Source organism: Oryx dammah, unplaced genomic scaffold (assembly GCF_014754425.2).
Source record: "Oryx dammah isolate SB20612 unplaced genomic scaffold, SCBI_Odam_1.1 HiC_scaffold_14, whole genome shotgun sequence".
In the NCBI taxonomy this organism is placed as follows: Eukaryota; Metazoa; Chordata; class Mammalia; order Artiodactyla; family Bovidae; genus Oryx; species Oryx dammah.
Genome location: NW_024070198.1, coordinates 39,611,907 through 39,756,085, shown reverse-complemented (window position 1 = coordinate 39,756,085; position 144,179 = coordinate 39,611,907). Strand labels below are relative to the sequence as shown.

Sequence of the window (144,179 nt, the reverse complement as noted above, 5' to 3'; positions counted from 1 at the left end):
TCTAAGGCCTCGGTGCTGAGGATGAGCCAGGTGGGCGCTGGGAGGAGTCTGGGGATGCCTGGGTGCCAACCACTGGCAGAAGGAGGAGAAACACAAAGGGCACTAGACTGGCAGGGCCCTCGCTGCTGGTGTCGGGCTCTGAGCTAGGTACCCATCCAGACCTCAGGTCTAGTCTAGAATGGAAGCCAATGCCTTTACCTTCCCGGCTCAAGGTGATCCTGGGGAAAAGATCCAGGTCCTTAATTTGGGACCACCTAGGCATCTCCCATTCTCCCTAGACTTTCAGGGGCCCCTGGGAGCCTACAGGATGCATCTGCCTGCTCTTCCACCCAAAGCTTGGTCTTCAAAGGTGACCCCAGGACCCCAACCTCACCCACGGAAGCTGACCCACACAGTCGAGCCCAGGAGGACCTCCCAATCCGCCACCCCCCATCCCCAAAGGCTGAGCCAGAGCTTCCCGGGCGCCTCCACAGGCACCTAGGCGGGCCTCCCGGGGCTGCTTTAGTATTAAGCGTTAATGATTAAATCCGGGTTCTCCATTAACCTCGCCGCCGGCCTTTGTCTCCAGCCGCCTCGGAGCCTCCTCCTTTGAAATGCCACATAAAAATGATAGATGCTCTTTCCTCCCTCGATGGGATCGACGGGTCCTGTTTCCCTTTAAAGACTGCGTGGGCCGCACAGGGCGTGCCCCGCTTAAAGTTGTGAGCCAGCGGCTGGCCTGGGCTGCGGTTGCCATCCCATGAGATAAGTGCGCGGCTCTGGGGTGTGGGGATGGAGCGAGGGGCGCAGGGGGGCCACCGACCCCTGCTGGCCAGCCCAGTGCACTGAGGGCACGGGAAGATTTGGAAGGTTTGGCGAGGATCACGTGAATGGAGTTAGTGGCATCAACGGCAAGAAGGATGTTTCGACTTGTGCACAGGGCAAAGCTTGCAAATGAGACTTGAATGAGAAGGGATAGAGCCATGGTTTGTAAATTCCAAATTCTGTCGCCTCCACTACCCAGAGCCGGTGCCTGGACCAGAAGCATCCGCCTCACCTGGGAACTTGTTAGAAATGCGGAATCCCAGGCACACTGGGTCAGAATATGCACTTTGATTAGACTTCCCAGGTGACTTCGTGCACATTAGAGTTTGAGAAGTCTGGTCTACATAACCAGTGGCTCTGGTAATAACAGTAACAATCTTGGCTGATGTGTACCGAATGCTTATCATGATCCAGCATGGTTTCAAGCACCTGATATGATTGTCCTGTTTAACTCTTACAACCTGCCAGGTGTACCATTTTGTAGATGAAAAGGTTGAGGTCCAGGGAGATACTGGTGCCTTGCCAGATGTCACATATGTAAGGATTAGAAGCCTAGCTGGGATCAGCTTCACATACAAGCACCTTCTAGGTTAGCTTTGGTGTGGAGGCATGCAACAGGCTGGGGACTGTACTTTGGAACAACCAGGGGCCAACTCTCCCTGGTGGCTTGACGAGCACCCAGCTGAGATGGACTAGCAGCAAGCACGCTTGATGGGCCTCTCCTGTCCCCCACCTCCATCTGCTGGAGATAACCCGACATGTCTAGACCCCACTCTCCAGCTTTTACGAAGAAATACTGGCGCTGAATATAAGCAACCGCCACTGAACACATAGCCCCAGGTCCTCTGTGGCACCATGAAAGGGTTAAGTTAGGGCTCAGCCGCTACATAAATCTGTGTTTATCTGCTGCAAAGTAAGCTATTTAGGTTTCTGATTTACAGTCCTTGGTTTTCATAAAAGTCAGTCATTCCCAGTAAAAGAATGTGGGTTAGATTTATAGGATCTGCGTTAGTCTTTAAAGCCCAAAGCTGGTCTATGACTCACCACCCTTCGTAATGTTTTTGCTCTAGTCCGGAGATACTCGTGCGCAAAGAGAAAGATTCAGATCTCTGCCCTTAAAATAAGACTTTTGGGGGGAACTAATTATAATGGCGTCAATTGTACTATACTTGTAAATTTGCTGTCCTTGGGGCCCCCTAGAGCCTGTTTTCCAGGGTTTTTATTCCTCAATAAAAGGCGCTCTGGTTTGCAGCTTGGCATATAAGACCTCCACTGGTATGAGTGAATGTTTTTTCCTACCAAAGTATTAGAAATAAACAGCCCACCAGTGGGAAGGCAGAAAAAAATTATAAGTAACGAAAATAAATCTTGGAATGTTTGCACTTGGTGACTTCAATAAAATCGGTCACTTAGTCCAATAGCTCAACTGGCTACATGGAGCCAGCCTGGTATTTTTATTTTAATTTGCGTTTGTGTTCTGCCAGTGTGAAATGGGGTCAAGGCAAGACACCGTGGAAAAAGACTTTGATGTTTCCTTGAAAAATATTTTGCACTGTGACTTATGGTATTTAGTGTCCTTCTCCCCCTCCCAAACGCTGGCCCCCAACAAGCTGCATGTCTAACCCATGACCATCACACATGATAAAATATAGCCATCATCAACAGTCCTCCTTTTAACTCTCCCCGCTTCCTCAATGAAGTCAGAATTCAAGGTAGAATGTCTTAACAATGCAAAGTAAATGTGCTGATCAAGATAATCGAGTATGATTAAAGGGGTCGGAGAAAACCAAACTTTTAAACTTTCTCCAAGACAAAGTCAAGGTGAGGGGCCGAAGTGCAAGGAGGGTGGGGGGAGAAGGTCCTACGGGCTGGGCTGGCAGACAATTCAAATAGAACTGGGTTAGGAGGGAAAGGTTTGCCAGCTGGGTAAGAAGCAGAGAAAGATGGATTGAAAAGGATAACAGAGAGCAATGAACCCAGAGTGAAAGTGAGTTCTTCTTCACCAAATATGAGAAAGACTTGGTTATGTTTGCAAAAGCTTTAATTCCGTCTCAACACGGTCTGAGATTGTGCACGGGAGAGTGAAAGAGTCAGTCAGGAGAGGTTTGCTGTGGATCTACCAGGTGCAAGCTGAGCCCCTCCCCAACTCGGGACAGACAGACAAATATGATTGGCTCTTGACCTTTTCCCAGACTAGTACATAGGCATCTTCCTTAATTCATCATCACCTCCACCTCAGTGCAGGGTATGATGATAAGAAGGTCTTTTGGGGCTTTCAAAAATGAACAGAATGTGGTCTCTGCCCTCAGAGTTCAATGGCACAGAGAAGAACTATACAGACGGCTCCAATGTGCCATATATGCAGGGACTAGGGCAGTAAAGAAATCAAGGAAGGCTTCGGGGAGGAGGTGGTGTTTCTGTGGCTCTTGAAGACTCAGTAGTAATTTGACATATAGAGATAAGGAACAGGGGTAATCCAGGGAGAAAGAAAAATGAAAAAAAAATGTTTAGGAGGGTGTGGGTCTGTGTGGAAAGAGGCAGGTGCCTTGTGGATGCTTCATGGCACGTGAGACAAGAGGTATAGGCCCAGTATGGGCAATCTTGAACCCTTACTAAGGAATCTAGATTGATCCTTCAAGTAATGGAGGCCTTCCCTGACCCACCAAGTCTGAGGTCTGTGGTCCTTTTGTGGCCCAAGGCACACGCAGCCCCCCTTCCTATTACAGCACTTTTTCACTCTTGGAATTTAGCTTCATGATTATCTCCTCCATCAGCTCATGAGCCCCAAGAGTCTTGTTCACTGTTGCAATCCCAGCCCCTAACACAATGCCCAATACATAATAGATAGTTAAGAAACACTGGATGCAAAATAAACGAGATAACAGTTTTCACAAAAATAAATTAAAAGCTTGTAGCAAGGACAGACAGCTTGGAGGCAGGCTTCAGAGAATTTGGATTTGGGGTCTAGGGTAGACTGGAATCCAGAGAACCAGTAGGCAGAGATCCTGAGAACTGGCAGGCAGCTGGGGGCACGGTCTGCTAGGGGTGGGAAATGGAACGGATAGGGGAGCCAGGATGCTGAGAAGTTTAGAAATGATAAGAGAAGCATGGCAAAGGAATCAATCAATGAATGAATTCAATCAGAGATATACTGCATTTGAAGTATGCTGTTGACTCCAAATAAAGAGTTTGCAGCCATCAGGTAGAAACGTAGCACAGAAACATCTGCACAGTGAGTTCCAAAAGAAACAACACAGGGAGAAAGCCAAAACTGCAGCTTGAGAGGCTGCCTATTTTTAGGAGCTGGTACATCAGACACTAAACCTGAAATTCCCTTTTCTGTGATCTCTATCTTCTCTACCTATTTTAGTTGAAATCACTTTGGACTCACAGTGCGTCTGCCAATTTTCCCCCTGACCTTGTTTTGATCTTAAAGCCTCATAAATCGGAGCCCTCTCTAGGCATGCACCCCTCCTCCAGCAACTTGGGAAACAGCCTGGCCAGCAGCATCCTTGAACTTTGTATCGCATTGTGATGAACTGTCCTGGACAATGAACTGCCCTTCCTTGCCCTTGCCTTGACTCTTCTGCTGTCCCTGGACACAAATTATCTGCTGAGAGAGCATATAAAAGCAGGTGTTTTCAGCTCACACATTGGAGCTGGCTGGGAGGATCCTTGTGTCATGAAACAAGGCATTGGCCTCATAGCCTGGGAGCAAGGAAACAGAAATGTAACTGACCAAGGTCAGAGATGACGGTGAGGAAGAAGAATGATGGCCGGGATGAAGAGATGAGCAGGAAGTAAACGTCCTAAACTGGGAGAGATTGGCCTGAATTTGAGTGTTCATGAAAGGAGAGTATTTGTGTGGATCACGAATGTGAGGATAAGGAAGGAGAGGTGACCGAGGGGGCAGTCACCTGGGGAACCATGTCAGCCTGCGGCCGGGACCTCCACCTGCACAACCAGCCAGGAAGGGCCTTTGGCGGGGTAGGGAGAGAGTGAGAGGAGTTCAGGGGTCCCACGTGACTAGAAGACAATACAGAGCTGGATTCGGGGCCAGTGGCAGCTTCCTAACCTCTGCCAAGCTACGTCTCCAGCAATATAATCATTTCTCTGGGCAGTGTCCGGGGTAGTTTGGGAACACTGGAACACTCACCGCCCCCCCACCTCCTGCCACCCCTGAAGGCCAACACAAAACAGAAGGTCCTCAGCTCCCCAGTGGAGCTGTCAGAAGTGCCTATGGTGGCCTCAGGTGGTCCCCAGCACTGCTCAAAAAGCTCCTGGAATCTGTGCCTCACGCTCCCTGCTGTGGTCTCCATGCCATGCTCTGGTCAGAGGCTGCTGAGAGGAACTGACCCTCATTCACAGAGAATTTATTTGCATTTCTAGAGGCAGGCATGCTCTTACAGGAAGGATCCTCCCATGGGTAAACAGCAATTGCTCTCATAAGGTGTAGGATCAGCCGAGACTTAGGGTCCAGTTGTAGAAATGGCGACACCTTGGTGGAATTGTCAGAGTCTGGGGGCTTAGTCCTGGCAGGAGTCTTACAGCACATTTAAGGTAATTTTAAAATAAACTCTTGTACATGTGGTGTGAAATAACATTTAAGCCATTTTGATGTGTATGACTCGGTGGCATTCGGTCCATCCACAGTGCTGTGCAGCTATCATCACTATCAAATTCTAGAATATTTTTATCGCCCAAAAGGAAACCATGTGTCCATTAAGCAGTTCTCCCCAGTCTCACCTCCCCTGAGCCCCTCGCAACCACTGATCTGTTTTCTGTCTCTGTGGATTTGTCTATTCTGGATATTTTATATAAATGAAACCTTACAGTATGTGGCCATCTCATTGGACTTCTTTCACTTCGTATAATTTTCAAGGTTCATGCATATTGTAGCTTGTAGCAGGACTCCATTCCTTTTTATTGCCAAATAATATCCACTGTATGCATATATATTATTTTGTTTCTCCACCTATCCACTGGTGTGCATTTGAATTCTTTCCACATTTTGGTTATTGTGAATGATGCTGCCTAGGAGCATTCACGTGCAAGTTTTTATTTGAGCACCTTTTTTTTGGTCTATACCTAAGAATATAATTGTTAGATTGTATAGTAATTCTGTGTTTAACTTACTAAGGAACCGCCAAAATGTTTTATGCAATGGCTACACCCTTTTACATTTCCACCAGTAGTGTAGGAGGGTGCCACTTTCTCTACATCCTCATCAATACTTGTTATTTTGCTTTTGTTCTCTTTGTTGCCATCCTAGTGTGTGTGAGAGGGATCTTATTGTGTTTTCATTTCCCTCTCCCTATTGACTAAGAAGGTTAAGTATCTTCAAGTGCTTGTTCGTTATTTGTATATCTTCTTTGGAGAAATGCCCGTTCAACCGCTTTGCCCATTTATAAATTATTTATTAATTGGGTTGTTTGCCTTTGTTATTGAGTTGTATGCATATATCACATACATTCTTTATATATACATACATATATATATAGTGTGTGTGAGAGAGACAGAGAAAGACTTGAAGATGCTACTGCCTTGAACATGGAGGAAGAGACCACGAGCCAAAGAATGCAAGAGGCTTCTAGAAACTGGAAGCAGCCATGAAACAGATTCTCCCCTAGAGCCTGTGGAAGGAGCACAGCTCAGAGGACTTCATCATTTTAACCTAATGAGACCTGTTTTGGACTTATGACCTCTAGAACTGTAAGATAATAAATTTGTGTTAGGATTTAAGCCACGGAATTTGTGGTAATTTATTGCAGCATTGTGTGTGTGCTAAGCTGCTTCAGTCCTGTCCAGCTCTTTTTGACCCCATGGACTGTAGCCCACCAGGCTCCTCTGTCCATGGGATTCTCCAGGCAAGAATACTGGAAGGGGTTGCCATTTCCTTCTCCAGGGAATCTTCCCTACCCAGGGATAGAACCTGCAGCTCTTATGCCTCCTGCATCAGCAGATGGGTTCTTTACCACTAGCGCCCCCCCGGGGAAGCCCAATTACAGTCCTAGCAGGAACCTAACACAGGAGGAGCAGGTGGAAGACCCCCCTACCTCCCTCTGCATGGGGAAACCTGGGGTTAGATCTGAGAAGAACTTTGTGTGACCACATTTGCTCTCTGTAGGAAGACCACCTTTCAGAAATCCCAGGTTTCTCTAGATGAGGAGGTAGCATAATTGCCTTGTGATTTACTGTCCAGGATTCACTCAGAGAAGTAGAATCAGGGATTTATTGTAAGAACTGAGTGTTACCCAATACTGGAAACTGGTAGGACATTCTCTGAAGGGCTGTTGCCTCTGGCGTCGAGTCTGAGGTTGATTAGGTTTGCAGAGCAGCAGGTTTGAAAAGCTGGCTGTTGTGAAGCAGAGGAGAGCAAGGGTCAGCTGGGATCTGCCTGGGAACTGGAACCGAAAGCTGTCTCCTGTGCAACCTTGATGACGTAGGTGACCTGCTGGAGAAACCGTGTCCTGTGCCGTAGAAGTCATAGGCACCTGGCCCAGGACTTGGAGAACTTGAAGCAGGAGACCCAGCAGAGCTGCTGAAGCTACTGGTACACGTGCTGCTGTGTCATCAAAGGGAGTCAGTGAAGCAGTGCCACAGACATGGGCTGCCACCGTTCCCTAGGCTGACCTTCAAAGCCTGAAATGGCTACTGCACCACCTGTGCTTTGCAGTAGCTGTTTCATGCTCTGAAGTTCAGTCTAGGGAACGGTGGCAGCTCACCCATACACTGGTATATCCATGCAATGGAATACTACTCAGGCATAAAAAAGAATAAAGCCCTGACATACTACAATATGGATGAAGCTTGAAAACATTATTGTAAATGCAAGAACCAGTTTCCTATTGTATGATTCCATTGATACGAACATTTAAAATAGGCAAATGCATAGAGACAGGAAGCAGATGAGAGATGTCTTAGAGCTGCTGCTGCTGCCGCTCAGACTCTTCAGTCGTGTCCAACTCTTTCGAACCCATGGACGGTAACCCACCAGGTTCCTCTGTCCATGGGATTTCCCAGGCAAGAATACTGGAGTGGGTTGCCATGCCCTCCTCCAGGGGATCTTCCCAACCCAGGGATCAAACCCAGGTCTCCTGTGTCTCCTGCATTGCAGCAGAATTCTTTACCACTGAGCCTCTTGGGGAAGCCCTTCTTAGGGCTAAAGGGTTAAGAATAAAGGGAGAGTGACTGCTAATGGACCTAGATTTTCTCTTTTGGTGTAATAACAATGTTCTACAATTGACTGTAGTAATGACTGCACAACTCTGTGAATGTACCAGCAACCACTGAACTGTAGGTACAAAGTATAGGATCACGTTGCATGGTGTGTGTATTGCACTTCAATAAAGCTGTTAAAAAATCATGCCACTAGTCAAGAGTAAAGCACATGTTCATGCTAGGGTTTATTTTTTGACTTCAAAGCCATCTCCCTCCTTAGTATTAGCAGATCCCCAACCTCACAAGGTAGAAGAATCACATGATGAGTTTGTGAAACATACAGATTCCCTGGTTCCCTTCCCAGAGTCCAGTTCAGTAAAGGCAGTGAGGTTCAGGGTATCTTTGTGCTCCACGAGATCCATGTGAGTTGACTGCAGGTGATCTGGCATCTTAGAGCCAAACTTGACTCCCAACAGTCAATAAGATTAGAGAAAGTGGAACTTACAGAGGTCAGGTTTTTTAGTGGTTTTTTTGTTGTTTTGTTTTCCAGAGGCTGGGTAGACGTAAAGGAGGGACGGGAAAAGGGAGGGACGGAAAAAGAGAGGGACATGGATGCTCGTAGACCAGGAGGTTGTACTGGAAGAAGATACTGAGTCAGAGGGCTTCCCAGGTGGTGCTAGTGGTAAAGAACACACCTGCTAATGCAGGAGACATAAGAGATGCAGGTTCGATCCCAGGGTCGGGAAGATCCCATGGAGGAGGGCATGGCAACCTGCTCCAGTATTCTTGCCTGGAGAATCCCATGGACAGAGGAGCCTGGTGGGCTACAACCCACAGGGTCGCAAAGAGTCAGACACAACTGAAACGATTTAGCACACAGGCATGCACTTAGTCAGAAACCCATCTGAGGGAAGGCATACCAGAGAAGAAAGGAATGTCAACAGCATGTGGAAATTACTCCAAAGAGGTGAGAGAAAGCAAATACTCACACACTAGCCAAGTTGACCACCTGCCTGAGGCTTTTAGGAGACTGGCTTCAAATTCAAGTATAATCCTTGAGAGAAAGAGAATTTCAGTGAACTTGAGGTAACGTCAGTTCTCTGGGGCTTCTTTTTGAAGAACAAATCTGAACAAGTTTGGAAAGCACCCAGCGGTGGAGGTTAAATTTCAATCTTTTTGTGCGCTTACATCTCTGTTCTCTTTACCTCTGCCTTGAAGTGGAAATGATTGATGCCTAAGTAACTTCAACTAGTGAGTAATGTTTACTCAGACTGCAGGGGAACAAGATAGGGCTTAAAAATGAGGTGGACATTTTTCCTTTGAATGGCGCAAGTTGAGCCTTGAAAGTCAAGTGTATTCCCAATTGCTCAGTAGAATAAAGAGCAAGGGGCCAGCAGGCGAAAGGTCTCCTGCAAATGATCAATGTACAGTAGTTAAGTGGAACTCAAATAGTCTCAGAAAGCCACCTGAGTTGAGGCCCCAGATGATAAATATTGACTCATTTGGGGGAATATCTTAGGTCTTGTGGTGAGCCCTTTTGACCCAGGAACTGGAGGGCTTTGTAAATAAGCTTCTAAATTTCTGAGGAAAGAGACAAGTCATGTTCCCATATTCTAAACTCTCTCTAGATAACGCCCGCGCCCCCTCAGAGGCCAGGGAGCCTGGCAAGGAACGGGAACCTCCCTCGACACCAGTGATGGGGCGATTGCCGCTAGAGAGTCCAGTCTCTCCTATGTGTGGGCTGCTTCCCCCCAGTTGGTGCATGTTGACCTGTAGAAGTCAACAGAACTCAGACCAATCCAAACACACCCAATGATTAGGCTGCATACACTATGATTCAGTCTGAAAATACACAAGCAACAACAGGAGGGACTTCCCTGGTGGCTCAGATGGTAAGGCATCCGCCTACAATGCAGGAGACCTGGCTTCAATCCCTGGGTCAGGAAGATCTCCTGGAGAAGGAAATGGCAACCCACTCCAGTATTCTTGCCTGGAAAATCCCATGGATGGAGGAACCTCGTAGGCTACAGTCAATGGGGTCACAAAGAGTCAGACACGACTGAGCGACTTCACTTTCTTTCTTTCATTTGCAAGGATATTCTAACAATTGACTTGGTCATCTTTGAACCTATGGCTTGAAGATTAGGCAAAGGACCTACACTCTCCTGGGAAGTAAGGTTATAATTTTCTGGGCTCTGAGTGATAGGTCCAGCAGGGTGAGGAAACAGCCCTCTCTTCTCCGTCTGTGGGGTGAGGTTGGAAGAAGAGCTGGGGGCTCTATACACGCTGTCTCTCACCTACCCTCCAACGGTCTCTGGATTTGGAGGGCAAGAGGGTGGCAATCTATACTGAGAGGACTAACAAGTTCATTGCCACCATTCCCATCACACCGTGACCAGCTGGTTCTCAGTCCTAATGTGAAAGGGAAGGAGGGATGGAGGAGACTCCCAAAGCTTCTAAAGGGGGCTTCAGGGTTGATTTTCTTAGATGGAGCTGAGTGGGTGGGAAGGACTCCAGATCCATGAGTTGGCTTGTACCTCTGGCTGTTATACAGCAAGGAATCTCAACTCCAGAACACTTCCATCTTTAACTCCTTCATATTTTAAGCATTTATACTTTTATTCCCTATTCTACTCCTGTTAAAATTTTTTTTTATTAAATTTATTTATTTTTAATTTTTACTTTACAGTTCTGTATTGGTTTTGGCATAGATTGACATGAATCCACCACAGGTGTACATGCATTCCCAAACATGAACCCCCCTCCCACCCCCCTCCCCACAACATCTCTCTGGGTCATCCCCGCGCGTCAGCCCCAAGCGTGTCATATCCTGCATCAGACATAGACTGGCATTTCGATTCTTACATGATATTATACATGTTTCAATGCCATTCTCCCAAATCATCACACCCTCTCCCTCTCCCTCTGAGTCCAAAAGTCCGCTATACACATCTGTGTCTTTTTTGCTGTCCTGCATAAACGGTCATCATTGCCATCTTCCTAAATTCCATATATATGTGTTAGTATACTGTATTGGTGTTTTTCTTTCTGGCTCACTTCACTCTGTATAATCGGCTCCAGTTTCATCCATCTCAGCATAACTGATTCAAATGCATTCTTTTTAATGGCTGAGTAATACTCCATTGTGTATATGTACCACAGCTTTTATCCATTCATCTACTGATGGACATCTAGGTTGTTTCCATGTCCTGGCTATTATAAACAGTGCTGCAATGAACATTGGGGTACATGTGTCTCTTTCAATTCTGGTTTCCTCTGTGTGTATGCCCAACAATGGGATTGCTGTTAATAAAGTTATCTTTGAAAAATCTTAATCGTTCCTCCTTTGAGCAAGCAACAGGATGATTTTCCCCTTGCTTGAGCATATGGTACCAGCAGAAAACAAGAGAGATATAGCACCATATCTTTCTCTGGTATCATACTACCATGTGCAAAGATGATTTATAATGGACGGGGTCAAGTTTCAAATACTGGGCTCATTCATCATGATCACTGATCATAAAGTTGGGAAAAAGGCTTTATATGTTGCTGTAAAACTTTGATGTTGTGTGACTTTCTTAAGATCACACCACTTGTAGGTGGCAGAACCATGATCTCCATTTGGGAGAAAGGAAAGATGGATGTGTTCTGAGACATCCAGTAAAGATGTCTATATTTGTCAGACTTTCTTAAACTCTGCAGTAACAAAGATCCTCAAATCTTATTGGCTTTCAGCAACAAGAGCTTCACTCTCACTCGTCTTGAGAGCTGCAAGGCGGCCACTCTGGTTCCACTCCATGTGTCTTTTCATCCTGGGACATGTCCTGAGAGGGAACAACCGTACTTGGGATATTGTGTTCTTTTGGGAAAGGGGAAAGAACAAGAGACCAGGTCAAGCCACGTAACTACCTTTAATGCTGCTTAGATATGGCTTCTGTCTTACCCATTCACACTCCATCGGCCGCAGCAAGTCACACAGGCAAACCTGGAAGCAGGGCAGGGAAGAATCCCCTGCAGTCGGTCACATGTCAATGAATCGGGATATTTGGTTCTCCTACAGGGAAGGCAGTAGATGGGAATATTAATATCATCAACCATAGCTTCTAGAAGGCAAAGTAGTTACTTACAATCTGTAAGCCTTGGACTACTGGCAACCATTCCTTCATTTAACAGGTTTCTACTAAACATCCCGTAAATGCCAAGGCACTAGGGAGCAAAAACAAGTATATTTTCTGTCCTCATGGAGTTTACAGTTGAGAGAGAAAGATAGAGATTAATTATAGAAGTACATAAATCATGATGGAATTCTAACAAATGTATGTGGTGTGTGTGTATACAGACCTAGTCAGGGGAGCCAAGAGCCCAGAACCATGTGTGCCGACCCACAGAGAGAACCTGACTTCCTGGGCTCCATCGTGATGCCTGGTGATAGCAATGCGTTCCCCTGTGACACCGCTTTCTATCAGTTACAGGGTGCCCATGAAGCTGCTAGAAGGATGTGAGAATAACCAACCCCACAGGAGGACAAGAGGGACCTTGGACTTTATCGAAAGAAAAAGTGAGGCCCATGGCTAGAGGGTCAAGATGGGTGATTATCCCAAGAGGAGGCTGCTACAACGTAGCAGTGATGAGACAGAGAGTTGCAAAAAGGCAGGTTCACGTTACCATCTAGGAGCCCGGCCCTGCGTGGGTGTCCGTTTCTTCATCTATGGGGGTAATAACGCCCTTCAGATTCACGCGACTGTGATTGGAGATGGAATAACGGTTCCCCCCAGTTCGGTTCAGTTCAGTTGCTCAGTCGGGTCCGACTCTTTGTGACCCCATGGACTGCAGCACGCCAGGCTTCTCTGTCCACCACCAACTCCTGGAGATTACTCAAACTCCGGTCCGGTCCATCAAGTCAGTGATGCCACCCAACCATCTCATCCTCTGCCATCCCCTTCTCCCGCCTTCAATCTTTCCCAGCATCAGGGTCTTTCAAATGAGTCAGTTCTTCAAATCAGGTGGCCAAAGTATTGGAGTTTCAGCTTCAGCATCAGTCCTTCCAATGAATATTCAGCACTGATTTCCTTCAGGATGGACTGGTTGGATCTGCTTGCAGTCCAAGGGACTCTCAAGAGTCTTTTCCAACACCACAGTTCAGAAGCATCAATTCTTCAGTGCTCAGCTTTCTTTTTAGTCCCCAACCAAAGATTAAGTTAAGGATTTTCAACTGGGACATTCTCCTGGTGAGCCCAATGTAATCACAGTGTTCTTAGATGAGGGCGAGAGAACAGAAAGTCAGAGGCGGAGACATGAGACAAACAGATCTGAGAGGATTCGAGGACGGGACCACAAGCCAAGAAATGTGGGCGCCTCAAGAATTCAAAAAAGGAAAGAATGGATTCCCAGCAAAGCCTGTCGAAGGGGCACAGCCCCGGGACCCCCTTGGTTTTAGCCCCACGAGCTGACTGACCTCCAGGACAGTAAGGTAAGAGGTTTGTGTTGTTTCAGGTACATTCACTACATTTGTGTTGATTGGTTACATCATCAATAGAAAACTAGTACATGCGTTAAAATAAAATCATGGATGTTCCAGTTTTTTGAAAAGGGCTTCCTATATGAAAATTGGAAATGTTTGGGCAGCCGGGAGATGTGGAGGGGCGGAGCTGGCCTCTGGATTGGTCAGACTCACCCTCCTTATTGATTCTGGCCCTCTCTAGGCGGATAAAACTCCCAAACAGCTGGATGCTAGCATCATCCTTCCTGCACCCACAGAGGCATGTACTACTGAAGCCACCCCACTGCCAACAGAAATTAGGAGCCCTCCCTTTCCCTTTCCACCAGCTCCGGAATCTTTGGCAGTTCTCAACCCTGGTGTCACACCAAAATCTCCTGGAGAGCTTTGAAAATATTGTTGAGAATGATGTCCACCTTCAGAGGATCAGATGGGCTCAATCTGCAGCACGGCTCAGGCCTCAGCATTTTTGAAACACTCCCATAGAAGCATCCGGTGTGCAGCCGGAGCTCGGAACAGCTAGCCAAGAGGGGCCACCACACGGGTCTTAGGGAGGGTGGCCCCCCGCCCCCAACTCACAGGGACGCTGGTGTCCAATTTCTCCCAGCCCCTGCAGCCTGCCTGGCGTCAGCCTTGCCCACTAAGCCAGCTCCTCCCAGACAGGGCAGGCTCAACCATAAATTTTAATTCAAAACTTTTCCTTTTTATTATTTTCAAAGGCTCAAGGCCCTATACGAGATGAAAAACTTTCCTCACGCTGAAACCTGCAGAAAAGAAAACTTCTCTGCAAGTTCCCCTTTGACAAGATGCATCGTATTTCAGCAGCCCCACCCCCTGTACAGACACATACACACGCACGCACACTCACATGTTAAACTGGTTATTCTTTGCATCTGTGGATACTGTTCTATCCAAGTGCGAGGCCACTGACTTTGCTCTGCTAAACTCTTTGTGGGGCAGCTCCTTCTCTGGGGCCAAATGGAAAAAAATCCAGATAATCACGGATAATATAAGTGCTGACAGGTCCGGGCGCACGGCTCCACCTGTACGGGCTGCCTCCACACTGAGACCCACAAACGTGCCCCAGCACGACTCACCGCAGCTCCTCGCTGGCATGAGCTCACCTGCATTCCCGGGTTGTTTTGTTTCTTGATTCTGCACCCGCCCGACGCCCTGTGCCTGAGACTGAGCCCCTTCTGGCTGGCCTCCAGGCTGGAGCCTTGAAAACCCGGAAACCCGAGGCTGAAGCTTTGCTTAGCACCTGGAGGGCAGTCTTGGTCCTGCTCAGCCTCCCTGGCCTGAGCCTGGGAGTGGAGGGACCATCCTTGAGGTCACGCAGCCCCAGGAAGTGAGCACTTGGTCTGGGAGCCCTCAGAAAGACACAGGGCCCTGGTAAACTGGAGAAGTGGGTCCAGTGGGTCCAGTGGTTCCAGTGCGGGCCCGAAGTGCTGTATTTCTCACAAGCTCCCAGAGGAGGCCGATGAGCCTGATACCTGGACCACATCTCGAGTAGAAAGGCCTGGGGGTTTCCAATGGGCTTTGCATCTAGGACCAAACTCAGCTGGAGCTTTAACAGAAACACCACTTGCTTATAGGCAGACAAGCTCCAAAGGGAGCCATGGGGGATATTTGAAGGTCAGCACAGCAGGGTGACCTATTTATGGCTGTAGCTGATGTATGGATGTAGCTGTGATGATGCTGCCCCCAGGCAACCAGTGGAAGAGGCCTCCCACTCTCTTCCTTCCAGCCTGTACCCCACAGCCCAGAAGCTGAGATAGTATCCCCTTGTTAGATTCCTTCTGTAGGTCCCTTAGACTAGGCGAGACCTTCTCAAAGTCTGGGGCAGCACGTTGGGTCTCTCCCTCGAGTCTCAACCCATCTCTCCAGCCTGAGCCTCCTGCCCCACATCCCTGACCCTGACCCCTGACCCCTGTCCTCTCTCAGGCCGGGACCCGGGACCCCATCCTGGTTGGAGGCTGAGCTCGGAGCCACCTCCCCTGTGAGGTCTCCCCACCTTCCACTAGAATGATCCCTGTGTCTCCAGGGCTTGAAACACCTTGTTCAGACCCCTCCTCTGAAGCTTTCCTTGTGCTATAATTGTCTCCCCTGCCGGCCTCTGAGTACCTTAAAAACAGCACCTGCCAGGGATGCGGGTCAGTAGCAGGCAGTCAATGCCTGTTTAAAATATAAATAGGGCGAGCTGGCTCCTCTCTGTGCACAGAAGAAATCTTTCCCTAACAATATAGCAAAAATGCAGCCCGGTTCAGAGCCCAGGAGGCACAAAGGGCATTCTCAGTACAAGCTGGGCAGAGGACTGCACTGAGATAAGAGGAGATGGATGAAAAGTCATCTCTCACTCTGACACTCCCCCTTAATCTTCTTTCCTAAAGAAAAAGCCCCAGGTCTGCAACACGGGCCTCCTCGGAATCAGCAGGGTGTATGGAAACCTCATGGTGTGAGCGCTGAGGATCCCTTTGAAAAAGAAGTTCATTCCCCACTAGGGGAGGGTCGGGTTCTGGTCCAAGGCACCCGCCAAGACCAAGGGGCAGTTGTCTCTGAGGCCTCAGCCTTTCAGTGATGAGATAGGCTCAATGGCAAGCCAGTCCAGTATTCTTGCCTGGAGAATCCCAAAGACAAGAGGAGCCTGGCAGGCTGCAGTCCACGGGGTCGCAAAGAGTCGGACATGACTGAGCATGCACGCAGGCTCACAGCTTTTCCATCTCTTCTTTCTTTCCGGGGAGGGGTAGGTCTTTGTTAAGAGCTTTGTAGAGTTCCCAGGGAACTCGTTTTGGGGGAAGCAATTCCAGGAAAATACAGGAGATGAAAGAGACACGGGTTCGATCTCTGGGTTGGGAAGACCCCCTGGAGTAGGAAATAATGGCAACCCACACCAGTATTCTTGCCTGGAAAATTCCGTGGGGTTGCAAAGAGTCAGACACGAGCATGCGCGCGCACACACACACTTCTTATTATATCAAACATATTAAAATACATCCCTGGCTAATATTTGAACACGTTTTCATATAACAATTAGGGTGGCAGTTGACTCTTAGATGCAGCTTTATGTTTTGCAGACATTTAATTTTAGTTTTGTTTTTCACTCCCTCTCTTTGAGGGAGGGGACGTGGCTTAAACCCTTCTGTGCAGTCTGGGTCCTAAGCAAGCTCCATGCCTCTGGAGCCCTGGCAGACCTGCCTGGCTGGGCCTTGGCCTTGGGAGAGGAGATTAGGAGGCAGGGAGGCATCACTTTTCTCTTTTCCCATTATCTACTTGGACAAGCATCCGAGTCCAGCTCATGGTGTCTCTTTTCTGACTTCAAGCGGGATTCTTCCTCCAAGGAGAGATCCTTTGCAGGAGCGAGGGGAGTGAGCGCCCTCTCGAACAGAGTAATTTACCTTGAGCCAGGAACTCAGTAACAGCCCACTCCTTAAGCCAGCTAAGTCATGAGGACCCAAAAGTCAACCTATGTGCTTCTATTTTTCTTTGAGAGGTACCGTCTCCAGGTATGATTGTACAGTTACTTTTCTTTGATGTTGCCCGGCGAAGGGCCCTTTCTACACGCCTGACTCCTGCTGAAAAAGCACTTCTGTGGCCCAAGGGCCATGGCGGGGCTCATCTCTGGCCTTCCCTCCCTACTCTACATTTTTGCTAAGTGTGAGTCCCTTTAACCCCAGGTGTCTTCACTGCCTTCCCTGTCAGACAACCCCTCCCCATGCCCCCCGGAAACACAGCTGCAGCCCCAAGCCTCCTGACCTGGGCTGGGCCAGGCAGGTGTGCTCTCCACATTCCACTCCATGCTGTGCCTCGCCTCCGGGCTGGCTCAGACAAGCACCCCTCCCCAGCTCCGGATGCACCCACAGAAGCCTTTCCCACTCTGTGGCTGGGCCTAATTGCAGCAAAGCCTGGATGCGAGCGTCAGGAGGGACCAACCAGAACAGGTGAGTGAACAAGCCGGGACACTCCCGCTCTGAATTCTTCACCAGTCAGGATGCCCCAAGCGTGAGACCCAGAAGCAGAGACAGTGCAGGGGACAGGAGCTAATTAAGCTGTAAGCCAGCCCTCAGAGTCCCCACTCATTTGTAATTATGCTCTCTGATCTCAGAAGCAGCCTGGGGCGCTCTGGGAGGGCGAGGTGAAGGGGAAGCGGATGATTGAGAAGGTGATCGGGCCTTTTAGAACGGATTTTCATGAAACTGACATGTACACCCTTCTCAGAGACTCCAGATCCCTGAAAAGAACCAAAAACCGTGCCTAATTCTGCCACGTGATCTGAGGAGCTCCAATCGGCCGGCCCCAGGGGGTGCTGGCTTGTTTTATGTAGGTCAGGGGACCCCTGTGTGGTGTAATTTTGGAAGTCCCCCGCCTTGCTCCTGCTCCCCCCGGTTCAGCTCACTGAGGCTGGCAGTCGAGTCGTGCAAGCATTCTTAGTGCTTTGGCATCGCAAAAAATCCAAACGCTGTGCTTGCTCTTGCAGACTTCAGTAGGCAGGAGGCACACCTAGTCTCTATGACAGAACCCGACTGCTGTGTACCCCAACCCATATTTTTTGTAAACTGTCAGCAAATCAAAACATGATCTAATTTTTAGACCCAATTTTTCAAATGCGTAAACTGAGTACCAGAAAGAGCTAATGACTTAATTAAAGACCAAGGAGGCAGAATGTAGCAGAGCGGGACCTGTTCCCAAGTCCTCTGGCCTCCAGTCAAGTGGACTCTGCAGTTCATAAGACGTGGAGTATAAAGGACAAGCTAGAAAGCTAACGATTGACCGAGCATCACTGCAGAGGCTGGTATTGGGTGGGGAAGGCAGCCTGCAGAAAGGGTTGGAGCCCAAACTTGGTCCCCGTTATCACCTTTGGTTACTTTTTGATTTGTTGACTGTTAGCAAAATCCAGGTTGAGAACACAGCCATGCTGCAAAGGATAAATTGCAAGCAGAAGCTCTCGAGCCGATGCACCTCCATCTGTTAAGCTCATCCCATGTACTAATGGGTCCTGCTGACAGCTGACTTGGGTCTGGGCCCCTGAGCACAGGCTCCCCCAGACCCTGCTGCTCTCCAGACAGCCCCACAGAATCAAATAGCAGCCGCTCATCTTCGTGTGCCTTTGAAGAAAGCCAGATAATTTTGGGCTCAGCCTAGTTTAGGCAGTGGCTATTTCTTTTAAAAACAAAGAAGGAGACAGACAAAATTCCTGCCTGAATCCGTTTGCCCTGGCCCTGTGGCCAAGCCCCAGGAATTCTGCCCTGGCGGGGAAGACTCCAGCCTCAGCACTTTTCTAAGCAGACGTGGGGACTTGGGCCAGAGTCTCCGCCCCTGACTCTGGTTCCCAGAGTGGCAGCAAGGCATGTCAGAGGGAGCTGGCCTTCCAGAGCTTTCCAGATCTGTGGCATGAAGCTAGGGGATCTTGAGACTTTTTCTATTTTTGTTACAAATTGTAAACAAAACTTGTTTCGTAGAGTTTTAATAAAGACTCCAGAGTTAAGGAACTTAGCCCAGTATCAGGCAGAGAGTAAACACCCCCAAAATGGTCATTATGAAAATAATACGTTTCTAGTGATAAAGGTAGCTGTCTCATTATAAAAACAAATTTAGAAAATACTGAGATGCATGAGGAAAAAAATGAAATTTATTTACAATCCAAACTCACATACATGGCACCTTATAGATATATATTCTTCCAGAGTTTTTTCATAAACTCAATCTGTATTATAAGCTGGATTATAATATAATAAACTATATTACAAAGCTGGGTTTAGAAAAGGCAGAGCAATCAGAGGTCAAATTGCCAACATTCGCTGGATCTTAGGGAAAGGAAGGGAATTCCAGAAAAACATCGACTTCTGCTTCATTGACTACGAGAAAGCCTTTGACTGTGTGGATCATAATAAACTGTGGAAAATTCTTAAAGAGATGGAAATACCAGACCACCTTACCTGTCTCCTGAGAAACCTGTATGCAGGTCAAGAAGCAACAGTTAGGACCTTACATGGAAAAACTGACTTGTTCAAAACTGGGAAAGGAGTGTGACAAAGTTGTATAACTCTGGTGCTGGAGAAGACTCTTGAGAGTCCCTTGGACTGCAAGGAGATCAAACTAGTCAATCCTAGAGGAAGTCAACCCTGAATATTGATTGGAAGGACTGATGCTGAAGCTGAAACTCCAATACTTTGGCCACCTGATGCGAAGGGCCAACTCATTGGAAAAGACCCTTACGCAGGGAAAGATTGAGGGCAGGAGGAGAAGGGAGTGACAGAGGATGAGATGGTTGGATGGCATCACCGACACAATGGACATGACTTTGAGCAAACTCCAGGAGATAGTGAAGGACAGGGAGCCTGAGGTGCTACAGTCCATGGGGTGGCAAAGAGTTGGACAAAACTCAGTGACTGACCAACAACGAATAAACTGCATGTATCGTATCTGTCTCCCACAGCGTAAATGGAATGTATTTATTCACACAAAAATTTTATCAATAAACATGGTTATATGTATTGTTTGACTATATTTTCACTTTACAGCATTTCATGAGCTTCCTTTCATATTAATATTAACAAATACTCATTTAATTATTATTCAGAAACACAGTATTCCATTATATCATAAACAACTCTTCAGTGAGCATCTTTGCACATAGAGATTCATTCACTTCTGGATAATTCTGTGTAGTTAAACAGCTTAGGGCCACATGACCCAGCTCCTCTCTAGAATGAGTGGACCGGTTTTTATCCTGAGATCCTTTCAGGTACTAACAATACATTGACACGAGTCTCTCATCATTATTCATGGATTCTGTGTTTGCAAATTCTCAACAAGCATTCCCCAAAGTGTTCCAGAAGTCTCTGTGAAAAATAGGATTCAAATGTTGGATATTAAACTTTTAATGCCCCTGGTATACACAATAACTCATTGGAAAAGGCTCTGATGCTGGGAAGGATTGGGGGCAGGAGGAGAAGGGGACGACAGAGGATGAGATGGCTGGATGGCATCACGGACTCGATGGATGTGAGTTTGAGTGAACTCCGGGAGTTGGTGATGGACAGGGAGGCCTGGCGTGCTGCAGTTCATGCGGTCGCAAAGAGTCAGACACGACTGAGTGACTGAACTGAACTGAACTGATACATAATAAGCATTCATTAAATACAGCGTGTGTCGAATGAGTGGGGGGAATAGCCAGAGGTGGTTATACAACTTGGACCACAAAGCAGCATAATGAGCTCTCCTGCTTCCTCCTGTGGAACCAGGGTGTGCTCCCCTACCCCACCGCGTTGCGTGGCTCTCTACGGGCCTTTCTCTGAGGCGCATGCACCCACCTTACACGTCCCCTTGTGAAGCAAGGTCCAGATCACACCCTTGACCCTTCGTCACCCCCTGAATCACCAAGCACAGTGGCAGTGCAGCACGGATGATCCTGTGCCCAAACAGAAAAGTCAGAAACAAGGACGTTATCTGATTTATAAATCTACTTATGGGGACGAAGAAAACCACTTGCAGAAAAATAATATTTTGTGACATGTGAAGATTATACAGCACTCAAATTTCAGTGTCCGTAAATAATATCGTTGGAACCTAGCCACACCCATTTGTTCCTGACCATTGTTGGCTGATTTTGTGACCCTGTGGTCGCGTGGAGTAGTTACAACAGAGACTGTACAGCCCACAAAGCCTAAAATATTTACTCTCTGGTGCTTTACAGAAAAGTTTGCCAACCGCCGGCCTGGAGGTAGGAAAGGATATTCAGGCACAATGGACTTCGTATCACAGGCACACTCAGAGGGCAAATGTCCTACTGCTGAAAGCCATGATTCTCAAACTCCTTGGCCTCGGAACCCTCTTTAACACTGGAAATCACTGAAGGGCTTCCCTGGGGGCTCAGTGGTAAAGAATCTGCCTGCCAGGGCAAGAGACACGGGTTCAATCCCTGGTCCAGGAAGATTCCCTGTGCTGCAGAGCAACTAAACCCATGCACCACAGCTACTGAGCCTGAGCTCTAAAGCCTGGGAGACGCAACCACTGAGCCCTCGGGCTGCAACTAGCACCCCATGAGCCTAGAGCCTGTGCTCCTCAGAAAGGAAGCCGCTGTAATGAGAAGAACGGGCACCGAAGCTAGAGAGTAGCCCCTGCTCACCACAGCTACAGAAAAGCCAGCGCCACAGCGAAGACCCAGCACAGCCAAAATAAACAAAGAAAATTATAAAGAAGCAAAAAAGAAAAGCATTGAAGACCCCAGAGAGCTTTTGTTGGCTGTGAGTTGCACCTATTGATATTTGCCATACTTGAGACGGAAACTGTGAGACATTTAAAGCATTTCTGTATTAGTTTGTCTAAATTAACTTCACTCATCTTCCCACCAGCAGCCCAGCTTTTCCTGCCTGGGGCCCATGAGGATTCCTGCTTAAATAAAACCACTAGGCCAGCCTTTTGTGAGCCAGCTCGTGAGCTGGTTCTTTTGTTGTAGATCATTGAATTAGTCAGGTTAGGCTCACTACACTACAATAACTAATTAACTCCCAGACTTTAGTGCCTAACATAACAAAGGCTTATTCCTCACCTAGCGTGGTTTGGGGAGAGGCTGAAAGGGAGTCAATGAACTTGTTCTCCACGTAGTCGCTTAAAGACCGAGGCTAATGACAGCTCCTGCATCTTGGAGCTACACTCTCAGGAACAGGTGTCCTCCATGATTACCATGGAAGGGGAAGAGAGTGTCCCCCGGGATAGCCCACTCCTTCTGTCTTATATTTTAACCCAGAAGTAACAGCTCACTTCCTCTCACAGCCCATTGGCTAGAACTAGTCACACGGGCCCACCTATCTGCAAGGGGACTGGGAAACATGGGAAATGGGCCCATATATGGTGGGCAGGAAATGTCTCTGCCCTCCCATAGAAATCCCCACATGTCTACAATCAGGTCCTACTGAGAAACATTCTCGAGCATGCATGCTTAATCCTAGCAACCCCATGGGCTGTCCACGGCTCCTTTGTCCATGGAATTTTCTAAGCAAGAATTTGGGAGTGGGTTACCATTTCCTACTCCCGGGGATCATCCCGATCCAGAGATCAAGCCCACATCTCCTGTGTCTCCTGCACTGGCAGGTGGATTCTTTACCCCTGAGCCACCTGGGCCGCCAGTCCTTTCCTTAGTCTTTAGTGGGGACAGGTGAGATATTCTAGGCTTCAGTTGGGGGGAAGCATGGATGCATAAGAACTTTCCTGGTATCTCTGTCCTAGTGACAGAACAGGTGAGAATTTGAAGAAATATTTGATGGCTAAGGAGTGATTGATGGCTAAAGAGGACTTCCCTGGTGGCTCAGATGGTAAAGTAACTGCCTGCAATACAGGAGACCCAGGTTCAGACCCTGGGTTGGGAAGATCCCCTGGAGAAGGGAATGGCTACCCACTTCAGTATTCTTGCCTGAAGAATTCCATGGACCATGGAGCCTGGCGGGGTTACAGTCCATGGGGTCGGAAAGAGTCAGACATGACTGAGAGACATTTTCACTTTCAAGAGTGATTACTCAAGCAGAGCCTGGGAACTAAAAGAGGACACTTGGTGGCTGGAGGAGAAATAAGCCAGTTTTCCCACTGGTGTCTGCCTTATAGACCATGAAGACATCTGGGCCAGGACCTGGAGCCCCATCTATTCCTCCAACTTCTCTGATCCCCTCCAAAAAGGATGAGGGGAAATAGATACACAAATTTGTGGGCTTTGAAAAGAGATAAACTTAGGAGTATATATCTAGAGAAATATACGTTTTTATTTATACCTCAAGTCCTCCAGTCTAAACACATTAGATTTTATTTCAGTTTAGTTCAGTCACTCAGCCGTATCCAACTCTTTTCGACCCCATGGACTACAGCACGCCAGGCTTCCCTGTCCATCACCCGCTCCCAGAGTTTACTCAAACTCATGTCCATCGAGTCAATGATGTCATCCAACCATCTAAATCTCTGTTATCCCCTTCTCCTCTCGCCTTCAATCTTTCCCAGCATCAGGGTCTTTTCAAATGAGTCACTTCTTTGCCATGAACAGTATGAAAAGATTTTATTTAAGAGGTTTCAAAAAGAAAGAGTTAGCTTCTCTTTTTTTACAGTTAGCCAATTCCAAGGAGCGCTTAAGAACCTTGTGGAACCAGAGGCTGTCTCAGTTTTGCTCTGAAATGTAAATCAATCACTCAGGTATTTACTTTGTCCCTCTCATGTGCCTGGTGCAATGCTAAATACTTTGATGAAAAGAAAAGTACAGTGTGCTATATGGCAATGAGACTGGTTTTGTGTAAAACATGCCATTTTTGTAATATTTAACCTTAAAGAATGTGTCCTTTGAAGTAGTCCCTTTAAAAGACTACTTAGCAATAGAAGAGAAGCAACACCCAGTGAATCTGTATCTAGAAAAATGTGCTGTAGCCGCTGAAGGCAAACTCCAAAGTGCATTTTAAAACTTTGTGGCAGATTATATTTTCCAAAACCAGTATCTCTAATGATATTACTCATTCTATATGTTTTTGAGAAACCTGACACCCACTCATTAAGACGTGGGCTCTAATTCCCCTCCCCTTGAAGCTAAGTGAGCTTCTGACTCACTTGTAACCAACAGAATGGGCGGAAGTGATGCTGTCTGACTTCAGGGTGAGGTCATAAACAGCAGTTCAGTTCTGCCTTATGAGCCGAACACTCTCCCCGGAGCTGTGACCCACCCTGTAAACACTGATGGCTCCGAAGCCACGATGCTCTGAAGAAGCCCGAACTCCCCAACATGAGGAACTGCATGACTGTGAGGAGCGGGAGATTTCCAGCCAGCCGCCAGCTGCTCTCTCCTCGCCCAGCTCCAGCCATCATCCGACTGCAAAATGCACAAGAGATCCAAAACCATCCAAACAAGTCCTTCATTTCCTGTCCCACAGAAACTGTGAGATAATAAAATCCTTGCTGTATTAAGCACAGCCAGTGATGTGTTGGTAGATTTTTTAAAAGATAATTCTAGATTTTTTTTAAAGATAATTCTAGGCTCTCCAGGAAAAAAAAAAAATCCAGATTTGTGCTTACTATCTCCATGGTGTAAATACTCCCACAATGGCCAACCTTCAGCTACCACTGTGGTGACTGTCGAGCTAGGAGGAGATGCACACAGCAGGCTCAGCCAACTGCATGAGCGGCCTCCAGTGTATCGAGCTGTATCCAGCGGAAGACAGACCCTCTGCAGCCCCAGATGGAGCCCCTGGATGTGTTTTAAAGTCCCTTCCCCAGTTTATGTGATCGAGCCCAGAGCCGTGTGGTACTCGAATGAGTGATGCTTAACTGTGTTAAGGGGTTAAGGGGTCACATAAGGACCCCTCATTTGACAGCATCTTCTCCTGACCCTGAAAAATGTAGTGGAGGAAGCCCTTCACCTTCTAAGGGGTAGATATTTTAAGGGGTGGGCAAGTGAAGCCAGAGCTCTTTGGGGTTCTGAAGACTCTGCTTCCACAACCAGGCTGGGAAAACCTGTCCCGAGGGACTGGACAGGTGCAGAACAAACTTGTACACGAGAAGCTTTGGGAGTACGGGGCCTGCTTCCTGAGACGTGACCACATTTCTAGGGAGACAATGTATTTCCCTAGAGACACCACTCCCACCATCAAAATCTATCCCTGCTCATCACCATCCAAGTCTACCTGAGGGGGTTAGAACTAGAAAGTCATGCCACTTCAAGACTTTTTTTTTTTTAAATCATAAATTAATATATTCTACTCTGGGGGAAAAAAAAAAACACACACACACACACACACAGGAAAGGAGAAAATAAGTCACACCCAAACCCACTATCCCAACAGAAGACTTTGAGGTTTTGTTTTTAGTCTTTTATATAAATAGTATACATAGGTTCTATCCAAAGTTATTCTCTTAGAGTTACACCATGGTCATTTCCTTAAAAAATAATGATTATAGGGATTTCCCTGGCAGTCCAGTGGCTAAGACTCCAGGCTTCCACCGTAGGGAGTGCAGGTTTGATCCCTCATCGGGGAAGGAACACCCCACTTGTGGTGCAGTGTAGCCAAAATATAATAAAAATTATTAATTTTTAAAGTACCAACAGATCTTATGCCTGGTGAGATGCTTTAAAAAAAGATTCACTTTGAAAAAAAATGATAATGGCTATATAACATTCCATCATTTGGACGCTAACAATTCTAATTAACAGTAGAGGCCACCTCCCAAAACTTTTAAGCCTCTCCAAAAACAGAAAACCTTGTGATTAAGTCTTTGTGTTTTTATCTGACTGCAGAGCATTTGTAGCAACAGGAAAATATAATGGAGGAATATGACCACTTTTAAGACTCTTGATTAACGTTATTGTTTTAAGAACGTTTCTATCAGTGTGAACACCCATGAGGAATGTGAAAGAGAGTCTGTCCTACAGTAAATTAATGCACAAGATGAATTCTCATTACTGGTTTGATTTACATTTTGATTAACGTATTTGAGTGTTTTACACATTTGTTAAACATTTATATTCCTATACTTTACTTGTGTTCTTGGTCCATTTTAATATAGTTACCTTAGCACTTTTCTCATTGTTTTGCAATAGCCTTTCACATAAAAATAAGATTCTTTGCAATACTCATCACAAACACCTTTCCAGGGTTACAGATGTCTAGAAGTTTTAAGGTTTCTGTGGTCAAACACAATAATCTTTTCCTTTTTAACCTATGTCTTAAGCTTTTATATCTATAAAATTCTCCTCTCAAGATCTGAAATTTCCCCATGTCTTCTATTTTTATGTTATTTTTGCATATAACTGCTAAGTGCATGTGGAATTTATTTTGCTATATGGGGAGAGCTAGGGATTATGTCTAATATTTTCCACATGGTTGGTCCTAACATCATTTATTGACTAATCTCCCTTTCCTCACGGATCTTTACCACGTACTAATTTTTTATCTCTACTAGGGTCTGTGCTTGAGACATTCTGTTATACCCATCCATCTGTTGACGGTTTGATTTGACTATTGAAGTTTTACAATATCTTTGTGTTTCTTCTTTTCCCTCAATGGTATAATATTTTTAATAGACTTCATTCTCAAAATAATCTGGGCTGGATCAAGCTACCAAAATTTCTTGAGAAGGAGCAATCCGGGCTACTGCAAGTCTTGTCTGAATATAACCCTTGTTGATCTGAGTAGCCGTTGTCTTCTTGTGATAATAATCAACTTGACAGCTTTCACCCAAGAACCTACTCTTTTGATTTTTTTTCCCCCTGCTCATCCCCGTGTTTTGTTTTGGAATGCAAAAGCAAACAAGGGCAGAAGACAGAGCTTGGGCCTTGCTGGGCCACCGCGATAGAAAACTGATACTATGTGGTCACTTTTTTTTTTTTTAGTATCATGTGCCTATTGGTGCTAGAAAGCAACAGCTTCCATTTAGCTATGTTTTCATTGAGACTTAGCAGAGAGACACCCACAAAAGAAACTAGTAGCTGCTCATTAGAGAATACTCAGCTAGAGGGAGGGGCTTTATTTGTAATGCATGCGTGCTAAGCCATTTCAGTCATTTCCGACTCTTTGTGACCCCATGAAACTGTAGCCTGCCAGGCTCCTCTGTCCATGGGATTCTTCATGGACATAACAATATTGGAGTGGGTTGCCATTTCCTTCTCCAGGGGATCTTTCCTCCCCAGGGATTGAACCCATGTCTCATGCCTCCTGCATAAGCAGGTGGGTTCTTGTCCACTAGCGCCACCTGGGAAGACCCTCTACTTGTAACCTCACTAAATTATCTTGAGGGCGCTGCTGCTCCTCTCTGGTATGCCGTCACACCATCTATAAAATGAGTCTTCCAGACTGGACAGGCTCCAGCTCTAACAGAGTACCACTGACTCTAAACAGCAGTGCCCAAATCTTACGATGAAATCCTCCAACGACCTTTGTTTTCTGGAAACCAGCACATGTCTGAACTTTTCAATAGCTCAAAGTGTAGCCATCTTCCTGTTTTTCCTGAGCCTCCTTGTTTTGTGAATGATCCTTTCAAGATCCCAGGAATAAAGCTGTCCCCAAAGCGTGAAGCAGATAAAAAGCAACAGCAGTACAAAAGAAGAAATTTGTGGGCTTTTTCCCCTCCCTCTCATTAGTTTAACTTCTGACCGATTTAAACATTTGTTACACTTTTCCTGGAAACTTAAAAGTTGAATTTGGAATCCAGTCATGGAGAGAAAATTCTGCTGAGTATATAATGCAAAAATATGGTTGCTAATGAGTGGCACTGATTTAACAGGAAATAAGGGAGAAAAATACAAATTTTGGAAGAAAATAAGCAGTTTCACAATGTTTCCATTTGCTCTATATCCAGCTTCATTGCTTCAGGGGGTAGTTTGGAAATTTTTCTCCTGAAAGCACAGTAAATATTTCTGTAGACTCTCTATTTTCTGACCTGGAAGAAATGGCTAGAGATGACAAATTTTCTAGAACAACTCTGGGAAATTTGTGTTGATGGTACCTCTGATTTTTAAATCTTCATTCTTTCTTTCAGTAAAAACACATCAAATCTTGCAACAAGGCAGAACAGAGCAAATTCCTGCTTCTTTAATTTAAAAAAAAAATCTTTTAAGCCTTGGTGGTTGCTTTGTTTGCATGTAAATCTGGGGGGCGGGGGACAGGGGGCAATGTTTTAGATGCCTTTTAAGATAGTTTAGGGAGACAGCACAAAGCAGCCACCTCCCTCCCCATCAGAAATTCTGATTTTACACCATTAATTGGCATTTTCAAAACAACCCGCACCCAATTTGAAGTCTACAAATAAAATCCAAGCCCAGATGCTGTGTTCACACTTGCGTGCATTTAACACTTCATAAGCAGTTCATTAAACTGATAACACTTTAAACGGTAACACTGCCTCTTTCAGGCTCCCTCAGCCTGTAATTGTCCTGAGGCTTCGAATGAACCCTTCTCAGGCTGGAAACCGCAGGAATTTACATTCTTGACGTGTGTCTCTTAATTATGGACACCAGAGTCCCTGAGTCACAGAAGGCCAGGCTCGGGCCTGCACGCTCCAGTGACCATGCACATAGGGACAGGCCCCAGGGGCTGTCGCCAGGGCGGCGCAGGGACCTATCCCAACAGAGGAAAAACCAAGTCTCTTAACTTTCCTGAAACTCCTCGGCTGGGTTTCAGCCAAGCCCCTTGCTTCTCCTAAACACCTTTCTTCTGACCTGAAGCCGGTTTCCCAGGCATCAATCTTCCTGATCCAAAAGGATATGGGATGCGCCTTCACCACCTTCCTTCTAAGAGTCCTAACCCCAGCGCCCAAGTTCTCTCCAGAACACCGGAGACCCAAGCACAGGGAGGCCTCCCACACTCCCTGCAAACACGCCCAGGATGCCGGGTGACTGTGGCTAGAGAGGCGACAGAATGTCTTGGTCTGCAGTACACCTCCTAGAACAGTGGAAAGGTTAATGGTCGTTGGCTATTTGGACTGTGCCCCCCGCATGTGAGTTCTGTATGCCTCTCATTCAAACTCACACCAAGCCAGAGTGGACACTGGCCCTCCTCCGTGGACGGCGACCGAGAGCAGCCCGGCCCGAGTCAAGGGATGACCTTGCTTGGTGACTCTTCCCTGCGCTTGAGCGCAGGGGGCTGTGCTGGGTCTTTTCCAGCACCATCTCCTTCAATCCTACCAACCCGTCGGAACTAATATTATCCCCACTTTGAAAAACAGAAAAGGGAGGTGGAAAGTCAGGGACAGTATTTGGAACTCAAGTCCTTTGGGCACTCCTAACGAGGCAACTGTGGAGAAGGAAATGGCAATCCACCCCAGTATCCTTGCCTGGCAGGCTACAGTCCGTAGGGTCACAAGATCCGACACGACTTAGCGACTAAACCAGCACCACCACCACCAATAAGGCAATTGACTTCCAGGCCATGGCCCCTCGGTGGACACCGGGTGTGTACAGCGAATTAGAGGTTCTCAATGTCTGGCACCGGGGGTTTCACTTCCAGGGCGGCGAGAATCCTGTCCCTCTTGCCTCTCCCCCACCCCCACCCCCCTGCCCAGCTCGAGGCGGGGACCCCGGAGTTCCCACGCCTACCACCTGCCCTGGAGATGATTTCCAGTCCCCTAGAAATGATCGGTAACTGATGGGCACTGATTAACCTGAGTGGGGCTTCTAAGACGCTGGGAGCGACCCGCGAGCCCCCTTCCCAGGCCCAGAGCCCCGCGGTCTGTGGGAGCCAGGAGAGGAAACCCAATTTCCCTGCGCGCGCGTGGTTGGAGGAGCGGCTCCTCCGAGGCCGGGCCCACAGCGCCATCGTGTGGTCTGAGACGGCAGCACGGCTGGGGCCGTCGGCTCCCACCTTCTCCAGGACCGGAGTGAGTTAGGCGATGTCTGCGGATGGGGAAAGACCGCCTCGTCCTAGCGGAACATCACCTGGACTCCAGCTCTGGGCGTGGGCGGACTGTGTGGCTGCAGCAGCAAAGGAATGGCCCAGTGGAGTCCTGCTGGGTGAGGACTCTTTGGTCAGACCTGGACTCTCGGGGTGGAGAGCAAGCAAGCCACCCAGCCTCTCCCCGTGGGGCACCAGGTTTGTCACAGAGAAAGGTGCACTGGTGACAAAGGCTGCTGGGAGCCTTCTGCCCCTTCGAGGATGCAACCAGACTCTGGGCAGGAAGCTGGGCAAGGTTACATTAAGGCTCCTGCTAACATTCATTCATTTGTTGTATGGTTCATCCAGTAAATCAGCTCACAAAAATGTCATGAATTCCTACTATTGCCACCGGGACTCTAGGTGGCTCTTGATACAGAAAAGACTAAAAGCGATAGCTTAGAGCGGAGTGGGTGCCTTCGCTGGTCACATGAAGCCCCTGGGATCCTTTTAATTGTGGAATGGTCGTGTTCTGTGTTAATATATGATGTCACAAGAACTGCAGACCTTTATGTTAACTACCAGTTTTTCAAAATAGCAATGAGCACAAATGGTATTTCAAGATAACTACCACTTGCAAGGTGATATGAAAATAGCTGAGATTTCTTGGTTGGGAAACCACAGTCACTGCTAAGACACCGTGACATATTGTACATAATTCATAATGGAAAAAAATGTTACATTTCTGTTCGAGCTTACTCAGACAAGTAATGTAAATGCTTCCCTAGGCAAGTTCAAGAACCTTCTGGATTCTATCCACAGAACACTTGGTTAAGAAGCCTGGTAGGTGAGCAGACAATAAGTAAGTAAACAGGGTGAGTATCGATGGTGCTGAAGGCCCTGAAGGAAATCAACAGGGTGATTTTGACAATAAAAACAGAAGAGAGAGCCTGACTCCGGTGGGATGTCATAAAAAGCCTGGAAGACGTGTGACGTTACAAAGCCCCCTACAGAGGCAGGAAATGGCCACCAGGGGCCCCATATGGCCTAAACCCTGCGCAGTGAAAAATCTGACTCTCCAGTGGAAGATCTGTTTTTACTTTCTGACCACTGTGCTCCCCCAGTTCCTAAAACCCAGACTCATTTACATCCTGTGGCTCAGTGGTAAAGAATCCGCCTGCCAATGCAAGAGACTCGAGTTCAGTCCCTGGGTCAGGAAGATCCTCTGGAGGAGGAAATGACAACCCACTATAGTATTCTTGCCTGGAGAATCCCCATGGACAGGGGAGCCTGGTGGGCTACAGTCCACGGGGTCCCAAAAGAGTCGGACACGACTCAGAGACTCAACAACAACTAGGCCCTAAAGGCATTTGATTTGGCAGCTTTACTTGTTTGCGGCGAACCAGCCAAACAGCAGCGATCTGCCCTGCAAAAGTGAACACCTCAAAGTTTAAAGAAAAAGCTCAGGATCTCTGAATAGTCCTAATTGGGAACCTGCCTCCTTAAGGCTTGGAGAACCCCTGAACCTTCAAGTTCTCTACCATATTTCATTGAAACTGATGCCCCAGGGTCCCGTCCCCTCAAGCTAGTGGATATGGGACCCCTGGGTTCTCATCCATGGATTCCCAGTCCAGAAGCAGCACGCGGGCTGTGGGGGGCAGCATTTGGGGCGAGGGGAGAGTTGGTGAGCTCAGGGTTGGTCGGAAGCAGCCTCTGTGGCTGGGTATCAACCACTGCAGCAGGTTTGTGGGGTGATGTCAGGGTTGGCAGCAGTGAAGAACAACTTTGTTGACAAGATTAATTAGACAAACGTAGTGCCCATCAGCTATTACCGCCCCTCCTCGGGGTCAGCTCTACTCAAGCCTTTGCAAGAGACTTTTTTTGTTCATCTTTTAAAATGAAAGCCTAATCTCCTCACAAGGCAGCCAGAAAACAATTCATGGTGTGCCAGAGAGCAAGTACCTACAAGCAGGGAATGGAGAGGAAGGGTTCCTGCAAACTGCCAGGCCTCGGGCTGGCCCCGCCTGGGAGCGACCCGGCCTCTTCCTTCTGCCTGTACAGACCCGGCCCCAGGAAGCATGTTGAGCCCTGAATCCCTCCTCACAAGGGAGGACTCCCCGCTGGTGAGCTCTCTTGATCTGGCTTCCTCTCTCCCTTTCATGGGAGAGAGTCCCTGGAGTGGGGCTGGCAGCCAGCCACACCAGGTCTGCAGAGCTTGGGGCCTTCCGCCACCTACACCTTCGCTGTTTTCAAACGCCCTCTTTCTCCCAAAAGGAGCCTACCCCATTGTCCTATTATTGGAAGAGACAATGAATCAGTAAGTCGTCATGGCCTCATTCATCATCCGATAACTATTCCTGAGCCTCTTAAGTGCTAGCAACACCAGGGAGGAAGGGGCGATCATGATATGTCCCCTTGCTTTGGGGGCAGAGGCTTATATTCTGGAATGAGAGACACAGCAGTGAGTAAGATAAACGCACACAAGTACCTGTGATAAAGGTCCAGACGGAGCAAAGTGAGGGGATGTGGTGGAGAGGGCCTGGAGGTGGCAGCCATTTTGGCAAGGGTGTCCCAAGGAGCTGAAATTGCAGGTGAGATCTGAGGAGGGAGGGAAGATGTGGGGGAGAGGTGGCATTCTCTCAGAGTCCGGTGGTGCCAAGGGAAGGGACTCTCTGTAAATACCTATTGACTGAATGAATTAAAAAATGTTTCTGAGTTTAACATTTTAATGTGAATTAGAACCTTCTGGGGACTTGCAGCCCCGTCAGTCCCATCAGGTCTCCCTGAGGTTCTGGAACGCCCTCACCGTCAGGCTGTGCAGGGCTGGGCTTAATCGTTCAGTCATGTCTGACCCTCTGTGACCCCATGGACTGTAGCCTGCCAGGCTCCTCTGTCCACGGGGATTCTCCAGGCAAGAATACTGGAGTGGGCTGCCATGCCCTCCTCCAGGGGATCTTCCCGACCCAGGGATCGAACCAGGGTCTCCTGTGCTACAGGCGGATTCCTTACCAGCTGAGCCACCATGGAAGCCCCCTGTTGCTGTTAAGTCGTTTTAGTCATGTCCGACTCTGTGCGACCCCGTAGACAGCAGCCCACCAGGCTCCCCTGTCCCTGGGATTCTCCAGGCAAGAAAACTGGAGTGGGTTGCCATTTCCTTCTCCAATGCATGAAAGTGAAAAGTGAAAGTGAAGTCGCTCAGTCATGTCTGACTCTCAGCGACCCCATGGACTTCAGCCCACCAGGCTCCTCCATCCATGGGATTTTCCAGGCAAGAGTACTGGAGTGGGGTGCCATTGCCTTCTCCGATGAAAGCCCCTAGAGTCAGGCTATGGACACCCAAAGCTCATGGACTTCAACAAGCCAGTCCTGGCAGCTTGTCAGAGCCCAGGCGGGCCTAGGGGGAAGCCCAGTCCCCAGGCTGTGTGTGGTGGGGGCGGTTGAGCACATGGAGGCTCCAAGGCCCAGAGGTCTCCTTGGTGAGGCAGATGAGCTGGCCTTCTCTTTCTCGGGCCTCTGAAAGCCTCCTAGGGCTGGGCATGGCTGATGGCACTTGATGGCTTTGTCAACCATTTTCTTATTCAGTTCAGTTCAGTCGCTCAGTTGTGTCTGACTCTTTGCGACCCCATGAATCGCAGCATGCCAGGCCTCCCTGTCCATCACCAACTCCCGGAGTTCACTCAGACTCGTGTCCATCGAGTCAGTGATGCCATCCAGCCATCTCATCCTCGGTCGTCCCCTTCTTCTCCTGCCCCCAATCCCTCCCAGCATCAAAGTCTTTTCTAATGAGTCAACTCTTCGCATGAGGTGGCCAAAGTACTGGAGCTTCGGTTTTAGCATCATTCCTTCCAAAGAAATCCCAGGGTTGATCTCCTTCAGAATGGACTGGTTGGATCTCCTTGCAGTCCAAGGGGCTCTCAAGAGTCTTTTCCAGCACCACCGTTCAAAAGCATCAATTCTTCTGAGCTCAGCCTTCTTCACAGTAGACTCCCCAAAGCTCCACGGGTCCCCCAGCAGCCTCCTGAAGCCATATCTACTTCCTCTTGGACAGAACTGAGAATCCTGCCTGCAGGAATCAGCTGAAGGTCTACATTCTGCTTTGACAGCAGATGGGAGCCTGGGACCGATGGGCGTCTGCACCCGGGGCAATCCTGGGAGCCCAGAGGTGCGTCCCGCCCTTTGAGGAGCAAAGCACAGCGGTCATTGCACAGTCCTCCGTCTTCCACGGAAAGAGGAGCCAGTTGGTGGCCTTGAGGCTGTCCTGTCAGAGACCCAAGTGGGAAGGGGCAACTGCGCTGCCTCCTGGGGCGACGCCCCTCTGTGGGCGGAGTCTCCGACCTGGGGGCGGGGCCTGCATCCTGTCCTGTCCTGTCAAGGTCATCTCGAGTCTGTGGAGCCCTGAATTGGCCCCAGGTCTGTGTGCCTGACCCCTCCATCTGTTTTCTTTTGGGTGACACAGCAGCTGGATGTGTGTGTGTGTGTGTGTGTGTGTGTGTGTGTGTGTGTGTGTGTTGGGGCAGGGGGCCAGACAGAACTTGGACACGTGAGGCTGATGGGCACACATGCACAAGACCCCTTCAGTGGGCCCACAAAGAGCTGGGGGTGGACCGCCAACGGATGGGCTACAGCCTGGCTCTCCGCACCACTGTGTCCTGACAGCCCACTCCTGTGCTTCATAAATTCAAACCTGAAGGAAGATGTTTATCAAGGTAGAAAAATAACACATTTTATCTCACAGCTTATTATCTTGATTAGGAATGGCAATTGACACATGGCATGGGGCCTCCACATTTACTCTTCTCCTGGCCTCCAAAATGTCAGGAAGTCTTGGAGGAATTTACCAGAACCAAGGAATCGTCCTCCTGGGGACAGCTGAGTCTGTGCCCCTTTTCTTGCATCTTCCCTGAATGAGCCTCTGCACCCTGATCCTCCAGATGAGGGCCAGCCTGGGTTTAGCATGAGGTCCCAGGGCCGCCCCCAGATCTGATGAACAGGGCCTCGGGGGAGGGTCTTGGGAAGCTGTGTCTTTCGCCCCCGTTCCCCTTCCTCCATCAAGTGGCTCAGAAGTATGAGCCCTTAGTGGGGAAGGGGACAGCAGTTCTCTGTTTAAAGCCCAGCGGGGGAAATGCAGACTGGGGCTTGCCTGCTGTCTCTGAATAGATGTTTGGGAGCCCTGGTGTCAGATCCTTGTAGGGAACCCCCTTTTCCAGCTACACATGGAGGGGGCTCCAGACTCATGGGGCCTGACTTAAGAAACCACTCACGTCTGTCGTACACCCCGTCTGGAGGCCCCCAGAGCCCCACCTGGCCTGATTCTCCTCCAGGAGAGTGTGCAAAAGTTAAAACAGGAGGCAGTGAATGGCCTGTGTATTATTCTGACCTGCCACCGACGTGTGACCATGGGCCTTTTTTACCCCTCTCCAGGCCTCAGTTTCCCAAGGCTATATAAAAGTGATTTCAGAAAAAAAACCCTTCCATATAAGGAATCAATTCACCTCTCCTAGTCACAAGAGAGGGCAAATGGATTAGAAAGTTTTTTGTCCTTTGGTCTAGTGGTTTTTGGAGCACTGAGTTGCCAGAGGAAGTGAAGCCACTCAGTCTTGTCCGACTCTTTGCGACCCTTTGGACTGTAACCTATCGGGCTCCTCTACCCATAGGATTTTCCAGGCAAGAGTACTGGAGTGGGTTGCCATTTCCTTCTCGAGGGGATCTTCCCAACCCAGGGATCGAACCTGGGTCTCCCATGTTGCGGGCAGATGCTTTATCGTCTGAGCCACCAGGGAACAGATGTTCAAACAGAAGACTCAGTGCCCACACACTGTTCAATGGGCTCATCCAGCTGCCCGACTCTTCTCGGTTTCCTGGTCTCTGCTGCCCTCTGCTGCCCAGAGCAGGCTGGGCCAGGCCGATGCAGTCAGCAGGCGTGGCGCCCAGGACCCCTTTCTAAAGGCTTCTCTTTTCACTTGCAGGAGACCTGAGGCTCAGAATGGACAGCGTCTTCCTCTAGGCCACACACCAGCTCAGCAGGGCAGAGGGTCCTCTGCCCCATGGCCCTTCTGGAGCCTGGACCAGCCTCCAGAAGGGCAGCTTCTCAGGCCTCATTCCAGACCTGACTCTGAAACAGGTGGCTGCCGCTCAGCTTTCAGCATCTTCATAAACCCTCCACGTGATTCTCATGCATACTCCAGACGAGAACCTTTGCTATGGCTCTGGACCTGGAATTTCAGAGGAGTAATAGACTTAAAATTACATTGTGCATCAGAGGAGCCTGGTGGGTTACAGTCCTTGGGGTAGCAAAGAGTCAGACACAACTGAGTGACTAAGCACACACACACACACACACACACATCTTTAAAATTAAAATGATACATGAAAATGCAGAAGTTCAACTGCTTGGCTTTTATTTCATCCTTAATTTCAATGCTGTGAGAATGTTGGATTCTCATAGCACACAGGTGGGTTCCGTTCAAGCTTTTGCTGAGACTCCTTGGGGACACATAGAAAGTTCTCTCTAATCTGGGTGATGTGTGTGCCACTCCAGTGAGTGACAGAGAGCTTCTGCTATTGAGCAGGATTTCTGAAGTCTGGAGAGAAGCATGCGATGATCGGCAGCATCAGGGGAAAGTCTTTGGACTTTCCAAGACAGTCCCGATTTGAATTCATTCGTCTATATATTCACCCCTTCACTTAAACAACTGTTTATCAAGCGCCAACTATGAATTCTGCAGACTGTGCTGGTTGTTCAGCCTTTGGTCTCTACCCTTACTGATACAGTCCAGTGGGAAAGACAGACGGGAGGCCAAAAATTACACAGAAAATTGAATTCCACTGAAATTAATTAGTCATAATGATAATGAGCTCCCTGAAGAGGACTTTCTGGGTGTCCTGATCATCAGGAGGGCACAGCCTAGGGAGAGGATTATAAAACAGGGTGACGATATGTCTTATGAAGAAGGTGGTCCCGAGGGCTATGGGAGGGGAAGGGATGCCCTCTTCCCAAGGGAGCTGCAAGGGGAACCCAGAGAAAAGACCTCATGGAGGTTGAGGGTTGGTGGGCTGAGTCTTTTTACTATGAGAATTTAAACTTGACTTTTATTATGAGACGTTTTATTCTTAAAAATGTTTTGAAAATAGATAATAGAGTAAATGTCTTAAACCACAGACAATCCCACTACGTAGACATAACCACTGACAAGAGTCTGCTCTAGAGACTTCTGAATATTTTATGTCAATCTATGTGATACTGAGTTATACTATGTGAAAGTGTTAGTCACGCAGCCATGTCTGATTCTTTTGTGACCCCATGGACTGTAGCCCACCAAGCTCCTCTGTCCGTGGGATTCTCCGGGCAAGAATACTGGAATGGATTGTCATTTCCTTCTCCGGGGGTTCTTCCTGACCCAGGGATTGAACCCTGGTTTCTTGCGTTGCAGGCAGATTCTTTGTTGTCTGAGCCACCACTAGCCACCATACTATGTACTGCTTGGTGATTTGCTTTTTAAATGAACAGTGCACGTGGGCATTCTTTGTTCCTTCCTGCTCTTCGTGTGTGAATACCTCTCTGCAAGTACCTGGCTGTTTCATGTACATCCAATGCTTCTTTCATTTTAATACCTGTCAAGTTGTCCCCCCACCCCTAAGTGTACCCTGAACACGTCAGACCACTGGGAGGCGATTTTTCTTATGAAAAATGTGGTAGCTTTGGGACTTTCCTCGTGATCCAGTGGTTCAGATTCTGTGCTCCCAATGCAGGGGATCAGAGTCTGTTCCCTGGTCAGAGTAACTAGATCCTGCATGCTGCAACTAAGACCAGGCACAGCCAAAAAAAAAAAAAACACAAACAAAAAACTCAAAAATAAACATGTGGTAACTTTAAGATAGCAGTGGCGGTGTTCTGGAGCTTACTGTGGAAAAAATCGTTACACACTCACAAAGATAATAATCCCCCAAGGGCCAGAAGAGCATAAAATCGGACCAGAAGCTCCAAGCAAGAGGTGGAGGGGTTCCTGCCCAGGCGGAGACTAGGAGGGAGGAGAAGGGAGACAGCGGTGTGGGTTTGGGGTGTTGGGGGTCACACTGGGAAGGGCAGAGCCCGCTTGGGAGCAGAGAGATCAGGGCTGAGGTGCTCACCGCCCACTTGATTCTCTGGGTGGACACTGAAGGGACCAACATCGTAACGAGGATCAAAGTCTCCTCCCCACAGACTGCCAATCCACAGTGGAGCCGTGTGCCCTTACGGTGCCCTGGACCAGACGTGGCCCTGGGACTCAGCACCTGAGGGTGAGAGCCTTCCACAAGGTTCTGGTGACAAGAGGCAGGAGCCGGGGTGGAGGGGGGGATAGCTCCCAGTGCACGGGTCTGCTCGGAGCAGCGTGGGGGTGCTCGTGCAGAGGGCAGGGGGAGAACTTGGGCACAAAGAGAGACTAGGAGCAGGAGAAAGCTCAGAGGCCCATGTATGCACATGTGCTGTGTTCACAGCGACCAGCTGCTCAGAGAATTCGGGATCAGTGTCAGAATGATGACTGCGCTTAAACTGGGGAAACCCCGATCACATGGCAAAGCACTCCAGCCAGCCAGCCAGCGACAGAGGAAGCCCCTACCTGGGTCTTCACCCATCTCTGAAGGGTCCAGAGACTCGGCCAAGGGGAAGAGGTGGACACACCCCTGTGCTGAGAAGACAGTCCTTTGTAAGCCATTGGGGTCTTTTATGCAGGGGGTAGTCTGGCAGGCATTTCAACTCTTAGTTGCCTTCACTGTGATGGGAGGAGAACAGAGGGATAAGCAAATAAACTCCATCCTGGCTGTACACTAAAGTCACTTGCGGGCAGTGTGCAAACCTCAGATGCTCAGACCCCAACTCTTGAGACTCCAACTGAACGAGGCTGTGTGGTTATATGATTTTTTAAAAAGAAGTTTACACACACATATCTGATAGCCAGGAGTGAGGCAGAACAGCCTGGGACCCTACTCTCAGAGCCCAAGTGTATCAGGGAGAGGCCTTGGCCTCAGACTAGGGTACTCCAAAGAGCTACATTATCTTTTAGCATTTTTTTGCCTTTTAACATAGTAAAGCTAAGAGATGAAGTGTGGTGCTGATTGTTTCTTATTTTTATGATTATGGAGTCACAAACTGTCGGCACAAAAGCTGATTTTGGCCCAGAGATGTATTTTGTTTGGCATGCACTGGATTTTTTAAAAAACTCGAGCCAACTTTAAAAATCTGGATATTTCATGGAGTTATTTGGACTTGCAGCTTCTTTTGAAAGATCAAAAGTTCTGACACTGGTGCCCCAATGGCACTGTCTCTGTGCCAACAGATAGCAGGTGCTGAGTAGTGACTACTGCTTACTTCCCTGAGCCTGTTGCACTGGGACCCTCTAATACAGGCTGGGCTTCGGCACTGAGGTAAGACTGCAGTAAGACTGCCAGTCTTACTGGCACTTATGGTTGACTTTCTGATTTGTTCTGGAGCATGTTGATCCCAGAAAAATATTTGGTGCATCAAAACTTAATCTGTGCTAAAATCAGGCAATAAAAATCGAGTTGCTCACAGTTCTTTGTGCAACATCAGAAAAGTGTATACACTTCGTTTTGCCCCAGGAACCAGCCAAACAACACTAGGCAACTAGTCAAAATTACAGCAACACTGAAATTCACTGTGAAAAATTAAAACACTGTTTTCATTTTTAAAATATCATAACCACAAACATATTTAGAAGAAAAAAAAAGCTGCTGACTTTGACGTTGTTGGTCATTTCCGGTTCCCTATTGTACCCTGTGTCTGCTCCTCTGCTCACTAATGCAAGCTAAGCGTTATCAAAGCCAACGGGAGATTCGACAATGACGTGCTTTCTCTGGCTGCCTTGGGGGGAGCGTGCCTTACGTGGCATTTACAGTGTGCAATGAGGCCCGGAGACCATGCAGGTGAGGGACCAGGGCTGCTGAATCTCATCGTTTTCTTCAAGCAGCCAAAATGGTTTTTTTCTGGGTTTATACCTGGAAGGACTGATGTTGAAGCTGAAACTCCAATACTTTGGCCATCCGATGCGAAGAGCTGACTCCTTTGAAAAGACCCTGATGCTGAGAAAGATTGAAGGCAAGAGAAGGGGACAACAGAGGATGAGATGGTTGCATGGCATCACTGACTCAATGGACATGAGTTTGAGTAAACTCCGGGAGTTGGTGATGGACAGGGAGGCCTGGAGTGCTGCAGTCCCTGGGGTCGCAAAGAGTCTGAGTGACTGAACTAAACTGATACCTGGTGACAGAGAGGTTGAGAACCAAAGTGAAGCTTTCAGCAGACGAAAGGGGATTGAGGGACCCTGAGAGGCTTGGGAGCGTGATATAATGTGTGGGGCTCAGAGGTGGGGCACCTAATCTGGGTGGTGGGGGAATGGGAGGCGTGAGGTGGGAGAGGATGCTCAGCCTTGAGGATGTCAGGATGGGTAGATGTTCTCCAGGCAGATGAGGCAGGAAAGGCATCCCAGAGAGCAAGGACCAAGCTGTGACTATGTCACGTGATCAGGAATCACAAGTGTCTTGGGTTGATCGCGTTGTAAGGTGCAGAGAACAGATGCTGAGTGAGAGGCGTGGCCTGATCCTGGATGATGGAGGGTATTTCATGTCATTTAACTGAGCCTAGGGGGTTCAGTGACATAGTTACACTGATTTATAGGGAAGACTGGAGGAGCAAATTGGCTTTCTAAACTTGGAAGAGAGAGCTCTGATAGCAGAGAAGGGAGGGAGGGACATCTTCATTGTTGCAATTCAACAAAGCACAACTGGCTAAAAGCAAGCAGAATGCAGAGAGAACCTGTGATCAAGCAGGTTTGGGAACCCTGAACACTGTGTCCTTTGCTTGAAGGGACTCAAAGTCCCAAGAAGGTCTGCAGTTCGGTAATTTGCTTAACTATTTTTATTTTGGCAGTTCCCAAACTTATGACTATGATGTTTAAAACATATTTATTAATATTTTTGCAGGACATTACAGTTCTAAGGAACACATACTGGGATAAATTGGCAAAACGGATTTTCGGTTCCAGAAGCCTGGAAAGCTAAAACCACAGAGAATCTTGGACTCTAGAATCTTCCCCGAGCCAGAATCATGGGTCTGGATGGCTTTGAATACCCAGGGCTTCCCTGAGCCGTGGGTGCTGGAACTGTTGCTGTCCATGGTTTTCCCTGATCCACAGCAGGCCTCGGAGAGAAATGCCAGCAAAGCATCACGAGGGCTTCTGGAAAGATGGAAACGGAAGGCTGGGAGCCTGGTTATGTCAACCTGGTTGACAGTGAAATTTCTAGTCCAGAAGAAAACTGAAAACCATTCCTCTGTTTCTGGAACTGTGGGCTCTTCCCTGACAAAGCAGATTCAGTAAAACAAACACAGGCAGAAAGCCTCCTCCAGCTTGGCCAGGAGACGATGATGGGGAAATGGAGGCAGAATTCTTACCGTTCCGGGTGATGAAGGGGGGCATCGGCCATACAGTTTGAAGTCCCTGAGGAATTCCCGGTCCTCCTTTTTGCTCAGAGGAGGTATCTTAGTTGGCCAGGATTGCCATTAAAAAAAAAAAAAAAAAAAGATCACAAACTTAGTGGCTTGAAACAAGAGAAATTTGTTTTCCCAGGTTCTGGAAGCCAGATGTCTGTAATCAAAGTTGGTAGGGCCATGCTTTCTCTGCAGGTTCCAGGGAAGAATCCTTCTTGCCACCTCCCAGCTTCTGTCCTTCCAGTGAGCCTCAGCGTCCGTGGCTGGCAGCTACATTACTCCGATCTCCATCTGTCTTCACAAAACCTTCATCCCTGTGTGTCCTCTCCTCCTCCTATAAAGACACCATCATTGTCTGATGATGTCATCTCAAGGTCTAATCACTTCTGCAAAGACCCTATTTTCAAATAAAGTCACATTCTGAGGTTCCAAGTGGACATGAATTTAATGGGAGGGGGATACCATTCAAGCCCCTACAGGGAGCCAGCAATTCTCTCCCCTTGGCAGAGGCTGACATATATGTCTGTGGGGCCCTGTCTTTCTATTTTGATTTGGATTCGATCATGGCCTGAAGGTCTGGGTGCTCGGAGGCAGGACTGCAGCCCTGAAATTGACCAAGCCTCTCTGTTACTCTGTGAAAAGGCAGAGCCCCCACCTCTCAGACACAGCAATGCCATTCACATTCCACCAGCTAGCTGAGGCATGAATGACTGAAATCTCATGGGGAGTCAAGTTTGCCTCAAAAACTTGAGTGGGCGGGAACTTAGGGTAGTGATGGAGCTTAGAGGTTTTCCTTTGTCTTTTTGCTTTTTTAACCTGCCACCGTGTTCTTAAAGTTGTGAGCTGGCTCTGTTTCTAGAAGTGGTTGGAAACTCCATAATCACCTTGGGGATGGACTTTATTGCTGGACAAAGTGGCTCCAAGAGTCCTGGGGAGCCCTTTGGGGTATACTGTTCCTTCCCCAGGCCCTAAACTTGGAAGCTCAGGGGGAGAAGTTAGGAGAGGCTTGGAAGCAGATTGGGGGAGAAGTTAGGAGAGGTTCCCCACCATTGATAGCTACAAATGCACATAGGGTCCCAAGAGATGGGGAGGCTCACGTCCAATTCTGCAACCCCATGGACTGTAGCACGCCAGGCTTCCCTGTCCTTCACTATCTCCTGAAGTCTGCTCAAGTTCATGTCCTTTGAATCAGTGATGCTATATAACCATCTCATCCTCTGTCTCCCCCTTCTTATCCTGCCCTTAGTCTTTCCCAGCATTAGGGTCTTTTCCAATCAGTCGGCACTTTGCATCAGGTGGCCAAAGTATGGGAGCTTTAGCTTCAGCATCAGTCCTTGCCATGGATATTCAGAGTTGATTTCCTTTAGCATTGACTGTGGCTCAGACGGTAAAGTGTCTGTCTACAACATGGGAGACCCGGGTTCGACCCCTGGGTCGGGAAGATCCCCTGGAGAAGGAAACAGCAATCCACTCCAGTACTATTGCCTGGAAAATCCCATGGACAGAGGAGCTTGGTAGGCTACAGTCCATGGGGTCGAAAAGAGTCAGGCACGACTGATCAACTTCACTAGTGGAGGGTCCTAGACTGTAAGAAGATCAAGCCAGTCAACAGCCCTAGAGGGGGAAGTATAAGTCACCATCCCCATTTGGCAGGGGGCTAAGCTGAGGCTCAGAGAGGCGTGGCTTGCGGCCCGTTGGCACACAGCTGCGATGGAGCTGGGATTCTGACCAGCCGGTTTGATTCAGAGCTCAGGTTCTCCCCTGCTACACTGCACTGCCGCTGCCACATGAGGGGCCTCTGGAGTCATCCTGCTGTCACCTAGTGCCCATTCTAGTAGCAGAACTTATGATTGATTAGGGGACAGCCTCGGAGGTAGGGAGCACCCGTCCCCGGAGGCCTGTGAGCAGAGGCAGGATGATCGCTTGGAAGAGACCACGGCAAGGCTGGCTTCCCACCCCCGGGGAGCCTGAGAAACGAAGTGGAAAGCAAGCTGCGGTGGCATGAATTATTCAGAAACTCCAAGGGCTAAGCAATCTCATTAAGCGAGTTCTGTTCTTAGGGTTTGTTCTTTGGTTTGTTTTTTATTTGAAGTGTTTTTGTTTTCTTTCCTTCTCTTGAAACTTCTGGACCTGGAGGAAATTGTTTGATGATCTCAATCCTCGCTTTGTGTGTATAAAAGATTTAGTCTCTCTCTGGGAAAAAGACATTAAATCCTTTTGCTTCAACTGAGGGCAAATCAGTTCAAGGGGAGCCCTGAGGCTTGTTCTGGAAAGGCTCCATCTGTGTGGCTCAAGGACCAGCTTCCTGCAAGTCCTTGGGTCACCCTTGGTCCCTTCGCATTGGAAGTCCCAGAAATCCTGCTGAGAGTGTGGAGTCATTGCTCTGACCCCTGAGAATGACATCCCATAGCCTGTAGGTCTCCATGTATCTTGGGTGACCGAGTCCACCCCAGTCCCTAGCACAGATTCCACGTGATGCTTGGAGACAGCAGAGGAGAAAGAGAGGACAAGCAAAGAGGGGAGACAGGCATTCCTGGTTAAGTGTGTTTAGCTATTGTTGGTTGAAACACAGTTATGCAGGATTCTTTATTACAGGACTTCTCAGAGCCTTTAGGTGTCTATGTGCGTTGTGACAAGGAGACTTTAGACTATCTTGTTTCCCTGAATTATTTAATTCCTGCCTCCTTCTTAATAGACTTTATTTTTGGCACCCCCATCCCCTGCTGAGTTTTTTTCCTGAAGGATGAATCATGGGACTCTCTCTTGCACGTATTCCTTGGCATTGCCTTTTGGAGGAAATAACCTTAGACTGTCATCTCTGAATTAGGACCTTTGCTCTCCACAAATGTTTTTCTCCACAAATATTTATGGAGTCCCTACGGTGAGCCAGCAAGGACGCCAGTTGCTCTGGGAACATCTCAGGGGAGGATTCATCTCTCCTGTGGTTTTCTGAGTTCGGTTCGGAACGCAAGGCTAAGGCTTCTCATGGGCCTCTTTGCTCAAGGAGGGGGCACAGCACCCCTTCCCTCCTTCCACAGGGGCAAAATGTGGGGCTCCGGACTAGACCCAGCGAAAGAGGGACCTTTAAAGGCCCCCTCCCTCCTCCTTGGCCTCCTCCTTCTGTCTTCGCTCTCTTCCCCGACTCCACTTCATTCTCAAGCATCCAGGCCTCCAACATCCCCCCAGGGCTGGGAAGCTGTTTTCAGGGCTCAATGCCTTGGGGCGCTCCAAGCCAAATGGGGTGATGAGACTTGGCTCTGGCTGTGGAGATGGCCCCGGCAGGCACCTCCCCAGTGAAGCGGGGAGAGGGCTGCAGGGAGCAGAGACCCCCGAGGGCAGAACTGGGTCTGAAGGCGGGGGCTGTGTGGCTCTCACCGCAGACCAGTGCGTGTTATGGGGGAACCCTGACTCCAGCCGGTTGTGCAGGGAGTGGAATGAGCATGTTGGTTCTCTCCCAGCTCCTTCCTGATGATTCGTGAGGCCACTGAGAACCTGAGGTTCCTGGGGCTAAACAGGCAGAGTTACTTCTGCTCACGAAACACAAGACACCTCCTTGGGCTCTGCTGATGGAGAGGAAGAGGAAGTTTTCCAGGGACACTTGGAGGCTCATTACTCAGAATGCTAGGGATGTTCTGATCCTCACTCGGCTCTTTGTGGGGAGAACGCAGAGGGGAGGTGGTGAGTCTTCTCAGAATCCTCAGGTAAGCTAAGCATGCAGCTCCCCTCTGGAGCAGAGAGGCTCCAGACTCTTGCGAACAACCGTCTCCCCCGAGATAGCGCCAGAAATGAGAGCCAATATTCGTCAGTATTCATCCTGCCAAGCTATGTCCCAAGAGCTTTTCAACTTAACGAGGGAAGGACTATCATCGAACCCATTGTACAGATGAGGAAACTGAGGCATAGGGATGCTAGATTCGCTGGTCAGGGATAACAGAACTAGCAAAGGCAGAACCAGGAGTGAGACGTGGGGTGGGGAGTCGGGGGACAGGGCCAAGAGTCCATGGAGGAGCAGCTTGCGACAGAGTGGGCAGAGCCAGCACACCAAGGTTGCAGGTGACAGCACTCAGGGGTCACTCCGCCTGCTCTGCCTCCGCCCCCTCCCCGCTTCCCCCACTCCCCACAGTAGAGAGTGAAGTACTGGCTTTCCTGGACAGATTGCATCTTGGTTGTCTACAGATTTCAGAGAAGAAAAAGCAATGAGCATCATTTTCCTCTCTCAAAAGTGCTTTTTTCTGGATTCATCAACCACAGTAGAGATACTGTTCAGTTAGTAAGTACCCTTCAGTTAGTAAGTTTTCAGATAACTGCATTTAAATAAGATACCGTGTGCATTTGCTAAAGGAAATTAAATATGAGACAAAGATGTGTGAGGAAGCTTGTCCTGCTGCAGGCGCCAGGGAAAAGTGAAAACTTTTGGAACATAATTACCCAACACCTGTTGGGAACATTTCTGGAACACTGGAGAATGTGGGGCCACCCCAGAGCAGTCAGATGGGAAGGCCTCTGGTGCCCTAGGGGTGAGGACCAGGCTGGTACCAGGCTGGTCTCAGAAAGCTGTCCGAGCCCTCTGGAAAGGCCCTCTGGGCAGCCAGTATGGCCGAGCCCTCCCTAGTCCAGACCTTCTCTGGGGACTTTAGTGTGAGCCTGTCCCTGTCTCGTGGGCCAAGCCTGTCTCAGTCCTGTACCAGCCTCCACTCAAATCCAGCCTCCTCCCTGACTTTTCCCAATAGCCTAGTTGCATCAACCACAAGGTGAATTTCCTACTTTTATTAAAGATTTGTGGAGTCGCAGGAGAGAGCGCATTGCACACGGCATTTCTGAGAAAAATCCCCATTTCACGTGTCTTCTCCCAAAGCATCTTGATGACAGCACTGCAGATGGGGCTCTGGACAAGGCTGGGTGAGCGGGGCTGCTATCTCCAGCTTGTGCTCCTGGAAGAGCAGCGAGGCCGGCCTGCCTCTGCCTCCGGAAAGCAGCCCTCTTCATTGTCCCCACCCACCTCGCCCCCTGCCCCAAGGCAGTTCAGTTCAGTTCAGTTGCTCAGTCGTGTCTGACTCTGCGACCCCATGGACTCTCTGTCCATCACCAACACCTGGAGTTTACTCAGACTCAGGTCCAAGTCTGTGATGCCATCCAACCATCTTATCCTCTGTCATCCCCTTCTCCTGCCTTCAATCTTTCCCAGCATCAGGGTCTTTTCCAATAAGCTGGTTCTTTGCATGAGGTGGCCAAAGTACTGGAGCTTCAGCTTCAGCATCAGTCCTTCAAATGAATATTCAGGACTGATTTCCTTTAGGTGGACTGGTTGGATCTCCTTGCAGTCCAAGAGACTCTCAAGAATCTTCTCCAACACCACAGTTCAAAAGCATCAATTCTTTGGTGCTCAGATTTCTTTACAGCCCAACTCTCATATCCATACATGACAACTGCCCCGAGGCAGGGATGGTGATAAATAAGCCATCCAGGCTGGCTTCCTGCTGCGAAGGCAGGGGCTCCCAGGACCCTCCCCTCTGGTATCCTGACCTTTCTCCCTCAGTGGCCCCTCTGCCTTCTGTGGCTCTGTCATTTCTCAGGCTCCTGGAAGACTGAGCCTGGGGCCTCCACATCCTTTCCTCCGGGATGACAACAATGATGAGGTTTGGCACATGTTCATACTGAGCAAAGGCTCCTTCACAGGAAAGGAGACTTTGATGGGCGTGGGTTTCCCACAAGGGCACCGCGCCTCCACCTGCTTTTGTTGGAAGCCAGACAGGGCAGGCCAGCCCCTGCCTGGAAGGGGAGTCGCAGACCCGACACCAAGATGATTCTGCAGACCTCTCAAGGCCCTTCCTGGACACGGCTCAGGTGCGACTAAGAAGCACAGGCTCCTGGACAGGGGACCCAGGACAGAGACCCAGGGGGTATCTTAGATGATGGGGGGTTGGGGGAGGAGGACAGGAAGCAGGTCTCAGAGGCTGCCAGGCCCCCCAGAGGAGAGGCTCTCTGCCGGCTCTCACCAGGACAGCCCAACCCTCTGCTTCTCTTCCAGCTCCCCCAGCCCCCTTCTTCATGCATCCTTTCACTCAGCATTTATCCATCAAGGGCTTTCTGTGTGCTCGACCCTCTGCTGGGATCTGAGGGTTCAGGAAAGCACAAGACAGACCCAGCTCTGCCCTAGAGGAGCCTACAATCTCACGAGGAAGCCAGGGGTTCTGGAAAAAGGTAAGCAGGATCAGGGCTAGTGGAGTATGGGACCCTGCTTGGAAGAGAGTAGAGTGACCCAGCTGAGGTTGAGGTGACATCTGAGCAGAGGTCTTGGGGAGGGAAGAGTGAGCCCTGTGAGCAGCAGGGGACGAGAGATCCGGGCAAAGGGAACAACGAGTGCAAAGGTGCTGAAGTGGAATGGATTACATTCAAGGGTTGGGCTGTCCCGGTGAGAGCCGGCAGGGAGCTCTCCTCTGGGGGGCCTACCTTCAAGGTCAGAGGTAAGTGGGCAGGGCTAGGCAACACATCTGCTGCCACTGCTTGGTCACTCAACTATGTCCTGACTCGTCTGTGACCCTAGGGGCTATACCTCGCCAGGCTCCTCTGTCCATGGGACTCTCCAGGCAAAAATACTGGAGTGGGTTGCCGTGCCCTCTTCCAGGGCATCTTCCTGACCCAGGGATTGAACGTGCGTCTCTTGTGTCTCCTACATTGGCAGGCGGATTCTTGACCCCTGCACCACCTGGGAAGCCCTTAGATAATGCAGGGCCTCCCTCACAGTGGTGGGAGCCACAGAAGAGATGTGGCCAGGGCAGCACTGATGAGAGTCTTGTGTCTAAAACATCACTCTGGCTGCTCTCAGGGCTTCTCGGGTGGCAGTAGTGGTAAAGAACCTTCCTGCCAGTGCAGGAGACACAAGAGACACAGGCTCAATCCCTGGGTCGGGAAGATCCCCTGGAGGCGGCCATGACAACCCACTCCAGTATTTTTGCCTGGAGAACCCCATGGACAGAGGAGCCTGGCAGGCTACAGTCCATAGGGTCACAAAGAGTTGGACACAACTGAAGCGACTTAGCACGCACACACACACGCTCTATGACTAGACCTCCAGACTAACATGGAAGCAGGGAGCTGGCTAAGCTGCTGTTCTACCAGTTCTGAACTCCCCTCTCAGGGGCAACAGGCTGGCCCCGCCACAGTGGTCAGACAGACCCGCGGCCTCACTGGCCAGCAGATCAGGAGCTTCTGCTCTTTCCTCTTCAACACTCTGTTAGAGAAGCAGATGTCAGCTGCCACCTGGAACAGCTGGTGGGAGCTGCTGCCCAGCTCTCTGGTGAGCTGGCCCCCAGCTGGGCCCTCATGGGCGTCCAAGCAGCTGGTCCACACATTCCTCCCACCCAGCCCTGGGGGAGGTCCCACATTCCTGAAAAATGGAACCATTTGCTCGGTTGTAAGCCTGCTGTCCTGACCACATCTTTCCTTGCGCTTTTTATCTGCCTGGAGGCCCTGGGCTTACCCTTGCTCATCTTTCAAGGCCATGATGACACCCCCCTCCCTGGGACCCCCCAGTGAGTCACCTACTCCCTGCCCTTTCTGAACCCCAGTGCAGCTGCTGTGGGCCTCCCCGGCTCTGGTGTCCACTGTTTGCTGTGTGTCCTCTCAAGGCCACTCCCAGTGGATTCTGCTGTCCTTCTCTGGTTGGGGGTGTCCTTCCCTCTTGGGCCTGGGGCTGCTCTTGACCTCCCCACTCCATCCCAGCCTCCCCCAGTTTGAGGGAAGTGCCCCTGTCCCCTGACCAGGTGTGTCGAGTCGCTGGCAGAAGGTGGTGGCTCAGTCGGTACCTGAAATTTGGTGGTTCCCATAGGTAGGGATGCGGTGGGAGATGGGGAAGCATCAAAGGGCTGGGGTGCAGGAAGGGGAGGTGAGTCTCAGGCAGGAGCAGGCTTGCTGAGTGTCCAGGAGACAGTAAGAGAGGAACCGCCGGAAGTGGACAGAGCAGGTCTTTGGAGATGCCTCACGGAGAGAAGGAGGTTCACCCTGGCTCCAGACCAAGTCCTTTCTGCTCAAAACAAGTTTTCCACGATGCCAGTGGGCGATGTTTGGGATGCCCAGAGTCACTTCCCTTCTTCCTTTTCTCTCTCCCTTCCTCCCTGTCCCATTCTGATCTCTGCTTCTGGTCTGCGTCACACAAGCAACGACTCTCAGTCCAATGACTCTCAGTCCTGAGTGCAAGCTGACAGTCTCATCCGTCTTCTCACAAACAGTGACGCGGGCAGACCACACATGTCCCTGAAGAACTTCTAAAGACCTGGGCAGCCTCTAGACTGGTGAGCCCTCATATCTGCCACCTGTCATCTCCGCTCAACCATCTTGGGAGGCAGGCAGTATCATCCCCCTCTTACAGACGAGGCTCAGGTGACAGCTTGTCCAAGGTCAGTCAGATGGCAAGGACACGCCATCCCCAGGCCACGCTTTCCTCTTTGTTCCACACTGTGGGCACTGGTGTTCAGAAGCACGGCTGAGCAAGTTTGCAGAGGCAAAAAGCAAAACCCAGAGCTTGACTGACAGTTACTCTGCTGGCCAGAGCGTAGCTCCAGTCGGCCCTCTGCAATGTGCCATGGCATTTCCAAGAACACAAATAGATCAGATTCTTACATCCTGAATTAACTATCATTTACACTTTTGCTAGAATATTATCTTCCAGGACAGCTGTCAAGCTGCTTCATGGGACACAGTCTATTTTCCTTGGCCTATTCTTGCCAAACATTAGCACCTTTAGCAAGGGCCTATTGGTCAATTACATTCCCAGCTGATGTGAGCTCTAGACCACGGGGCAGTGAACTTAATCTGTAGAACTATATATATTTTGTCCTTGGACAGCTGGTTCTTTAAGAAAATAATCTGAGTGACTTCCCTCCAAATCAGGAGACCCGGCTTCGATTTCTGGTCAGGAAGATCCCCTGGAGAAGGAAATGGCAACCCACTCCAGTATCCTTGTCTGGAGAATCCCATGACAGAGGAACCTGGAGGGCTACAGTCCATGGGGTCACAAAGAGTTGGACATGATTGAGTAACTAACACCTTCACTTTCACCCTGCCTGAAGCACTAAGGCTCTAGATGGTAGAACGTCAAAATATTGGAATAAAGTGAGCTCTTACTATAGCAGAACACATTAGGAAGTGCCTGGAGTAAAACAGATTTATTTTAAAATGCTGATAATGAAACCGCTCCTGGATTTAAAATTTTCTCTCACCTGTTGATGTCAGCTATCATCACCTACCATCTGTTTGCTCAGAACTGTCAAAAATAAGACTAGGTCAGCCACAGTGATGCATGTTCTATGCAGTTTCCCAGACCCACTGCCATGGGAATTGGGGTCCGTGAGTCAGATGACAGTGATAGTCACTCAGTCGTGTCCGGCTCTTTGCAACTCCAAGGACTACACAGTTAACGGAATTCTCCAGGCCAGAATACTGGAGTGGATATCCTTTCCCTTCTCCAGGGGATTTTCCCAACCCAGGGACTGAACCCAGGTCTCCCGCATTGCAGGCGGACTCTTTACCAGCTGAACCACAAGGGAAGCCCAAGAATACTGGATAGTATTCTTGGATAGTATTCTATCCAGTATTCTGGCTAATAGGGGTAACCAGATAGGCTAATACTGGATAGCCTATCCTTTCTCCGGGGGATCTTCCCGACCCAGGAATCAAACCAGGATCTCCTTCATTGTAGGCGGACTCTTAACCAACCGAGCTATCAGGGAGGCCCTGGGATGATGCTAACAACATCCTTCTGAAAAAGGTGAGGTTATAGTGAGTCAGGGCCTCCCTGGTGTCTATAAGGAATCTGCCTGCAGTGTGGGAGACCTGGGTTCAATCCCTGGGTTGGGAAGATCCCCTGGAGAAGGGCACAGCTACCCACTCCAGTATTCTTGCCTGGAGAATTCTGTGGACAGAGGCTACAGTCAGTGAGATCGCAAAGAGCTGGACATGACCAAGTGACTAACACTTTCACACCTAGTCAGAGGAGGACCACTGATCTGCACCCACAGGGACAACTGGGTGCCGCTCAAGTTTCATCTCAAGTTGGCGTTATGGACCTCGAGTAGCAGTGGGTGAACTTTTTCCTACAAAAGGCCAGACAGTAAAATATTTTAGGCTTTTTAGGACATACAGTCTCTGTCCCAAGCACTCAAATCTGTCCAAGGAAAGCCGCCACAGGCAAGGAACAAATGGGCGTGGCTGTTCGAGGAAAACTTTTATTACGAATCAGGCAAGGAGGGGGATGAGCTCTGCATGTTGCAGTCTGCAGTCCTTCACCCTGAGGGTCTTGATGAGCGGGCTCTTCCTGTGCAGCCCCCACCGTCTGCCCACACCAGCCCACCCTACTTCAGTTTCAAAAAGGCCATAAACACAAGGGAAAACTGCTCCAAGCTACATTTTTAAGGCAGTGACTGGAGAATAACCTTTTATCTCATCTTCAATTCTTAACTATTTGTTCAGTCCTTCTGAAGCTGTACATCACAGGGTTTTCAACAGCCTTCTTGCCTAATTGCACTTGGCTTTGCTAAAAATAAACCCAAATCACCTATGGAACCTAGACTATCATTCCTTCTCTTGTACTTGGAACAGGTACTTTCACCTTGACTAAGTCGTATTTCTCAGTGTCCTGGAAAAAAAAATAAGGAGGGTCAGTAGTGTTAGTTGGCCTTTTTAGGTAAAAGAGCCAAATATTGAAGCAAGATGCCTGCAGAGACTCATCTGAAAGCCACAGTCACAGAAAATCTCAGTGGGAGAGAGGTGGGACTTTCACGGTGTTATTTTGTGTGGGTCTTAACATGGCTGACGGAGCAAACACATGCACCCTTTAAGGACAGGAAAGACAGCGGCACAATATGCTCATCCAAGTGCCCACTGGACCTGCCCATCTAATTGGATTCCAGCAGTTCTCAGGAGAATTGCATTCCTAAAGCCTAGCTCCTTTGCTTTTCTTCTTTTAAAAACACCAGCACATTCAAGTATTGATAGAGATAATTTAACGGAGAAGGCAATGGCAACCCACTCCAGTACTCTTGCCTGGAAAATCCCATGGACGGAGGAGCCTGGTAGGCTGCAGTCCATGGGGTTGCAAAGAGTCGGACACGACTGAGCAACTTCACTTTCACTTTTCACTTTCATGTGTTGGAGAAGGAAATGGCAACCCACTCCAGTGTTCTTGCCTGGAGAATCTCGGGGAGGGAGGAGTCTGGTGGGCTGCCATCTCTGGGGTCGCACAGAGTTGGACACAACTGAAGTAACTTAGCAGCAGCAGCAGCAACAGAGCCAATTTAAAATGCCTTTACATTTTAATTGAGGGACTTCTTTCATTCACAAAATGAGAATGAGTCATTTTGAGTCAGTCAAATCAATTGTAAGCAAGATCCCAAAGAAATAAAGCCCTACTGGCTCAGAGAATATTTTCACTTGTCTGTCATTTATTTTTACCTTGCAGAATTCTTTTATTCTAGTATGATTGCCAGTGTGTACCTGAATACATTACTTCAACTGCAAAGTGCTGCTGAGGAGAATGAAATACTCTGGGTGATCACAAGCTCAGGAATCACAGACACCTAAGACTGTCCTCATGCAAGATGGAATCTCCAGGCAATCAAGAGCCAAGAGAGGCACCATTCTATTGAGGTGAGGGCTACTCTGTAGAGAACTTCTGATCCAGTGCATATGGGAGGGGGGAGGGACGTGAGGCTGGTATTGACACTGCTCCACTATTGGTTTTGGGAGAACAAAATGTCCTGCTCCCACTTTCAAAGTGATGGAAAAACCTAAAGCAAGAGTGCGGGGAGGCCCAGGGCTGGTCACCATCTGCGAAACAATCAGCAACAGAACAGGGAAAGGTAACAGTGAGCGACTCTCCGGTGAGCTGCTCTGCCTGGTCCTGTCCGCACTCCCACAATCCAGCAAAGGATCACTTATCTGTTGGCCTCCAGTCTCGAGCACACTGACCTTTCAAACGCCCTCTGCTGGAATTTCTACTTCTTTCTCTTTGCTTACTAAGGCCAGCATTCTTTCCTCCCTTAGCTAGTTGATGGTTGAATTAATAAAGTCCATCCTGACAATCATTTAATTACTAAACAATATAAAGAGAGATGGGTTTGCCTGTGGCCTTTAAAAATTTGGTGGAACCTACCCAAGGCAAAGGGCGGGCAAGGTGGTGACCAGTTACAGGACCAGTGAACAGATTCTGGGTTTCTTCTGGGACATTTAGCAAAAGCACTGGGCTGGGAACAAGCATTCCTGGGACAGGCCCTTCCTCTCCATGGACCTCAGTTCCTTGTTCGAGGGGGGTTGATATCTAAGGGCAGGGACTATGACTCTATCTAAAAACACCTCCCAGTGGGTGTTAGTACATCCAGGGGAAAGACAGGAAGGCCATTTCCTCTCCTCTCAGAGCCACAAGCTGAGCCCTGCCCACCCCGGAACCCTAGTGGGAGGTGTTCCACCCTGCTCTGTGCCGCGGCCCCGAGTTCCTGCAGCCCGGTTCCGGATTCAACAAAGCAGCGCTGGAGGGCGGGCAGCTGGACAAACTCCTGAGGCGCCAGCACAGCACCCGACGTGGTGCACAGCAGCTCAGAGGACACAAGGCCTGGCTGGGATTAGTTCCCTTTTTATTTATCATTTCTGTAAGTTACGCACATTTAAAGTTTTAGCAATAATTTATAAGTCACATCTCATATAGTTCAGTCATTGGAAGAACACAAAGACAGAAAATTATTAGAGCGCTGAGCCTTCAAAGAGGAGGTTACTGTAACACATCACAGCAGGAGCTAAAATCTCAGATATCCAAGACTCCACAGACAAAACCTAAAGCTTAGAATTTCTCTAAGAGCCTATGCACTTGAAATTACAAAATTCAGCAACTGCCTAAACCAAGAAATGAAGAGCTCTGTTTTCAAGGTAAGAAAACAAGGAATGCTGTGGTAAGTCACCTTGACTGTTTAAATGTTTCTGCTCTGTTTATACCTGGAATGACTGTATATACACACAGGCACAGTACATATTTCAGTAAAGCTCTCACAAACTGCTTTTACTACAGATTTAAATCTAGTCCATGAGAAAAGCAATTCAATTGCTTGGACCTTAAGTTTTAAAAAATGAAAAGTATTTCTAGGGATTCTTAAAGCTGTCTCCAAAGTATAAAATGTTATACTTTCAATATCTGAAGTGTTCCTGTCTTCCTCTGAGATGGATACAGGTCCTGGCTTCTTACAGCATAAACGCTCACATAGTGTTGTGCATACATGGCGAAACAGCCCACGAGGGCCCTGGAGAGGACGGCACCCTCGTGGGTCCGGGCTGTGACTGTCCACAGCCAGACCAACACCCGGCCGCTGCTCTTGAGGCCGGGTGCCCTGGGGTGCGGAGACTGGCCCCTCTTCAGTCAGTCAGTTCTCGCTTGGGGGATTCCAGTTCGTTCAATAAATCTCTGCCAGCTGCTCCAGCCTTTGAAGCAAAAAGAACCGCTCCCTGTTTAAAACCGAGGTTCTTTAAACTTCGGGCATAATCTGTATATATAGAAGAGATGAGCTTCTGTAAACTGCAGTTAAGGAAGAGAAGAGCAGAGAGGGCTCCAGCAGGTTCCCACAGGCCAGAAACAAGGTCCAGCTCTGGAGAGTGTCCAGGGGAGGGCAGCGCAGGAGGAGCACTGGGAGCTCTTCTCAGGGAGGGCAGCTGCTGGGGTTGGGGGGTGGGAGCAGGGAGGCGAGGTTTCAATCTGCAACGTCCCTGCACTGGTACCAGCTGGACCCAAAGCCCGACCTCCTACAAGACCCAACTAACATCCCCTCAGATGCTGCAACGTCTAAATGCACTTAAGGAATGGAGAGGGAAGGATGACAGAAGAGAAATACATGTGCAAACCCTTGGGCTATTTGCAAATCTGAGAGGTTGGCGTTTAAGGGGCAGATCCAGCCTCACTGAGTGGCTTAGACGGTAAAGAATCCGCCTGCCATGCAAAAGACCTGGGTTCGATCCCTGGGTTGGGAAGATCCTCTGGAGGAGGCCATAGCAACCCACTCCAGTATCTCGCCTGGAGAATTCCATGGACAGAGGAGCCTAGCGGGCTACAGTCCATGGGGTCACAAAGAGTCAGACACAACCGAGTGACTTTCACTTTCACTTTGGGGATGTTAGACAGCCCTGTTTCACTGTGTTCTGATATCCAAAACAGAGCCACTGAATCAGAGCCAGCTTCACCAGTGCCGAGGTACAGGACACTGAGTTCAATTTTCTGTTAAAAAATATATACAGAAAAATTAAAAAACATGACATGTAGACATGAGGCCACAACGTAACAATTCAAGAAAAAGTGTAATGAGAACAACAAAGCCTCTGCAAACACAAGGACCTGAGAGCAGGATTCTCAAGCTCCTTCTTTTCCAAGAAAAACATGTGACTCAGGTGACGGGTGGCGGAGCTGAAACGCTCCCAGGCACACAGGGCCACTGTGACCTGCCTCCATGACATGTCTTTCTGAAGCGCCGCTGCATCTTGTTCCACGTTAGCCCGTCCCTGTGGGTGACAGCCAGTCTTTCTGTTTAATCTCTTCTGGTATGCATTTATTCCAGCAGAGCCTCCTATAGCTTTCCTATACTAGTTCCTCTATTTTCTTTCTAAGTTCAAATAAAACATTACAAAATCTGGGCTCCCGCCACTTCACAGCCCTTCCTGGCTCTCCATTTATCTCACAGCTGATGCCGGTGGGGCAACAACCTTCTTTCTGATTTGTCCCCTCCCGTTTCTCCCTTTTTCCTGGCTCTGGGCAGTCAGAACACAGATCTTTCTCCATATAATAGTTTCCTCCCATGCAGCACAGCCAATGGGGATGCTTAAAACCCACTCACGGCATCTGGCTCCCCCTCCGCAAACACGTCCCAGCAAAGGATATCTGTGTCCTCGCTGACTTCGATGGCTCCGTACTTGAGACAAGCTTCCACAAACAAGGCCGCTCTGTCGAAGTACCTCATGCTGCTCAACAGAACACAAAGCACGTCAGGAGCTGTGACTTTCATCATCTGGAGGTAGGACCATGCCAGGGAGTGTTTCTATACGAGGATGTGTACACACTTTCCACAGAAGCCCGAGGGCTACGTGAGGCACACCAGCGCTGTTCTCTGCCCCAGCTTAGAGGAAGGGGGAATTCTCATGCCCCAACCCTTTGCTCTTTTCTATTAACTCTTATAAAAATTTTGTAAAATCACTGAAATAGAGATAGGACAAAAATCCACATACCCAGGTCCAGATTTCACAAGTAACTTTCTGTCATATCTACTTCCCTTAGTTTTAAATAAATAAAATGTCCTGTGGTAAGTGATAAGCATTAATTACCGTTCAAGGTTCTGAGAGGGGACACCTCCAACTTGCCACACTTTCTTCCCCCTTCCTACTGCTTTTCTGCTTTTGTCTCAGTTGTTCTACTCAAAGCTAAATTGACTTCAATTCTTTTTAAGTATTCTTTTTAAACAGGTAACTATTAGGTTTGACTAGCATATTGGCAGAGAAGTAGCAAAGTTCCTAGAACCAAAGAAGAATGAATAAGCATGGACTGTTCCACTCCCTTTAGGTTTTTTTCTAAAAACTAAACCTGAAGTATATGCTTCTCCCTTCACTCCCAACATCAAGGACTACCAGCCTCCTGGCAGAACCTCATGAGCAGTGGTAAATCCTCGGTGGTTCTGAACAGCCATTGACAGTGGGCATACCTGTGAAGCATCTCGGCCACGCTGGAAAAGCAGCCCAGGGAAAGGAGAACCAGGAGGGCCTTGGATTTCTGGTTCACTTGAGGGGAGCAAAGGTGGTCGACCCACCGCTTCAAAACGTCAGCGCACTCTTCAGAATTTAAGCGGACCTGAGGAAGACACTCACGTTAAAAAGGACACCCTGCACTATCCAGAAGGAAAAAAGAATTCAGTTGAAATGGGATCTATTACCATGAAAAGAGCTCATCTCTGCTTTGCAACACAGCCCCTGCTGCTGCAGCCTCGTGACCAGAGGTGACGGGGATCCACACCTCAGGATCAATGGGCCTGGGACCACCTCTGGGCTGTATGTAGTCTGGACTCAAACCCCAGCAGGGATAGGAGGCAGCTGCTTTCACTTAATTGCTACCAATGCAACTTCTACTTTGCAGTAAGAAGAAATGTAATTTATAGGCAAAGAAGAAGATGAAAGTTGCTAAGAAAATATTTGTAAAGCCGCTTTGCAGCCCCCCAAAATACCTCCAAATCATGAGTCAAAAATTCAAGATTGAACTTTCTCGCCCGAAGTTCTAGGCACCTACTAGAATCACCTACTTTGGCAAGCCACGCTGCCCGGTTCCACTCGCCATAGGTCTGCAGGTAGCGGCAGGCGTCTGCAGCTTTGTCTATCAGGCAGAGCAGCTGGACGCCCTCTGGAAGACAAGACAGCAGCCCCGTGAGTGACGCTGGAGCTGTCTCTCTGGCAAGTCACTGAAGGGTAAAACCACCATTTGACTTCACCTGGTCTTGGACATTTTATACCTACTGGAGACATGACTGACTTAAATTTTAAAATGAAGTATTAAAATAGGGTTTTACAATGTTATCACTCAAGTAACCTGGGTTGGCAGTACAAATACAGTCCAGAAAACAAACAAGTCAAGACTATCTCACTCACTGGTTTTAACGTTTAGGGTGCCCACGTCTGTCCAGTTTATGTCTATTATTTCGGCCATTATTAATAACACCCCTTTTACTCTTTAAAAATGCCCTGGTCTGGATGACCAAATTATATGGTCATCTTATAGTATGAGGGCTTCCCTGGTGGCTCAGTGGTAAAGAATCCGCCTGCAGTGCAGGAGACCCAGGTTCGATCCCTGGACCAGGAAGATTCCCTGGAGAAGGGAGTGGTAACCCACTCCAGTATCCTTGCCTGGACAATTCCATGGACAGAGGAGCCTGGCACGCTACAGTCCATGGGGTCACGAAGAATCGGACACAACTGAGCGACTAACACTTTCATAATATAAACTGCTAGCCATAATTTATTTTTCTCCAGGGTATATCAAAAAGAAATATTCCTAATAACCAAATACTTTCCTAGGAATGGATCTGATTTTTCAGAGTACTGACAAATATACCTCTAAAGCATGCCTCACCTGCCAGTTTTCCGTTGGCGATCATATTAGTTGCCACGAGCTTGATGGTGCTCTGGGAGGGGCCTGACGAGGTGACGGTGGTGACCAGACAGGCTTTCAGTGAATCACAGTAATAATGCTGGTTGTCTGCGCTGGTTTCCAAAAGCAACTGCACAGCTCTGTCTGTCTAATAAGGGAAACAGTTCTAGTTATGAGGCCATTTTCCTCCAACATAACCTTTCAAGATTCATAATTTGGAACACTGAAGTTTTCAGTTTAAAGAAGATTTTCACTGTCAAAAATTATCCATAAACACATTGATTACATGTATACAAGCTGAACAAAAGTGCAACACTGCTTCTTTAGGACAAATGTAAACCCACAGGTACACCGGTTTACACAGGTAATTATTTAAGCTCTGTACTAGTCAGAGATAAAACCAAACCAAAACAAAACTAAACTAAACTAGGCAGGCCTCATGTGACATTCAGTTCATTTCAGTTCAGTCCCTCAGTCGTGTCCAGCTCTTTGTGACCCCATGAACTGTAGCATGTTAGGCCGCCCTGTCCATCATGTGACATTATGGAAGCCAAAATTACAAGTTGGGTTACCATGTAGTTTTACTTTCTCAGAATGTCTGTTGGCCTTATTTTGAGGGAAGGCATATATTTACACCTATGCTTTCAGGGAAATGCTATAGTGTGTGTGCATGGTGATATAAATGATGCTGAAAAATACTAATCACCTAGCAACTCCCTGAAACATGAGAAGAGTTATAAAAACTGACATACTTGACCCAAGAGAAGCAGCTGGTCTGTACATTTCCTTGTATGATCATAAGTTGACCGTTTTACTTCCTGGAGATTAACCCTTTCCAACTGAAATTTCTAGAGCAGGGAAAAAAAAAAAAAAAAAACAGAGAAAACTGAGCCTGGATTTTAAAACTTTTGAATTATTTAACTATTAGTAAACATTACTTTGATTTCTGAGTCGAAGAAGAAGTCCAACAATTTAATAAGAATTTGAGAAGGAAAAAAATGTTGAAATGTACTATAGTTTGTGCGTAAGTCTGCCTGCTTACAGAAACTGGCACTTTAGTAGAGCTGGAAGAAAAACCCCTATGTGTAATTCAGTACTCTACTGGAGGTTAAACAAATTATGAAACTACCTTTATATATATAGAACAGCAAATTCAAACCAAGTAAATTAAGTATTTGTTATTTATAGAAAATTAATAACATGAGAAAATTAAAATGAACCAAGTTAAAATTTTTTAAGACCCCCTCCCAAAATTAAAAGGCTGTTAATAATAAAATTTTAATGTCTACTAAAAACTCAGTAAGCGTTTATGAGCTTTTCAAGTCCTGAATCAGGCCTTTTGTATGTGACTGTGCCAAGGGACTCATTTCTGTTATGTGGACCTTTACTTAGTACAAAGTTTCCCAACTTTAAGATACTTACAAAGAAAGACATAGCTTTAAAGGTTTTTAATATATGAAACATAATACCTGAAAATAGGTGTTTTCACAGAGGACGTCGTAACATATATCTAGCGGGTTGTTCACTCTGTCCTGAGGAACAGCTTCTTTAACCACTGGTGTGCTCGTGGCCTTTTCCTGGGACAGGCTGTGCAGATAGTGGGCGGCAACAGTCCAGAAGTGCAGCTCCGATTCATCACCGTAAAGCCTGGCCAGGGTGAGACCACAGTCTCCACTGACCTCACGCAGCAGCATGGGGCCTGGACGGGGGCTCCCCCAAGGCAGCCTGAAGTGCTGGGAGCATGGTGCTGGCCCATGAGAGACCAATGTGCCGGCTGGTGGAAGAGCTGAAGCTGGAAGAGTCTCCAGCCCTGTTGCTGGGTCTCAAACAGCACAGGGCTCTGGCTGCATGGGGCCCCTCCCGACCCAAGCCTCCCTTTGTTCTATGTTAAGAGCCACACTGTGGTGCTGTAGCCTCCTATTATTTACCTGGTTTGCCATCAGCACATCTTTCAATCTGCACCAGTTAAGGAAGAAGTTCCTCTGGGATCACTGACTAGATAAGGTGTGGAAATAACATGGTCTTTATTCTCTGGGGAGTGGAGGGAAATGTCTTTCTTATAAGGGATGGCTCTACTCTAAGTAAGAATATATAGGTTATTACTTCTAAATATAATCTAAATATAACTTTTGGGTATACTTAGGATATGCCCCTTGTAGCTGATATTTTAAAAAGCTATCTGTAGAATGGAGTCTTTTCAATAGAGAAGGCCTAGATCTCATGTCTTTTTCTTTTTCCTATTTGTAATACTACTTTCAAAATGATCTGTAAGCCAACTATAAAGGATGAACTGATATATTTTCTAAAATTCCAAAGAGTTTGGTTTTAACTAACAACTCTTGATGAAAGGAGTGAGTTAACCTGAAATTCTGTCTCTTACACAGAACACTTCAAATAGTGTTACCTTGAAACAAGCAGGCATCTCTGCAGGAGAGTAAACTCTGGATCGAGTAAGAGCTTCTTTATGTCACTGCAGGCAGAAATCCAGACAGAGGCAAGACAAAATTTTTGAATCCAACAATAAAGGAGATAAATCAATACACTCTTAAAATGGAAAATTCTACCCAAAAGATGTGATAAGAACCTACAAAAGAAGTCACTTTGCCACGGCCCTGAAACTGCAAGAGCTTACAGGGTTTAGACAGTATCTAGGCTTGGAGAAGTGGAACCCATCAACTACCACAGCTTAAGGTTCTAATTCTGATTTACCTTCTTGAAGCAGCTCAACTCCCATTCTAAAAAATATGAACAGCTACCTAACTACAGGAATAAGAAGGTCATTGTTGATAAAATGATCACCAGGAACACTCTATACTTCAGAGAAGATGCACTCAGAATTTATTCTTCAAAGTACTGAAAAATTAAAATATATAAGGAAGAAAGGATAGTGTTTCATAAATTGATATTTCTACAATAGCCCATTATAGACTATTTATAAATCAGGAAGAAGGGGAGATAGTCTTTAAATCTATTCTTTTCCATTTAAACATAAATGCTAACCTTGGGACAGAGAAGAGAAAAAAGTAATTATTTTGAATTTGACATCAGTATAATATTCCTTTAGCATTAATTTATTAAGTATTAAAATATATGTGATGGATTTTAGATTGCCAAGATATGTTTTCCCAAGAACTCCTTGTGGAGTCAAATTTTCCTTCTTCCTTTCCAGTGTTATTCACAGTACCTATCTGTAAATGTTCTTGACTCTAGGGAGCATATTAATTTCTTAGAATTGTGCACACACAGCACCTGACACAGAGAACCTATCTTAGCAGAGAGAAGCTGACACACAAGAATTGCCCTGTGTACATCCATCCTCTAACGTGAGGCTTTGCAGGGCATTTGTGCTGGAGGCAGGCTAGCTACAAGGCGGCTTACCCCACTGCTTCTTCTCCTGCCCTGACATGAGACCACAGCAATCTGAAACTTATTTCCACAAAACAAAGACTCTAAAGGGAAACAAACCGAGGTAAAGAGAAGGGTCTCTCCGTGGGCCACTAATATTTTCCAAAACAAAGCTTATTTTAATTTTTAAAAGTCTAAATAATTATGTTTTTCTTTTTCATAGTCTTATTCTCTAATAAAACATAGAGTGCTTACTTAGACAATGAGTTCAACTGCTCTTGAAGGAGATTCTTTATGTCTTCATTTTCTGGATAATCACTGTACCAAGAAAAGATTTTTAATGAGTTAATTTTCTCTTTATTTACCACCATTTATTTCTTCACCAGGAAAACAGTTGTGTTAATACAGAAATAACTTCTTTGTAGTCCTTGGATAAAGCAACAGTCCACTCAGGAACCGACCAATCATCTTTAATGTCTGCTTTCATCTCATTGAGGCAAAACTGAGAAATGAGCACCGAAAGTTTCTCTGGCTTTCAAGAAACCAGAAAATTTATTAGTGAGCTGTTACTAAGGAACTTAGCAACGACTACAGGACTCTGCTAGTTCTGCTCTGCAAACTTAACATTCATTTCTCTGAGTAGATACTTCTTGGAGAAAGAACATCTCATCACAGTTATTTTTTTAATTCTCCTAACCCAGGGCTTCCCTGGTGGCTCAGTGGTAAAGAATCCGCTCGCCAATGCAGGAGATGTGGGTTTGATCCCTGGGTTGGCAAGATCCACTGGAGAAGGAAATGGCAACCCACTTCCACAGACAGAGGAGCCTGGGAGCCTACAGTCCATGGGGTCACAAAGAATCAGACACGACTAAGTGACTGAGCACACACACAACCCATGCCTATCTGTGCATTCCACACAGAAAAGGCCCCATAACACTTGTGGGAGTTTAACTAACAACCACCAGTAATGGTTTCTGTGACTATTTTTTGCAAGGAGGCAGGCTATAAAACATAAAACACTTCTGAAGTAGATTCCTTTATGCTGCTTTTAAAAAGATTTAATCTTATCCCCTGACCCTGATGCTGGGAAAGCTTGAAGGCAGGAGGAGAAGGGGATGACAGAGGATGAGATGGTTGGATGGCATCACCAACTCAATGGACATGAGTTTGATTAAGCTCCGGGAGTTGGTGATGGACAGGGAGGCCTGGTGTGCTGCAATTCATGGGGTCGCAAAGAGTCAGACATGGCTGGAGTGACTGAACTGAACTGAATCTTGTCCCCAGATTCCTCTTGGCCTCAACTGGCCCTCTTCACACTCAGTATGCCATGCCCAGGTTCAGACCATAAGAGGACCACACAGCCACCTGAGAGACCCATGTGTACTCACAGCTGTGCCCAGGTCTCCAGAGTGGGAAAGACAAGAGGCAGATCAGTGACTCTTTCAGGGTCTCTGCCATCACTGCTTTAACTCAGTGTTAAGGTTCCAATCCCTGTAAGCCCTGGAGACCAGCCACTAATTTTTATGGAGTGTCCTTCAATCTTAAATCAATTAAGAAAGGAAAACAACAATTCAAAAAAACTTACACATGAGAAATGTCCAAAGAATACTGTCCATTCCAAGGCTGATGTAATAAGAAAGCTTTCAAGGCGAGAGCAGCCCTGGGAACAAGGAGATATGGGCACCACACAGGCTCTAGACAAAAACACAGATTTTGCTTTTAACAAGTAGAATTGTATACAACTATAAAGCTTCTGCTGTAGACAGTTCACAGAGAAGTCAGCAGAGAACGATGTATAAGGCTGATAGTGGCCACTCAGAGAGCGTATTAGTGTAATCACTGCTTAAGACACAGGGGCTAATTGTCGGGCAGAAAGTTAGACTGAAGAGTCTCTGACCCCACAGAGATAGTACTGAAAGTTCTTGGAAACAGCATCATATGAAATGTTATTAAACAAGTCTCATAGTTCTGGATTCCTTTTAGACACTGCTAAAAAGAATATTGTTTTATGCCATTTTATGCCCCTGATCTAGGCAGCAGATAAGAAGGATTCTCCAACTTAAAAACAGGGATTCCAATTTTCTACATTTGTCTGACTTCCCCTTTTACTGGGAGAAGAGGCAGTGTCAGAAAAATGTAAATAAGGGGTGGGGGTGGAGGAAGAAGACCAAGCTATTCTAAGAAAACAGATTTGAATCAACATATTATGATCTTCTCTAATTTTCATAAAAGAGAAATGAAGCAAATATACTAAATATATATCAATGCATATGACCTCAAATGATTTTATTATCCTACATCAATAAGGTCCAAAATACATTTCTAATTCCTCAGAATAGGAATATATTACATCAAACATATTTTTCCAAGCTCAAATCAGCACATATCTGGCAGCAAACACACAGAAATCTTTTTCCTAACTCCATGTTTACACTCTCACCAGTCTTTATTCTTTAACATTTACTGAGTGTTGTTCTGAGTTTAAAGTTCAATTTGGGGGAATATATGCACAATTTCACTGACTTTCCCCATTATTATTTTAAAACTTGCCCTTTTTGGCTGAGGTTGCACCACTAGAGAGTCGATAGGATTTTTTTTTTTTTAGGAAAATTTTAAAAGAAAAATGTAATCTGGTTGAGAGTCACCTATTCATTCATGGTATTAAACAGTCATGGTACTAAACATGGTAGCCTATTAAGCTAACAATGGTTTCTCATTAATTATATAAATAGTTTAATTTAAAAACAAGTACCTTGGCTTTGGAGATGTTTAGACTCAAATTTTAAGATCAAGGACCGCTTCTCAAACATCTAGATTATATTTGCATACTTCTTTACCTAGAACTAATAACTAAATTAAAGTAAAAAAATCATTCTTGAAATTCCCTTAATTTCCTCAATAACTTTACGTTTCAAGTTAGTATCTATGCTTGTCCTTCCCTAGAGGGAAGTCCTGCTACTTCTGCAGAGCTGGCAGGGATCTTGAGAACAGATGTGGCGATGCAGTGCTCAGCTGCAGTTCACCAGACAGCACACGGTTCCAGAGTAAGAAGTGATGGTTCCCAAATACAGTGGCAGGGGTCGGGCAGTGGCACAAACGAAAGCACATTCAATCCAAGTTAAAGGCAGCCCAGTCAGCACACACAGCGACTCGGTAGTGCCTCAAGCACAAACGCAACAATGAAGGGTCACATTTTTAAAACCCTCCTGTCTCTGAATGTGCCAAGGACTGACCCTGTGAAGGTACAGACAATTCCCAGAGCCGACAGTTCCTATGATGAAACTCTGTAAATGACTAAACAATTCTCTTATGACATTTTTTTACAGATCAGATAGCCCAGTGTATACACCAAAGGTATGCCTGGAAAAAATTTAATGTAGGGACATCTCATTTTCAAATAGATTGATGAGTGCACTCACAAACTTCTCATTCATAGCTACTTTTTACTAAAATAGCTTTCATTCTCAGAAAAAAAAAAAAATCTCAAAACCACCATACAAAAAAGGGCAGGGTACTGCAATCATCTAATTCTGTTTTGACTGGCCCTTTAACAAGTCATAAGACAGGCATCACAATTCATGATACTTTCCAAAGTTATTTTTCCATGATATATGGTAGCAAAAGACAAAGACTCACTATTAAAAAACCAGCAGCACTTTACCACTAGATTTGTGTCCTCTGATGACCTCTCCTAAAGTCTGAGGAAGTCATTTTTATTCATGTAAACATCTTTGATCTTTTGACAGAGCACTCAGAAAGGGGTCAAGGAAAGGGCGCTGAGTAAACCAGCCTTGGGGAATGACTGACATCTAATTACAGAGTCTAGCATCTCAGTAGTATCAACACTCAAGCTTTAAGTTAATATATATTCTTAAACGTAGATTCCTAGAAAGAATGAAATGAAACAGAAGCAGCTCTCTCCCATGAAAAGAACAGCTGATGCAAAATAAAGACACTTCCAAGCATCCTTCCCTTAGAACTCCATACCGGTCAACTCCTGCTCATCCATCCTAAAGCACGTGGACTTCATGGACATCTCCAGGACCCTGATACACCCATCATCGGAAGCCAGGATCACTTTATCTGACGTGCACCAGTCCACGTCCAATATCCGAAAGGTTACATTTCTTCCACTTCTTAAACTGCTCACCATCTGAACCTTCAAGAGTGAATTTGGTTGTCACTTTCAGAAAGAAAAGGAAGATGTTTATCATTCCAGTCTAAACGAACAAGAAAGACAGTGCCTGTGGCAAAGGTCCAGTTCATGTTTAAAACTGAGCAGTCATGGGCAATCTATCTTCCACATGCAGACTGCATTTTGAAGGTCCCAGAGATAGTGATAACATTAACAATCTGTTGAGCTGTCACCTTTAGAACAGAAATACTATAAAAGAAAAATTTTTAAAGGAAGAAAACTGCTCTAAGAAGCTTGACAAACCCATTTATAAATCAGAAGGAAAGAAAACAAGTACATAGTTCCTGTGACCAGCAGCTTCATTTGCAGTGAACCCACGTGGAGCTGGGCTTACCTCTTTAGAATCCCACACTTCAGCTCCATCATTGTACATTGCTATTAATTTTTGGTTTCCTTTGCCAGGGGCGAAACGAATCTTCTTCACCCAGCTTCGGTGTGTAGGTATTCCTCTGCGGACAAACAGAAACCAAAACACCAATGTGAAGTAGAGTAGTATCTCATCATTGAGAGATATGCCCAACGTCTCTTTCTAGTTTTGCTTTTGACAAGGTCTAGTGACATGACCGGACAACCACTCTGCTTTCTGGGACAGGGGTCACATATGACAGACATGGTCTGCTCTTTAACAACAGCTGGAATAGTGCCCCAGCACTTCTGTGTGGGCCCCCTGCAGGTAAGGGTCATCCATGAATATTCCAGAGTTTAGCTCAAGGCTGTTCCTCCCAAGTTCTATAACAAGAGACCCAAGGGTCCAACCTGCACATGACTGTATTTAATGACACTATTGCCAAGTGGCAAGCCTCCAATGGAACTATATCAAGATTTTTTGTTTCAGCCAAATAATACACTTGAATTCTTGACACATACCTGGATACTCTGCCTTTCAAATCCCAAAAATTTAAATTTCCATCCATATCTCCAAGAACTAACGTATCACCTTTCCAAGCAATGCAAGTAATGCTACCCATACTCCCCTAGAAAAGAACAGCAACAAACACACATCAATTTTACCACTTATAAGCAGTCACAACAGAGAAATACTTTTATTTAACAACTGTGATGAAACAATAAAGATATCTGGCTGGTGGTTTAGTCGCTAAGTTGTGTCTGACTCTTTACAACCCCATAGACTGTAGCCCACCAGGCTCCTCTGTCCATTGGATCTCCCAAGCAAGAATATTGCAGTGGGTGTTATCTCCTTCTCCAGGGGATCTTCCCAATCCAGGGATCGAACTTGGGTCTCCTGTGCTGCAGGCGGATTCTCTGTAGACTGAGCCTCCAGGGAAGCCCCAAAGATATCTTAATGAAACCTAATTATAGTATGAACATCATCAAACACTAACAGAGTTTAGTCACTAAGAGGGCTACCTAGCATTTCAATTTCAACTAAGAAGAAACAGAAGATCTCAATTTAATAGACATTATTATCTGAACTAGATTTATAGAGAAGGGATGTCTTTTGAGGAAGAACTACTTCAGAGAAAAGAAAATTAAAAGAAGAAAAAAGAGAAGGAAAGGACATCCTTTCAGGAGCTCCTGTCTCCGAGTTATCCCTCACTGCTAAAGGATGAACACATTTATTCTGGGGGAACTCAGAGCTGTCTCACAACTAACTGTTCAGCAATTCTTCTACTGAGGATCCATCACTATGCAGTACACCTGAAACTAACATAATACTGTATATCGACTATATTTCAATTAAAAAAGAAAAAAGATTCATAGCTTCGCTGATACCTTCATGAATAATGAAGAAGAGACACTATACACTGAAGGCATCTGTAAAATCTGAATTCACAGAAGGTTCTGCAGAGAAGTCACACAGGGAAACACAAATACAAGAATGAGACACTTCTGTAATAAATCAAAGTGGGCTGGAAGGAGCATGCAGCTCTAACACACACACAGAGGTACTGGGATGGAGAGATGTGGAGTTGGGGCTCTCAGAAAAGCTGTGTGGACCTGAATCCCAGCTGCATCACTGAATTTGCTGTGTGATGTGGGGCATGCTTACTTAATCTTTACATGTCTGGATTTATCGTCGATAAAGTAAGGCAAGCTCATAAAATTTGAGGCGTTCCTATTAGTGTTAATAAATTTTTACAGGTAAAGGCTTTATGACAATGTTTGCCACACAGTCAATATAATGCTAGCTATTCAATAATATTTCTCTATTATTTTTCTACTTATATTCTTATATTCAAAGAAATCTTATTTCCTCATTTATAGAACAATATTAAAAATTCATGTTTGGTTCTCACAATATTGCTAGTAAGGAGTAGGAATACTCCAGAGTTTTGCTAAATTGGCTGTTAAAGTACTTGCACATACACCAAATACTGCATAAATCCTAGTGGTAGTCAAGAAACAAAAGATAAAATTGGATTTAAAATAATTATTTTAATGATTCAATTAGTAAAAAACTTAGAAAGCTATGTTAAATAAATAGAATTCAGTACAGTATAAAGCAATAGTCCAAGATCTTATTTCTATTCTTCTGACCATATTAACAGAATAGAATGTTTAAGAGTTTGCCTTTAAATTTAATTTTTTTAGTCCTGAGAGCTTTTTTTTTTTTAACATTTTTACATTCCTTTCTAACTTCTAAAAATTAGAATATTAAAAGTTCAGTCCAGAAATCTGTCACCAGCTTTGAATTACAAGTGATGTATTAGAACTTTCTACCTAAGAGTTTGTTGATGGGATACAAGCCATATGAAGATTCTAAGGTGCTTTTGGAGAAATGTGGGACAAACTCGCTTTCTGACTCCAAATAATCCCAAGAGAACCAATGAAAGATTTAAAACTCAGTAGAGTATTATTAGTTGGCACTGATATGTTGCTTACATGTAAAACACGATGTTCAAAGGATCGAAGTAAAGCTGGCAGCAAACAGATAATCATTCTCTCCCACAGTTTTCTGAATAAAGGCAGTCAGTCAACTATAAACTCTCCATGGGAATGTAATTTAAAATATATCAGGCTTCTTCTTTTTACCATTTTTATATGCTCTATAGTTATGGGGCCAAAATTTAAAGGTAAAGTTCCAACTCAAAATAAATGGCTTAGTGGCTTAGTACTTTATATTTGGAAGGAAGGTAAAGAAAAATATTAGATTAAAATAAACAAAACCTCTGCCTCAATTCTACACACTGGTCATTGAAAAATATTTTGATTGCTGAAAATAAAAATAATGAACCCAAATCAATCGTTCATGTTTTATACAGTAGATACCTAATTCTCTTTTCCTAAAATAATCTGCTCTAAAATACGCACTGATTTCACTGGAGGCTGGATCCTTATTAGGCTGGTCATTCTTTGAAGAATCTGCTTCCAGCTGTGGAATAGAAGGATCTGGCAGGCAGAATTAAGACTTGCTACATCCTGACCAGACCTCCATAAGAAGAGGCAGAATCTTAAAAGCTATGTTGTGCAAAAATCCTGAAAGCAGCAGGACTTTTCCTTCTCCCTTTCTTCCTTACAGAAAGGAAAATTCATGTGTATAGTGTTCAAAAGTTTTAAACTTTTTTTAGAGTGGAGGAATCTAGAATCTCGGAAATTATTGGATTATTTCTATTCTAATCTCAAAAGTGATGTAATCAGAAAACAAAGAGAATGAGCTATTTGCAAGTGGCACTAGAGGAACTAAGGTGGGGCCTTCTCTGAGGTCTAGAGGAGGAGCTCTGAAAGCAAACTGATTTTCCAGAGTAGAGCTCTTTACACTGCTACTCTTACGGCCACGTTCTTGAACTGCAGTTTTTCTTTCTACGTACTTAAAATTAGGTTACTGCTCCTATTATAATGTCAAATATCAATCTTTCACATTTGCATTATTTTTATCCTTTCAAACTAGTGAAAACTTTTGGCACTATTAAGAGTTTAAAACAGACATTACTAAATCTCAGATATGACTCATTCTATATAACAGTAAAACTGGAATTACAGCTTGAAAAGCACTTTCACATGCTAGTTATATATAATAAGTTTTATATATATATATATATATATAAAATCTCATCCTCTACTTAACAGTTATAGTAATATTAACAAAAACATTTTTTTCATCCACTCAGTAAAAAAACTCCATGAGGTATATGCTGACACAAATAATTAACTATAAATCCTTAGAGAATTCCACAAGGTCATGGGGGATATATATGTTAGTAAAGATTAATAAATGCCTTTACACCTACAACCTGATTACTGTTACCTAAAAATAATACTAGATTTTAAATAAAATCTTTCAGGGTAATACTTGAAATGGAAAGAGGAGAGACTATGAGTCTGACACATAGACCTGGGTTTAAATGCTGCTCTGGCATGTCACGAGGCTGGGCAACCTGGGGAAAGTTACTCATTCTCCCTCACTCCTATCACAGATAAAATGGAAATAGTTCCTCATGAATTATTATAATGACAAAAATGAGCAGCACACAGTATGTCATCAAAATAGTTATAATGCTATTCTCCAAAAGTATGGGACAAATTTAATCAATGGTAATATCTTCTTAATAAAGTTTATTTAGATTAAACTTTTCTGAAATAGTTTTCCACCTTAACTGTGGCTTCAGTGGATATAGAACTATGAGGTCTATGGTAAGAAATCTTCATGCAGGTTTAACAACAGTTTGGACTCACGTCTGGTGGGATCCGAGCACTGTCTTTCACTGAGTTTCCTTCAACAGTGAGATGATAGACTTGGCCGTCATTATCAGTGAACACAAAATGCTCCCGGGCAGAGATGTTCTGACTGAGTTCAGATTTACTTTCAGCCTCCTGCAACAAGCTTTGGGATAGAGGAAAAAAGATGAAGATTTTTTTTTTCCCTGGAGTGACATAATGAATTAACTCACTCAAAATACAGATGGATTAACAGGAGGTCAAATCATTTAAAAAAAAAAAAAAGGCTGAAACTAATCTTTGCCCGGCAATAATAGGAAAACACAAATTATTCTTTATACCACAACTGAATGTTTGCCCTGTACAGAAGAATGTAGTGATCTAGACTTCACATGGGAAAGAAGCCTCTTTGCTGTTTCTGCTGCAAAACAGAGGCCTTACCTTGACCCATCATTCTCTGAAGTTTTTTATTTGTAAATCTGGTGGGGACGGGGCAGTACAAAAGTTAGAGTTCCTAATGCATTTTCTGCAGTGAAGATACATGACAATAGGGTCCACCTGAGTGTTCACGCTACGTTCATTTGAACTTCAGAAGCTGAAGTCTATGCAGCCAAAGGGCACTGAGAATCGATCATGCTCACTAACAGACGCTGACATGTAAACTGCACGCTGCTCTCAATGCAATTACTAACTCTTTAGTCATCTGAGCGTGTGCAGAACCATCAAAGTCTGCTCCAAAGCGGACTAGAGATGCCCAAGGATGCCACCCATCAAATTCCCAACCAGGACTTAGCAAATTTCCCAACCAGGAAATAATAAATTCCTGGTTATCTGTAATAACCAGGTTATTACAAATGACAGTGGTGGAAGCAGGGCACCTGATCACAGATGACTCAACAACACTCAGCTCTGTATCTGAGACCACGGTCTGGCGGGCCATGGCCTCTCGGGTGGCCAGCTGTTTCTTCCGCAAGCTCTTCAAGTTATGAGAAGGTGACCATTCCTGTGAATCAAAGGCAGACACACCCACAGGTGCTCAGTCCCTCTTTCTTCCAGAAGAGCAGGTCATACTCACCACTGCCCAGCATCACTTCTTGTTACTACACATGAACTCACAATTTGTTCTTAGGTTTTACTTTAATTTTTAGAAAGGCTGAAGGCGTGCATTTTTATTAAAGCTTATGAAAGAAGGTTTCAATAATCCATCTCTATTTCCTTCCACCTCGAATTTTCAATTAGAGCTTAAGGGAAAAGAGCTTGATAGCAAACTCCTAAAGACTTAAACTTTTGATGCTTTCCATTTTTCAAAATCAAAATAATACATTTAGTTATGGTACCTCCCACTCCTTACCTCCCCACCTCGCCCTTAGATGAGCTGATCATACACTCCTCCAGTCATCACACATTATCACCTATAGGCCCACCCCAAAACTCTCCTTTCATTTATTTACTCCTGTTTGTTCTGAAGCATTTAATCTAATACCCTCTCATATGTGTAAATCCTTAAACATGTAGTTACTTTACATGAAGGTATCTGTGGTCTGCATGAATAGCAGTGGATCATGTATCTCATCCCATTGCTCCTTTTACTCAGCACAATGTATTCAGGTCCCACCTCTGTTGTTTCTGTATGTTACAAAGTACTTCGTGGGTATATCTGCCAATTTTTAGTCTAGTTTTTAGTTTAGTTTTCCCAGGAAAGGACACTCAGATTGTCTCTATACTCTCATCCTGGGAAATTACACTGCACTGAAATTTCAATGTCCACACAGAAGTTCCTGTATGACCAGAAGCTGACCAACTGGGGCAAAGAGGATGTCTATGTTTGATTAAGCCAGCTTGCTCTGCAGAATGGCTTTACTGGTCTACATCCCTACCAGCAGTGCCTAAGAATTCTTACAGCCCAAACCTCACCCACACGGGATGCTACTGGCATTCCAATTTTTGTTTGTCTAAAAGGTTTATCATGGCCATTTTACTTTGCACATCTCAAAACCCAGGATTCTGAATATTTTTCACATGCTTGTTGGCCTCTTAGGTCTCTCTGACATTCATTAACTGGTCACATCTTTCATCTTGTCCATCTTTCCACTGGGGCTACTACTTCATTGCAGGAGTTCCCATAATACTAACCCTTTAGAGAATTAGTTTGTCCTCTGTCCATCTTAAGACACTGGAAAATTTCTTTTTTTAACGTTGTCTTCCATATTTAACTTTGACAGTGGTATGATTCATTGAACAGAAAGCACCAATCTTGATGTAATCAAATTCATTAATTACCTTTCTGCCTTTTGGTTTGAGCTTCTGATATTCTCTTTTGCCCCCAGAACAGAAAAATATTCTTCTGTATTTGATTATATTAATACAGCTGTAGTTATTTTCACATTTAGGTCATTAATCCTGTGGAGCCCACCTCTGAACATGGTATTATGCATAAATCCAGTATTTCTCTCTATTAAGTGGGAGGTTCCCCAATACTTTCTACGAAACAGGCTGTTCCTCCCCTTAGGTTTGTAAGTTACTTTGCTATACTGTAAGTTACTTTGCTGTACATTAAATTACCAAATATTTACAGGCCTATTAATGAGCTCTTTATTATACCAATCCATTTCTCTTACTGGGGCCAGTATGACATTACTTTATTTCTATGGTTTTATATCTACTGTATGGAGTGGGAAGGGGCCTACCTCCCCAATACCGCCTATATTACTCTCTTTTTTCCAAGGTTAACTTAGCTACTAGGACTTTTATTTTTCCATAAATATTTTAGAATATGTTTATCATGCTCCTCAAAATATCTAAATTAAATTTTAATTGGACTTTAACATAATATTAGCTTAACCCATCCAAGAAAATAAGAATTATCTCCATTTGTTTAGATCATCTTCTCTGAATATACATTTTTTGCAATAAAACATACAGCAGTAATGATTTTAATTTGAGCTAAAGAAAAATATTCACCATGTATATACATACCCAAATAAACTGTTTACTTCTTTAAAATTATAACTTACCAAAGCAGTTATTGCAGGGAAGTTTTTGGACATTTCTCTAAGAATGGTGCAAGTCCTAACATCCCATAACTCCAGGGGTTTATCTTTGAATACAACTGCCAAATATTGCCTAAAATAAACAAAATTACTAAATGAAGCTCTTTTTGCAGTGTTTTCACCATAAGTAGCACAAATAAGTTCATAAAGCTCAGATGACACATTCTAAACGAAGAGAATTTAAACTAACTCTCAGCCCTCTTGATCAGCAGCTCTGAGAAGGTAAAGCTCCAAGATGACTTGTGAGAGTCACACACACCATCAGAGCAAGGAGCCCAGCTCAGAATGAAGAATGAGAGAAGGCACGAGCTCACATCCAAATTTTAAAATAACCCTCCTGAGGCTCAATTTTCTCACTGAGACATGAAAATACCACTACTTGTATCAATGGGCTGATCGGTATGCAGGTTACGGGAAAAACTAAATGGAAAAGTAAGTAAAGTTTCTATCATGCCGACTGTGAGGAACTGTAACAGAGTGGGAAATGTGACTTGTAGCTGAGTGTATCACAGGACTTGAGATTCTCCCATGTGAGAGTTATATGACCTCAGACAAACCATGTGACCTTTTGAGTTTTAGTCTACTTGCCTTTAAAATGGTGTTAGTAAAACCCGCCTCATCAACCTCACTAAATACTACAAGGATAAAGAAAAAGGGACAGCACACATGAAAGGATTTTATAAATCACAAGGGATTATGTAAATGAAATATGTCACACTTTTATTATATCTAATATAAAACAAGTAGAGACATGCATGTAAATAACTAATATAAACAAAAGAGAACCTGGTCAATGCTATAAAGATTCACTATGAAAGCTGATATTAACTTTGACAATAGGGAAATGGCATTCTAGGCAGAGTTACAAGTGTGATAAATGGCAAAAGACAGAAAAGGAGACAGGGTGTGTGGGGGAAATGTGCTACTTGAAATGCAGAGTATGTGAGATGAGAACAATCATCGCGAGAAAGAAGAGTAACATGCGAATTTTGGATTCACATTAAATGCCCTAAGACATTCTAAGATGCAGTGCTATCGTGAATAGATTCATTCTGTAGAGAACAGGGGATCCTTGAGTTTTGAGGCAGTGGTGTTAATGGGACCAGACATTTAAGATGTATTAATTTAGCAGGCTTGTGTAGAGTCCAGACCGACGAGAAATAGAAAAATCTGGCATCCAAATATTTTGAGCAATTATCAGACTTTTTCATGGCAGGACTCCCTTACATTTGAAAAAATTATTGAGGATCTCCCCCAAAGAACTTTTGTTTATGTGGGTTTTACTGATATTTTGCCTATGAAAAATTAAACCTGGCATAATTATAAACTATATCATTTACTTAAAATAAGAAAAGAGAAAACTACCAAAATGGCAGATGAAAACATAAGCCATGTTGATAACTGCATTAAATATGAATAACTTAAACACTGCAATTAGAAGCAGAGATTATCAGATCAAATAGTAAAATAAGTCCCATTATATGCTCTTTCAGAAATCAACTTTATATACAAAGACAGAGATAAGTTACAAAGAGGAGGAAGGAAAAAGATATATCATGCAAATACTAATCAAAAGAAAGCTAGAGTAGTGTCTATACTAATCAGACAAATCAGATTTAAGCTTCTGAGAAAAGACAAACAGGTTATTTCAGTAATAAAGCAGCCAATAACTCAACAAGATATAAGCATGGCAGTCAGTGGAACAGAAAACAGAAACGACAAAGAAAAATGAAAGAAGCCCAAAGGATTTTCTTTGAAACAGTTAACAAAATTGATTGACATAATTTACTGATATACAGAGAACAAAGTAGTGATTACAATAGGGAAAGACACACGGGAGAGGGTAAAATGGGTAAAGATCATCAACTGTATGGCAACAGAAAATAAAATTTGGGTGGTGAGCATGTTGTGAAGTATATATAGTACAAGTAGAAATATAGTGTTGTACACATGAAACTTATATAATGTTATAAATAAATATGTCAAACTATTTCAGTGTATGAATAATTGAAAACTGAAATTAACAGAAGAAAAAATATAATTTATAATAGCATCAAAGAAAAAGCAAAAAATAATTCACAAATGATGTACAGGACCTGTATACTGGAAACTACACAATATTATTGAAAGAAATTAAAGTAGAACTAAATAAGTGGAGAGATATACCATACTCATAAATCACAAAACTTGGTAAGATGTCAGTTCTTCCCCATGTTGACCCACAGATTCAATGCAATCACAATCAAAATCCCAGTAAGCTTTTATGATAAAACTGGTTAAGTTGATTCTAAAATTTATATGGAAATGCAGAGATCCTCAAAAAGCTAAAGCAATGTTAAAAACAATTTCATTGTGCTTACTAATTCTTTCTTTGTTCTTCTGATTAGTTTTCAGTCAATCTCTGTTGTCAATGATTCTGCTTTACATCTATTTTTCCTTGGAACAAAAAACTTCTAGAATTAGATCTAAGTTATAAATAAGGAAAATGAGTTCTTTCACTCAGTAAGCACATACTGAGGTAGAGGCTGAACAAAGAACTTCACCAAATAACTAACATTTCTTAGTGAGTAACAGGTACTTCTATCAGTATAGCTATAGTTGAACAAAATGGGGTTACTCATTTTACCAATCTGATGAGATGTTAAGATTCAGATAAGTCACCTTGTCTTATGGTAACTTATCTGAATGGAGAATTAAAAGCAACAGCAACTTAATTTTGCAATTAAAATAGTTTCTGTGATACAGCTGCACATCACAATTTGCTGCCACTAAGAAATTCTATGCACATGCATGCATGTTCTCATTTCCTTAAAGATAAAAAAAAGAAAATGCTTGAGATTCCTTTGTGATAACACCAGATTTTTTTAAGTTGACACTTACTTCAAATGAGATACTTTAATCATTTCGATGGGCGACTCATCATTACCTCGTTCACCACGGAAAGCAATGCTCCTGCCTTTAATTGTAAATATTAAACAAAATGTAAAAACAACACATGAAACGCGTAAGAAACTAAAAGCTATACCAATGTAATTTGATCAGTGGTACCTTCTAGTCTCCTCCTCACTCCTCCATTTGCTTTAAGCTGTTTCTAATGATCTAAATTCAAAACTAAATCAAAAGTATTATAAGACCAACACTGTATTACTTGCATTCAAATATCTACTTTATAAAAGGATATTTTCATTTTTTATAGAATTTCTTAACGCCCTTCTGTGGTACCTTACAAATAATTTAATTTTAGAAATTTAGAAACATCAATTTCTAAAGTTTTAAGGCATCTATAGTAAAGCAATTATCTACTATAAAAACTACTGGTACATTCAAAGTATTATAAACATTTCCATGCTTACAAATATTAACTAATGGGGAAAACACTCTTTGAATAGGTATTTAAGATTTCTTGTCCCACGTGCCAAATACTCAACTACAATATTTTGACATGTTCCTCCAAAGGTCTCTATAAACTGAAATTGGGGAATATTAAGAATGAGTTAATAGCCAAAGAAGTTAAAGTTTTCTATAACTAAAAAAAAGTAAGTTCTACCTTAATTTTGAAAAAATATTTTAGTAACATCTCCTAGATTTCTACTTACATTAAACAAAAGAGAGAAGAGACTCAATTCAAAGACAAATGGATGCCTACATGTCTCCCTGCTCTTCAAGGCCATCACATCGAATCTCACTAATATTATTCGCCAAACACGCTACACCCTTTCCTGGCTCTGCTAGTCTGCTGGTCTCCTTAGAAGACAAGGCTGTAAAAATCTGTAATTTATGAACTTAAATGTCCTACCTAAGAAAAGTCAGTATCTTTTACTTAGAAATCTGTTCTTCAAAAAGAAATCTGTGAAAGACAGATTTTGAGTTATCTAAGAGCTCTGAACCTGAGCTGATGGGAAAAATGCACAGGCATGTTTTTAGTGAATGATACTATAGGACAGCATTTCATCCCTGGGCCACCATGTGACTGCAGTGACCAGTGTCAGTTTACCAACAAATCAGGAAGGCAGGGGTATGGGTCACCAGGCAGGTCATTTCCAATTAGACTGGAGCAACACTGGACTAACAGGAGCTAATTCTCTGAGGCTTAGTAACATAATCTGATACGTAAGAACTATAAATTGGAAACATGTATTGACAATATAAGGAAGCAACCATAAGTATGATTTACTACACACACATATAACTTTTGGTTGAAGCTACATACATTTATATTGCTAAGCCATTAAAAAGACTCCCCATAATTTTGTTAAAAAAAATACTTGAAATCATTCCATATGCTATATAAAAAATAATATAAAACCTTCACCTTACTCTGCTTTTAAGTTCTTATTTTGAAACTCACTGGGTTGCAGGTTTTTAACAATTGTGAACAAGTTACTTTACTGGAATAGTTCCTATTGTAATGCCTTTAAACTCCTAAATTAAGTTTTCCTACTAGTCAGCCAGAGAATATCAAAAGTTTCAAAGCTGAGCATTTTACAACAATCCTTGTAAGATTTTTAAGGGTTTCCTGAAAAGGCCAAAATTTTTTTAAAAGATTCCAAAGAAGTGTAACTACAAAGAGTTATTTTAAAACTGTACTTCTGGTTATCTGGAACAATGTACTTGGAAGTAGAACTGATATCCCATTTATGAATCTGTCCATTTGGGCTGATGGTACTCCATGGACTTGTGTTAGCACAATTTGCATACAAACAATAATGAGTCTTTTCTAAGGCAATTATCATTTTAAATATTTTAATAGTCTAAATACACAAACCTGTTGGAAGATCAACCAGTTGAAGTTCATTTCTCACTAATCCCATGTTGTTTGGTGTTGAGGTAGCAAAAGAAAGAAAACCAGTTAAACTCGTCCATTCAATACCCCTATATAGAGAAATTAAACAAGGATTAAAATTCTTTGTTTGAAAATTTTATTTGAAAATTCAGTTTTTTCTATGTCCTAAATTTTATTATACAAGTTAATTAAAGAACAATATTAATACAACATCTGAGAATAAATTATATATTTCCAACATGTAAGAAATTATTTCTAATTAAAACTTTATCTCCAAAGATAGCTTAGTTATCAGAAGTCATGGCATTAAAATGACTATTAAAATCTGGCAAAGAAGAGTACCAGATCATTGCCAAGAACTCCATTGTTTAAGACAAGTGGTATAGAAATATTCTGAGCAGACTGCTTAAAGTACATGAAGGAACTTTATCAAATTTTATCAAAATTCCTAGCTGGTTAGGAAGCCAAAATTCCTGAAGAAATACAGACTGAACTGTTAGATTGGAAGTGGATGAAAGCTCCAAACAGTTTATCAATTAAAAACAGCCTAAAAGAAAAAAATAAACATGTATTACAAGGCACGAACCTATCAACCTAATGCCCTGTGAGTCCCATTTCCTTGGGACTGGCAGTGAGTGAGTCCGTGTTTTTTTTTCCACTGACATAACTGGCTTAACCATCAATGGAAAATGAGAGGACTCAAGACATGTGAATCCATCACAGTAGTCACAAAAAGAAGTGAGAAACACTATTATTACTCTGCACTACTTACAAGGTAATGGGGTTTCCCTGGTGGCTCAGCGGTAAAGAACCCGCCTGCTAATACAGGAGACGCAGGTTTGATCCCTGCCTTGGGAAAACCCCCCGGAGAAGGAAATGACAACTCATTCTAATACTCTTACCTGAGAAATCCCATGGACAGAGGGGCCTGGTGGGCTACAGTTCATGGGGTCACGAAGAGTCTCTACTATACAAGGTAACAGAGCTGGCTGGGAGACAAGTCTAAACCTCTGTTCTATATGCAATTGCTCATCAGCACGTACAAGACAACAATATAATATCAATGGCTGCTTTCACAGTACAATGGCAGGGCTGAGGAACTGTGCCAGAAATTTTATGGCCTACAAAGCTTAAAATATTTGCCTTCTGTCCTTTATGGGAAATGCCTGCTGACTGATCGAATTTTCCCATGCCTACTCTAATTTGAATGCTATTGCTCGAGTGAGCATGATTGCTCTGACTACCTCTCACCTGCCCAAGAAAAGGTGTGATGGCTCCCGCATCACATCCACACTGCTCTCTGATTTTCAAAGCTACCCAGCAACACAGGTACCTCTCAGTCATCTGAACCTGTCTGCTATTTCAATAAGAGTAACTTTTCCTCAGTGACCCCTTGTGTATCTTATCTGTCTACTTGTCTTTTCTCAGAGGAGCAAAGATAATCCCAAGAGAACTGAAAATAACATTTGCAAGAGCTGGGAATTCCTGTTACCAATTTATACCTCTTTAAATGTAAACTTGTGTTGAAACAATCATTAGAGTGCTGAAAACTGAGTACTCTTCAGAATTTTCATGCCTGGAGTGGCCCCTTCTCCTCCTTTCCTCGACCACTACCTAGTTCAAGTCCCAGCTCCAGCACTTACTGGCTCTCTGCTCCTCTATACCTCAGCTCCCTCCTCTGCTGTGCAGGGGTCCCAACACTGGGTGCATAAAGAAGGCCTAGCACAGAGTCTGCACTGTACAGACTCATCATCACCATCAATTACTCTTTATTTCGAGATCTCTAACTCAAGCCGTGTTTTTTTTCATTAAGCCTCTCCATGAACTACACTCAAGCCACAGCCATAATGACTACAATATAAGTTGGTTAATTATTCACTGGAAGAGTCCCTTTGTCTCTTGTTTCTTTCTTTCCCCTAATGTGGAGTACTCATTAATTTTTCTACTTAGAGTGAGCACAATGAGAGAAGCAGCATTTTGGACTTCTGCTCTCTACATAAGTCTGATAGGTACAATCAGATCTGTTTACCCACAGAAACCTTAAGATATACTTCTCAAGTCTTGATGGAAATCTGATAGTCCGGTATAGTGATGCCGCTATCTCTAGACAGGAAAAATTTCAGTCCTCTCACTTTTCAATTATTATGTTAAGGATACATCTGTTAAGTGGCCCATAAATGCTGTTGTCAGTGCTATTAAGTACCCAGGACATGTGCCCAACTTGCCAGGCTAGGGAATACAGGTGCAAATGAGGCAGACTTAACTGCTGTCCTTCAAGAGCCCTGTGATCAGCAGGAAAGAGATATGAAACAAGTGCATCTGGAGTTAGCTATCACAAAAGGGAGCACTGCCAAGTTTAACAGGAGCTTGCACGAGTCACACAGAAATCTGGTCTCATGGGCCACACAGGGCTTCCTGGAGAAGCATTAAAGCTGAGACTCAAAGGGCAAATAGGGTTTTGCCCGAGCCTGAAAAGCTGAGGAAACAGTGCAGCTGATGGAGAAGCACTGCCCGAGACTGGAGACTGCGCTCTCTCCGCAGGGAGGTACCTGCCCTGGCAATCCAAGCACATGGCAGCGACTCAGCGAATTCTGCCAGATTAAAAGAATGGCGTCCAAAGAAGCCTCCCACGCCCCCTTATGTTTCTGAGTGCCTTTCATACCCAGAGAAGGGCTTTCCCCTCTGTTTACAGGCTGCCCCAGTGCTGAGGAGATAACAGAGCATGGGTGGCTGCTTATTTATAATTGAGCACCACAAGTATATTGCTTGTGAACAGATTCCAGCAGCAGCTTGTATACCTGACTCCTATTGATCGACTAAAAAAAATAAAAATCACGTTGGACTTCAAAGTGTACGAGATAAGGAGGAGATTATTTCTCAAAAGGAAAGAATGAAAACTTGTTAAACCGCTGAGCACAACACTGCTCCCAGGATTAGAAAACCACTGTCCATCTAGGTTTAATCATACACTGAGCTTATTAAAAAAAACTTGTAAGAACTATATAGCTCATGTTCTGACTCAGATAATCTAAGTTGGTTTTGTAGCATTCCTCACTATTGAACAACTATAACCTTAAAATCTACCAACAGATGTTCAGGCTCTGGCTCTTACAGATTCCCAAGTTCTACCTGTACTGGGGATGCTACACTGGCTATCTCCCAACACCAGGTAGTCTGAGGGGAGCACACACTTTCTGAAAAGCTTTGAAGTTCTATAATGATATGAAACTAACATCTGCAAATTTACAGATGAACAAAATGGAGATCATCTTACTTTCCACAAATAACAAAATGTACTCAAAGCAATACTGAGTCCATCAGTGTTCTGATACCCATATACATTTTAACAGTTTTTGACAATGAACATAGTATTGGGCTATATTATTGTAATTTTAGTCTACAGGACAAAGATACCAACTAATAATATAAAAACTCTAATAATCTAAGAAAACCTATATGTACCACTCCACATTATTTACTTCTAGGTATCTTCCACTGGATTATAAACCTCCAAGATTTTGTCTGTTTACAGGCATAAAGAAGAGATTCAATATATATTTCATATTTATAAAGTGTAACTGGTTAAAGCATCATGGTTTTGACAAACACACAGATATAAACTATCTATAGTTAGGTAGTCCCAGGCCATGTGTATGCATAAGACTGAAGTACTTAAGATTAGGTGATTTTAAAAAACACATTTAGTACAGGGTAGAAAAACCACTTTTTAAAAGTTGGCCTTTAATTTGCATATGAGTATCTAGAATGTATTGGGTTTATTGCTAGTAAGTTCAGCAATTTTTATAACACATCTGTGAAATTTCATAATGGTTTTTAATTATAATACTATAATTGCATTAATTGAAACACAAAGACAGCAGTATTTTAGCATCCTCTTGAGCACCATCTCTGAATGTAAAATGTGAATTATCTTTAAAATAGCAATTAAGAGGAAAATTTATATTTAAAAAATGAGCATATTTACGAGATCATTCACAACACTAGCCTGACTGAGTAGCATACCCTTGAGAGTTATTTGGTACCCCAAGCAACACTTTATAAATAGTTTTTGTGTAAATAACAAATACTACCATAATGTGTAAATCATGTTCTTAGTGACATCTACAACCTGAGCAATCCAGAATAACCATCTTACTTATAGCAAATAGCTCACTGATTAACTAGCTATTATGTCTTTATTAAAGACTTCATATTGTGGTGATCATTTCACCACACATGTAAGTATTATTACACTGTACATCTGAAACTAATATACCTTACTGCACCTCAATGTAAATAAATAAATAAGATTTCAGTGTTCAGAAAAAGATGAAAATGTGCTTGATTTCCCAGAAGCATGTACCAAATTCTTGGTATTAATCTTGGCTTAGTCAACATTTTTATCTTACTGCCAAATTGTTTCCAATTAATCTATGTGAATTTTTTTATCTGAAGACCCAGCACAAGGATGCTACGAGCTCAGTTCTGAAGCCTAAAAGGCCTAGACTGAATTGCATATACCTTTTTCACAGATGACTCTATAATACTGTTTCTTCTTCTGTAAATTGGGAATAATAATAGTGCCTACTGCATAGAGCTGTAGTGAGCAATCAATGAAACAATGAAAGCAAAGTATGAACATTTAACATAATCCTCAGAACAAGTATTGATTAAATGATGAGTTTTGACTCATTGCTGTTTGCCATAAAAGGGAACACTGCACACAAAATCCAAGGGTGAGAGGAAATGTCAATACATGTGGGAAAGAAAGGGAGAGAGAAGGAATCAGTGGCAGCAGAGACTACTGAAAGGAGAGAAGACGACGACCAACAGTCTGAAAGGATCCCAATAGATACCTGATGCTTCTGAAGACATTATCCCCCATGTAGGTGTATTTAGGGAGATACTGGGGTGGGGGTGCGGAATAGCATAAAGTGGCGATAAACAGTCACTTAGGCTGTACCGAAAGATCATGCATTTGAAAGATTAAGGCAACATTAACTCTCAGAAAGTGAAGAGGAACTAAAAAGCCTCTTGATGAAAGTAAGAGTGAAAAAGTTGGCTTAAAGCTCAACATTCAGAAAACGAAGATCATGGCATCTGGTCCCATCACTTCATGGGAAATAGATGGGGAAACAGAGGAAACAGTGTCAGACTTTATTTTGGGGGGCTCCAAAATCACTGCAGATGGTGACTGCAGCCATGAAATTAAAAGATGCTTACTCCTTGGAAGATGACCAACCTAGATAGCATATAAAAGGAGAGATACTACTTTGCCAACAAAGGTCATCTAGTCAAGGCTATGGTTTTTCCAGCGGTCATGTATGGATGTGAGAGTTGGACTGTGAAGAAAGCTGAGCACTAAAGAATTGATGCTTTTGAACTGTGGTGCTGGGGAAGGCTCTTGCGAGTCCCCTGGACTGCAAGGAGATCCAGCCAGTTCATCCTAAAGGAGACCAGTCCTGGGTGTTCATTGGAAGGACTGATGCTGAGACTGAAACTCCAATACTTTGGCCACCTCATGCGAAGAATTGACTCATTGGAAAAGACTCTGATGCTGGGAGGGATTGGGAGCAGGAGGAGAAGGGGACGACAGAGGATGAGATGGCTGGATGGCATCACCGACTCGATGAACTGAGTCTGGGTGAACTCTGGGAGTTGGTGATGGACAAGGAGGCCTGGCGTGCTGCGATTCATGGGGTCACAAAGCGTCAGACACGACTGAGTGACTGAACTGAACTGAACTCAGAAACTTCCATCACAATCAGAAGTTGTGATGCTTCAAGCACTGACCCTTCCCATTTAGAAAATGCATTTATTCAGAATAATGTGTACGCTAAGGGTTCCCTAAGAATTTTAATATATACATGAGGCCTATAATTTATATAATGTACAGAAGTAAGAAAATAGCCTGATACATCTGTTCCAAAATCATCCAAAAATAACTGAAAATTAATAAATTTATATTTTACATGTATAACTTTATAATCCATCATTACCAGGGCAAAGAAAATAATATACTCATGTGATCAGAAAAATAATGCTATGGAGCAGGTAGGTATGTACTTTTTTATTTTTATTGAAGTGGTATATAATACTTTAAAACATAAAGCAAGAGGCTTCCTTCTGTCCTGTTAGCCTTCCCTCAGATACCTCTGCATTCAAAGAGCTCATGAAACAGATCATATGTCAAATGAAAGAATAAACGAGATTAATTAAAAATTAAAGTGACTTTACTCAAATTTTTCATCAGAAGGCCTACTATAAGATCTTTACAGAAATGGAAAAAAACTATATAAACTGGAACAAGGGAAGAGAATTATATCAAGTAAGAAAATAGCCTAGACCTTAGGAGAAATAAATAAGATGCAGAAATAAAGTGAGAAAAAATTCTTCACTGAATTAAGGTCCTCTATGAAGTACACAATTAGTACTCATCCTTGATGAACACAGCCATTAGTTGAACAAGAATATCTATTATTCAAAGCTTTCAGTCAAATAATCACTGCAGAGTATTCTGTGTAGAAAAGTCCATAAGAACTTTTTTGATATTACATATGTTTATGAGCTCAATATCCCAAAGACAGACTCACTTGACTTCACATGAATGGATGCTTAACTCCTTGTGCAGCAGCCCACTGGTGAGATGGTACACCAGGACGGAACCATTGCTTGTACCTATCAAAATGACATGATAGAGGAGATTTAATCTAGTGGAAGTTTCATATCTAACAAAAGTCTTCTCTCAAGATTTCAATCATTTTAAAACATCTATCTTTTATAAAAGGAACCTAAGGTAGGTGTGAAGGAAGAGTATATTTCTCTGTCTTCCCTCTTTTCAAAAATGGGTCTAATCTCACAGACTCTGTGCTGTGTTGTAATTAGTCACTCAGTCGTGTCCACCTCTTTGTGACTCCATGGACTGGAGCTCTCTAGGCTCTCCTGTCCATGGGATTTTCCAGGCAAGAATACTGGAGTGAGTTGCCATGCCCTCCTCCAGACAGTCTTCTCATCCTACGGATCAAACCCAGGTCTCCCACATTGCAGGCAGATTCTTTACCATCTGAGCCACCAGGGAAGCCCAAGAATACTGAAATAAGTAGCCTATCTCTTCTCCAGGGTATCTTCCAAACCTAGGAATCGAACCAGGGCCTCCTGCATTGCAGGCAGATTCTTTATCAGCTGAGCTACTAGGGAAGTTCCATGGACTCTATAATCTTACCTAAAGCCAGAAACAGCAAAATCTAATTCAATACACACAAAATTTGACGATGCACTTTCTTAAGCTTTTTGAATGTTTATTATTATAACTGGTCCTCAAAAACACAACCGTGCAGAACTCATTAACCAGATTTTTCTAGTTTTCTTTACAAAGATTTTTTGCTCTGTCTTTAACATTAAATACATCATAAAGAGATGATAAAGTACAGTGGCTAACTGTGGATTTTACAGTTAAATAAGCCAAAGTTTAAGCCCTGGCTCTGCCCTACACTCTTGCAGTTTTCTTGCCTGCAGTGCAAATCTATTTATTCATTGGAGATTAAATGAGAAACATATGTGTAAAACACTTAGTACAACACTCAGCACCATGTAAGGATGTGATTATTATTATTGCTGTTATCACTGTATTATGATTTGTAGTGATTATTATACCTAAAGCTTTTCACAGTCTCACATAATCAGTCTAAAATTTAATTAGAAGGGACATGGCCACTTGAGAAAGTAATATTTTCTTCAGAAATTAATGTTTCAGCCCTTAATATGTTTTTATAAGTGAAGCAAGAAAAGTGAACAATGTTAGTGGTTGCACAATCACTTTCTCATTACACATGACTAGAAGAATTAATGGATTCATACAAAGCAACAGATTGTAGAAATAATATAATAATGTGAAAGTGAAAGAGAAAGTCACTCAGTTGTGTCTGACTCTGCGACCCCATGGGATTTTCCAGGCCAGAATACTGGAGTGGGTCGATCTTCCCAACCCAGCATTTTTAAAAATGCTAGGCAAATTCCAATCTTGGCTAACTTGCTGAATAAAGCTTCAGAAATTTCTTGTAAAACTATTCTAGAGAAATATGGTATTATAACTTTATATTTATTACCTATGCCACAATATCTTCTAGTTCTAGTCCTGAGAAAATATCTAAATTACTCAAACTTTTCAATTAGCAAATGTTCAAAATAATTATATGATTTCTATATTCTGTACATTTTGATGTCGAAACTATGATTTACAGGCCCTAGAAGGAGAAGTAAATCCAGCTGAGCTCTGTCTGTGTTTCCTAATGACTCTGCAAGACTTCAGGCACATATATTTTTTGCTTTTACTTTGCTATTATACTAAATTCAATAAATGACTTGCTATTCACTATATACCACTATAATATAGCTTATTCTACAATGGAAATCTCAGATTCTGATCAACTCTTATTACCTAACAATCTCAAGACATAATTTTCACCAAGAAATTAATAAAATCCTAATTGACAAATTAGGTATACTGACATTCAGAGACATACATTCTATATACATTGACAAATTCCAACTGAAATTTCAAAAAGAGGTTTAATATGAATCAATAGTTTCTAGAGCAAAAATTAAACATCTATTTGTATTTATATAAATCTGGATACCTATAAGCACAGATCACCAAATCTTAAATTCAAATCACTTTCAAAAGATGATAATGGAAAAAAATGGGGAAATAACAGTACCACCAAACAGTAATACTCAAATGAGCCATTAGGTCTCACAAGCCAGCCACTGAGCTAAGATACAAGGGCTGCAAGATACATGTGATCAGATTTTCCTTTTAGGAAAAAAAACAAAAGAATCACAAATCACATGTTTAGAGAACTGGGAAAAAACCAGAAGTCAAACCAATAGCATCTTAAGAAAAATAATGACAATTTCAAACAAATATTCTATTTTTTAAAATTTTAGAGAAATGAATTTTTAACCTTATATACTTAAAAGCAAATTAAAATTGGGTTTTCTCTGTAAAAGAAACCAGGTTAATCATATTACCATGAAATTACTCTGACAGCAAGCTGAAACCCAGACCAATTTTTTAAAAATCTAAAACATAAAAATTGCAATTTCAACCCAGAAGGCAAATTTTTAGTTTACAAAGAGCCACTTTGAACAAAATAAAACCAGGTTTAACATACAATTCTTAGCAAATATAGATTTTTGCTGTTCCTAAATATTAACTTTGACCACATTATTAGTTAACAAAAACTCAAAACAAAATGACATGTACAGGAGAGCTTGAGATGGTCCAAGAAAATACAAGCAGTCTGGTTTCAGCATCACACAGGAACTACCCTCCTGACCTTTCAGAAACACGTCCATAGTGTCAGAATCTCTGTCATCTGCCACCAGTGAATGAGTTATTGTTGTGATTTAAAAAGATTAACAGGAGAGGGGAAAAAAGCATTTCAAGATGAGTATTTACACAATTTCATGGAGCTTCTTCCTCCATTTAAAGCATTCTAAAGGAGAATATAGGCTTTTCTATTAATCAGGAAAATTTAATGTCTTAAAAATGTAAAATAGATATTAAGAGTTAAAACAAGAACTCACCAACAGCAAGCAATGGCTGATACATCTTGATGTTTTTTGTGGTCAATGGGGGGCACATCCGGATAGCGAACTGTGGGGAGGGCAGTCCTGAGAGCAGACCTGTTAGCAGGAACTTGAGCTGCACTTCCTGCAGAACGGAGCCTTTGGGATGTTCTTCCCCAGCAATTGCACTCTGCCCTGGTTTGTGATAAAACAAACAACAAAAAAATACATTAACTGCAACATATGCTGATCTTAAAATCTGAAGGAACTTCACAGTGGAAGTACTCTTCAGATGTCACGTAGCACTCTGGGGGCGTAGCTATACACTGGGTCTTACTTAGCTACGGGACTTAATTTGCATCATCTAATATCTCAAAGGTTAAATTACTCCAGAGTAATGCTATCCATAATTCAGGGGCCTTTGTCTTCTAAGAAACACTGTTTTAGCCAAAGTTGCTGGCTTCAGGGCATCAAAGGCAAATCGAGAAGGACTAGGGCTAGAGAACAGTTTCTGTACATGACAGATTATAGCATATTCCTGTCTCACTGCCTTCCTTAAGGGTTATGTTTCGATTTGATGCTCTTTAAAGTGCACATAAAATTGGTAATCACAAATAGGTTCAAAGAGCTCAAACCAGTCAAACCTAAAGGAAATCAACTCTGAATATTCACTGCAAAGACTGATGCTGAAGCTGAAGCTCCAATACTTTGGCGACCCGACGCGAAGAGTTAACTCATTGGAAAAGACCCTGATGCTGGGAAAGATTGAGGGGAGGAGGAGAAGGGGATGACAGAGGATGAGAAGCCTAGGTGGAATCACCAACTCAATGGACATGAGTTTGAGTAAACTCAGGGAGATAGTGAAGGACAGGGAAGCCTGGCTTTTTGCAGTCCATGGGGTCACAGTCAGACGCGACTTTGCAACTGAACAACAACAACAAAATGTGACTACAAAGAGTGCAGCAAAATTGAAACTTTAACTCACTGATAAGGGTTTTAAAATATTTCTTCCTTTGTATGTGTTAAGTTGCTTCAGTCCTGTCCAACTCTCTCTGACGCTATGGACCACTAGGCTCCTCTGTCCATGGCATTCTCCAGGCAAGAACACTACAGTGGGTTGCCATGTCCTTCTCCAGGGGATCTTCCCACCCAGAGATCGAACCTGTGTCCCTTATGTCTCCTGCACTGGCAGACAGGCTCTTTACCACTAGCACCACCAAAAGCCTGGGATAAAGTTATCACACAAGAATACGTGTGAGTGTATGTGCATGTGTGTTTATCACAGGTGGTGCTACTGGTAAACAATCCACCTGTCCATGCAGAAGACACAAGAGATGCAGGTTCAATCCCCTGGGTCGGAAAGATTCCCTGGAGTAGCAAATGGCATCCCACTCCAGTATTCTTGCCTGGAAAATTCCATGGGCAGAAGAGCCTGGCTAGCTACAGTCCACAGGGTGACAAAGAGTTGGACACGACTGAGCACAAGCACATATTAGTGCATGCGTGTGAACATATATATATATGTACACACACATATACACATATTGTGAAAAAGAAAAATGTAAATAATTATTCAGAGTGGGTGACGGGATTCTAAATAAACCTCTTAAACCCGTCAAGTTGTTTTAGTAAAATGCTATTATAAAATTGGTGGATATACACAAAAAAAGGATCAATCTGAATAAATGATCCCTTAGGATAAGCCATACAACTGATACTCATTTTTAGTAACAAAGATGGGGTCTAAAGCAATGGCAACAATTAGGTGCCAAGTTTACCAACTTTTGGCAGCTCAGAGCTGATTCCAGGAAACTGCATATTTCTCATCCAACATTTTCTGTGTGAAGTGATTCACAAAGTAGGGCAGATTAGGCCTTAATAAGCAACAGCCTTTATTCAATGAATATAAATCAGACCTCTGTACTTAACTGAATTGCTTTCAATTATCACTAAGTACATAGTGAATTTCAAATTAAAAGTTTAAAGTTTTAATTAAAATGTTTTCAAGTAACAAAGATTTAATTATTTAATACTTTCAAATCAACAACATTGTCAAGAACTGCTATACAATCTGTACCATTCTGTCCCCCCAAAAATGTAATTTATATCACTTAGATACCTAAACAGCATAAAATTTCAAACTCCTATGGGTTTCATATTACTGATTAGTTCTGTGCATGTGTGTTCATAATTCTTTTCACTTTAATAGTTTATATTAAGTGCAGACAGGGTCAATTAACTCAGAAAATTATGTTACTGATAAAATAAATTTTGCAAAACAATTATGTGTCTGAACTTCTTCATAGGGATTTATGTTTGAAAGGTGAAAAGAAAAAATTTTAAGTATGTAAGTTAGCATCAGTGAGCACAAAGAGTCCAAAACTGGCAGGAATTATGAGAATACCAGGGTATGGAGAGGTCAAGCCTTGCTTTGGTCACAGTGAAGCAGCCAGGACTAGAGGCCATGGCCAAGAAGCAGACTCCAGACAGGGATGATTATGACCACATTTCCACTAACTGGCTGTGTACTTTGGGGCAAGTTTTTTAATCTCTCCTGGTCTTAGTTCCCACATATATAAAATGGAAATAATAATAATAATACCTAGTCCACAGGGTTGTCGAGGTATTAAGTAGAGAATTTGGCACAGCATTTAATATAGTACTAAGCCCCCAATAAATGTCATCTCTGATTAAGATTAATAAGCTAATGCTCTTATTTCTAGTATATCATTTATCTTCATAGCATTTAAACAAACAAAAAGAAAGCTAGTAAATAATGTCCATGTTTAATTACATTATGGAATAACAAATATGGTAAAGAAAATCCTTTATAAACCACTGGCCACAATTTTAAGTGAATTACATGTCAACTCTGTTTGGCATATTTATAATTCCTAGTTGTATAATATTTGAAATCACCAACCCTCATTCTTCCTTGACTATATTCTGGCTCTATAATAACTAGATAAGTTTGAAATAATATTTTATTTGCAAATAAATATTTGTTGAAAGTAAGAATTCCCAACATAAAAATAAGAAAATGTAAGTCAAGAAGATAATTTTTTTCTAATATTGCTCAGTTAATTATTTCTTCAATAACTATTAATTGTACATCTAGAATGGGCAACACCCTGAGTGCTGGGGATGTAAGGCTGAGTTAAGCTCTGTCCCACCCTTGTGGTGCGTATAACCTACGGGAAGAAACAGACAAGTAAAATCACGATGACAATCGGCAGGTAACTATTAGGGACCACATAAATTTTATTTTATACCGCTCTGGTTTATTCAGAAAAGAACGAAGCTACATTTTTAGTTTCCTGAAGTACTAACTTTGATTTAATAGTAACAACAATCACTGACTATTACTTTTGTCCTTCAAAAAGTATACCTAACATGGAAGTCAGAAGGGAAAAAAAAAGTGGCTTACCAATCATGTTATCTAAGGAGAGGTCTGGGAGTTTATTCTGTAGGACTCCTCCAGGAATTCCACAGAAAGACACTGGTGAATACAGAGGTGACAGGCCAGAACTGCTGCAAAGATATAATAATTAGACAGTTCTTACATGTTTACAGTCTGCATCATATGTTAGTAACTCAAACTACTAACTTTCGATCATAGTATTCTATCCATTTTTTTACACTAATCATTAATCTAAACCACAAGTGAAATATCTCTAGCAGGTTTACATAATCCCCTTATAATCTAATGTCTAAAAATTTTTTACAGAAAAAGGCCTTGCTATTTTTATATGATTCTGGCAATCTTAAAAAGGGCGGGGGGGAAAGCAAAGCAAAACAAAAAAGAGATCCTATTGGTTCATTTACCTGCTCCGTGAATTCCGATTACAAACAGCCGACTTCAGTTCCCATATCATGACCCTCCCATCGCTCACTATGAGGGCAGCTGCATTCTCATTGACCGGACAACACACCATACTGAAGGGACGGACAGTTTTTGTCACCCTGATTGCATCACACTGGCTTCGTAAGTCATAGGTAAGCTCCTGGACAGGATCTGGATCTTAACAAGAGTATTGTTTTCTTTAAATATTAGAAAGCAACCATATTAATGTCACTGCTACTTGTTTCAATGTAAATAATACCACAATCAAAAAGAACATCATCCCTTCAACTAAAGCAAAGTTTGTCAAAAATGGCTTCCCTGTGTTTACAATTACTAATTTCTTCAGGATATAAGACAATTAACTTAGTGACTGTCCACACCAAGTTTAATGTCCAAAAGAGCAATTATCAAAATAGATTTAATATTTTTTAAATGAAGAAAATCTTTCAAAAAAAGACCAACAGATATATGATTAAATAATGAACAGTACACCTGTAGCCTATCATAATTTACTGTACTCTACATCACAATGGTGTGATCACTCACCTAGAGCCAGACATCCTAGAATGGAAAGGCCTTAGGAAGGATCACTATGAACAAATCTAGTGGAGGTGATGGAATTCCAGTGGAGCTATTCAAATTCTAAAAGATGATGCTGTGAAAGTGCTGCACTTAATATGCCAGCAAATTTGGAAAAAGCAGTGGCCACAGGACTGGAAAAGATCAGTTTTCATTCCAATCCCAAAGAAAAGCAACACCAAAGAATGTTCAAACTACCACACAATTGTACTCATCTAACACACTAGCAAAGTAATGCTCAAAATTCCCCAGGCCAGGCTTCAATAGTACATGAACCGAGAACTTCCAGATATTTAAGCTGGATTTAGAAAAGGCAGAGGAACCAGAGATCAAATTGCCAACATCCAATGAATCATAGAAAAAGCAAGAGAATTCCAGAAAAACATCTACTTCTGCTTCATTGACTATGCGAAAGCCTTTGACTGTGTGGATCACAACAAATTGTGGAAAATTCTTAGAGATGGGAATACCAGACCACCATACCTGCCTCCTGAGAAATCTGTATGCAGGCCAAGAAGCAACAGTTAGAATCAGACATGAAACAAGAAACTGGTCCCAAATTGGGAAAGGAGTACATCAAGGCTGTATATTGTCACCCTGCTTATTTAACTTATATGCAGAGTACATCATGTGAAATGTTGGGCTGGATGAAGCATAAGCTGGAATCAAGACTGGTGGGAGAAGTATCAATAACCTCAGATATGCAAATGACACCATCATTATGGCAGAAAGCAAAGAGGAATTAAAGAGCCTCTTGATGAAAGTGAAAGAGGAGAGTGAAAAAGATGGCTTAAAACTCAACATCTAAAAAATGAAGATCATGGCACCCAGTCCCATCGCTTCAAGGCAAATAGATCGGGAAACAATGGAAACAGAGTCAGACTTTATTTTCTTGGGCTCCACAATCACTGCAGATGGTGACTGGAGCCATGAAATTAAAAGACGTTTACTCCTTGGAAGGAAAGTTATGAGCAACCTAGACAGCATATTAAAAAGCAGAGACATTACTTTACCGAAAAGGTCCATCTAGTCAAAGCTATGGTTTTTCCAGTAGTCACGTTATGGATGTGGGAGTTGGACCATAAAGAAGGCTTAGCACTGAAGAATTGATGTTTTTGAACTGTAGTGTTGGAGAAGACTCTGGAGAGTCCCTTGGACAGAAGGGAGATCAAACCAGTCAATGATAAGGGAAATCAGTACTGAATATTCATTGGAAGGACTGATGCTGACACCAAAGCTCCAATACTTTGGCCACCTGATGCAAAGAACTGACTCACTGGAAAAGACCCTGATGCTGTGAAAGATTGAAGGTGGGAGGAGAAGGAGACAACAGAGGATGAGATGGCTGGATGGCATCACCGACTCTATGGACATGAGTCTGAGCAAGCTCTGGGAGTTGGTGACAGACAGGGAAGCCTGGCATGCTGCAGTCCATGGGGCTGCAAAGAGTCGAACATGACTGAGTGACCAAACTGAAGAGTAAGCCTGAAAATAATTGTATTTTACGAAAGATGTGAAAGTCACTTTCACCTTTACATAGCACATCATTCCATAAAGACATCAGTTTTATTCTCCAGGATAAGATTGGAAAAGACAACTGAATGCCCTGAAGACTTATTAACCTATGTCACTTTACCATGGAAGTGACACAGGTTTAAGACATTCCTTGCTAAAGCAGAAGAAAAGTCAAAGAGGTGTAATAATAAAGGTATATACAAGGTTGGACTTGTGTAAAAGAAATAGTCACAAAAGATAACATGTGCTTGGCTCATGGATACAGTCAAAAAGGGATTACAAAATACTACTGTTTTTGCTGCATACAGGAGGTGCATTATTATAATACCCAGAGATTATCTTGGGTTTGTGCTTTCTTATGTCTCATACTATAACCATATTCTATTATCTTAAGGCAGGGGTTATCATTAACTCCATGCTTTGGCTAGTATTTGCCACATAAAGCTTTAAAAAACAATTCTGAAAAAAAAATAAGTGATTATTATTGTGAGATATAAACTTACCTGGTTCCTCATTTGAAGTGGTGAAAATACTACTGTAAGATCTTCGAACACGTAAGGTTATACAACCATTTTCATGTAGGCAAAATAAACCATCACGTTGAAAGCAGGGAATTACCTTTAAATAGATGATGTATTTATTTTTTAAAACCATAGATTTTAAAATTATATATACAGTGAGACTCATAAACTCATATTTACAGAATATGGGCAAAAAAACAAAAACACAAAAGCACACATATAATCCCCTAATCCATCAATCCTAAAAAATTTGTCTTTATTTGTGTAACTTAAATAGTTCAGTATCTATCTCCAGATCTGTCAGAAGAATTTCTAGGGTTAAATCAAACCAATCAGAAGTCCAGAAAAATAAGGAATGTAAAATAACATTGTCAATCTTTAAATAAATAAAAAAGAAGTAAAACTAAGGACTTCTGCAAGACTATGCAAAAGTATAGATTATTTTTCACTATATAATTCATAATCAACTTTTGGTGATGTAATTTCTAAGCTGTAGATACCTGCAGAAAAGGAACTCCTGTTCGCTCTATTGCAATCACACCCACTGTCTGATTCACCTCAAGATCAAGGATTAAAATCTCACGAGGATAGAGCAGCAACATGTGATTCCTTTTGGAAGGCAGGTATGCCAACTGAAGGCAATCATTGAGAGTTATGAATTCTGCACTGGAAAAAGTAAACATTTACTTCAGGCATCAAGAAATGAGTCAGACTCACACATGAACATATGTACAAAACAGACATAGACCCACAGACACAAAAACAAACTTATGGTTACCAAAGGTGGGGTGGCTGTGAGGGAGGGATAAATTAAGAGTTTGGGATTAGCAGATACAAACTACTCTATATAAAATAAACAAGGTCCTACTATATGGCTCAAGGAACTAGATTCAATATCCTATAATAAACCACAATGGAAAAGAATATGAAAAAGAACAGTAATATGTATAACTGAATCACTTTGCTGAGTGTGTGTGCATGTGTGCACGCATGTGCTGCGTCACTCACTCAGTCATGTCTGACTCTTTGCAATCCCATGGACAGAGGAGCCTGGCAGGCTACAGTTCCCGGGGTTCTCCAGGCAAGAATACTAGAGTGGGTTGCCATTCCCTTCTCAGGGGATCTTCCCAACCCAGGGATAGAACCCACGTCTCTTGCATTGCAGGCAGATTCTTTACTGTCTGAGTCACTAGCGAGGCTCCATATAACATAATATGTATAAGTGAATCACTTTGCTGTATATCAGGAACTAACACAACATTGTAAATCAACTACACTTCAATTTTTAAAGATGAATCAGACTTTATTCATATCAGAAAAAGCTAAAAAAGGATTGAATTTTGTACTTTCCATATAATAACCATCAACGAGAATGTACAACTGTCTCCTGAAATAACCAACATGAGCTAGCATCTAAATATTAGATCTCTCCTCTGTGCCAAAATCCAAATTATGACAATAACACTAGATAGGCTGGAGAGATATGTTTCTAAATCATTGAAAGTTTAAAGTAAACTAGTAAGTCTATGATACGAGATGGTAAGTGACAGTACTATATAGCACTCATAAGGTACTACTGTCATTCTATTTTGTAATCAGAAGTACTAGATGGACTGCTGAAAAGAAGCCTTGGGATTAAAATAAAAGCATTTAGAGTAATTAGGGCTAGAGAACTGGATCAGGAGTCAATGGACTATATGTTTGGCCTTGAGCAAGTCACTCCCTCTACTCTGCCTTCCTTCACTCTTCAGCTGTCTTAAAGATTTTTTGGAACAAAGTTGGGTATTTTATTCACTTACCACAGAATTTTCTTCTGTGTAAATAAAAGAGGTGAAACAATATGAGGATTGTAAAGATTGTTGAAGAGTCTCAAAAATCATTTCAGTAATTTGTGATTGTTGTATATACTTAATCACAACTTTGTATTTATAATAAATTTACATATTTATTTCAATAGGAATGGGCATATAATTATGTACCATCTTCTTTTTATATAATAATTTTATTAAGGTTTTGAAATTTAAAGTAAAGTTAGATCAGAGGACCATGGAGAGGGATGTGGACTGCATTAAAATTCTGGCTCTGCACTTCCCAGTTGGGCAAGCTTAAGTAACAAATTTAAAACAATGTAAGACTCAATTTCCTCACAAAGATGAACATACGATTCATGAGAGAAAATACAGTATGTAGGTCATAAGTTATAAAACTATGCAGCTTAAAAATAATTATTTATGATACAGAATTACTGAAAAAGAAATAAGTTCTCAAGATACTTAAGGAGTAATCTTCAATCGTTTCAGCACAGGGTGGGGGATAAATTAGGGATAAATTTAACCAGCCTATTGTTTAATATATAAAACTGATATTTATATATCAATTCAGAATTTATAGAGCAATTTGTATTTTACCACATTTTTCAGGTAATTACCCACAAAGTCTAGATAGAATAATCTTAGTATACTAAAAATAAAAGCATTTTTAAAATGAATTCCAAAAAACTACCAAAGCAATAAAAATATAAGAACCACAGCACTGGGAAAAAAAACAGAAATCTATTTTTAATGCATAAAATTAGTCCTTCAAAATAAAATTTTATTCAGTTGAAATTTCTGAAATGAACAAAAATATAGCATTTACCAAAAGAATGCTTATTAAGTATCAGATACTATGATAAGGACTTAAGTTTCTGAATCTATTAATCTTTATAACAGCTCTATGAAACCCTTTAAAACACTATCTTGGCTGTTGAAAGAGTGAAATCTGAGAAAGATTAAAATATACTCCAAGTCACGGAGCTACAGTTCCCCTAGAATCTTGGCCCTTAACCACTATGGGAAACCATCTTTACATGCAGAAGAAAAACATTCATATTTTACTGGCTAATGACATTACACAGCATTTAAGTCAGGAAAATGTATTTAAAATCATAATCCAGCTTTTGCCCCCCAATTTTTAATGTGTTCAGCGGCCCCCATCTTAGAATTGTTCTCTCTCACTTTCAGGAGTCAAAGATGTTCACTGAAAATTAGTGGGGGTTGTTTACTGCATTACTGGCAACAAAGACACCATGCTAAGTGCTAAATCTCTTCTTAGAGGAGAAAACAAAAAATATTTTTCCTTTTATAAATTCAAAATTAGAAACAAGAAAGGGTAACATAAAGAAGAAAATCAATCTTAATACATCTCCAAAAATGATATTTTCAATGAACAGATGAACACTGAATTACACGAATGTTGCTGCTAGTTTTATACTTGCAACTTACCTAGGTTTCTCTTGAGTGATTAAGATTTTCACTTTATTAAGAGCCTTCTTGGCCCCTGTGGCTGCAGCCAGCTTGTTGTGAGCTGGGCTGGAGTGTGGACTGGATATGTAAACTTTTTTCCCAGGGCCTGAGGGAGGCTTGGATGGAGAGAAATCTGAGATGAATACAATGCCCTCGCTGGTGAGTACTGTACTGAGAGAAGCGAAACTCTGATTAAAGTTTAATCATGTTTAGCATAGAGTTTTATTCCAATACATTTTTGAGAGCAAGGTAATGATAATTTTAATAATAAGGAACTGGCAGTGTTATGCAGACATAACATAACGGGAATGTTCACCAAGTTAAACAGAAACAGGTGGTCCATTACAATTCATCAGAGGCCTCCAAGCTTAGCGCTCTAAATTAATGTTTTATATTAAAAAGATATCAGAAGGTTACTGGCAGAAAGAACAAATGTTTGTTCTTCCAAATAAATTCAGTGTACAGACTTTCATTAGAAACCTTTCTGCATTATACCTCATAACTTCAAAATCCAAAGACTTTCAGAATATAAAATTCACCGAAGAGGGAAAAAAACCCATATACGAGATTCTTCATATCACACTTGGCAAATTCAAATATTTAACTTGTTGATACCAATTTTTTATCATTATCATGAGTTGCTCTGTCTAAATTTACTTCCTTTTTCTTCTTGAGTGTCAAACTGAAGCTTGGAATGTGCGAAGAGTGTTTTCACTTAATATCTACAGTAAAAGTGCCAACAGTGGCTTACTAAGTGTACAGGAAACAGAAATATTTTATGCCTTTTTATGACTGAAAAAATAATCCCCCTCACAACTGGGGCCGACTAACATCTGCTGCTGCTGCTGCTGCTAAGTCGCTTCAGTCATGTCCGACTCTGTGCAACCCCATAGATGGCAGCCCACCAGGCTCCCCCGTCCCTGGGATTCTCCAGGCAAAAACACTGGAATGGGTTGCCATTTCCTTCTCCAATGCATGAAAGTGAAAAGTGAAAGTGAAAGTGAAGTTCTCAGTCATGTCCGACTCCTCGCAACCCCATGGACTGCAGCCCACCAGGCTCTTCCATACATGGGATTTTCCAGGCAAGAGTACTGGAGTGGGTGCCATCGCCCTCTATCTGATCATAAAAATCTTATCTACCCTGGCTCTTGGCAATGAGTGAGGCTGCTTTAAAGACAGGGGACAAACCATTCAAGAATTATGACAACCCCAGCACATTCAATGAGCAAATCAAAGATGTTAGGTCAACTGATGCTTTGAAATTTTGTGCTTTCATCAACTAAATTACAGAGATGCAGTAAATTAACCTGAAGCTTTGTCTCCATTTCAGATTATAGAAGGCATCCTTCAAGGTCGAAGTCTGTCCCGTCCTTTTGTGATGTCCTCACTCCCTGACTCTGTCAGCTAAGCCTGCTCTCCTCAGAGCTCCCACAGCACTGCCTTCCATAGCAACCTAGTGAGTGCACACATATGTTCACATATACACATTTACACATACAAAGCCTAAACACACCCTATTGCAGTTATTTATACAGCTGTGTTTCCCATTTTAATTTCTACTTGTCTGACCTTCTGTCCCTCTGTCAACTCACATACCCCTCAATAAATATTGGAGATACAAGTTGGAATTTTGAGTCATTCAAATCCAGGGAAGACATTCTTTACCATTCTTTACGTCATCTCTTTGAAGTTGTTCATCAAATATCAAAATGAAGCCTACCTTGACCACTTTATCTAATACAACAAGCCCACTCCCACTCCCTTTATCTTGTTTTATTTTTTATACCATTCATAATACACTGCAGTGTACTAATTCATTATGCTTATAGGTTACCACCTAATTCTTGCTCACTAGAATGAAAACTTTATGAAGGCAAGAATCCTTGTCTTGGTTTACTGATATATTCCAGGCTCCCAGAACACTCCTGGCATATAGTAAGTAAAAGCTCAAGAAATATTTGTTGGATAACTGAATAAAAAACATTTTCTAAATAATTTGGTCACAAAAATATCTGGCTAGAATCTAATTTTTAGATCAGTGGCTCAGTAAAACATTAAAGTATATTGGCAAAAACAGTCTCTGCAAGAAAAAACTCCCTTGGGCTTAGTCTGTTCCTGACATGCATCTGTTCATGGCACTCAAAAGGCTTGGAATGAATTAGAACAATATTTTGAAAAGGAAGAAATGAATTTGGCCACAGACTAAATGAAACCCTTGACTCAGATTCTTCTGATGTTCCTAGAAAAAAATTTAATTAAGTCTGAATTAGAATAACACAGCAACTCTCATTCTCTGACTAATCTAATTCTGATCACAAATTCCATACACTGAAGGTCTAGCTTGCTGATTTAAATTTCTAATCATCAGAATACTTGCAAAATAGTATCTGTCCTAGGAGCTGAAAAGATATGAACTAGATGTGCATCTCATTTTAAGATGTAATGATGGGTGTATCTTATGTATATAGCATTAACCATATATATTACAAATACCTCAATCCATTTTCCACAAGAAACTAGTACTCACAGGTTAAATGTGAGGGATCAAAAGGATCAAAAGAAAAAGAAAGAATGTTATCAGCATAGCTCTTCTTCCAGAGTTTGGTGCCAGTATCTGCATTCCAGAGCACAATGTAATTTGGCGGATGGATAGCAAGCAATAAATCCCGGGAAGCATCTTGATTCCATAACCACTGAACATCTGCAAAGACCAGATAAATAAAGACAAAATTCAGAAATCACCCACTTTAAAACACTTGGTTAATGTATCCTTTATATCTAGTTGTGTATGTGTTTTCATAACCCTTAAAATCTTAACTTCCCCCCTCATCTTCAATGTTGCACCTAAGTTTATGTGTCAAGATTGACAGGGAAAACTAACTTTACATAAAAATGAGCTGCCTGAACATTAGAATCTAGAGGTCAACATTTCCAAGTAATCTGAAATATTACCTCAAAGAAAATACAAGGCAATTTACACTATTCATTAGTTAAAACTTTATGTCAAAGACTTGTCCTAGCCATGATCAATGTCAGATTCTCCTAATGTTTTTGTGGAGTTACTTAATAGGACTTTACAGAATTGCATGTTTTTTCACAACAATAAAGAAGATAAAGATCTAGTTCAATAGGTACAGTAAGTAATCAATAAATATTTTTTTAACAGTCATTTAAAAGATTCACCCAGTCAAGAGAGCCACTCAGTCAAAGCCAGGAATACTGTATTGATTAGGTCAGTAACATAAGCAAGCAAACAAAGATCTATTGATATATGAAAATGATAATAACATTTTATCTCTATTAGCAGAAAGTAAGCATTGCAGGCTAATTCAAAGGAGCAGTTCAGGGGAGTTTACTTATAGCTTAGATCTACAAGACCATTTATAAGGAGCTTAATTTTTCTCATCATGCTCAACTGAAATTAATGCATTTTACCAAAGCACAAATCAATTGAGATCTGAGGAAATAAGCCCAGGAGTGTATTGATAGGGAAAAGAAAGCTAGATTCAGATCCACAGAACTGGCCACACACAATCAAGAGTTAACTGAGAAGTGATGAAAGTAAATGAAAGGGACAAAAACCAACCGCTCTAACAGTAAGTGTATTAACACAGACGCTCAGTGGAGCGCAGACTTTCCTCACCCTGAATAGGCTTGGCATGCTCTTGGATCTCACACTGCGCTACTCCTGCTGCTACATCCCAAACGATGATCTTTCCATTGACATCAGCAGAAGCTAAGCGCAAGGAATATGGCGAGCCAATGTTATGATGATAATTTTCCCTGGCCCATTTAACCTAGTATCAAGAAGAAACCAAATCAAGTAAATATTTACACTGGATGTAAATCATACATAATTTTTATAAAACACTGACCAGAACTCAAGCTACATTCTACACTTATATTACAAAAATAGGAAATTAGCTTCCTCAAAAGTCAGACATTTTTATTATGATTTTTTTAAAGTCGCAACTAAAATAGTTTGGAAAACATCACAACTTTCTTGCCTTTAAAATATCAGAAATGAGACACAGCCTTAATAATCTAGAGAATTCAGGTAAAAATTCCAGAATACCATCTCTTAAAATGGTATGATCACTGGTATATCATCTAATCACAGTAAAGACCATAAAATCTAATTCTGACATAACACATAAAATCCTAAATTGTTAAGAATAATCTTCTCTTGCACTCTGTTCTTCTAATTAAAAGGAGACAACTTTGAGCTACCAAAATCTTGCAAAAGGAAAACACAAAAGCAAACAAAAAATCTGGGTATCCCTCTCATAAAATCAGAAAAAAATTGTAGCAGTTTTTTCTCTAAAAAAAAAAATAAATTTATGCATCATACTTTTATAATAACATTAACAGTTTTTAAAACAAAAAATACAAGAATCCCAGCACAAATCAGGTTAACTTCTGAGCACTGACAAAATAAGGAATGAAACAGAGTCCTTCCTCTGAGCCAAGGTCTTCCCTGGCCACAGCCTCCCTTTTTTCGCTCCTACTTGATTACTTTGGATCATTTCCCACATAATACTCTGTAATTATTTTATTTACTTTGTTTTGACCTATCACCAGTCCTGCTCCATACGGCAGGATCACGGGGGCCTTGCTCACATTTCTATTCCCAGACCTTAACACAGTGCCTGCAGCTGACATTCAAGTATGTGTTTAGTTAACAAACTTAACACCACAGACTCTTCAAACATACACCTATATTTGAATATATAGGCATATACCTATGTACACAGACACACACACGTATGTACACATAAAAGTAAACACACTCAGAGAAAATGCTAAGGTAGGGAAGCATGCTAATCAATTCTAATAGCATTCATGAAAAAGATGGCAAAAAGTGTTCCGAACTTCAGTGTTAACGAGACACATCTTTTCCTCAGGCAAGAGTTTTTTTAAAATGAAAATGTGTGTCTGCACATATGCATGTATATATGTTTGAACGTGTATATATGTATATGTTTACTTTATACATGTGTGAAGGTATGTATACGCTCCCTCCTCGTTATTTACAGAATCTGTATGTGTGAATTTGCCTACTTGCTAAAACGTATTTGTAATTCTATTTGTAAAATCAGTATTTGCAGTACTTTTATAGTCATTAATGGACACATGCAGAGCAGTGAAAAATCTGAGTCACTCAACATACCAGAGCATCCCAGCTGCGGCTGAACAAGGTGCTCTTGTGTCAGTTCTCATAATGTAAACAAATGTCTTTTCTGAGGCCTACTTACTACTGTGTTTTTGCATTTCTGGGCTTCCAGTTGTGACTTCACTGTTTAAAACGGTCCTCGGCACAGTGCTCAAGTGCTATCTAGTGCTCCTAAGCACAAGAAGCTGTGCCATGCATTATAGAAAAAACACATGAAATAAGCTTTGTCCAGGCATGAGTTATGAGTTGGCCGTGAGGTCAATGATAATAAATCAACAGTATATAATAAACAAGATGTCTTTTAACAGAAACACATATAAAACAAGGTTATATATCAATCAGTTGATGAAAATATTGCAACTAGAGGCTCACTAGGAACCAATTGCATTATTTCCCCTAGGAGCAATCAGTGTTTCAGTATTTGCTAATTCAGTGTTTCCAACAACTTTACAGAATAAAACTACCACAGGTAAGAATTATTGTAGGGTGGGTGGGTGTGTGTGTGTGTGTGTGTGTGTGTGTGTGTGTGTGTGGGTGTGGGTGTGTGTGTGTCAAACTGCTGAAAATCAAGATAAGGAGATGAGAAAAGATACAATGCATACATATTATGCATAATTTTCCCAACAAAAATTACTCTGGGAGATAACGGAGTGATCTTTAAAGCACTACAAGGAAAAAAAAAAAAGTACTGGTGAAACAGTTTCTCAGACAAATAAAATCAGAAAGGATCAACTAATACCAGATACATGCCTCAAGGACTTGAAGGAAATTCTTTAGCCAAAAGGAATATGACACCAGAGTGAAACACAGATCAATACTAAACAATGAAAACTCCAGAAATGCAAAAAAGGCAGAAATGAGGGGAGAGATAATATTTCTTCCCAAAAAACAAAAAAATTAAAAAACAAAACCTATACCTAACATTAGACTTGATGGTGAAAGACTGAATGCTTTTTTCCTAGGCTCAGGATAAGACAAAGGCATTCTCCCTCAGTCCTAAGCACTGTAGTAGAGGTCCCAATCAACGCAAGAGGACAAGGAAAAGAAAGAAAAGATACCAGATTACTAGTGAAAAATCCAAGCTCTTATCTTCAGATAACATTATTGTCTAAGTAAGAAAAACAAAACAATAACACTCAAGTTACTAAATCTCATGAGTTTAGCAAGATCATACAATACATGTAGATATTTAAAAAAAATCCCCTGTATTTTTCCCTATTGCACATCACATACAAAAATTAACTCAAAATGGATCTGAAACCCAAATATAAGAGCTAAAATCATAATATCCTTAGACAAAAACAAAGGTATAAATCTTCTTGACACTGGGAAAAGCAATGGTTCTTGGTTACAGCCTACATCAAAATTTAAAACTTTTGTGCTTCAGAGGGCACTATCACAGAATGAGAGAAAATATTTGCCAAGCATATATCTGATAAGGGACTTGTATCTAGAACCATAAAGAATTCTTTCAACTCCAAAATTTTTAAAAATACAATTTTAAAATGGGCAAAGGAATAAGTAGACATTTTTCAAAGAATATCTACAAATGGCCACTAAGCACATGAAAAGATGCTACACACTATTAGCCATTAAGGAAACACAAACCAAAACCACAACGAGAACCACTTCATTCCCCCTGCTGCTGCTGTTGCTGCTGCTGCTGCTAAATCACTTCAGTCGTGTCTGACTCTGTGCGACTCCAGAGACGGCAGCCCACCAGGCTCCCCCGCCCCTGGGATTCTCCAGACAAGAACATTGGAGTGGGCTGCCATTTCCTTTTCCAATGCGTGAAAGTGAAGTCGCTCAGTCGCTCAGACTCTGCGACCCCATGGACTGCAGCCCACCAGGCTCCTCCGTCCATGGGATTTTCCAGGCAAGAGTACTGGAGTGGGGTGCCATTGCCTCCTCCACTTCATACCTCCTAGGAGGGCTATAATCAAAAGGACAAGTAACAACAGATGTTGAGTTTGAGGAGAAATTAGAGCCCTCATACACTGCTATGGGCATGTAAAATACTGAAGCCTCTTTGAGAAAAAACAGTCTGGCAGTTTCTCAAAAGTTAAATATAAAGTTACCATGTGAGTCAGCTATTCTACTTTGAGGCATATACTCAAGAGAAATGAAAACATAGGTTCACACAGACAAACTGTACACAAATGTTCATGGCAGCATTGTTCGTAATATCTAAAAAGTGAGATATGCCAAATATTCATCAATAAATAAATGTTGTATCAGTGGAATATTATTCAGTGATAAAAAGGAATAGAGTACTGACACAAGCTGTGTGACATGGATGAATCTTGAAAAACATTATGCTGGGCGAAAGACGCCAGGCACACACTGCACCATCTCACTCATCTCAAATGTCTAGAACAGACAAATCTACAGAACAGAAAGCAGATTAGTGGCTGCCCAGGGATGAAGGGAAAGGGGGTAGGTGGCAACTGCTAAGGCGTACAAGGTTTCTTTGGGGGGTTATGAAACTGATTGTGGTGACGGCTACACAACTCTGGATATAATGAAAGCCATGGAACTGTATGATGCTTTAAATGGGTGAATTTTATGGTATGAGTATCTCAGTAAAACAGTTCACAACCAATAAAAGACCTCAGATCTCCATCTCCAATAGTAATGTCTTTCCTAAAATTTCAAATCAGTATAATTCAATCGCCCCAGGTGTCTCAGACTTTGCACCTTAAACACTGACTTCACACAGTTATGTCATCAAAACAACACTACCATTCAGTTACTCATACAGAAACCCCGAGTCATTCTGATTCTCCCTTAAGACTGTTCACTGTAAAGTTCACCTCTAAAGTGAAAGTTGCTCAGTCACGTCCAACTCTGCGAACCTATAAACTATTGTCTGCCAGGGTTCTCTGTCCGTGGAATTCACCAGACCAGAATACTGGAATAGGTAGCTGTTCCCTTCTCCAGGGGATCTTCCCAATCCAGGGATGAACCCAGGTCTCCCATACTACAGGAGGATTCTTTACCTTCTGAGCCACCAGGGAAGCCCAAAAATACTGGAGTGGGTAGCCTATCCCTTCTCCAGTGGACCTTCCTGACCCAGGCATCAAACCAGGGGCTCCTGCATTGGAGTCATTCTGTCGATTAAGGTCGATTAAGACTGTTTTCTATAAATGCTATCAAGTTCACCTCTTAGAGAGCTCCTAAATCTGACTCCTTTATGTCTCTTTATTTTAGGCCCTAAGGATTTCCTGCCCAAATTACTACAACTGTCCTACACGATCCCATTGCATTGTCTTGCCTTTTTCCAACAGATCCTCCACTACTGCCAGAGTGAGTTTTTCTAAAATGCAAATATGATCAAATCAACCTCCTACTTAAAAATCCAAAGTCCATCTTAATCTTATAAACCTTTCAGGGTAAGTGACTTTCTCTGGCTGCCTTCTTTCATTACTCCTACTGATTACATGTATATTCCATCTTTTAGCCATCTTTTACACACACTGCTTCCTTTCGAGTCTATTCTCTTCTCCTGCAGTGCACTTCCTAATTTTTCACTCAGCCAGCTACTGTCTACTAGTCCCTAAAATGAACAGAATTCCGAGCCCTCCTCTGATCCCTACACCCAGGTGACCTGTAGTTCGTCTTCCCATAGCATATGAAAGACATCTCACTTACCACACTGTATTTGTGAGTTTTCTTCTCACTCTTCCTCACTAGACAATGAATTGCTTGAGGGCTTTCATCTCTATACTCTTAGCACATACTAAATGCTCAAAACTAATGAGTGAAATGAGTGGTGCAGTACAGGACAAAATCAGTGTTTTCCACTAGCATTAAAATGACCTAAAAACTGGCATTTAATAGTTCAATACTGGTGCGACATTAAGTATATATGGAGACACTGCAAATGCATGTGTGCTTAGTCTTCCAACTCTTTGTGACCCCATAGCCTGCGGCGGGCCAGGCTCCTCTGTCCACAGATTTCTTCAGGAAAGAATACTGGAGTGGGTTCCATTTCCTCTTCCAGGGCATCTTCCTGACCCAGGGATCAAACCTGAGACTCCTGCATTGGCAGGTGGGTTCTTTACCACTGAGCCATTCGGAAAACCCGATATGGAAATATTAGGCTACCCCAATTAAGAGTATCACATGTAAAACCTACTCAACATTTCTACCTATGACCTTAATGAGATTCCAGCGAGATTTAAAACTTTAGAACAGACAATTTATGATAGGGTGGAAGTAGGATCTGACTTACCTTGACAACATCCGCTTTATGCTTTTCTAAAACTTGAAGTGTTTGAGCAGTATTGGAATCAATCACTACCACAAGCGAATGACATCCATAAGCAATTAAACCTTGCCAGCCCCTAACAAAAAGTGTTAACATTTAAGTTAAGAGCAAAGCAAAACAACTTCTTTCTTGCCAAAAGGCATCCTAAAGAACAGATAAATCTAACCAACTGGCACCACCATTAATAAAATTATTATGTAAGCCCAAAGGTTAGCTCTTTAATTTTACCATTTAAATAGAAAAGGTCTAGCTAAGCTTTAAAACACAAAACTTGTTGAAATTCTTTTTTTTTTTTTTTTCGGATAAAAAAATTAAGTTCTGACAGATATGCCTGTAGAGGTGTAAAGACATATAAAGCGACTCCGGTCGTCTATTTGTCTTCGAGAGCTTATCCCTCGTCTTACTCAACTCTGAATCCCGAGCATCCACAGAGTGCGTGGGATCACACTCCATGCTCTGTGATAAGCACTGGTCCCTCCAACCAGATAAAAAGATGAACACTCAACAGGAAGTTTCTGTACTCTTGCCAACCTTCCCAGGAGCCACAGCTACAAGTAGTCTGCTTTATATTTCCCTGGTTATTAATTATCGGTGTCATTTTATAGTAAAAAGATAAAGGTGAAATGAAGAGCTGGCGAGAGCCCAGGGTCCTGGCACAGCGTCCAGCACATTGTTGAATGGACACAGGTTAAGAAACGGGGATTAGAGGAAACGAAGACAGAACTGGGGAAGAACGGAACTGACATGGAGGCGAGAAGCCCGGAGACTTGGAAGGAGAGGGTAAGAGTGGGGAATGGGGACGGTGAGGAAGGTGAGGGGAAAGAGCGAAGAGAAACAAGAGATGAGAGAACGAGGGCAAATATATCCACCCAGCGCAAGTTCCCACGTGGGTTTTTTTTTTTTTTTTACAGCTTTTATAGTAACAGCAGAAAGCCAGCATTTAAAAATGAAAATCTCTAAAGTGTGAAGGCAGCGTCCAGTCTTGAAGAGAACAAATTAAGCAGGGGGATGAAACCTCTTGTTCTTTCCCCCTTCCCCTCACAGCCTCCTGGCCGAGCCTGGCGGCCTCGGAGCCCGGCGCCCTCACCAGTCCACCGCCGCCTTGTTGTGGGCGTTGAGGGCCCCGGTGAGGGTGCGCGCCGACACCTTAAAATTCACGGTGTAGGGCAACATCGCCACGGCTAAACTGGGGCCTTAGAGCCTCCGCGCAACCAGGAAGCCGGCGGCTACTGGGCTTCCGTTCCAACAGAGTCCGGGTAGCTCCTTGGGCGCCGCACTTTGGTTCCGCTAAATCCGAGGTTCCACCGCTCCCTATTCCGTTGCCTTCAGGTTCCGTCACTCCTGTGTTCCGCCTGCTTCAGGGTTCCGCCACCTTGGGGTTCCGAGGCTCTGTATAGGATCTGGTTGTGCCTTGAAGGAAAAGGTGTTGCCCGGGGTCACATCTGTTTCTTAAGACTGGGACTGCGTAAGCCTGTGTGCCCTGATGAAAATGTAAACCTATGTGTCCTGATGAAAATGGTGAAAAGCAAGAGCTAAAAGTCCCGATTAGCCTTCTGCCTTCGATCAGTTAACTTAGGAAAACTACCAATGTCTAGTCAAGGCTATGGTTTTTCCGGTGGTCATGTACGGATGAGAGAGTTGGACTGTAAAGAAAGCTCAGCGCTGAAGAATTGATGCTTTTGAACTGTGGTGTTGGAGAAGGCTCTTGTGAGTCCCTTGGACTGCAAGGAGATCCAACCAGTTCATCCTAAAGGAAATCAGTCCTGAATGTTCCTTGGAAGGACTGATGTTGAAGCTGAAACTTCAATACTTTGGCCACCTGATGGGAAGAGCTGACTTATCTGATAAGACCCTGATGCTGGGAAAAGACTGAAGGCAGGAGGAAAAGGTGACGACAGAGGTTGAGATGGTTGGATGGTATCAAGGACACAATGGACATGAGTTTGAGTAAGCTCTGCAAATTGGTGATGGACAGGGAGGACTGGCGTGCTGCAGTCCATGGGGTCGCAAAGAGTCAGACACGATTGAACGCAAAGTATAGGACACGATTGAACGACTGAACTGAACTGAACCAATGCCAGGCACAGTTGTAGGTGTTGGGGATATAGTGAGGAAGAGGACACAAAGTCTCCGCCCTTATGGAGTTTATAGAATAAATGAGATTGTGGATTTAAGAATAGGTTTCCATGATCAGGAAAAAAAGAATAAGTGACTGTATAGGATTCACTGGATGAATGGAGAGAGTAAATGAGATGAATAGACAGAATTTGGAAATTTTTCAATGGCAACCGTGCACTGTATGTGATCCGTTAATGGTTCCTGTAATGAACTGCTATTACTAATACCAGATATCATTTGTTGGGAATTACCACATGCTAGGCAGTAAACTAAGGACTTTCCTTGTTAGCTAAGCCTTCCTTCTTTTGGTCCTAGGTGTCTTGAAAGGTTAGTATCAGTAATAGAAGGGCATTTATTGTGACTTTGGGCAGATCACTTGAGTTCATTAAGCCTCCTTTTCTTCTATTATATAGAGGGAGGGGTTAATTATCCTTAGATCATTAAAAGCATTACATTAGATAATATATTAAAGAACCTAACACAGCACTTAGATTCCTAAGTGCCTTATAATTTACTGACAGAGCTGGAATATAAATATAGGTCCTTTTTGGGAGAAGGGGGTGGGATAGCACAGGCCCTCTAAGCTGCGCTGGGCTTAGTCACTCAGTTTTGTCCAACGCTTTTCCACCCTGAGGACTGTATAGCCTGCTGGGCTCCTGGCTCCTCTGTCCATGGGGATTCTCCAGGCAAGAATACTGGAGGGGGTTGCCATGCCCCTCTCCAGGGGATCCAACCCAAGAATCGAACAGGAGTCTCCTGCATTGCAGGTGGATTCTTTACCAGCTAAGCTACCAAGGAAGCTTACCTACCCCCACCCCCAACTAAGCTCAGTCAGTTCAGTCACTCAGTTGTGTCCAACCCTTTGTGACCCCATGGACTGCAGCATGCCAGACTTCCCTGTCCATCACCAACTCCTGAAGCTTTCTCAAACTCATGTCCATGGAGTCCATGATGCCATTCAACCGTCTCATCATCTGTTGTCCTCTTCTCCTCACGCCTTCAATCTTCCCCAGCATCAGGGTCTTTTCCAATGAGTTTGCTGTTTCACATCAGGTGGCCAAAGTAGTGGAGTTTTAGTTTCAGCTTCAGTCCTTCCAATGAATATTCAGGACTGATTTCCTTTACGATAGACTGGTTTGATCTCCTTGAAGTCCCAGGGACCCTCAAGAGTCTTCTCTCTTAAGAGTCTTGGAGACCCATTCCTTGACACCACTCATGGGGTGCCCAAGTCCCTCTGCTGCTGCTGCTGCTGCTAAGTCGCTTCAGTCGTGTCCGACTCTGAGACCCCATAGACGGCAGCCCACCAGGCTCCCCCGTCCCTGGGATTCTCCAGGCAAGAACACTGGAGTGGGTTGCCATTTCCTTCTCCAATGCATGAAAGTGAAAAGTGAAAGTGAAGTTGCTCAGTCGTGTCCGACTCTTAGCGACCTCATGGACTGCAGCCCACCAGGCTCCTCCGTCCATGGGATTTTCCAGGCAAGAGTACTGAAGTGAGTTACCATTACCTTCTCCACCAAGTCCCTCTAAGCTACCTTAAATCTGAAGAAAGATCTTCCCTCTCTAAGGTGTATCCTGCAAGCGAAGAAGTAATGAGAATTTGGTTAAAAGTGGAGTTGGATTTGCTGAGTCACTCATGGGGATACCAAAACCACAGTGATTTGCTTTAAGACCAGGGCTTTAAGGGATCCCAACAGTGAACATATCAGACAGGGTTTGGGGGATTGCAGTTCTGGATCGACCATGATGACCTTGGCCCTGAGGGGGCTAACTCAGCTCTTTCTAAAAAGCCAGCCTGTCTGTACTCATAGCCAAAGACATAGGCTGTTTGAGCTGCCAGGCAAGCCCTAACTGGTGCTCCTCTGACCATCCTGCAGTCATATTATGCTTATGATGCAGTCTGGAGCTCAAGTCTGTAGCCTCAGGAGTTAGCTTTAAAAGACAGTGACTTGTGTATCTTTCAGAATAACGATGTCGCCTTCTTTTCCAGACTTGGGTCTCCTGAGCTTCCTTTCTCAGGCTGTGTCTTTACTCAAACCCTTCTCCTGACACTTGGTCACTTAGCCTCCCACTACCTCTAGCATCAATATGGGCCATGACGTTTACTACATTAGTTAGATTATTTTTCTTATAACACTGCTATTTTAAATTGGTCAATCCTGTCTTATTTTAAATGAAAGCATTTGAACTGCAAACTAATCCTGTTTCATCAGTGGTAGGTATTGCCAACTCCAAGTTCTAGATGAAGAAACTCAGCCTCAGAAAGGGGAAGTGACTTACCCAAGATCACTTCTGGCTAGTGAAAGAGGTGAACTTCCACCCACTCAGGGCTCAGTCCAGAATACAGAACTGCTCTCATGTGAGGTTTAGGTATGGTTATACATTGTCGCCGGGGATGAAATTGGGACCACATGTGCACACTTTGTGCAGTCAATGCATTTTAAAGGAAAGGAACCCAGTAACAGTAACAGTAACACCCAGGCACCCAGTAACACCCAGTAACCAGTAACAGGCACCCAGGCACAGTTGGCAGCTGAGTGGGGGACTCAATGAACAGGAGGGAGTACTAGACTGACATCCTAGACTTGGCTTCTATTTATCTTTCCTGGGTTTTTCCATAAATACCTTCCACCCACCCTTTACTTCCTTGTGGATGATTATCAGTCCGATTTATTGTCTGACTACTCTTGTTATTGATCTCTTTTTGTGTCTGCACATATTATGGGTAACTATTACAGTACAATGCACTTTATGACTTGCCGTTTATTAGACTAAAGGAGGTTTCTGAGAAAAGCAGTCATGGTGAAATGGATTTCTCCTGAGGAAGCCATGTGAAGAATGTGTTTTTCTTACATCCTGAGCACAAGGAGAGGCAGTCAGGTGTTGCTGGAAATGGCAAGAGCTTTGTGGTCAGACAGACAGACAGACAGACAGGTGGGAGTCCTGCTCTGGTCCAGCCACCTCCTAGCTCTGTGACTTTGGGCAAATTTAGGGTTTTAAATATTGTATGTAAGATTCTCCAATGTTATGGTTGTCCTGTGAGCCAGGTGTGTACCCATTCGGGCCTCTTCTCTCTTTCCAGCTGGTCCACATAACTGACCTGCAGGCAAAACTAATGCCTGTGGTCACTGGGGCTCTGTCAGTGTTTGTTTATCCAGTTATTGGCTGTTTTTAATGGAAGAATAAGCTAGAGGACATCCTTATTTGATTCATTCATCAGAATTTTATTAGTCCAAATAAATAATGTCTTAATACTGAGCTCATGGAATAGCATTTCATAAATTAGATTAGCTTTACAAACTTGTGGCTGGTGCACAAGCATGCTTTCTTGAGAAGAAGTAATTCTATTGATTACGTATTCTTAATGAGCTTGGATCTTGGTAGAAATAGACTGAGAGACACTCTAATAGGCTTAAGGGTTTCTAGTCTTTCACAGAATCTTCCAGTTGTTGCAATTAAAAACAAATTCCAATTTGACATTTCTAAGTGTCATATTTGTGTCATGTTTGTGTTCCTACTCAGGGTATATGGCTGGCTTGTAATTAAAAGTCTGCCCTAGAATAAGTCTTGAGTGTAGACAGACTAAATCCAGTGTCCTAGAAGCCAGCATAAGATAAAAAAGTGAACTTGTAAGCTCCCTGACATATCCTGAAAGTGTTTATCTAAGAGCATCTCATTTTACTCTCTTGAAATATTAAGAACATTTCTCTTTTAAAAAGAGAAAAATGTGTCTATAATCTTTACATGCTAATGTGAATTTTATATTTAGTTCAGTTCAGTCATTCAGGCGTGTCCAACTCTTTGTGACCCCATAGACTGCAGCACGCCAGGCCTCCCTGTCCATCACCAACTCCTGTAGTTTACTCAAACTAAAGTCCATTGAGTCAGTGATGCCATCCAACCATCTCATCCTCTGTCATCCCCTTCTTCTCCTGCCTTCAATCTTTCCCAGCATCAGGGTCTTTCCCAATGAGTCAGTTCTTCGTATCAGGTGACCGAAGTATTGAAGTTTCAGCTTCAGCATCAGTCCTTCCATGAATATTCAGAACTGATTTCCTTTATGATGGACTTACTGGATCTCCTTGCAGTCCAAGGGACTCTCAAGAGTCTTCTCCAACACCACAGTTCAAAAACATCAATTCTTCGGGGCTCCACTTTCTTTATGGTCCAGCTGTCACATCCATACATGACTACTGGAAAAAACATAGCTTTGACAAGACAGACCTTTGTCGGCAAAGTATTATCTCTGCTTTTTAATATGATGTCTAGGTTGGCCATAGCTTTTCTTCCAAGGAGCAAGAGACTTTTAATTTCATGGCTGCAGTCACCATCTGCAGTGATTTTGGAGTCCAAGAAAATAGACTGTCACTGTTTCCATAGTTTTCCTATCTATTTGCCATGAAGTGATGGGACCGGATGCCACGATCTTCATTTTTTGAATGTTGTTTCAAGCCAACTTTTTCACTCTCCTCTTTCACTTTCATCAAGATGTTCTTCAGTTCCTCTTCACTTTCTTCCATAAGGGTGGTGTCATCTGCATATCTGAGGTTATTGATATTTCTCCCTGCAATCTTGATTCCAGCTTGTGCTTCCTCCAGCCCAGCATTTCTCATGATGTACTCTGCATATAAGTTAAATAAGCAGGGTGACAATATACAGCCTTGACGTACTCCTTTCTCGATTTGGAACCAGTCTGCTGTTTAATGTCCAGTTCTAACTGTTTCTTTTTGGCCTGCATATAGATTTCTCAGGAGGGAGGTCAGGTGGTCTGGTATTCCTATCTCTTTCAGAATTTTCCACAGTTTGTTGTGATCCACACAGTCAAAGACATTGAAATAGTCAATGAAGCAGAAGCAGATGTTTTTTTTGGAACTCTCTTGCTTTTTCTGTGATCCAATGGATGTGGGCAGTTTGATCTCTAGTTCCTCTGCCTTTTCTAAATCCAGCTTGAGCATCTGGAAGTTCTTGGTTCACATACTGTTGAAGCTTCACTTGGAGAATTTCGAGCTTTACTTTGTTAGCGTGTGAGATGAGTGCAATTGTGCAGTAGTTTGAACATTATTTGGCATTGCCTTTCTTTGGGATTGGAATGAAAACTGACCTTTTCCAGTCCTGTGGCCACTGCTGAGCTTTCCAAATTTGCTGGCATATTGGGTGCAGTACTTTCACAGCATCATCTTTTAGGACTTGAAATAGCTCAGCTGGAATTCCATCACCTCTTCTAGCTTTGTTCATAGTGATGCTTCCTAAGGCCCATTTGACTTTGCATTCCAGGATGTCTGGCTCTAGGTTAGTGATCACACTATCATGGTTATCTGGGTCATGAAGATCTTTTTTGTATAGTTCTTCTGTGTATTCTTGCCACTTCTTCTTAATCTCTTCAGCTTCTGTTAGGTCCATACCTTTGCTGTCCTTTATTGCACCCATCTCTGCATGAAATGTTCCCTTGGTATCTCTAATTTTCTTGAAGAGATCTCTAGTTTTTCCCATTCTATTGTTTTCCTCTATTTCTTTGCATTGATTGCTGAGGAAGGCTTTCTTATCTCTCCTTGCTGTTCTTTGGAACTCTGTATTCAAATGGGTATATCTTTCCTTTTCTCCTTTGCCCTTAGCTTCAGACAACCATTTTGCCTTTTTGCATTTAGTTTACATTTTTCTTGCAATCTCATTCAAATAAAGATATATGTCATACTTTCATGATGCACATACGTTTTATTAATCTTTTTTTGACCCTTCTATCATAAGTATGGGGTTCCCTAGTGGCTCAGAGTGTAAAGAATGTGCCTGCAATGTGGAAGACCCGGGTTGATCCCTGAGTCAGAAATATCTCCTAGAGAAGGAAATGGCAACCCACTCCAGTACACTTGCCTGGAGGATTCAATGGACAGAGGAGCCTGTTGCGCTACAGCCCATTGGGTTGCAAAGAATCAGACATGACTGAGCGACTAACACTTTCACATCATTAGTATACTTGTAATACTTATGTAGTCATAATTATCATTCAAGTTAATTCACAGTATTTCATAGAATAGATGAACAATGATTTATTTAGCTATTTCACTATCTGCTGATATTTAAGTTATTTCCATTTTAGTAAAAAAGATACAGCTACAGTAAAGATCTTCATGCTTATAGTTGGTTTTAATTCTGTTATTTCCCTAAAATAATCCACAGGAGTGAGTATAATTGTCTTTTATTTTAGTATTAAATTTTTTCTAAATTACAAAATAAATAAGTGCTTATTGTAGAAAATATGAGAGTTCCAGAAGAGCATAAATACAAAGAAATATTATTATATGATTACTGGTAATATTGACTTCTTTTAAGTGACTAAATATTTCTTTCTTTAAAAAATGCATATTTTTTAATAAAATTGAGATCATCGTCTAAGAACTAATTTTACTATCTTTTCCACTCAGTAATGAGATGTAGTCATTTGCAATATTTCCCTAATTTAATATGCCCTTTATTTGGTGAATTTGGGGAAATACAGAAATTTAACATCTTCTACGGGAATCAAGTGCATCGCCCATTGTATGCCCTTTTCATACAACAAAAGCAGGTCTTTCATTGCTTGACTACCAGACTACCATTTGACAGTGCAGTGTTCTGTGTTTGTCATGACACACCCAACTCTAGGCCTGGTGTCAATCAAGGAAGCTGAAGAAAAGGAGCCCTTTCTGAAGTCCCCAGGTGCTTCCAAGTCTGGAGCTGAGCCAGGCGCCAGGACTGGGGGTGTCGTTCCTCCTTCCTGCTTATCCTGCTCCCCTCACTGGCCTGCTGTTTTTCCCATGGGGACACTGGTGCAGCAGGAGCTGTCTCCCAGAATCTGCACTCACTATCTACATGGTCCCCATGGGGAGCCTGGGATTCCCTGTCTTTCCTGGTTTTCCTGGTCCCTTGGGTGTCACTGAGCTCAACACCTGGGAGTCTGGTCCAGATGGCAGGAGGCAGCTGTCAGACCCATGAGTCTGCCTCAAGACAGACCTAGCAGGTGGTCACCAAACAAGCTGATTATTGAGAATTCAGCTCCTGCCTTTGAAGGATGCTGTTTTGAGGGTGAAGTTAATGCCTAGGGTTCCAGCCAAATTCATTAGGAAAGTGACACCTGACTATTTTGTGGGCCATGTCTCTCATATCTGTCTCATTTGCACAAAGGGTTTCAATAAAGAGAAGGAAAAGTCATAAATCTTCTTCATACAGTATGCAGTGGTCATGAAAATTAATTCTCTGTAGGATACAGGTTTAAACTTCACATAAGGTATTTTAAAGGGAAAACTACTAGGATTCTTGCATAATTGTACAAAGCAATATTTTATAAATCTTGACAAACTGAGTAACAATGCTGTTTATTGAGAAGCAGTACACTAAAAATTGTATTTCTGACTATGTACATGTACATAGTTACAAATACAAATATTCTCTCAAAGTTACTCAGTAATGTCCAACTCTTTGTGAACCCATGGACTGTAGGTCACCTGTCTTGTCTATCCATAGAGTTCTCCTGGCAAGAATATTGGAGTGGGTTGCCATTGCCTTCTCTGAGGAACTTTCCTGACCCAGGGATTGAGCCCTGGTCTCTGGCATTGCAGGCAGATTTTTTACAGTCTGAACCACCAGAGGGTAAGTGTTAGTTGCTCAGTCATGTCTGACTCTTTGTGACCCCATGGACTGTAGCCCACCGGGCTCCTCTGTTCATGGAATTCTCCAGGCAAGAATACTGGTGTGGGTTGCCATTCCTTTCTCCAGGGGATCTTCCTGACCCAGAGATCGAACCCAGGTCTCCCACATTGCAGGCAGGTTCTGTACCATCTGAGCTACCAGGAAAGAATGCAGTAAAATGGCAGTGATATTAAAATGTTCTCCTACTGAGTCTTGCCTGTCCTGGCTGAGCTCTTTCTGTGGGCTTGGGAAGCAGAAGATGTGAGTTACTCCTGAGGCCAAAACAGAAAGGGCCAATAGAGCAGCCATTATTGAAGACATTTATGGTGTCTGTGATTGAGGAATCTGTTGACTCTCTGCTTTATTCAGCTCATAAGAAGAGTCTTTCTATGGTAATATATTCACATCAGGGCTTTATTGGTATTGCAGGATTTGCATTAGGGCTCATTAATCTACCACAGGAGGTAGGAAGTACCTTAATATGAACTTAAGTGATTCAAGGAAGTGATAATAACACATCAGTTTTTAAATTAAGGGGAAATTGTCCATGCCTGAACAGTACCTATTCCTCTAAAATGGAGTGTGTCGAGTGCAGTAAAAATTTCCTTTATGTTCTGAAAACTGCATAAGCCTTCCCGGTGGCCCCCATGAATCAGATCTATCCTCCTGAGAAATCATGCTCTCCCCTAACTGCTGCCCTTCCCCTCCTGCTTCTATATGAGGCCCAACCTGGGCAGCCAAAATGACTAGGGGTCCCTTCCACAGGCCCCATCACATTGGGAGTGAGGATTCCTACGGATGAACTTTGAGTGACTACAAGCATTCCATCCATAACAGAGAAGTGGAAGTAGGAATTAAACTAGAAAGAGCATTTGTGTTGACAGTGCAGCCTGGAAAGGAAAGGGGGCTGTTCAAACTTCTAGCTAGTTAGCACTGGCTAGGTACACAGCTGCCTGTCATGTAATTCCCTTGAGTCTCATCTAATAGGACTCAGACCTGATTCAGCTGTTTAAGTATAAGTAAGTGTTAGTCGCCCAGTCGTGCCCAACTCCTTGCGACCCCATGGACTGCAGCCCACCAGACTCTTCTGTCCATGAGATTTCCCAGGCAAGAATATGGGACTGGGTTGCCGTTTCCTTCTCCAGAGGATCTTCCTGACCCAGGGATTGAACCCAGGATTCCTGCACTACAGGCATATTCTTTACTGACTGAGCTACAAGGGAAGCCTATGTACCCCTTCCTAAATAATCCATAAACCTCAGGAGACACTGACTTCACTACCCTTGGCTGTAAGCTTGGGCCTGATCGGTTCAAGTGAGTCCTCTTCCTCTTTATCAGTGGTTATTTCAGGAATTGACATGAAATATGCTTCTGCTTGGGCTTCCCAGGTAACTCAGTGGTAAAGAACGCACTTGTCAATGCAGGAGACACAAGATATGCAGGTTTGATCCCTGGGTCAGGAAGATCCCCTAGAGGAGGAAATGGTAAGCCACTCTAGTATTCTTGCCTGGAAAATTCTGTAGACGGAGGAGCCTGGCGGGCTACAGTCTATATGATCACAAAGAGTCGAATATAACTGAACAACTGAACACACACACACACACGTACACTTCTAGAAAGTAAAATATGAGAAGTGTTTTGCTGGGGATTTCTGAGAACATTTTTCCTTGGTCCTCTGAGAGACTTTGAGAAACAACTCTCCATTTCTCCTTTTGGATATGATCAAGGGAGAATTAGTCCTAGTTACTTCTAAAGCCACCCTATGAGCAGAAGGAAAACCCAATTTAGGATGCAATTGACTCTGGACATCAGAGGAGAGTCATGGAAAGAGTTTGGAGTCCAGTTATATCCTGAACCTGATGTCAGCTACCCTAAGGCTCACCCTATCTTCAGACTTTCTCTTGTGTAAGTGGATTTTCAGTTTAATCCAGAGTTAGTTGGTTTTCTGTTACTGAGGCCTAAAACACCTAAAGGCTGACATCTTTTGACACTGGAAATAATACATACTCCAAAAGTTAAATCGTAGCAATAGAATATTGGTGCAAGTGGTGTCTGAAAGCATTCTTTGATAAGAGCCGATGAGCAGTCCACACTCCCCGTCAGGGATGTCATTAAATGCAGAAGGTACACACTGCCTCCTATCAGGAAACATCAAGCTCCTATGAAAGCAATTCCTGCTCTGTGGCATCCGAGTCTGGAAGACCCTGTTTTGACCAACATTTCAACCACTCAGCTATCATCTGGACACTTAGCCTTGAGTTGTGCCATTGATTTTCTTAAGACTGCTTTCAGCTCTCCATTTCTCCACTACTAACCTAGCAGGCCCAGGAGGGCAGCAATCACTTACCCTGAGAAGCATTTTCATTTATATTCATGATTAATTTGTGGGGAGCCAGCCGAGAGTCAGCAATAGAAATGCTGTTGCCTGGGAAACAAAATTCTTCTTGGAATTTTTTGAGAAACGTGCGGTCCTTGATGCTTCATGAAACACTCAACTTCCTCTAAGAGCTGAGCCGCCAAGGTAACCCTGCCGATCCATTTTAGAATGCAGAACTCCAGAGCCTGAAGTCATGGTTGACTTTTTACTCTGCCTAAATATGGCATCACTGACTCAATGAACATGAGTTTGAGGAAACCCAGGAAGATAGTGAAGGACAGGAAAGCCTGGCATGCTGCAGTTCATGTGGTTTCAAAGAGTCACACATGACTTAGCAACTGAAAACAACAACAAAAAAATAGGTCCAAATCTCCTGGAGGAGCACTTTGTACTTCCTACTCAGAAAGTTAAATCTACTCTGTAATAAACTCTACATCCTATAGACATAACTGAAGATAACACATTCAGAGCCACTCCAGACTGATCTGTATTCTACCTGCCAGGCTGGTGGCAATGAGTTCTTTGTCAGACACTCGTGGTGAAGATAGCTTTTGGCCCTGGAGATGGAGTATTATACACCTCTGAGGAATTCCAAGTTTTCCCTGGAAGTAATAGCATGTTGCAACAGAAGCTGAAATTCAAGAGTAGCATGCTAGCAGATTTAATAAAATGTTAAAAACCATGCCATCCCACCAAGATGTACTAGAGTTCCAGTTTCTCCACATTCTTGCCAACATTTGCTGTCTTTTTCTTTTTTTTTTTTTTTTTTAAATAATAGCCATCCTACTAAGAGCTGTGAGATGTGAGAGTTGGACCATAAAGAAAGCTGAGTGCTGAAAAATTGATGCTTTTGAACTGTGGTGTTGGAGAAGACTCTTGAGAGTCCCTTGGACTGTAAGGAGATCAAACCAGTGAATCCTAAAGCAAATCAGTCCTGGATACTCATTGGAAGGACTGATGCTGAAACTGAAACTCCAATACTTTGGCAACCCTTGCAAAGAACTGATTTATTGGAAAAGACCCTGTTGCTGGGAACGACTGAAGGCAGGAGGAGAAGGGGATGACAGAGAATGAGATGGTTGGATGACATCACCGACTCGATGGACATGAGTTTGAGCAAGTTCCAGGAGTTGGTGATGGACAGGGAAGCCTGGCGTGCTGCAATCCATGGGGACACAAAGAGTCAGACGTGGCTGAGTGACTGAACTGAACTGAACTGATCCTAGTAAGTGTGAGATGATATCTCACTGTGGTTTTGATGTGCAGCTCCCTGAAGATGAATATCAGTGACCTTAAGCATCTTTTCATGTACTTTGCCATCTTAAAATTTTACGTATTTATTTATAAATAAAAACCTGCATCAGGTCTTAGTTGCCGCAGGATCTTCATTATGTCATGCAGATCATTCGTTTCAGCACCAGCCTCCCAGTGTGGCGCATGGGCTTAATTGCTCCATAGCAAGTGAGGTCGCAGTTTCAAAACCAGGGATCAAACACCCATCCCCTGCATAGCAAGGCGGAGTCAACCCCTGACCACCGGGGAATTCCCCATATACTTGGCTATTTGTATGTCTTTTTTTGGAGAAATGTCTGTTCAAGTCTTTTGTCCATTTTTAAAATCAATTTATTAGGGTTTTTTTTGTTTTTTTTCTTGAGTTATAGGAGTTCCGTATATATTTTAGAGATGAAGTCCTTGTCAGATATATGGTTTGCAACTATTTTATTCCATTCTAAAGGTGACCTTTTGCACTCTATTGACTGTTCCCTTTGCTGTGTAAAATCTTTCTAGTTTGATATAGTTACACCATATTTTTGCTTTTGTTATCTGTGTTTTTGATGTCGTATCCAAGAAATCAGTGTCCAGATCAATGTCAAGAAGGTTTTCCCCTGTTTTCTTCTAAGAGTTTTACAATTTCAGGTCTTATCTTTAAGTCTTTATTCATTTTGAATTCTATTTTTTTGATGGAATAAGATATAAGGCTCAATTTCATTGTTTTGCAAAGGGATATACAGTTTTCCCAAAATTATTTATTGAAGAGACTATCCTTTCTCCATTGTGTATTCTTGACACCCCTTTCGAAGATCAGTTGATAATACATTGTGAAAGTGAAATTGTTAGTCACTTCAGTTCAGTTCAGTTCAGTTCAGTCGCTCAGTCGTGTCTGACTCTCTGTGACCCATGAATCACAGCATGCCAGGCCTCCCTGTCCATCACCAACTCCTGGAGTTTACTCAAACTCATGTCCATTGAGTCGGTGATGCCATCCAGCCATCTCATCCTCTGTCGTCCCCTTCTCCTCCTGCCCCCAATCCCTCCCAGCATGAGTCTTTTCCAATGAGTCAACTCTTGGCATGAGGTGGCCAAAGTATTGGAGTTTCAGCTTCAGCATCAGTGCTTCCAATGAACACCCAGGACTGGTCTCCTTTAGGATGGACTGGTTGGATCTCCTTGCAGTCCAAGGGATTAGCAAGAGTCTTCTCCAACACCACAGTTCAAAAGCATCAATTCTTCAGTGCTCAGCTTTCTTCACAGCCCAACTCTCACATCCATACATGACTACTGGAAAAACCATAGCCTTGACTAGACAGACCTTTGTTGGCAAAGTAATATCTCTGCTTTTCAATATGCTGTCTAAGTTGGTCATAACTTTCCTTCCAAGGAGTAAGCTTCTTTTAATTTCATGGCTGCAATCACCATCTGCAGTGATTTTGGAGCCCTAAAAAATAAAGTCTGACACTGTTTCTCCATCTATTTGCCATCAAGTGATGGGACCAGATGCCATGATCGTCGTTTTCTGAATGTTGAGTTTTAAGCCAAATTTTTCGCTCTCCTCTTTCACTTTTATCAAGAGGCTTTTTTGTTCCTCTTCATTTTCTGCCATAAGGGTGGTGTCATCTGCATATCTGAGGTTATTGATATTTCTCCCTGCAATCTTGATTCCAGCTTGTGCTTCTTCCAGCCCAGCATTTCTCATGATGTACTCTGCATATAAGTTAAATAAGCAGGGTGACAATATACAGTCTTGACATACTCCTTTTCCTCTTTGGAACCAGTCTGTTGTTCCATGTCCAGTTCTAACTGTTGCTTCCTGACCTGCATAGAGGTTTCTCAAGAGGCAGGTCAGGTAGTCTGGTATTTCCATCTCTTTCAGAATTTTCCACAGTTTATTGTGATCCACACAGTCAAAGGCTTTGGCATAGTCAATAAAGCAGAAATAGATGTGTTTCTGGAACTCTCTTGCTTTTTCCATGATCCAGCGGATGTTGGCAATTTGATCTCTGGTTCCTCTGCCTTTTCTAAAACCACCTTGAACATCTGGAAGTTCATGGTTCACGTATTGCTGAAGCCTGCCTTGGAGAATTTTGAGCATTACTAGCGTGTGAGATGAGTGCAATTGTGTGGTAGTTTGAGCATTCTTTGGCATTGCCTTTCTTTGGGATTGGAATGAAAATTGACCTTTTCCAGTCTTGTGGCCACTGCTGAGTTTTCCAAATTTGCTGGCATATTGGGTGCAGCACTTTCACAGCATCATCTTTCAGGATTTGAAATAGCTCCACTGGAATTCCATCACCTCCACTAGCTTTGTTTGTAGTGATGCTTTCTAAGGCCCACTTGACTTCACATTCCAGGATGTCTGGCTCTAGGTGAGTGATCATACCATCATGATTATCTGGGTAGTGAAGCTCTTTTTTGTACAGTTCTTCCATGTATTTTTGCCACCTCTTCTTAATATCTTCTGCTTCTGTTAGGTCCATACCATTTCTGTCCTTTATCGAGCCCATCTTTGCATGAAATATTCCCTTGGTATCTCTAATTTTCTTGAAGAGATCTCTAGTCTTTCTCATTGTGTCATTTTCCTCTATTTCTTTGCATTGATTGCTAACTCTTTGCCACCCCAGGTACAGGCTCCTCTGTCCATGGAATTTTCCAGAGAAGAATAGTGGAACAGGTTGCCATTTCCTCCTCCAGGGCATCTTCCCGACCCAGGGATCAAACTCTCATCTCCTACATTGATAGGCGAGGTGTTTTTTTTTTTTTTTAACCACTTAGCCACCAGGGAAACCCATGTTGTATACTTAGACATTTGTTAAGAGTTAGATATTATTTTAAATGCCCTTATCATAATAAAATAAAATGTAAGCACAAAAACCTATACAAAGAAACAACCCCATGTCATCCCAAATAAACACGAGGGATGTTTAGATCAAATAAAAATGGTGCTCCAAAGCAGGAATTTTGGTTGCAAGGGACAGAAATTCAGCTCAAACTAACTTTGGCCAAAAGAAAATTCTTTGGCTCATAAAACCCAAAGGCAGGAAATGCCCAAACTATAAGGAGGAGAGTGATGCAGGTAAGCATCTGGTGGAACTGAATTAGAAAGTCAAGTACTGGCTAGACTCAGCACCCTCCCTGCATCTTTGCTCTCTGTTTCTCTCTCTGCTGGCTTTTTTCTTTCTCTCGCTGTAGCCCTTTTCCTACCAGATTGCTGGCAAGATGGCTGTCAGCAGGTTTGAGCTAAGTTTCATTGCTTCCTGAGGCTCTTTTTCAATCCAAAACAACTGATGGAAATGAACTTTGTTTTGCTTTTTCTTTTGTTTTGATTGGAGCTGGACTTTGATTCACCTGTTTGGGTCAGGTACTTGGAAGAATCCCTGCTGGCCAGGGTAAGCCAGGCTGTGTAATAATGTAAGGGACTCCATATAGTTGTGTGCATGGGTGAGATGTTTCTGGAAAAAAGGAGAAGTTTCATGCAAACGATCCCTGGAAGTTTCACGCTATAGAGCCTCAGCTATGAAGGCGGCAAATGACAGAGCTGGGAGGCAGTGTGGGGACCAGCTGGTCCGAGTAACCAGGAACCAGATTGCCCAGGGGGGCTTATCAAGGATTACACAGAAAATAAGAAGTAAGAAAAAAAAAATGAGTCTAATTCTCCTGGGAAGATCATACTTCTCAGCTTCTTAGAACCCTACAACAAACAGGAATGTGTAACCTGTGACAGTCTGTTATTGCTATTTAAAGAGGAACTAAGAATCCTTTCCTTCCTCTGTATTAGAAACGAGGAAAGGGGTGGGGACAGCCTGCGGGAGCCAGACGCTGCGTTGCTGTGTTCAGTGTTCCAGGTTCCTCATTTCATTCAATCCTCGGAGCACATCCTGGGGAAGCATCCGCATTTTACAGATGAGAAAACTGAGGCTCAGTGGAACAAGAGAACTTGCCTAAGATCTCCTAGTAAGAAAGGGATGGAATTTGCTAGCAGGAAGCAGGTTAGAGACCCTCTCCATGGATCACCCTGGGGAGAAGGGGCGAGGATGGTGGTAGCTGGCTTAGAATCTGCTCAGCCCTGATATGGTGAAAATACGCTTCTTTCATCCATCCTCACAAAGGATTCTTCTTCTTCTTTTTTTAAATAATAGTTTGTCTGCTGTGGCTGAGACTATCACAACCTTGTTGATTGGCTATACCCCAATACAAAATGTTTTTGGTGTTAAAAAAATAAAAACATTAAAAAAATTTTTTTAATAACTTGTATACATTCTTTAAAATCTTTTATTTAGTTAGGTAGTTATTAGGATTTTTTTATTTTGACTGTGCTGGGTCTTCATTGCTGCTCGAGCTTTTGTCTAGTTGCAGTGAGCAGGGAGTAAGTACTCTTCGTTGCAGAGCGTTGGGGGGCATGGGGGGGGCGCTTCAGTGGTTGTGGCTCCCGGGTTTGAGAGCTCAGGCTCAGTATTTGTGGTACATGGACTTAGGTCCTCCACAGTATGTGGGATCTTCCTGGACCAGGGATTGAACCTGTGTCTTCTGCACTGGCAGGCGGATTCTTTACCACTGAGCTCCCAAGGAAGCCCTGCAAAGGATTCTCAATGAATTTCTGGGGGATTTTTAGAGCTTAGGGATTACTTACCCCCTATCTTCCCTGGCCCACTGGGTCAGGTCTGGATGGAGCATAAATACCCCTGCTTCCCACTTTGTTGTCTGGGTAACTAGAAGCCACCTCCAACACTAGGCCCCAGAATATGCCTGAGAGGGCTCTAACCCAGCCCCCCACACTGCCTGGGCTTTGAGGTCAGCTGCACCTGTATAATCCTTGTTTGGAAATTGTCATGTATATTTTCTCTCTTAAAATGAGTAGGACTATTTCATTGATTTTTCAGAGATTTGAATTTCAACCATAAGCACATCATAATGAAAGGAGCGGATTATCCAGGCTGGACCTTATTGCAGTGTCTTCCAAATTATATTAAAATATTTATTTATACCCTGAATAGTCCACGGAGCTGCTAATTCCTTTCATAATGTCACCTCATGCCAAGGCTGACAAAGCTAATGAAATAATCTTCTCCAGTGCCCCCCTCCCACAAAGCAATCATTTCTTATCATCGAATCTCAGAAACTGTGCACACAAAACCTTTTGAAGCAGTTTTGGGGACTGTATTATAGAGATGGATTTCTGCTATGAGAGTGAAATTCAATTTAAATATTTTCAGCTGGCTGTCCAGGTATGAGAAGGCTTTCCCAGTGTTTAATGGAGCCATTTATCTCTAGAAATAAGCACTAACGCAATGTGACATATATAGACCCAGAGTTCTACCTGTTTTGTTTTTTTTTTTTTCCTCTGGCTTGAGCCGCCAGTGGGGGAAAGAAAGACCCTAGTAACAGTGAGAATCACAAAAGGCTGCTTTTTCCTTGGAGAAACAGTGAACCTCCAGTGGCCTCCAAGAATAGCTTAGAAAAGTGAGGCCTTATTTCCTCCATCAGGAATCAAACCCTGTATCTTGCAAGGCAGCTTCTTAACCCCTGAACCACCAGGTGGTAAAGTCCCAAGAATGCTGGAATTTAGACCTAGGAGAAAGGCTGGCCCAGAAGATAGCTCCATCCTAGTACTCTTCAGCAATTATTGAGGCTGTGGTGGTCACTTCAGTCTCATGTAGAAATTGGCAACCTGCTTTGTAGTCATTTTACGCCAAAAATCAAGAGCTGACGGGCTCTTGCTAAAAAACATTCAAAAGTTGCTGACAACTAAGGAAAGATCCACTCTGGTGAGGAAGTAAGTAGCTGGCACTCATTATAGAAATTTAAGAACAGATGATATGTGCAGATGATAATAACACAGCACTGTGCTTGCTGCTGCTGCTGTTAAGTCGCTTCAGTCATGTCCAACTCTGTGCGATCCCATAGATGGCAGCCCACCAGGCTCCTCTGTTCCTGTGCCCTGCTCTATCATTTAACTCGTGTGATCCTTATCACTTCCTGTGGGGACAGGTATGGGGAAACTAAGGCATAGAGACTAATTCAAGGTCACTCAGCTGCTTATTCAATCTCTTTTGTTTTTTGCCTAGTTAATCTCCATTGCTGCTTTTGGTAAGAGTACTCCATTTACCCTTGGGGAGCCACCCACCCATCCCCTACTCTCACTGCCTGTGGTTTGCTTGAGGTTGTCAACTCCCGCTGCTGGCTCCCAGTCTCACCCTCCCCTCCCCACCGCTCAGTGAGTGGGATGGGTGGGTATGTGACTCAGGCTTAAGGCAATCAGCAAATTTTACTTCCGGCCACAATGTCTGATCAAGGAAAAGGGCCACGGAAACAGTCAAGCCCTGAAAACTTCTCTGCAATGTTAAGAGAACCCATCTTTGGGCTTGAGGCAGAGCACAGAGCAGGGAGGATGTGTAAGCCTGGGGCTGCAGGAATCGCACTGCACTCCTCCCCACCCCGACCCCCCACCCAGTGACAGGTGGTCTTTCTAAGTGTGGAACCACCCACCCAAAGCAGAGCAGAGCTGCAGAAGGAAAGTGATGGGGCTTACGGATACTGTGGAGACCCCATGCATCCTGCCATTTCTAAAGTCTGCACTGGGCTTGTCCCACCTTTACTTTTTTTTTCAGTTCAGAGGGTTTTTTTGTTTTGTTTTGTTTTTTAATATTTGCAAGATTGCGCAACTATCATCACTATCTAACTCCAAAAGTTTCATCAGTCCCAGAAGAAACTCATTAGCAGTCACTGCCCACCCGCCCATCCAGTAGCCTTTTGCAGTCATGAATTAGTGCTCCAGTCCTCATGCAGTTTGCAGGTTAGAACCATTGCTCACTTGGGCTTCAGGGCTTCCTCTCTCTGGCTTCCATCCCAGCCCAAGGAGAGCGTTGGTCTTCATGAGGATCATTGAGGGTCTACTGGGGATAATTCACACCAGGGATGCCTTCTCTGTTATACATAAATACATTAGGAAGTAGAGAATCCACTGTGAAAGTGACAAGCAGAGAAGAAGGGGGATAAGGTGTTTGCGACATGTGACTCTGATGCTGGGTAGGACCACGCCACCCCTTGTTGTTTGAATAAGATAGTCACTGAATCCCCGAATTTAGAACCTTTCCAACCATTACCTCGAGTCACTGATGGTGCAGGGTCTCCAGGCCGCCACCCTGGTGCCGGATCCTCCTTTTAGACTGTGTTTCTGACTTGGCATCACTTGTGTCAAGCTGGAACTTGACTCTTGTTCAGCTTCTTTTTCACTTAAACTCCACTTGCACAAAATTTACTAGCAGAATCAACTTTAGGATAAGTTGAGAGAGAAATAAGGAAAGTGATTTTGGGGCCCCACAAATAACTCCCAAATAAACATCAAGCCCTCAAGCCAATCATAAGGTCTTCCTGAGACCAACTGAATGCTAAGCTGTGAGGCAGGAACAGATGACTTCAATGCGCCCTCAGCATTTTTACTTTCATGGGCCACCTCATTCATTTATCCATCTTTATATATATTTGTATTTATATATATATTTATATATGTAATTATTTTTACGACTGGGATTTTCCTGATGGTCCAGAGGTAAAGAATCTGCCTGCAGTGCAAGAGACACAGGAGATGCAAGTTCACTCCCTGGGTCAGAAAGATCTCCTGGAGAAAGAAACAGCAGCTCACTCCAGTATTCTTGCCTGGAGAATTCTGTGGACAGAGGGGCCTCGCAGGCTACAGTCCAAAGGGTTGCAAGGAGCACGACACGACTGAGCACAGAGATCTATGATTACATTGGGTATAAGAAAAATGTAATTTTAGTTTTTTGTTTTTTTTTTTTTTTTACTTTAAGAGAAATTAAAACTTGCTGAGGAGAACTTCTCTTGTGGTTCAGACAGTAAAGAATCTGCCTGCAATGCAGGAGACCTGGGTTTGATCACTAGGTTGGAAAGATCCCCTGGAGAAGGGGATGGCAACCCACTCAGTATTCTTGCCTGGAGAATTCCATGGACAGAGGAGCCTGGTGGGCTACAGTCCATGGGGTTGCAAAGAGTCGGACACAACTGAGTGATTAACGCACACACAGGTCCTTAAAAGTTCCATTGGCCCTGGGCACCATTCCTATTGGCTAAGTTGGGCCTGCTGTTAAGATAATACCTTCTCCTTCCTGCTTTATATATGAGTGAGGTGGGATCTTCAATCAGTGGAGAGGGGGTCTCCCACCTGCAAGGCCTCTCTCACAAATTGGCCTTCTTGGTGCTCAGGCTGGAGCCATGGTGAACTTCGCCCCACTGCCCCTTTTCTCTCTGCTCCTCCACTCACCTGGGAAAGGACAAGGAAGCTCAATCGAGGCACCCCAGGGTCCCCAGCAAACGCCGCACTGAGGGTGTTAAAGGAGTAAGGACCGAGGGGTGAGGGAAGGGGTGGGAGGGGCACAGCGGGCACTGGTCAGCACTGCTTCATTTCACATCCGTGAGCATCTGAGAGGCAGACAGACGACAAGTACGTGTAAGGCTTTACTATGCCTAGGTGCCATGCTGATGAGCTTATTTAATATTCATGGTCACCTGAGAAGTAGGCAGTATCTGTCTTTATTTTACAGTGTTCAGAGAGGGTTAAGTAAACATTTATAAGCACAGCCAGGTATGAAGGCAAAGTACAGGTTGGTCATGATAAGCTGAGCTTCAGGAACTCTCCTGGGACCACAAATGGCTCCTGCCTTCTTGGCATATCCCAGTCTGGAGTAGACTTTGATACAGAAGGACTATCACCTGGAGAATGAGACATTGTGTGTGACAAAGAGTTGACAGTTTAGTCCTGGCCTCAGGGTCTCAGTGACTGTCTCCCTGGTTGAGACTTAGGCTAGATTTTGGGAGAGGTAGGGTTGTGCCACAGGGCCAGGCTAAATTGAGGCTTATTCACCATGAGTCTCAAGAATCCTTTAATACAATAAACATGTACCCACTTGTTGACCGAATCAGATACCTGGAAAGCAGGTCTCCGGTAGAACTATATGACAGGTCCAACTATTTAATGTATAATTATTTTTCTTTCAAAGGGCCTATTCCTAAGAAAAATTGCCTTGTCCACAGTACCTTCCAGAATATAGCAGCCCATTCAGCCACCCTATGACTGTCCAACGTCTAATAGAGCTTCCCAGGTGCCACTAGTGGTAAAGAACCTGCCTGTCAACGCAGGAGACGCAAGAGACGTGGGTTTGATCCTTGGGTTGGGAAGGTCCCCTGGAGCAGGGCATGGAAACCCAGCCCAGTATTTTTGCCTGTAGAATCCCAGGGACAGAGGAGCCTGGCAGGCTACAGTCCATGGGGTTGCAAAGACTTAGACATGACTGAAGCAACTTAACAGCCACACAATGTCTAATAACTGTAACAGTTAACAGCATCCATCATCATGGTTACAATATTATTGGGTTAAAATGCTTTGCTTGTCCTGACTCTTTTAATCCTAAGTACCTTGGGAGATAGAACTTCTTTTTTTTTAAATATATTTACAGATGAGAAAACTGAGGCTGAGAAGGGTTGAGTAATTTACACACGGCTACATACTAAGTAGTAGAGTACATCAAATCCAACTCTGTCTCATTCTGAATCTTGAGTTCAAGATTCTTCTAAACCCTAAAGGTAAGTGTTTCTCATCCTCTGTTCATGTGCTAGGTTGTGTCCAACCCTTTGTGGCCCCATGGACTGTAGCCCGCCAGGCTCCTCTGTCCATGAGATTTGCCAGGCAAGAATACTAGAGTGGGTTGCCATTTCCTTCTGCAAGGGATCTTCCTGATCCAGGGATTGAACCTGAGTTTCTTGCATCTCCTGCAGTGGCAGGTAGATTCTTTACCACTCACGCCACCTGGGAAGCCCCTCTGAAGCCAGTCCCTTCATTCCCTAAAGTCAGGTGCTATTTCAGCTAGTCATGACTATCTAAGGCTTGAATCTACTCAGATTTGTGCATGAAATCCTATTGTAAGAATCTTCACATCAGTGGTTTTCAAACGGGGGTGACTTTACCTCTCCAATGGCTTTGACAATGTCCGGAGATATTCTTGGCTGTCACATACAGAGCAGGGGAGGAGAGTGCTACTGATATCTAACAAGAAGAGGCCAGAGAGGCAGCTTAATATCTTACAGTGCACAAGACAGACCCCACAGCAAAGAATTTTTATCCAGCTCCAAATGTCAACAGTGCTGAGGCCGAGAACCCCTGCACTTCTACATAAAGTAGCACTTGACTCTAAAATACACAAATCATACTATTTTGTCCCTCTTAATACAGTGTGTCATTTGCCAAGAGTGCAAAGTACAGTCTTCAAAGCATCCATCAGATATGACTCTTAAATGAATGGTTTTTGAAGGGTCCTACTGGGTAGGATGACCAGATACGTTATCCCGCTAATCAGGACACTGACTATGAGAGAAGATCCTATTTACAGTTACTCCATGATATCAGGTGTACACCTGGACAAATGGCCCCTTACTATTGAGTTCACTATTAAAACATGCTTGTGGCAGAAGTCAGTACAGCAGCAAAGATGAAATGCTGCCTCATATGTCTTGGCAATAACCTCAGACCTTTGCCTCCCAACTTAAAGGTGCATTTTCCTCCAAGATCTCCAGAACCCTTTAGACACCCAGAAGCCATTCTGGGTCCCTCTGTCACCCATACAAGTGGCATTCAGCACCATCCATTGTTTTTTCAGACACCACTCAAAAGCTTTTGCTCTGCAGCCAGTTTTCTTGCTAGTTTAGAAAGCCCATCACTTGAAACTTGGCAATTGTGTATCTTCTACAGGTCATTTTCTCTTGGCGAGCACCCTGTGAGGGAGGCCATGTGATATGGTCACCTTTAAGAAGGGTAAAGTGAGACACAGAGAGGTTGGTGGCTCTGGGGAGCAAAGCAAGTCCCAGTCAGTAATTCTGTCATAAGACAGGAGACAGATGGCATCATATTCTAAATGCACCCCTGTGGGTTTACTTGGACTCCAAGAAAAACCTACACAGCTTTCTTCTGATAACACTATCTAACTACCATCTTTGTTGACAGATGTCAGTAAAGGCATGTCCTGAGCCAAGGAAGAGAGGAGACGATGGAAGGGCCCTTGACTCTTTTCCCTTCCACTCAAGAGCACATATCAGAAATGCAAGTGAAAGCAATTTCTTTGGAAGGATAATCCTGACTGCATTCTGTTTGTTAGAAAAAAGATTTAGTCACAAGCTTTAATTTGTCACAGGAATTGCCTGTGACCCATCTTACGGTTGGCCATGCCTCACCGGCACACTGGGCTCCGTGCTCTGACTTGGGGCTCCATCTCTGGGGATGTGAACTTAAGAAGCAAGCAATAAAAGAAAACACTGTCATTAGTCGAGTTCTTATCTTAGAACCATTTCATCTTGATTTCTCTTTTGAATCCAAGATCAAGTCCCCTGGTTAAAGCATGTGGGTTTAGGGGGAAGATAACAGTAGAAAATTCAGTAGATAATTCGAGGCATAAAGTGTCTAAGACTCTTAATGGCTAGAACACAGACATGAAAGGTAAAGAAGCTACAATTCGAGGTGAGGTCTTATGAAAAGAAGTGGACTCCCCCACCCCAATGGGGAGGACATGATATTGATGAGGTAAAAAAAATTAGGTTGTGAGATTCATGTAGGGCTTTATCATACATCCTTTTAATTCTGCAATTAAAAGAGGGAAATATGTGTGCTGTGTTTCTTTCTCCTCCAGAGACACGATGGAAGCTGGGGGCAGAGATGCCCGCTGACAACCAGAAGAGGAAGATGGATGATCCCCACTCCTTGGAGAGGTCATAATGGAGTTTTCTCCTCCACTGCATTCCATTTTTCCTTGCCACACATCCTGAGTTCTCCCTGTCCCCAGCTGAAATACAGTCCCTTCTGTTTGCAGATGGCAAATGTGACAGTGCAGTGAGCTATGGGCCATCATCCAGTCTGACAGGCACCCAGGTCTGTGAGGGGAAGCCAGAAATAGGGCGGTAACACAGACCATGGAGTTGAGCTGGCCTCCTGGAGTGCTAGACAGGCCCTGGAGAATGCTGGAGGGTGGCTTGGCAAATCAGCTTTCTTCTTCTTGTCTTCCATTTTGAGGGGGCTTCTTTTTCATCTCCCATCTGCCCTCCCCAGGCTATTTTGTCCCAGTGATTCGGAGCAGATCTGTAGCACTTCAAGAATCACCTAAATTAACTTCTGTTTGGGGTTTATGGGAAGAAGTGTGTCTTTCCATAGAACCCGCAGGGTCAGAGGAGGCAAGGTAGCTGGGAGAAGAATGGGCCTGGGAACTTCAGCCTGTTGGACCTCCGTGTGCAAGAGCTGAGAGCACAACTTGTTTGCATCGGTGAATGTGCAGTGGGTTTGAATGTTACCCTATATCCGTGCACGTAAGAAATGTTACAGTGTGTTCTCCTAAATCAACTTTAATTGGCTCTGAGCTCCCACCAACCAGACTGGCAGGAAATTCAGTCTTGCTCATGGGACAGGGGCCCTCATTTCCTTCCTGTGGGTTGTACCCAGGCTCAGAAGACATGGCAGAGTCCAGAACATTCATCGGAGGTGTCTTTTGACTTTGAATTATATTCCTTATTTAAGGGGTGCACTGAGGTGCCCTTGAGGACAGAGCTTCCTTGTGGAGCTTAATGCAGAGAACGTTGCTGGGACCAGGAGGCTCACTTCTTTTTTCATTTCCATGGGAAGTCCTGCCTAAGCCTCACCCACAACCCCAATACCAATGTGCTATATGGGAATAGGACTCAAGCTCCAACTGCTCATTCAGTCCTCCAAAGCCCCACCTCCTCTCAGAGCCTAAGGAAGCTCTAAGTGATCTTGTTCCCTCTCTGTGTCTTCACCATTCTGACTCCTCAAATTCTATCCCATCCCTTCCCTTGTCTCCAACCATCCACCATGACATGAGGCAACATGAGCCCAAACTTTTGCCAAAGACCAAGCTGTCATCAGGTTCGATTTCTTCTGAGGGCTGGAATAGAGAATCTGCTCCAGGCCCCTCTCCCAGCTTTCAAGGTGTAACTAGCTAGCTTTGACTGTCTTGACACCTGCTGATGCCAGCCTTCTCAGCCTTCATCTTCACATTGTTTTCTGTGTGCTTCTTTGTCTCCAAATTTCCCCCTTTTATAACAACACTAGCCATATTGGACTAGGGGCACTACTCAAGGATGAACTTTTCTAATTACTATTAACTGTGTGCTGCGATTCATGGGGTCGCAAAGAGTCGGACACAACTGAGCAACTGAACTGAACTGAACTGAATTACAACTGTAATGACCCTATTTCTTAAAAGGTCACCTTCTGAGATACAGGGAATTAGTGTTTCAACATATGAATTTTGGGGGCACAGAACTGAACCCATAAGAGCAACTAGTTTGCCTCAGTTTTCCTGAGATTGTCCTGCTTTTAAAGTTCCAGGCTGAACTTCTCTGGTGGTACAATGAATAAGAATCTGCCCACCAGTGCAGGGCACACGGGTCCAATCCCTGGTCTGGGAATATCACATGCCATGGAGCAACTAAGCCTGTGCATTACAACTCAGGAGCCCAGGTACCCTAGAGCCTGTGCTCCGCAACAAGAGAAGCCACAGCATGAGAAACCCACACATGGCAACTAGAGAGTAGCCCCTAGTCTCCTCAACTAGAGAAAGCCTGTGCACAGCAATGAAGACCCAGTGAGACCAAAAATAAGAAACAAAACAAATTATAAAAAAGGAATACTGTTCCCAGTCCTGGAAACTTCCTCAGTCCCAGGCAAATCAGAAGATCTGGTCCCCTTATTTAGAGACAATGCCAAATTAGTAACAAAAAGTGTCCCACCTCCCAGAATATTGGAAATAAAAGCAAAAATAAACAAATGGGACCTAATTAAACTCAAAAGCTTCTGCACAACAAAGGAAAATATAAGCAAGGTGAAAAGACAGCCTTCAGAATGGGAGAAAATAATAGCAATGAAGCAACTGACAAACAACTAATCTCAAAAATATACAAGCAACTCCTGCAGCTTAATTCCAGAAAAATAAATGACCCAATCAAAAAATGGGCCAAAGAACTAAACAGACATTTCTCCAAAGAAGACATACAGATGGCTAACAAACACATGAAAAGATACTCAACATCACTCATTATCAGAGAAATGCAAATCAAAACCACAATGAGGTACCATTTCACACCAGCCAGAATGGCTGTGATCCAAAAGTCTACAAGCAATAAATGCTGGAGAGGGTGTGGAGAAAAGGGAAACCTCTTACACTGTTGGTGGCAATGCAAACTAGTACAGCCACTATGCAGAACAGTGTGGAGATTCCTTAAAAAACTGGAAATAGAACTGCCTTATGACCCAGCAATCCCACTTCTGTGCATACACACCAAGGAAACCAGAGTTGAAAGAGACACGTGTACCCCAATGTTCATTGCAGCACAGTTTATAATAGCCAGGACATGGAAGCAACCTAGATGTCCATCAGCAGATGAATGGATAAGAAAGCTATGGTACATATACACAATGGAGTATTACTCAGCCATTAAAGAGAATTCATTTGAATCAGTTCTAATGAGGTAGATGAAACTGGAGCCTATTATACAGAGAGAAGTAAGCCAGAAAGAAAAATACCAATACAGTATACTAATGCATATATATGGAATTTAGAAAGATGGTAACAATAACCCTGTATGCGAGACAGCAAAAGAGACACAGATGTATAGAACAGGCTTTTGAACTCTGTGGGAGAGGGCGAGGGTGGGATGATTTGGGAGAATGGCATTGAAACATGTATAATATCATATATGAATTGAATTGCCAGTCCAGGTTCGATGCATGACACTGGATGCTTGGGGCTGGTGCACTGGGATGACCCAGAGGGATGGTACGAGGAGGGAGGAGGGAGGGGGGTTCAGGATGGGGAACACGTGTATACCTGTGGCAGATTCATGTTGATGTATGGCAAAACCAATACAATATTGTAAAGTAATTAACCTCCAATTAAAATAAATAAAAATTTAAAAAGTGTCCAACATTTGGTCATTTCCTGGAATCTATTTCTTGGGAGCCGCAAAGCAAAGACCAGCTAGTAGCAGATAAATTTGGATAGTCCTAGATTCCTTGGATGACTGTCACTTCTTTAACTGTTGACATATAGCAGATATTGACTAAGTGTTGATGAAACATGAAGGAGAGGTGCAGAGAGAGCTGGGCCAATGGCCAAGTGAGTGTGAAAAAGGAGGGGGTGGAAGCTGAAGAATGGTGGAGAGATTACTCTTGTAGAAGAAGAGTCTGGATAGTTGAGGTGTCTGTTTGAGATGCTAGGGTGCGGAGAGGAGGGCCTGTGGGGCGTGTACACCTGAGCCCACCCCCTCACCTTCTTGAGAGTGAGCCATCGTGCCAAGGAAGCTCAGTTTCCAGTGGCTCTAATCTCCTCCATGTTTTCTAGTTGCTGCAGAGGAGTGGGAGCAACTCTTTAATTCTCCCATAAATTGAAGGTGATGAGGGTTACCTCCTAGAAGGTTCTGGTCATGCTTAGAACACATATATGGTTTGCAAGTAGCCATCCAGGACTGATTACAGAGAAGAAGGAGAATTCACCTTTGAGGAGGAAATCCGTTTTATTTTTAAATTTTTATTTATCTATTTAGGCTGCATTGCGTCTACATGGCATTGCCCAGGCCTTCTCTAGCTGTGGTATGCGGGCTTCACTTGTGACATCGTGCAGGCTTAGTTGCCCCGTGGCAGGTGGGGTCTGTGTTCTCCGACCAGGGACCACATCTGCATCCCCAACACTGACAGGCAGATTCTTAACCACTGGACCACCAGGGAAGTCCCCCAGGAAACCCACTTCAGAAGAGCAGAAACTGCACCGTGGTAAGAGGAGGGTCCCCTGCCCCCAGCCTGCTCCCACAGTGGTCGGCTGTTGCTGCTGTTTACAAGTGAGGTTTTAGGAAGCTTATGCAAATGCCTCCCAAAGGATCTGTGTGTTATTTGGCATGATGTTGAAATAATCCCCACAAAATAAGTTTTCTGATTACTGATCCAGCTTATGGAGAAATCAAAATAAACTCTCTTTTGTAAAAACCACTATCATGGATATGCAAAAGTGTCCTGAGCACAAAATTTCAGAAAAAGGTATGATTTTGACAAATCAGCACCTGCTCTAGTTAGATAATCATTCTCCTTTCATAAGACCAAAAATAAGTCACAGCTCAAGAGAGGCACAGTTGATTGGAGAAGGATATGTTCTTATTTATAGCCAATCAATAATACTATAATCAAGCAACTATTAGGTACAGAGCAAAAATTTTAAGGATTTCAAATATTTGTTCTGGAATAGAGTTTCCCTACATTATCAGAAATTTATGCCACTGTCCACATTATAATGACTCAGTCCTAAAAGACAGTCTCCCTGGTTTAATGAAAATATCTTCAAAATTGCTCTGGGGCAACCCAGAAACCTATTTTACCGATGGAAACACTGAGGTACATTGTGCCTTATACAAGTATGACTAGAGAATCAACAGAAACAGAGTCATCTCTAAACTGAGCCTCAGAGTTCTGGGGAGGACTCTACACCCCACTGATGTTGGGAGGGGTGTCTGGCTGGACAGTGTCTGTGGGTCTTGGTTTTAGAGGGGTTCACCCCATGCCATCTGTTCATTACTTTTGGGGTCATTGCAGCACGCCCCCCTTTCTGATTAGCAACCACCACCTGCTGTTGGAAGTCAAGCCAGCAGCTCTGGCTGCTGTTCTGTGACAATCTGTCACCTGGCCTGACAGAAACTCCTCCAGCATGGTAAGAGTTCTCCAGGAGACAATCTCACCCTGCCTTCCCTTCCCTTGTCTCTCCTTCCTGCAGGAAAGGATCACAGGGGGAACCCCGAGAAAGGTGAGGAACAGGGATGACCAAGAGCTGCCCTGTGGGAAGGGCAACTTAGAGGCTTCAGATTTCTCTTGGCTTTTGCTGCATCAGATGAAGGGCGCTTGGCCATTGGGTTTTATATATTTTTCTGTCATCTGTCTATCTCTCATCTATTTTTATTGAGCTGTGAAAGTGAAAGTTGCTCAGTTGTGTCTGACTCTTTGTGACCCCATGGAAATCTCCAGGCCAGAATACTGGAGCAGATAGCCTTTCCTTTCTCAGGGGATCTTCCTAACCCAGGAATCGAACTCAGGTCTCCCGCATTGCAGGCGGATACAATTCAGTGGGTTTTACCATATTCACAGAGTCATGCAATTACCGCCACTAATTCCACTAATACTTTGATCACCCAAAAGAAAAACTCCATACCCAATAGCAGTCACTCTGCACTAGCTTCCCCCTATCTTTGACAGCCATTAACCTACCTTCAATGCTGGGAGGGATTGGGGGCAGGAGGAGAAGGGGATGACAGAGGATGAGATGGCTGGATGGCATCACCGACTCGATGGACATGAGTTTGAGTGAACTCCAGGAGTTGGTGATGGACAGGGAGGCCTGGCGTGCTGTGGTTCATGGGGTTGCAAAGAGTCAGACATGACTGAGTGACTGAACTGAACTGAACTGAACCTACCTTCTGTCTCTATGGATTTGAGCATTTTGTTATTAAAGTCCTGCTGACAGGGTCCTTGGCACCTGCCCACTAACAGCCAAGAAAGGGAAAAATTAAGGCCCATGATAATGGATGGAAGGCCATTTTTCATTACCTTTCTTCTTGACTTCTGAAAGTAGCAACATCCCACGCTTCTCTTCGCTAGCAATTCATGTCTTTCTTTTGTATCCACTGCCTGCACCCCATGGCGCTGTCTGGGGTTCAGCCCTGCTCTGGGCATCAGTGTGTCACACCCTTCTTCCCTGTCATCTACTCCATCCATTTCTGTGGCTTCGAGCATCCCTCGTGGCCGTGACTGCACCGCTGGATCCTCTGAGCTCAGTCCCTCCTTCTGAGCTTTGGCTTCACCAGATATACTGATAGGTGCTTGAATTAATTTCCTCTTGCTGTAACAAATAACCACAAACTTAGTGGTCTATAACAACAAGAATTTATTGTCTTAAAGTTCCAGGAGTCAGAAGTTCAAAATCATGTCACTGGACTGAAAGGCATTGGGAGGGCTTCCCTCTCTCCAGAGGCTTGAGAGGAGAATCCCCTTCCTTGCCTCCTGCAGTTTCTAGAGCTGCTGTCCTTGCATCTGTTGGCTCCTGGCCCCTTTCTCTACCTTCACAGCCTGCGGGGCAGCATCTTCCAATATCTCTCTGCTTTGTTGTCACATGACCTTCTTCTCGGACTCTGACTCCTCCTGTGTCCCCCTTAATCACATCTGCAGAGGTCCCTGTTGCCATGGAAGGTCACTTGGTCACTGTTCCTGGCATTAGGGCATTGACATCTCAGGGGCCATTATTCAATCTTCCATGGCACTCAATGTATGTTCACAAGAGAGATGAAAGGAGGAAGGAAGGCAGGAGAGGAGAAAGATGAAGACAAAGCACAGTGTTTCCTCCAAGAAGGTCTGATCCACTGATAGTTCTGATGACTGAGGAGAGGACTCTGGAAAGGCAGGGTCTCTGGAAGAGCCCCCCATTCAGGGGAGGGGCATGGTGGAAAGGTGGTAACAGGGCCCCTCTGTGATGCTTTCGATTGTCTCTTCTCTCCTCTCATCAAACTGCTTGTATTTTAGGCCAGGCCTGGGGTGCAGGACATGGGGCAAGGAGAGAATTCGCGTAATAGCAGGAAGTCAGGCAGAGCTAGGGGGCCTGTGGCCATTGTAGAAGTGGTGGCTGAGACCCACTGCCCACGCAGGGCAACTCTTTGCCCTATTTAACCGTGTTTCAAAAGGCAGATCAAGGAAGCAACTGGAAGAAAATTAAGAAAATACTACACAATGTTTTCTTCTCTGCTTCCACTAAATCAGAATAACTAAAACATGAAGAGTGTGTATGGTCCAAGGTGGGACATCCTCCCAAAACTTTCAGCATTTAGCATGATATTTTTGTGCAGATTCTTGCATGATGCAGCCATCCGAACTGAGGCACACGCAGTTGAAAAAGTTGCTTAGGAAACCAAAGCTTGTCATCAGATCCCAGGGTTGGGTACATGTGGGTCAATTTAACAGACTTTTTTTGTTGCTGTTATTTTCCATTTTTCTTTAAATAAAATGAGCTATTTACAGCAAAAATAATAATATATTGTGTAGCTTATAACATTTGTGCGTGTGTGTGTGTGTGTTAGTTGCTCAGTTGTGTCCAACTCTTTGTAATCCCATGAACTGTAGCCCGCCAGGCTCCTCTGTCCGTGGGATTTCCCAAGCAAGAATACTGGAGTGGGTAGCCATTCCCTTCTCCAGGGGATTTTCCTGACCCAGGGATTGAACACAGGTCTCCTGCATTGCAGGCAGATTCTTTACCATCTGAGCCACCAGGAAAGCCCAGTTTATAAGATACGTTAAAGTAAAATGTATGACTACAATAGCACATAGGCTGGGAGACACTGCAGGCAAGGCTCTACAGGAGATATGCAGAGCTGTGATAGTCCTTGAAAATAGACTGGGATAAGTTTAGTAATTACAGTATATACACCTATTCATCTTGGTTTTATTTTGGAGACTATGTTATTTTTAATAAAAAAAATTATATTACTTAGCATGAATCAGGCTTATTATTGTTGTTTTAAAATACAGAGGAACCTGGAAGGCTACTATCTGTGGGGCTGCCAAAAGTTGGACATGACTGACTGACCAACACTTTCACTTTCACTTGGGCTTGTTTTAAAATGAATCAGGGAAGATTTTTAAAACTGCTTAGTTTTAATTTCTAAGATGATAAGTATTGATACATACCCCACAAAAACAAAAGCTCTTTGCAGTCTTCAAGCTTTTTAAGAGTGCAAAGAGGGGCTTCCCTCACAGCTCAGTGATAAAGAATCTGCCTGCCGATGAAGGAGACATAGGTTGGATCCCTGATCCGGGAAGATCCCACACGCCACAGAGCGACTAAGCCTGTGCACCCCAGCTACTGAGCTTGTACTCTAGAGGCTGAGTCCCAACTACGAGCTCATGTGTTGCAACTACCAAAGCCCTCATGCCCTAGAACCCATGCTCCGCAACAAGAGAAGCTACTGCAGTGAGAAGTCTGTGCACCCAATGAAGAGTCACCCCAACTCTCCACAACTAGAGAAAACCCGTGCAACAACAAAGTCCCAGCATAGCCAAAAATAAATAAATATTAAAAAAAAAGAGTGCAAAGAGATGCTGACGCCAGCAAGATTGAGAACCATGTGACCCTGAAAAGAACTTGTCACCCAATGTTTATTATATTCGATACTGACTCCAGGGTCTGTTCTCTAATACGTGACTGCCCTGCTTCTCAAATGCAAACAAACAAACAAACAAAAAATCAAAATTTGTAAAAAATAAAATTTCAGAATAAGAGGGAACATTATTACTTGATGAAGAGTTTACCTGAAATATACAAACATATACCTAAAGAGAACATGATACATATTCCCTCTAAACCCAAACCTGCATCGTTTCAACTACTGTTTCTATTCTACTGTGCATTAGCTTTAAGTCAGTATAATAAAATAAGAAAAACAAAATGTGTACAAATTACGAAGGCAGAAACAAAATTGCCATTATTTGCATTATTATTAGCTTCTCTGGAGCTGCACAGAAGCTACAAGAACCAATAAGTCAGTTCTATATGATTGCTAGACAGAACAGTAACACAAAAATCAATACCATCCTCATATCCCAGAAACTATTAAGTGGAATGTAATTTTTAGAAAAAGCCTAAACTTCATATTTGTAACAAGACTTTTCAGATAAAAGGAAAAAAGGAAACAAAAAAACCTTCCTTGAAAGTTATAGAAGATCTAAATATCCAGTTTGTAGGTGGGAAGATTTGATATTATAAAGAAGGCTTATTACTTTTATTATTTCATTGCTTATCTAATAAAAGTCTTAACATAGTTTTTCACAGAATCTGATAAAGTGCTAAGCACAAATTTGAAGAATATGGCCATGTGTGTGGTAAAGAAGAAAGTCGGGGGAATATATCTTGTCTTATTTGATATTAAAGCAGGCACTATGAATAAAAGGGCACAGCATTGGACTGGGGGTGCATACAAAGGCCAGTGAACCTGTGAGCAGCCTGGAAACAGAACTACATATGGGTTCAATCTGGTTCATGACACGAGTGGCTTTAAAATCGGTGGGGACAGTGCAGCCCAAACAGCTAGTGTGTTGGAGGATGGACGGGAAGAAAAGCATCCACTGAACTGAGACAGCATCTCAAGACTGAAAAGCGAGGCAGGCAGCTCCATAGTCAATGGATCAGTTTTTTAGAGGGCACCTTACAGGGTGGGATGGGGTAGTCGGCTGTTTGGAATCATTAACAGCTGCGCTCTGAACTACTGAGGAGTCATTGGGATAATTTTACCACTATCCTCGGCTATGGTAGTAGGGGCTCGGAAACAGGAAGTGCGTTCCTAAGATTTATAAATGGTAACTAGTCTCATGGGTGCCTGGAATACATCAGCGAAAGTTTTCATCATTGTTTGGGGACTAACAGAGCATAAAGGCAACCTGGTCCCAATGATTATTAAACAGTATCTATTAACTACAAAGCCTTGATGACAGAGAAGTGATTTAATTCACAGTAAAGTCCTGGGTAGGGTCAGTTGAAGGACAGGAGAAACTCTAATGGTCCAAGATGGTGTTGGTTATGCTGAGAGCCATACATAGTGATTCTGGAATAATGTGAAGTCTTTATTTTGGAAGAAGATAGTAACAACATTGAGCTTCCATCATAGTTAAGTTAATAAAGAATCTGCCTGCAGTGCAGGAGACCTGGGTTTGATCTCTGGGTCGAGAAGATCCTCTGGAGAAAGAAACGGTAACCCACTCCAGTATTCTTGCCCGGATAATCCCATGGACAGAGGAGCGTGGCAGGCTACAGCCTATGGGGTCACAAGAGTTGGACACGACTTAGCAACTAAACCACAAACAGTAATAACATTAATTCATTATTTCTTACCATATTAAAGTAAAATTCCATCGTGTAAAAGCTATTCAAGTCAAAAACAAAACTATAAACTTTTGGGAGAAAGGGAAAGTTGCTCAGAGTCCATGGAATTCTCCAGGCTAGAACATTAGAGTGGGTAGCCTTTCCCTTCTCCAGGGGATCTTCCCAACCCAGAGACTGAACCCAAGTTTCCTGTTGCAGGCAGATTCTTTACCAGCTGAGCCACAAGGGAAATCCAAGAGTACTGGAGTGGGTAGCCTATTCCTTCTCCAGGGGAATCTTCCCGACCCAGGAATCAAACCAAGGTTTCCTACATTGCAGGCAGATTCTTTACCATTCTTCATCAGGGAAGAAAGCACAGGCAAATATCGCTATGACAGTGAAGAAGGACTGGTTTTTTTTAATGATAGAAAAAGCAAAAGTCACAAAGAGAAAGTTTGATCAAATTGTCTAATTAAAAAAATTAACTCTCATGCCAAGAGGCAGGAAAAATCATGTAAAAATAAGAATGAATTTTGCAATCCAAGTAATGACAAAATGTCAGTTTTGCATACATAAGGAATTTTTATTTAAAAAGACAAACCCAGTAGGAATATGGGAAAAATAACACGAAAGGACAAGTTTTCCCAAAGGAGGAAACCTTCATGGTCAATAAATATACAAAAATATATTCTCACTCTCTCACATGAGTGATCAAATTTACACATGAAACAGCAAAGAGACACATATCAGTTTAGGAGAATTAATCAGCCTGTTCCAACCAAGTGTTGGCAAATGCATACAGAAACGAGGGCTCTGTCCCAAAGCTAGTGGGCATGCTGACTGGTGAAGTGACCACTCCAGAGAACAGTATGGCACCTCTCATACATTCTCCTCAAGAGAAACTCACATTTGCACACTGCTGATGTGTACATGGTGGTCACCGCAGCTCTGTTATTTCGTAGGATAGAAGTGGAAGCCACCCAACAGTAGAGGAACTGATAAAGAAGGTCTGTTGGTTAAACGGAAGCTTGAGCTAGATCTGTTAAGACATGGAATCAAAGTGGGCACGTTTCTGACATGATGTTGAAAGAAAAAAAAGCAAATAGCAAACTGAAGGAACAGTGTTATACTAAATATTTGTCTAAATGCTTAAAAACATGAAAAATAGATGTGTATATGCTATCGCAGGAACGGTAAAATTCGTTAATGGCAATGGTTCATATCAGGTTTAGAATGGTGGCTCTCTTTAAGGAATCATGGCAGGGGGCTGTTGTGGAATGGGCGGTGCAGCTGAGATTTAGCTGTCTCTGCCATGTTTTGTTTCTGAGAGAGTTTGGAGGCCAGACATACACGGTAAAGTGCTTTGTTTAGCTTTGGCAGAAGACGCTGCATGGCAACATATGGGTGGCCCAGAGCCTGGGCTCCCTGTGAGTGAGTCCATGTCTGAGAGGGGACTCAGGTGGGCTGGTGGCTGGGGCAGTTGGCTGTAGTCCAGCCTGGGGTTCAGCCAGTGGCTTCAACAAGTGGTATTTCGGGATGCTTACAGCAACAGGCCTTGCTGGGCACGTAGAGGAAAGATACACAGCAGGAATCAAGAGAGAGAAAACCACAGGACCTCTGCAAGCATAGTTCA

General features: G+C 43.5%; 1 protein-coding gene across 6 annotated transcripts; it reads right to left on the bottom strand.

The window, feature by feature from the left end:
* Positions 1–53,881: 53,881 nt before the first annotated feature.
* On the bottom strand, positions 53,882–108,424 carry WDR11 (WD repeat domain 11). 6 transcript variants are annotated; one of them, XM_040254879.1, is made up of 29 exons: positions 108,258–108,424; positions 107,135–107,246; positions 101,371–101,524; positions 100,255–100,428; positions 97,707–97,893; positions 94,944–95,109; positions 94,426–94,540; positions 91,810–92,005; positions 91,412–91,515; positions 88,003–88,179; positions 85,008–85,092; positions 78,397–78,503; positions 76,512–76,587; positions 73,596–73,704; positions 71,460–71,584; positions 70,600–70,747; positions 66,832–66,938; positions 66,299–66,413; positions 65,757–65,928; positions 63,355–63,463; positions 62,025–62,087; positions 60,829–60,894; positions 59,894–60,071; positions 59,177–59,272; positions 58,407–58,572; positions 57,583–57,680; positions 56,992–57,137; positions 56,178–56,257; positions 53,882–54,822 (listed from the first exon to the last, which is right to left on the bottom strand). In XM_040254879.1, the coding sequence occupies exons 1-29, from the start codon at positions 108,341–108,343 to the stop codon at positions 54,668–54,670; spliced, it is 3,672 nt and encodes a 1,223-aa protein (XP_040110813.1). In that variant the 5' UTR covers positions 108,344–108,424; the 3' UTR covers positions 53,882–54,667. The 6 variants fall into 6 exon arrangements, with proteins under 6 accessions (XP_040110813.1, XP_040110814.1, XP_040110811.1 ...); XM_040254880.1 differs by having other exon boundaries at positions 54,668–54,822; positions 91,412–91,512; XM_040254877.1 differs by lacking the exon at positions 53,882–54,822 and adding an exon at positions 55,471–55,801 and having other exon boundaries at positions 56,134–56,257.
* Between the last annotated feature and the right edge of the window lie 35,755 nt (positions 108,425–144,179).

What these genes read in the sequence shown, in the direction of transcription:
- WDR11 (XM_040254877.1), bottom strand. Translation starts at nt 108,343, where the DNA reads ATGTTGCCCTACACCGTGAATTTTAAGGTGTCGGCGCGCACCCTCACC. An exon ending in GGATGAGCAGGAGTTGACCG is followed by an intron (nt 63,464 to 65,756) that starts GTATGGAGTTCT and finishes GTTTTTGTCTAG; the next exon opens with AGCCTGTGTGGTGCCCATAT. An exon ending in CGCCAACGGAAAACTGGCAG is followed by an intron (nt 57,681 to 58,406) that starts GTGAGGCATGCT and finishes CTTGTCTTCCAG; the next exon opens with AGGGCGTCCAGCTGCTCTGC.